The sequence below is a fragment of the Mercenaria mercenaria genome, chromosome 15 (genome assembly GCF_021730395.1).
Source record: "Mercenaria mercenaria strain notata chromosome 15, MADL_Memer_1, whole genome shotgun sequence".
NCBI classification, from domain to species: domain Eukaryota; kingdom Metazoa; phylum Mollusca; class Bivalvia; order Venerida; family Veneridae; genus Mercenaria; species Mercenaria mercenaria.
In genome coordinates this window covers 57,849,907-57,994,085 of record NC_069375.1, presented here as the reverse complement: position 1 = coordinate 57,994,085, position 144,179 = coordinate 57,849,907, and the positions used below count along the sequence as shown (strand labels likewise).

The 144,179-nt window shown below is 33.9% G+C and overlaps 1 protein-coding gene across 2 annotated transcripts; it reads right to left on the bottom strand.

Moving 5' to 3' along the window:
* Positions 1-78,595: 78,595 nt before the first annotated feature.
* On the bottom strand, positions 78,596-137,584 carry LOC123555780 (uncharacterized). 2 transcript variants are annotated; one of them, XM_053525338.1, is made up of 9 exons: positions 136,884-137,584; positions 134,749-134,853; positions 131,846-131,941; positions 130,104-130,205; positions 127,156-127,329; positions 126,266-126,444; positions 121,193-121,558; positions 110,994-111,362; positions 78,596-78,764 (listed from the first exon to the last, which is right to left on the bottom strand). In XM_053525338.1, exons 1-9 carry the CDS (start codon positions 137,509-137,511, stop codon positions 78,624-78,626), a joined length of 2,160 nt encoding a protein of 719 aa, XP_053381313.1. In that variant the 5' UTR covers positions 137,512-137,584; the 3' UTR covers positions 78,596-78,623. The 2 variants fall into 2 exon arrangements, with proteins under 2 accessions (XP_053381313.1, XP_053381315.1); XM_053525340.1 differs by lacking the exons at positions 130,104-130,205; positions 131,846-131,941 and having other exon boundaries at positions 78,597-78,764.
* Between the last annotated feature and the right edge of the window lie 6,595 nt (positions 137,585-144,179).

The following is a 144,179-nucleotide window of genomic DNA, read 5'->3' as shown; positions in this document are numbered from 1 at the left end:
ATTTTGCATCTTATGTTTTCTAAAACAAAAGATACTCATAAACATTATTTTTTTTAAAACAAGCAACACAGATACAGAGTTTAGATTTAGTTCAAAATTTAAATGAGCCGTGCCATGAGAAACCCAACATAGTGGGTTTGCGACCAGCATGGATCCAGACCAGCCTGCGCATCCACGCAGTCTGGTCAGGATCCAGGCTGTTCCCTAACAGTTTCTCCAATTCCAATAGGCTTTAAAAGCGAACAGCATGGAGCCTGACCAGACTGTGCGGATGCGCAAGCTGGTCTGGATCCATGCTGGTCGCAAAACAACTATGTTGGTTTTCTCATGGCACGGCTCAAATTATGACCGTATTGTTTAGTTCTGCAAACTAAAATCCGATTAAAAGCGTTTAATTTTGTGATCTAATTAAAACCATTGCCGACAGGCTTAACTCATTTAAATACTGGTATCATATCCGTAAAATTAATCAGATCTTCCTTTGCGAATCCTCGTTCAATAAGGTTAGTTGACTGATATATAATTAAGCTGTGTTTTAGTGTACCCAACGGTACATCAAGAATTACGCTTATTTCTCATAAGCCTTTACGAAAATTTATTTTTAATCCTGCAAAATTCCGGTCATAACAAAACTGCGTTTATTGTTTAAGCGTTTGTTATACCACCAGGTTTGAGAGTGTATATAGGAGTGAGCGTGTGTGTCTGTCAGTCGGTCTGTCGGTCCGTTCGTTTTCTTGTAACCCATAAACTTTTTCAATTATAACTCGAAATGACTCAACAACTTTTTTTAATGGTTTTTAGTTATCAGATGTAGCATTATAAATACAGGTCAAGTTCGAATTTGTGATCAGCAGGTCTAATGTCAAGGTTACAATAACCCGGAACTGTTAAACGGTTTCCGGATGATAATTTGATAATTCTTAGGCATTGAATCATACATTCAGGTACACTTGTATTACATCATAAAATACAAATCAGTTTCGACTTTGAGGTCAGTAGGTCAAGGGTTAAGGTCACAATGACCCGGAACAGTTAATCGCTTTCCTGATGATAACTTAAGAATGCTTGCGCTTAGGGAGATGAAAGTTTATACGGGGGTTGGAGATGTCCAGCAGATGGCCTGTATTGATTTTGAGGTTGGTAGGACAAAGGTCAAGGTCACAATGACCCGGAACAAATAATCAATATCCGGACGATAACTTATGTACGCTTAGGTCTAGGATCACGAATGTTAATAGGCAGGTTGGGCATGACCAGCAGATAACCCCTAATGATTATGTGGTTAATAGATCAGAGGTCATGATCACAGAAACCTGGAACAGTTAAACTGTTTCCGGACGATCACTTGAGAACGAGTGGGCCGAAGATCACGAATCTTAAAAGGGAGGTTTATCATGACCAGCAGATGACTCCGATTGATTTTGAAGTTCGACTTTCTTCAGGGGGAGCGGGAGGAGGCGTGTATAATTAGTCACCATGTGATAGATCTAGTTATGTCTCCCACCACAGAGTGGTGTTATATACATAGTGATTTACTCCTGTTCGTGTGTGTGTGTGTGTGTGTGTGTGTGTGTGTGTGTGTGTGTGTGTCACAAATCCAAATTTTCAAAAGAAGCTCTAGTTTTATTTGATTTTGAAGGTATTGCTTGATTGGCAATGACGTAAATTTCCATAGATACCAGCGTTTTATAAAATATTGATTCAAGCCAAATAACAGTTTTATCTTAGTTCCAGGTTCTACGTACATATAATGCTTTACATTTCCTTCAATGTGACAAAGTAACAAAATAATATTTAGTATTTATATTGTAATATTATGATTACTAAGTTAAAGTCAAACGAAATTAAGTTCATTGTAATGTATTTGTGACCAAAAATTCAAATGCAATCAAAGTAAAAATAAACATTAATGTTAATGCGATTCATTTTTGGCTGAAATATGGCCCTCATACCGATGACGTTAGTATCCTTTGTAATTTTAAAGTAAATGGAATTAACAAACACATAAAAATGCTTAAGACTTACATAATGAAGCATTTCGAAAAATGAATGATAAGGTCATAAAACTATACAAATATATATATATATTTTTTTTAGTTATTTACCTATTATAAAGTAAAAACGGAATTAAACTATTTAAGGACACAAATCTCTTACTGGAACTGGACCAGACCCCATTACCTAAATCGAAAACTATATAGTAAAAAAATGAAAAAGAATGTTTCAGTGTTTTTACAACAGTGGATCTATAGTTAAATATTGATTATGAACATATAACTTAAAAAAAAATGAAAGTATCGATGGTCATCAATTAAACGAATGTTTTATTAATAGATTTAAAGATCCAGTTTCGCGCAAATAAAATGAATGGAAACTGATACAGGAACCAAGAAATTTGTTCAAAATTTTAAACAGATATTTGCCGCGCCGCTGGTAACCCTCGGTGTTTCGTTAAGCGCTCTTTCACGCTTAAACTGTTTAAAAATAAATAAAAAAAATAACTGGATCATGAATACACAATGAATTGTAGAATTGAAACAGCTAGCAAACTTTAACAAGTAGAGGATTTATACGAATAATGTATCTGACCAAATAAGCAAAAGCGTAATGATAACATTGCAGCCTGATACATAGTTTTATTTTTTCCTTTAATCAGGAAGTCACTAGAGGAAAAGTAATGTGTATCAAATGGTAGTAGATAATAATTATAAAGATTGTCAAAATAGTTCCGTAGTGTTTCTTATTATCGAAAAAAGCTCTGCATTAGCAATTTGAAATAAGAAATTGAGGGAGACACTTGAGATATAGTATGTGACAATACACACTTCACTCATCTTTCTACAGTAAGATATAATTTAGTATAGTGTGCATGAATTTGAAGAAATAAAGAAATAATTATCAGATTTCATTTAATGAATTATCAATGGCAGGATTCTTATATGCAAAATAAATTTTTTTCTTACTTTTTAGAACTTTTCAAAACGTTTGTTTGTAGATTCTGTTTTAAACTGTTTTATAAATTAGCTTAGTGTAAAAATGTAAAATAAAAAATGTTTGAACGTCCCGGGGGTCTTTTCTATGGTCAATTTCCAGAATTTCAAGAAAATCCAATAATGCTTAATATATTCTTCGGCCAATATATTTTATTCTAATTTACAAAAAAAAAAAAAAATTATAAAGCTAGTGAATTTATAAAAAATGTATATGTCTGTGCTCTTTTAACGATACTATCTATTTCAGATAAAACTATGATATAAATGTTTGAAACAATTCTTACTGTATTTGTCCCTTTATCACCATTTTGTTTACCTCTTCTTTATTTTTTGATTCTATATATCCTTCACATCTATACCGGATGATTTATTTGATTTGAATATTGCATTTCGATAGTATTAAAAGTAACGTAAATGTCACGATTAAGCCTTATGCAAGATTTAATTTTCAAAACATATTTCTTAAAACTATCTTTTGTCGGGGGATAAATGCCAAAGGTGGTCGATGAGTACCAGGAGTACCGATAGCGCTGCATAAACCTACGTTTAAGTATAGGTTCGGGAAAGATGGCATTTAATATCTACAATACGGTGACATTTGACCGTTAGGGGTATTAGGTTAAGTCCCCATAATATGTGTGAGCAGACATTGATTGATCGCACTTTGTGTGTAAAGCGGTCGAAAAAAGCATTGACTTAGCTTTTGTCGCTGTTTGACTGGATCAATTTCCTATGTAAAACTTCTGCCTTGGGAACTATTTGAAAAGTGTGCATGAATTTGAAGAAAAATTAAAGAAATAATTATTAGATTTCGTTTAATGAATTATTAATGGCAGGATTCTTATATGCAAAATCAATTATTTTTCTTACTTTTTTAGAACATGTCAAAACTTTTGTTTGTAGATTCTGTTTTAAACTGTTTTATTAATTAGCTTAGTGTAAAAATGTAAAATAAAAAAGGTTTGAACGTCCCGGAGGTGTTTTCTTTTCGTTGTTGTTGTTTTTTTATTTTTTATTATTATTATTTTTTTTTAATCATAACACGTGAATTTTTTCCTTACTTCTCCAAAGGAGATAATCTTTAGCAAATATGACCTTCAAATATTAAATGGAATAAAACGGATTAATTTGAATTCTTACGTTAAAAAGGTCGTACAATTAATATTTTAATGAAACTGCAAAGTGAAGTTAAAATTGAAACTGGAATAAATCACATACACACGATTTTTCAAAACCCATCAAATGATATAATTTCCATATCTAAATATCACACTATTACGTCCTGTATATGACTGCCCTCAACGTTGTGTGTTCGAGCCTCAATCGGGGCGTTGAATTCTCTATGTGAGGAAGCCATCCAGCTGGCTTACGGCTGGTCGGTGGTTCTACCAAGGTGCCCGCTCGTGATGAAATAATACACCAAACAAAATAAACAAAACGTTTAGGACTGCGACAGCAACTTCGCTCATTAATCTATGAAAGCAGAGTCTTAAAATAAAAACTTGTTCAACTTCTGAATTTTACAAAAACTAATTGAGCCGCACCATGAGAAAGACAAGAAAATTTACATGAAATAATTCAATCACTGCTTTATTATACCAATGAATTTAACTGAATTTTCTTCATACCTGTATTTGCTAAAATCCAAACAATAATGAATGTCGTTAACACATTCATTTCTATTTACTTTGAACACCTTGTACACATCTGTTTATTTCCAACACTGTGTGCGCAGTTCATCGGTAAATGGGTAATTGCTGCAGTACTTGCCGGTTTAATACCATAAAGGAAGCATTACGGTTCTATCAGAAACTCAACCCATCAGCGCTATTACTGGCTATTAGAAAAATCAATAAGTAAGACTTACCAATATCGTACAACTGAAATACTGTATCTAACAATAGTTGATACTTCAGACTTATTTTATTCTTTATTATAAGGTTATGCATACATGCATATGTGTGTGATAGAAATCGTTAAATATATGCATAAGCATTATAATGTACAGGATCCTTCTACAACAATAATCACAAGATACGTTTATCACAAATAATAGAAACTAGAATATCACATTCATTTATACATGTACATCACAGTTAAATTATGAACTTCTTTTATAAGTTAATTATGTAAAAGTGCCCTGAGATTCTGCCATCAATTTGCGTCCATAGAAACACAGCCATCGCAAAGTATCTAGAACAGCGCAAGGAAGCAGCTTTAGGATACAAATATAAGACACTAACCGGAAAATAAAGAGACACCCTATGGGATGGGGCAGTTTTCCATTGAAGAAATATCAAACTTCAGATATAACTATTAAACTGTGTAGTTAATGCGCGTTGCTGTGTTAAGAGTTTAGTTGAATTAATAGTGACATAAAGCCTTTGAGGCACTGCTTTGTGTAAGGTAAAATGTAAAAGACACTTCATACACAAGTGACACCAACGTCAGATTGGTTAATACCAAAATATTCTCAAAAGTTTGTGTATCATACAGAAGAATCCTACCTAAGTTCTCCTGCATGGTAGTAGGAAATTTGAATTCCACCGGCCAAACTATATTAATCCACTAAAAAAAACAAAAAAAAAAACAAAAAAAAACAAAAAACTTGTGGAATGATATGTCTAATTTGGAAAGTAAGCAATTCAGAATTTCACACTGCCTCTAAATGTTCACTATTATTTTATTCCAGTACAATCCTTTTCAGTAAATTAAAAAAATACTAATTAAATCTTTCTTTGAAAATAATTATTCACTTGCTTCTTTAATTAATGTTGATTTCTGTTATAATTTTCAGAATCGTTTCTCGATGGTTTACAACTGTCTCTTAAAAAATTGAGCAACGATCAATTTAAAGGCAACAAAGCTCGACTCTTTGAAATTCACTAAAGAAAGCTGAGACCCCAGCTCGAATATGCCTCCGAGGTATGGCCGCCCCACACCCAAACTCAAATTGACCAAATTGAAAGCGTCCAAAGGAGAGCCGCCCGTTGGATCAAGACCGACTACGGCCGTACTTCCAGTGTAACAGATATGCTACACACCCTAAACTTTCGTCGACTGGATTTAAGACATACAGATTTTAGGTTATCACTTCTGTAAGATTCATCATGATCTGGTTGCTGTCCGAATCGTAGATTACCTGATCCCAATGACTCGATGTGTCCGTTATGGCCATTTCCTAAGTTATAGGTTAATTACCGAAACCACTGACTATTACAAGTTTTTTTCCAAGAACAGTGTACCATTGGAACCAATCCCCCATGTCGCCCACCTCCCTACCCTAGCGCAGTTCAGTGCTGCAGTTTGCAGCCTTGAACATGCCTCGCCCTAGTTATCCTGCAAACTCAAGTTTTAACCTTTTTATATCATCAAAGTTATTTCTAGTTTCTTCCACTCTAAATATTTATCACTATATTCTTTCTCTTTTTGATTTTGACGCGCAAAACGTCTACGTTCCCACAAGGGGTTTGATGTCAACGGAAAATAGATAGATATAAAAGAAACGGTGACATAAATAATTTTGCTTAAACTTATGTTAAAGGCACAGAACAACTTCTCCTGTTATAATGCTAAATTAGGTACATACTAACACACAAAACTTTATCTAAATAAATAATAAGTATACTTATTTAGACAGTGAACAAATATGTGTATTTAATTCTTAAAAGTGGTCAGCGAAACAAACACACATACAGGGCTACTAAAGTTTATCCAAAATTGTTAAGTTGAAGAAGAGGCATAACTTTGTGACATATCTTTCATCATAGTTATGAAGCCAGTTCATCACAGTGTGTGGAGTTTTAATTGATTCAACCTAGCGGTAACTGAGATACCTGCGTACATTAAAAACGTTGCAGAAAGAACAAAAATGTAACAAGAGCTCTCCGCAAACCGGTCAATGTCTGCCTATTTAAATTGCCGTCCCAGAAGCTGAAATATTACCCTAAATTTCAAAATATTGTGAAGTATGGCCTCGCCCTTAGTGTTTCAACCCTCTTGTAGAAATAAATTTATGATACTCGTTTAAAATTGATCACTTTCAAAGACAATGACCTTTTATGGGCCAAGGTGTTTACCAAAAAGAAAGTACATAGCCAAAAACTCAGTTGTAGGTGGTTGGGTCACTTCTACATTTGTATTACAGATTAGAACTGTCAAGACTGGAGATCTCTTAAATGTACACCATAGCATGTTAAAACCCTATTATGCCTGAAGTGTACCTATAATTACAGGCAAAATGTCTGACAAGTACAAGCGTATTAGAATGCCCAATTGTATTATACCTGTTGTGGCAGATTTTGTTTGGGACAACTGAATGTATATATATGTTATATCTTGTTTCATATATTAGAGTGGTAGGTTGATATGCAAACATTTTAAAAAGACATGCATTATATAAAACAAATAAGCATATTTACACCTGTAGAGTGTCTTTTTGCAATATCAGAACGTTGAAATTACAGCAGACGGGAGCTTCAAACAGATATAAATCTTATAATTGATTTTATTAATTGACGAAAGAGTAATCTGCAGTTGACTTTGATTAAATGAAATGCTATTAACTAAAATAGTATGCGTATTCAACAGTTACAGCTATTAGAGTTATTAAAGATGTTTAGATCGATAGTGATTATTTGTCAACTTGGGAAATTCTGAATTTATTGTATGTGTTCGTCCTGGGAATCTGTAATTATGACGTCGGACTGCGCCCTCGTGATATAATTCCTTCATCTGAACTCCAGAAAATGATTTTTTTAATTAACAATGCCACGTTAAAAGTTACGTCAAAGTAATAACTAGGAAATAACATCTGTCAAACATAACTAAAAATTTTTCTTTCGATGTAGTAACATACTAATTTTCCCATTCCTCTGTTTTAAAGTTTGAAAAGAAACATACATTCACCAAGTATAATTTGTTTGATACGGGCACTGCACTAATTAGACATCATACGCACTTACATTATATGAATAATTGACTTTACCGCGTCAAATATGAGTGGAGTCGTTGTGTGGAGTGGTGGAGCGGAGTCTGGAGTCACTTTTGGAGAGGAGTCACTAGAATAGTCTCTGTAGTGGAGTCTATTTTGGAGTCAATTTTGGAGTGGAGTCACTGGAGTGGAGTGTATTTTGGAGTGGAGTCAATTTTAGAGTGGGGTCACTGTAGTGGAGTCTATGGACTGAAGTCACATAACAGAGTCTCTTAATGAAACGGTCTCTTTCTTCATACTTTGATTGATAAAACTGATCATAAGACAAATGGTCTCTAAATACAAGTGGCATGTGTGAAGGGATTACGTAATAACTTGGCATAAATGTTCGCCATAATTAGACCATGCGTCAAAAATTGACTAAAAATTGACTCCACTCCAGAGACTCCACTCCAGTGATTCCACTTCAAAATTTACTCCAGACTCCACTCCAACACTCCACTCAATGACTCCACCCAAAATTTTACACGCTAAATATCAATGAAATAGGTAATGCGAGCAAAAACTACGAAAGACCCCTGGTGACATTTCAACTTCATTATTTCGCGCTATTTGCTTCATGATTTCACGATATCCACTTCATGAATTCACGAATTCACGATTTCTGCTTCCTGATTTCACGATTTACACTTCACAAATTCACGATTTCACGATTAAACTTAACAATTTCTCGATTTCTTGATTTCACGATAAAACTTCACGATTTCACGACTTCTTAATTTTACGATTTCCTTTTCACGAATTCAAGATTTCACCATTAAACTACACGATTTGATGATTTCTTGATTTCACTATTTCCAACTGGACAATCCATTCCGTTACACTCCATTCAATGAAGTTTATGCGTAATGAACGGTCTGGGTTACCGAGGATGAGTTTATACTCCTGCATACGTCTGTGCGGAGGTTGGGGAGGGATATTGGTGCATGTACCAACACAGCATCGGATACTTTCAACACTAAAACATGTATAAATACAATAAGATGCCCAAGTAGTATACTTATTTAGACAGTTCCAATATATATAAGTACGTTTATTATGCTCCCGCCATTTAGAATTAAGCCTTGCAGTTATTTTAGAATCCGTCTTCCCGTCCATAAACACATTAGTTTCCGTTCATTTAAAACAAAATGCTTAATACATGGATTTAATTTATATTTTGTATGTATATCCTTTCCACGCCTGTAACGTAGTAAAACCGCTTTTTTACATTTTGAACGGCCCTCGTGGTAAGGTCATTCTCTTGATCAACTCAGTTTGCATACCATTTACATAGCAGGTGGCAATAGCTCACATGTGAATAAGATGCATCGCTTTTCATTTAAAAGAACAAAGATGGGAACTTACTAAAACCGAGAAAAGGGGCTGGAACAATTTTACATTTAAAGCAATAATGCATTCTAAAAGTATTGTTTGTAAGTCTGTTTCCCCATCAGTTGAGGCATTTTCGGCCAGTTTCCACTTTCAGTACCTAACCCTGGCTGTGCAAATATATTACACGCCATCTTACATGCAACGAATATCACCCGCGATTTTCTACGTCATACATTAGTCATGCGACTAATAAAGTCGCGAAAAGTTGAAATTTTACTATTATGAAATCGTGAAATCGAGAAATCGTGAATTCTTGAAGTGGAAATCGTGAATTCGTGAAATCGTGAAGTTTAATGGTGAAATCGTGAATTCGTGAAATCGTGAAATCAAGAAATCGTAAAGTTTAATGGTGAAATCGTGAATTCGTGAAGTAAAATCGTGAAATCGCGAAATCGTGAAGTTTAATCGTATATTCGTGAAGTGGAAATCGTGAAATCATGTAGCATAAATCGTGAATTCGTGAATTCATGAAGTTGAAATTGTGAAATCATGAAGCAGAAAGCGCGAAATAATGAAGTTGAAATGTCACCACGGGTCTTTCGTAAAAAGCAAAGGAAAATTCTATATTATCTTTGAACTGAAGGCAGTTTAAATTATCTTCTTTAAAAATCGATTTGGTTAGAAGCCATGCAAATTACTGGTATTACAATCAAAGCAATCTGCTGAGGCAATACTATTAATTTTCTTTTTCTGCCACTTTGAAAAGTGTATGGTGCACTTAAACGAATTTAACTATAATTGCACCCAATAAAATAAAATGTTAATTCTATTTACTTTTTTCGAAGACAGACGGGTGTGTATCTTGTATGACAATATACTCTAGTGAAATAAATGGGAACAGAAAACACCATTAAATAGAGTGTCTCAGCCATTGTTTTCAATATCTAGTTTCTCATTCCACATTTTTTCATAACTCGACAAAATCCGCCCCCCCCCCCCCCGTCCCTCCCCGCACCTTTGCCTCAGTGTTGCTACGGGCCTGCCGTTAAAATTGTGTAGCATTGTATCCATGTTCTTTAAAGGAATAAATTGTATATTCTATTTATTTTATTTTTACAGTTGTTATTATTACTTGACGCGGACTGCCATAAACCTATTTCAATGAAAAAGATTTATTCGTAGGAATTTTGAGATAACGTTTACTAATCGTTGTCACCTCGAAGCTAGCTCTTCAATCTCAATTTTCAAATTTGCAAACACACGGCAAAATATACCTACGATAACAGTTTTAAAATGATATTAGTCACAAAAAATCCCCATGGGACTAACCTGTGCTAGCCTCAGAGAAGGGATAATATTAAATATTACGTGGAGCTCATCCATGTATTGTCAAGAGACCTATCAGTATATTAAAGAGTTTTTCTGTCATACAGTAGTGAAAGAAGTATCTAAGCAACGGATGATCACTGATACGAAAGAAATGCCTTGGAGATGATCTTTCTTGGTGGCTAAAAACGTGATTGTTGTAAATTATTTATTTTGTTTGTTTGTTTATTTTGGGTTTCACGCCGTTTTTCAACAGTATTTCAGTCATGTAACGGCCGGCATTAACCTAACAGGTGTTCCTGGATTCTATACCAGTACAAACCTGTTCCCCGCAAGTAACTGCCAACTTCCCCACATGAATTATCTGAGATGGAGTACGAATGATTTCAGAAGCAATGTCTTTATCAAATCGTCACGGAGAACATACGCACAACCCGGTTATCGAACTCGCGATCACGCAGTCCGTAGACCAATGCTCTCCCTATTAAACTAAGCGGGTGGTCCTGTAAATTATTGAGGAGAATGCTTTGAAATTTTGCCAAAAAGTAGAAGTTGATTAGCAGCTCTTAAAAATCCAGTCCTAGTGATATTATTTTGGTAGGACATAAATATCTATTCACTGTTTTGTGGCATTCTTAATTCATTTTGTTATATCCTTTATTCATTTGATGAAACATTAAATATACTTTATGATATCTTAAAATTTAATGCATTTGATGATTTGACTACATCCAATTTATGACGTCATGGAATTTTGTGATACATGTATCTTAAAGAATGAAATATGCCATAACATAACATTTAAAGATGTCACGAAAAGAATACTTATTACATCTTAATACAAATACCTTTTCATATCGTTAATTATATTAATTTTGATATATTGAGATCATTTTAGGATATCACAAGATACATATATATATATATATATATATATATATAATCACTCAGATAGCTCAACAGTGCAAATACAAAAGTATTATTGTACAATTCAAACTTATTCCATGTTATCATAAATCGGTTTAAGATATCCAGAATTAGTCATTTTATATCAAAAATTCGTTTAATTGTACCTTAAAATCAAATTTAGGATGAACATAATTTACTTAATAATAGCCTGTAATCGATTTCGTGATATCACAAAATAGATTTATTTTTATTTCCTAAATTCTAGTTAATGATATCTTAGATTAATTTTGTATTATCCAAATCATTTATGAATATTATGAAATAAAACTAAAGATATCATTAATTTGAACTGATGAAATAAAAAAAAAATAACACTGATTTTAAGAAAGCCAATAATCGAATTATACATATCGATAAATGAATGCTTTTGAAAATCGGTTTGTGTTGCCAGTATGTTATCTGAGTACTGACTTTATTCGGTTTGATATCACAACAATACAATGTCATATGGCATTCCTCGCTTTTGTTGGTGGGGGGATACCCAAGGTCACCTTCCTGGCATCATATCAATCACTAGCAGGAACGTGGATTGAATAACCGACATTTCCTAGTAAGCAAGCTTGATGGCTACCTTCCATGAAGGAATTTTGCACTCGGGCGAGGTTTTGAACCTACTGCGGTTCGGGGAAAGTGATTAGGAACCAGTGACCTTATCAACTAGGCCAAAGAAGCCCCAACATGGGGGACGGGCAAAATACATTTTTTATTTGTTTGTTTTGGGTTTAACGCCATTTTTCAATAGTATTTCAGTCATATAATGGCGGGCAGTTAACCTAACCAGTGTTCCTGGATTCTTTACCAGTACAAACCTGTTCTCCGCAAGTAACTGCCAACTTCCACATATGAATCAGAGGCGGAGGACCAATGATTTCAGACACAGTGTCGTTTATCAAATAGTCACGGAGAACATACGCCCCGCCCGAGGATCGAACTCACGACTCCGCGATCCGTAGACCAACGCTTTTTACTCTAATTATTGTTTACAGCTTATTCATTAATTTCTTGAAAAAAAAATGCTCAATCATATTTAATACTCAAGTATAGTTTTGTTAGGAAAAAGAAATGTTGATTTGATCAGCAGTAAATTGGTCTAATTTGATATATCTTAATCTTAACAGGTGGCTTTGTCTAATATTTCAGCAAAATTCATCAGTGTCTATAAAACATTAAACAGCATTCAGAATACGACACGGAAAGTTTTTTTCGCATACCAATGTTTGAGATGCGTATTTTTCCATCAGTACAACGCGATCTTTGGATATATCATGTGGACACAATTTTTTGTGTTTTTAAAAGGTACTATAAAAAAGGTAGATAGAAGTGTGTGTAACGATGGTCTTAGTATTGCTATTTGCTAAAATTTACATTTTCCTAACTTTCGAAGTTGATAGGATTGACGAAGAAATGTACCCTAGCTGTTTAAGAGTCGTACAAACAATTCAGGTAAGTGGTTTATCATTGTCTCTACACTGTTTTATTTTTACCCCCCCCCCCCACCCACACCTTCCACCGAAGAAGGAGGGGTTTATTGTTTTGCTGTTGTCGTTCGGCCGGTTTGTCAATCGGTCGGTCCATAGACCAACCGGTTTCCGGATTATAACTCGGGAACTCTTGGGCTTAGGATCATAAATGTGATGGGAAGGTTGGTCATTAGCAGAAAATGACCCCATTCGATTTCGATATCATAGGTCAAAGGTCAAGGTCACAGTAAAGCGGAACAGTTAAACAGTTTCCGTACGATAACGTGAGAACGCTTAGGCCTAAGATCACAAAACTTTATAGGGAGGTCGATCATGACCAGCAGATGTATACATATCTAAAATAATTTAGTATTGACAACAATATTTGGACTGCTGCCTAACTGTAACCCTACTTACATGACTGCATAAAGCAACGCTTAATTAGAGTCAAATTTTATTTGTGTTATAATTTTATAAAGCTTTCAAATTGTGGTATTTCCTGTCCCTAGTGCATTCATTCGGTCGAAGTTGATGGCTCACTGTCCGATAGTGCAGCTCACTAAACATCTTCCACGTTTGGAAGTTTAAAAAAGTTCCGTGTTGTTAACTATTCATCTGAAAGAATGGCAAAGATCCCGATATATCTGTTGACTTCAAGAGATCATCAAGTGACATATTAAATAAGTAATAAGCCGTAGTAAGACATATATGGTAAGACTGGGACTTACTGGAATTTAGGCACAGTGTGTTATTTAAGAGGTTTGTCAAAGATAAATCATGAGGATTTTGTTTAGTTTCATGCCTCGAATACTAGTGCGCTCTAAGGAGTGGACAGATGTTATTTTAGGCTGATACAGAAATTTACGTGGTACAAAATCAGAGACAGTCAGAAACGTCATAATAAAGACTTGTTCAAAATGTTGATTACGTATGCGTCATGCGGAAAAAACATAGACTTCAGGAATGCACCTTACTTAGTTACCAAAAGAATCAGTGACTGATGTTTTGATATTCAAGTTTCTCAGAATGCGTAAACAAGGATTGCACATCATGATAGGTTAGAACTTTGTGCCAGATTGGTGCATGAGGGACAGAGTGATCAGGCAAAAGTGTAAAAATTAACATATTAAAAATATTTGGACAATAAATTTGCGCCCTAAGGAGTTCGAGGCCATAAACCATTCAAGTACTAGCAATGGAAAAAAACATATGACAGATAACTGGTCAATTTCTGTAAACAGGGTTGGAAAGAGAGAAGCTTATGCAAACTTTGAAATGACCTTTGGATTTCAGGCGTTTTTGAAGATATTTCATAGTGCGAGGATATAAATGTTTGATGTGAGATTTTTCAAGAAATTATCTTCGGAGTCTACTTCTTAAATTTGTTCTTGTGCATATTTTTATATATATTTAAAATAATTTAATATTCTGTTGGAATATTATGTTTTTGTTGTTTAAAAATCGGATGAAATATTGTGTTACACCCAATATTCCCAGTGAATTCTACTTTGGAATAAACAATGTGTGTTCACAAAACTAGATTTGAAGTATTTTCATTCTTCTGAAATTCTCCTTATATGTATTATTTTATAAGATTTAAGGAAAAATGAAATAATGTACCGGAATAATGTAGGAATTTTGAAAATTCTGAATTGTTAAATTAAGATGTTTATATCTTGTTCATTTAAATAGAAAATAAAATGGCACCAGGACAAAGTGTGTTTGTGAAATTAGTAAACATTAAGGAGTGATTGTGCTTAAGGTTAAGGAAGCTGTAGGACAGAAAAATGTGCATAATTTCTAGGACTGAGTAAGTGTTATTATGTTCTGCATTGGATTCTGATTTTTTTTTACAATGATACATGTATAATTTCATATCCCGTGTTCAGACTGAACATGTGTATTATTATTGAGCGGGCTCTAATTGGTAGTTGAGATAAAAAATGCCATTAAAATATAAAATGTCATGAATATCTTTAAGCATAGTTGCATTACGGGAAGAAAACATGAATGTAGAAACCAATTGTCTTAGGGAATGATTTGTAATTATAAACAAAAAAAGCAAAACAAAACAAAAAAAGAAAAAAGAAGATGAAAAAGGGTGGGGGCGGCTACAGATAAATGAATGAGATGTGCAATTCACATTCATTGAATCCATTGTTTATAAACACACACAAATGATAACCATGTTGTATTCTGCCGCCATAAAGATTGAATTTTATAAAACTACATCTGGAGGTAGTTTTAATGTTACATTGTTTTTTTTTTAATTATCCACTTTACCTTCAAGTAATACACAAGTCTGAATAAAGTAATAGTGTATTTGTTAAATTATTTCAAACATGTGTATTGTTTTCATTGATAAAGCAGTAATGCACTGTTTAATGTAATATTTATGCATGCTGCATTAATTTTACTCATTTTCCTTCTGCACATTCTGCTTGATTTTAATCTGATATCACGGTAATTGTAAATCTCATTATTTCATTTAATACAATTTTTTTTTGTGTGTGGAGATTATTCGTTGATTTCATTGTGAAATCTTGGTAGGGTAGTAGATTGTTTCTTAACAGGGACCACAGCTAGGTCAGTGTGTATTTCAACATGTCGCTCAATAAACCTCAGGGTCTAGGCTACCTATCTGGCAAAGCTAATGTTATGATTTATGAGATAGCATTCCATATTCAGTTCTTTGTAATTGGTATAAAAGTGTTCTTGCTGACTGGAAAATTTTGAGGTGGAGAAGTCGCAAATATGTCAGAGGGAAAAAATCTTATAATTTCGAAACAGCTGCCGTACATATTCATTATATCATGAATTAACTGTAGATAAAAATGTCTAATTGGAGTGTTTGTTTTTATATCTACAAATTTATTAAGTACCGTCTACACACTACAAGAAATCTTGTAGGGCCCATAAATCACTAGATAATTTATATCTTGTACAAGCAATTAATGCTTTGCAATATGTTCTTGAACTTGGAAGACACATTGATTTTAAATGGAGGGAAATCATGACAGGTAAATAAAAATGATGGCCGAAATGATACCGGTACAAAGTGTTTATAAAGATCAAATATTTGGACATTTCAAAAACATGGATCATTGGTGAAAACATTGATTGAGAAAAACTCTAGTTGAAGTGACACATATCCAGTTGAAGAACAAAGTTACTTAAAAGATATTATTTCAGGAAATATGATAAAACTGTTCTGTTAATACGGAACCTTGTGAGAAACATCATTAATAATGTAAAAATACTTTTTTGAGAACACCGAACTTGCGGATGTTACTCTTCCACCGGAGTACAAGATATAACTTTATTACTGAATTATATAAACCTGGCTTTTGAGCATGTCATTCAATTAAAACATCATTTTTTTTCTGCTGTCCACACTGACATGTATTTCTTAAATTATCAAAGCGAAACATTCAGTGATGGTTTTATTAGATCTCAAAACACATTTAATGAAAAAATGTAAACAAAAAAGCATACTGGGCAGGTGCTCCTAATCAAACACCCTTTATCAGAGCATTTGACAGCAGTACCATCCAAGAAAAGTAGAGTGAGTTCTCAACAGACGGTAGGTTTTTGTTGTATAATACCACTTAAATTTAGGATGTACAGCCAAATATTATCGTGTGTACGATGCTATTCCTTGATTTCGTAAATCTTAAGTCTTGACTTACAGATTAGGACATGTTCTATTTCGTAAGTTTTGCCTTATGTACCACCTACGTTGACAAGCAACAAATTAATAAATAAGTTGATAAGAGGCAAGTGAATGAAATTCCAGAAACAAATGCTCAAAAAATAATTACAAATCTAAATATAAAATGGCTTCCAATGCATAAAGGAAAAAGGATGACATTTTAAAGTTAAATGATTTGTGCCGCGCCATGAGAAAACCAACATACCGGTAGTGCGTTTCCGACCAGCATCCGCGCACTCTGATCCATGCTGTTCGCTAATGGTTAATTTAATTGCATTAGGCTTTGAAAGCAAACATAATTGATCCTGACCGGTCTGGTTCCATGCTGGTCGCAAAGCCACTATGTTGGTTTTCTTATGGCGTGGCTCATTTGTGTCATGCGTAATCAAATTCATAGGACATAAATAGGTGAATACTATTTTTTTATTATTAATGTTTACATTCTTTTCAGTACCTGATGCACTTTGTTTACTAGGTAAATCAATGTGATTTATATGGGAGTGGAATACTGCCTGAATGTGAAAGTTGTACAGTTTTAAAATTAATTAGTATTGTACAACTAGAATCTACCGTCTGTTGAGGCCGCTACAAGATCTTGTAGCCGAAAATTATCTTGAAATTGCCACACAAAAAGACACTAATGGGGGACACAATGTACTGTCTACACTATACAAGTTGCTGTGAATTATATCTTGTGCAAGTTTTCTTGTATAGTTTAGACGAGCCTTTAGTAAAGGGAATCCCACAGAATTGTACTAACAGCTGACATCAATGTCTTTCTTTTTTTTGAACTTGTACAGTGGTAGTAGATGGCCAGTACAATTTAAAGGCTTTAAGTATTTACTTTTTTATTAAATGTAGGCAACATGATCCAGTTCAGTTATCATTTTTGTACTACATTATCAGTAGTTTGGAAGAATTAGCTTTTAATAAGCAATGATAACCGATCAACATTTTTTTCTTTTTATTGTAATGTATAGGAGACTTACATTTTACCATTTAAACGGACTTTATATTGGATGATGGTGTGAAGAAATCTTAATTATCTTTTTTTGTCCAGATAATTGCCTCCGTCTTTCGTTCTTATTTATGGGTATATACAAATTGCCAAACAGATCATTGACATTGCTTTGCAGGCTATAACATTGACTGTAAGAAAACTAATATGTTAATGACTTCATGAGTTATTCTTCTGTTACTATGCTTTATTACAGCATTTTTATTTCAAGTTGTTTATTGTTTTTCCAGTACTGTACTGTATTGGCAATATACATACATTACAGTTCATCACTGATCTCTTAGCATAGCCTTTAGTAATGAACCCTATCTATCCAGGGAGTCTGATTCCTTCTTTATCTATATAAACCGCCATTTTGTTTTTTGTGGAGTCAGTTTTTGAAATCGGTCGGGCGTGACTTTATCGGTGTGTTTACATATTTTATCCAGTAGCAGACGATTAAATACGGAACCGCACCCTGAGGTGAGTCATCGAGAAACAATAGATGGAGCTTAAACGTGTTCCAACACGCTCAAGGAGAACAATACAGTCCCTTTATTTTAAACAATAGGACGGATTCTATTTCAAGGATCTAGGCACAGTTTCACTTTATATCGCTACAATTTAATTTAACCCATAAAAGAACCTTAAACCACTTCGAGCAGACGATTTTTTTTCAAGTATAACTTCAAGCAGACGAAAGAAGGGGATCGGGTTACCACTAGGTAGATATCTGATGTCAATAGAGGACAGTACATCAATAAGCGGAACAATGGAGGGTAGGTAGGCGCATTATAACCTTAAGCATGGCTAGTGAAAGGACCCCGGTGTCAGTTACACCGTGTGCGGGAAGCGTAATATTGAGAGAGATTTGATAAACTAACCAATAAGTCAACAAAAGTTGTAGATTTAATGATAATTTATTTTTTTTATATTTTACATAAAAAATCATTTTTAATTTTTCTACTACACATAATAGTGTTTGTTATTTTCATTTCATTCTGTCTACAATTTTGGCAATATCAAAGTCACGCCTACATTTTCATGAGTTTATCAGAAAAAAAAACGGATATCGTTTTAAGTGAAGTGTCAGGCGCACAGGTTTCACTAAATGCGACGCGTTTGTTTCATCTTCCTGCTTTATATATATTTCCAATTCCCGAATTTCTTTTCTTCTCACAGGTAGGTAGTAAGGAGCGTCAAGTTTGTAATCCCACCCACTTTTCTTGTTTTTCTCAAGTCGTCGCAGCAAAGAACTAGATTTTCTTTTCACGATACTTTCGCCACAAATATCTGAATACACGTAAAGTCCGTCACTAGATTTCGATCTCACTTTTTCCGTAGCGTGAAACTCCATTAAAGCCACTTTCCATATACCTTCTAAGTATATAGGCTCATTCAATTGTATTTTGAAATGGCTAGTATCGTTGTTTACAAAATATGCATCGCTTTCGTCACTTTGTAGATAGATGTAAATGTCACTCATCATATTGACTTCCTTCCAATGGGACTCCTTGAAGAAAATGATACCGTTCTATAAAAAAAAATCGATTTAAAGAATAAATGCTTTTACTTGTCCTATAAGATTACAAAATATATGGTTCACACCTATTGATTATAAGGCTAAACACGCGACAAGTTCTATAATATTGATGTTTAATCCTCAAACTAAATTAGTGTCTGTTTTGATAACGTCAAAAGGAATTATACCTGATATAATATTAACACCTTTGTCGTCTGCTTCTTTATCAATCAATGAATACGACCCATTCGCTTCGGCTGTCTAAGGTATTATGATCATTATATATACAATTTAACACTGAAGTATCTTTTTTCTATTGGTCCACCGCCGCCGCCGCCACCGTCACGCGTTTTTCATTAAAAGAAGCTTTAACAAAGAATAGGAAATTGAAACTATTTATGAAAAATTGCGTAAATGTGATTTACCAACTTAACATTGAAGTCAGATTTTTCAAAATATTTTTTTTTTTACCAGATGCATAGATAAGATGTGATCCATGTTTTCTGTGTTTACAACGTTTTGTCTAACAAGTATGTACTGATAATTATAATGGTTAATCTGTTATGTGAAAAGGCTTTAATATATATACTTTTATTAAATTGTTGTAGTACGCTGCTACTGTCAACGTCTTTTGATATATGTGTATCTGTTTCAAGTGTATTAATATTGCATTTATAATCAGAAAAGATAAGCAGATTTTCGTTTAATCAATAAGATATATATATATTTTTAGTATTTGTCAATTATGCAGTATTTCAGGATTATATTTGTTACTCAAGCTGTAGGAAGCGCTCAAATATTGTATAAAATCATAGCCGTGCATTTGTAATGTCGGTATACTAAATAGCCATTTGAATCATAATCTCATCTTTGGACAAGTACAAAAAGAAATATTTACATTTACTAACATATTCATAATACATTCTAAACAAGAGTTACAAGATATTGTATTGAGGCATATAAAACATTATTATTCTCATAATATTCGTGGGCCCGGTGTTAAGGAACCAGACCTAATTAATTACAAGACAGCAAGGCAGCAAGGCAGCTAAGGTTTACTGTAAGTCTTATGAATGAACATTTCTTGAAAACCGTTGGATGTTATTTGATATAAGGTATTATATTAGTGGCTTAGATATTAGACATTATTAACTACTTCCCGAAGTTCGAAAAATCTCCATATACCCTTGCTCCGTTACGGACTCCTGACTCCTGTGTGATTTGTGTTTATTCCGAGTTCAATTTTTTTTTGTAGATGAAAAGCTGACATGTCATGCTTAAGCCAATGTATTTTTCAGTATATCATTCGAAAGTTCTGAAAATTGACTTCCAATTAATAAAAAAAGAAGAAGAAGTTTAAACGGAATGACCCCAGCGCGCGTCACCTTACTATTAATCAATGCAAATGCGACTTTCATTTTCAAGTTTAGCGTGTTTACTTTGAAATTCATTTTCTAAAAGCTTTCGGGAAAAGCTGAAGGACGTATGACGTCATTCTTTTTTGTTGTCAAAAACATACGTATGCCTGGCGAGACTTCATGAAAATGTGCTGGCCGTTTTAAGGACATGCTCTTATTTCGCGAATTTATTTTAATAATCCTAGAACAAACGCAGTACTCTAAAATTTAAAGGCTATATGGTTTTGGTCTCATTTTGATTAGCAACGTCAATGCTTTCTATTCTAAACATGAATTATTTTTCTGGTTTGCTGTTGCTTATTTGACTTATGAAACGAATTGAATTATATTATTATCTTCAGCAGACCTTTCTTCAAAATCAATTTGTTTCAAATTGTTTTCACTCTAAGCAAATGTTTCATTTACGTTTGAACACAATAGCGAAATTGATGTATATTTCATTTGAATTTATGACTGTAAATCGGTCTCGTTTTTGATTTTGATAGAACGTGTTTTTTTTACAAGCGACAAGTTACCACATTTTTTGTGGATTGATTCGGCATTAACTTGAACTAAACTGTTTTACCATCTTTACGGCTTTAATATAAATATTACGTTTACTACTATTTTCTCTCATGATGTACAAAAATGTATAATCAAAATAAGTGCAATAAGTGTCTTAATGTCTCACATAGTCGCAGTTTTACTTACTGCCTATTCTTTTATTTGTTATTTGCGATAGTTAATTTTGTACTAGACTGGCTCCGGTCCCTATGTTTGTTCTGTCATAGTTTTCTTCATTGACCCTGGAAGTAACTCCAGCATTGACATTTTAATTGCCCTTTGCTCCGAACAGTATGGTTTAGCCATCAGATAAAATGTGCTATTTTAGAGGCTTAAATTAACTTTACAAAATTGCAGTGTTTATTAAAAATAACTATTCAGCCAGGAAGCCAGGCTAATTCTGTACATGTGTGTTATCTGAGTTCCCTTTGTGTAGTTAAACTCTGTAGCCATAATATCAATCTTCACTGGTCGTTTCCCATCACACTGGTTTTATATGACAGCTATATGATAGAAAAAGATTCCTGCTCAAGAAAAGCAGTTTCATTTCCTATCAGATTTTGTCATAGTCTTTTTTTTTTTTGGGGGGGGGGGGGGGGGGGGGGGGGGGGGGGGGGACATTTCAACATGTTGTACGGAAACGCTGCAGAGTGCTTTCCTTTATATGATATACATGTATTACTTTTTATCGCATATACTTGTGTTACCAATTTATTTTATTATCATTTTAAAATAACATAACAACGGCGACGTAAACAACATTTGAGCCACGCTATGAGAAAAACAACATAGTGCATTTGCGACCAGTATGGATCCAGACATGCGCACAGTGCTGTTCGCTAACGGTTTCTCTAATTGCAATAGGCTTTGAAAGCGATCAGCATGTATACTGACCAGACTGCGCGGATACGCAGGCTGGTCTGGATTCATGCTGGTCGCAAATGCACAAAGTTGGTTTTCTCATGGTGCTGCTAATTTGATTTTGATTTTGATTTGAATTAAAGTACCACTACAAGATAATAGTTTTCAGAATCTAATCTTAATTTTCCTGTCATTCCATGTTTTATCTGGCTTTGATAACAGACATTCAGTGAATGACTAACGTTGTCAGTTGCGTTTATAAATGAATTACTTGTGTTTTCATGGTTTACATATTTTTTAACAGGATCCTGGCAGAACCAGCACCAATGAGTGGGTGAAATACTTAAGGGAAGAAATGGACCCACCAGGACTGATTGAGAAAATAGACGGAACAAAATGGTATGCCTTTTTGCTTTAAACTTTATTTTTATATTAGTGGACTCTAGTTGTAGGTGCGGTTATATCTTTATATGAGAAACAGACGTTCAACTTGCGATTTATTTTTTTTGATATTCATAGATTACTCCTTTGATCTCTATTGTGTGATAAATGTTCCCTTAGCTTCTGATCCTTTACATAAGTCGAATGTTGTGCCAGAATGAAGGCGTTTTTATATAAAATATTTGAGCATGAAATTGCTATAATTGTAACTTATAGTGACCATTTTATGACCGCCATATTTCTGCCTGTAAACATTTCCTAATAAACACAACGGATCCAATCATCAAACGATTATCAGAATATCTGTCTACATAACTTGGATATTCTTTCCACATAGGGCATAAACTAGGTCAACTCGTTACATCAAAAAAGAGAAAGAAACCAAAAAAAAAAAAACATCCATGTGGGCATTTTGTAATCTCTTGAACCCCTTTTAGGATTTAGAAGAAACTCGACACAAATGTTCACCACATCGAGACAGCGTGCAGAGCGCATGTTTTGAATGGCTGTTTTTAAGGTCCAGGTCACACTTAGGGGTCAAAGGTCACATGACTTTGATTCGTGTCCATTCTGTAACTCTTGAGCCCCTTGAAGCATTTCCAAGAAACTTGACGTAAATGTTTACCACATCGAGACGACGTGCAGAGTGCATGTTTCGAATGGCTCAAGGTGACATTTAGGGGTCAAATGCCTTTGTTTCGTGTGAATATTGCGATGCTGCACATATTTTGGGGCTTTCGTTTTCATTTAGCAGATCCCTGTTTTATTCATTTATTATATTTATATTGAATTACTTCCATTTTATGTAACACTGGACACAGAGGCAGAGCCACTTATGCCCGATGAATGGGTTCCTAGACAATACGCTCCAAAGATCAGATAGGAGATACCAGGAGTAGAAGAAAAGGGAAAACAATATCAGGCCCACCAACAATATTTTACACTAGAAATGATCAATGACTGCTATCCAGCACACTCTTGGATCCAAGCCTATACCGATGGATCAGTGAAAAAAGCAGTTCAGAATGCTGGTAGTGGTGCCTACATCAAGTTCTCTCACACTCTCTCATCCAGTCGGCTAGATATTCTCAAACTTTAGAGCAGAGACGCAAGCCCCCATTTCGGCCACTCCCTAACTTTATGAGCGAGGAGAAAATAGACAACATATTGTTTTCCTGACAGACTCCAAGTGAGCTTTTCAGACTCTCTCAGCAGGTCCATCAAACATCTTAACAAAACAGCTGCTGGAAATGTGGGCATAGCCGAAGATGAAGCTGCGGACAAACTTGCAAAGGAAGTAACCAAGCAAATACAGTCCCAAACCTTCAACTTCATACAGAGAAACTCAGAATCTGCGGAAGAACAGATTTGCATCAGACTGGAAGAACATAAATGATGGAAGCTACCTGCCAAATCATTACAGTCTGCGCAAGCTAATCAGGCACAGTCAAACAACTATCCTCCGTCAGCGCACACTGTGACCTGAAAAACATATGAAGAAGCGGGGTGTTGCAAAGACACCAAAATGTCAGTGCGGATCAGAGGAAAAAATACCAGTCCACATCCTGCAGAGCGGTTTCTATCTCGAAGAAGTATACCAGAAAGTTTAGCCCACAGACATCCCAAATGAGACCAAGCTGTAGGGAGATGTCAGCGACCTGCAGAAGCGGTACAGTTCACTGCCGCATCTGGTGTCAAAGCAATACCTATCTATATTGTGTTCTGTTAATTTGATGTAGTGACTGTAGTCACCACTCAATGCATTAAGATCTGCTTTTCTAATTGATCCATCGGGATATGCTTTGATCCAAGGGTGTGCTGGATAGCGATCACTGATCAATTTCTAGCGTAAGAGATTGTCAGTGAGCTTGATATTATTTTCCATTTTCTTCTACTTCTGGCACCACTAATCTGATTTTTGAAGCACATTGTCTAGAAATCAATTCATCGAGCATAACCGGCTCTGTCTATGCGTCTAGTACTATTGCCTTTCGTTTCTGCAGTTCTTTGACAATATGGTTGAGACTCTGTCGTTTCAGTCTGTTCTTAGGTCTGCTCTCGAGTTTTGGGTGGAGTGGGTATGGTGGTAGTCTCTTTGCCTTCATTGCCTGCACAAGGGTTTAGTACTATTTGTACTCTCGCCTTATCTCTAATGGCTCAAGGTTTGCTGTCTTTTACATTTCTTTTATTGGAGTTGTTTTCATTGCTCCGAAAATTATCCTCAGGTTTGGATTTTGAACCTTGTCCAGTTTATCTTTACTGGTTTTGGAAAAAGTTAGCCTTGAGGTGAATGCGTACTATGCTATGGGCCGTACGGCCGTACGGTGCCTGTGTAGACTTAACGTAGGATCTTTTATTTGCTCCGCAACTTGTTCAAGCCTTTTTTTCATAATGGCAAATTTCTTGAAGACCCTCTCCTTTGACCTTTAATATCAGGTTTGACAATGACTGATTTTTCATAATCAATGAAGAATGATATCATCTGTTATATGTACTTTAACATGAAGAATGATCAGTTATAGTGTTGACAAAAATACCCAAAACAATAAAGAAAAATCATTCCAAAAATGCTGTTTTTTGGGAATTTTCACACAAATTTGACATTTGACTTTAAGTTTAATAAAACGGTTGGCTTTGACATTTTAGGATATAACTTACATTGGTGACCTTGCTTGACATATATTCATTCAATGATAAGTAATTGCTCATGCTTTATTTTAATGTATATATGTCTCACAATGTCAGTAATAAAGATATCGGCTAAAATCAGACAAGTTCAAATGTAATATTAAGGGTCAAAGGTCATTTTCAAGTAAAACAATGAAAAAATAGCTCTTTAAAGAGAATTCCTATAGTTTTTTTCCTTTCATAGAAATTTTTTTAATTCACATATATGATAGGAAAATTTGTGCTGAAAACAATGAACAAATAAAAACAATAGGTCACCAGGCTTGTTTTTGTGAAAAATTGTTTTGAACACACCCACTGTTGCTGAAACTGCTAGCGATTTTTCAACATTTTCATAATTTTCTGCTTTTTTATAAATACCAACCAAAAAATACATCAAGACAGCACAATAAGGTTTTTTTCTTTTTACAGATTTTATTATATACTTATTTTATATCATAGTCATATTTGTAATACTCTATCCTTACAATAATGGGTACAAATGAAAAAAAAAATATTGTTTCATATTTACTTTTGTGAACTTTTTTCAGTGAAAAATACCCATAGTAAAGAATATTTTTTAAGTTTTGAAAAAACTCTTTCATAGAATTTTTTCTTGTTTTTCTTGTGTATAGATAATTGTACTGTGAGCATAAAAATGGCTAAAAATGTATGGGTCACCAGGCTAATTTTTATGTTAAGACCGCTAGAATACAACACCTGTTCGGACGGAAAATGGCGCGAACCTGGCCAAATTGATTACATGTATGTCTGCTAGAAGTTACAAAAAAGTTTTAAAAATTCCTAATTCTTTCTATAATTGAATACTAAATAATCTGAAAGGTGATATTGTCTTATCAGTACTAAGTCAATTATCTTACATTATATGAACAACACTGTCTTTGTACAAAAATGCGATGTGAAAACACAACCACAAAAATAGCAAGATACGTGTCAGGCATGATACTTGTCAATACAACATAAACCAATATCAACATTTGATTACTGATAAAACTTATCAAAAATGTTATTTCATTCAAGATTTCTCATATTTAAGACTGTCTGTAACATGTTTCAACAAATGTTGACTTCAGTTCAGTTTTCCATAGAAAGTGTCGGCTGCGCAGAAAGATGCGCATAAAAAACTATCGGAATTCCCTTTAACTTTTCTCTTTGTTAGCAATATCTTGTCGACATTAGTCAATGATATCAGTTCATTTTAATGTAAAAATGTTAGGCGATGTCTGGTATGCACATATACATGTAATTTAAAAACATTCAAGTTCATAATATAAAGGGTCAAAGGTCAAAAAGTAAGTAAAATGTTGCAATAATATCACCTATTTGTAATATTTTTGTATTGTTTTAAAGTATTTGTTTTGTCATTTCAGTAACTGATCCTGTTCATTTTACTGTATATATGTCAGACGATGTGATGGAAGGAAAAATTTGTCAAGGTCCAACCTGTTATTAAATGTCAGGGGTCCTTTATGTGTAAAAGATCAAAATGTAGCATACTTACTCATTACTTTGTTCAAAAATAGCTTGTTGTTATAATTCACTTTTAGCAATTTGTTGATTAAAATATATCTGTTATATTTCAAATATATGATATATACACATTACATAAATAAAGATGACCTTTGACATTGAATATCCAGTTTGCCCTTCAGTCCTTTTTGATGAATTTCTTATTGCTGTCATGGTGGGACATATCGTCATGTGAGCGCAAAAACTGGATAACTGACATTTTCATAATTTTTCAGGAGAGCCAAAAAACTAATAACTTCTACTTTAATTTGAGCTCCTTTTATATGTGTATAATTTTCCAACAGTTGAAAACACATGTATTTATACATTAGATGTATTTTTTATAAAATCATTACTTTAAAAGAGTTTTTGTTAAATATGCATAAAGCTTGGTTTTGTTCCGAAATTGTTTTGTGCAAAAACAGGTTAAATGCTCATAACTGGATTTTGCATCATTTTTGTTTGTGCAAAAAGTAGCTCTGTGCACTGCCTAATGCATATTTGCACAACCAAACTCAAAATAAAGCTTTGCATATGCTAAGATAACAAGAAGAATAGATTTCAAAGTTGACTCACACTCATGATTAGCATGTTTCTTGGCAGCATTTCATTTAAACATTGGACACTACTAAAGTTGAGATTGATTCTGTGTAGTGTAATTGTGACTGCAATGTGTTGTACTGATAATTTCAGTATATGAACAGTACCCTATACTGCAAACTTATGCATATGTGCAGGGAGTCGTGGGCGGGGGAGGGGAGTACCATTTTTTGAGTATTATATATACCGGTATATTTTCTTCTTATTTATTAGACCATACTGATGACTGCATTCTAAAAGCTGTTGAAATATTCAAAACTATCTTCAGTACTTCCAACAAAGATCTTGTACCCCAATAAAGATTTCTACATAAAATACAGTTTTTTTCCAAGTTTTGATGACAATACATAACTTAAACAAAAGTAATCAACAACCATAAACAGTGTTGAAATTGCAAAATTTCACGCCCCCCACCCTTTATACATAAATAATACAACATTTCTTCAAAATAAAATGTAATATAAGATGTAATATGCCTCATGCAAGTACCTATAGCTATTATCTTAAGGCATTTATTTTTTCCTTTTTGTAGTCAAAATATCAACCCCACAGTATCAACTCCCATAACTCTGACATGCATTTTGCCAATTACGCCCTCTTTTGGACTTTGAAAATAAATTTTGTTTACTGTTATAAAGTTTGGGTACAAGTAACTATCTCCAAAACTAATGCATATATAGATTTGAAACTTCACTTGTGTCTTCAGGGTTATTAAACTAGGTAATAGCATCAAGACCCATAAACCTGAGATGCATTTTGACCAAATTATGCCCCCTTTTGGACTTAGAAAAACCTGGTTAAAATTTTGCATGCAAGTTCCTATCTCCAAAACTAATGTAGATATTGAATTGAAGCCTTATCTGTGGCTTCAGGCTAATAAATCTAGGTGAAAGCACAAGTCCCATAACTATCCCATGCATTTTTGCCAAATTATGGCCTCTTTTGGACATAGAGAATATCCTGGTTACAGTTTTGCATTCAATTTAACTAAGGCAGATACTGGATTGAAACTGTATAGATATTTTAACATTTATGGTAATATTCCACAATCCGGATAGTCGAGCTTTGGCAAGGACAGCTTTTGTTAAGAATAGCCCTCAAACACACAGAATAAATAATGTGAATAACAGTATTTATAATTTCAACTCTTTACAATACACATAGTTCATCTCAGACTGTGATGAACTGATGATAAACTCTGTGTAAAATTTCATTAGCTTTCGAACTGTAAATTATGAACTACAGCATCTGTCATTTGTTGTCGCTGGAAATATGTTGAAAAATGATCTTAACTGACTTTGTGTCATCAAGAACTAGCCATAGCTGAAAACATCTCACTGTCAAATAAAACAGAACTCAAGACGTTAAGGTATTGGACCCCTAATAGTAATGTTGAAAGAATGGCGTTTGCTTGGTATATTCTTAAAGTTGACCGTGTTTCGCACTGTGTTGCAATTTTTAAACAACTTATGTAATATATATATATAATTCATGTGATTTTCCCTCAGGTAGAGTCAAATTTCAAAGTGATGACCACTATCCAAAATGTTCGCAGAGAATTAATTTTGATAAAAGAAAAGAAACATCAAACTATTGGTAAAGAATTATAAAACACAAAATCAAACTGTCAATATATCTTTTTTCTAGGGTGCCTTAAGTAAACGGAATTAATGAGACAGAATGCTTACTCTAACGTTGAAAAATTAAGGTTGAATCCTGTGGGTCTGTTTTGAATTTTGCTCACTACATTCAAAAATAACCTTGCAGCAGAAGTAAAACTTACCTACATTTCTTCCACAATATGTAATCTAAAGCATTTAACTAAGTATTTTTAAAGATGTCTAACTCTACCCTTTCTATTTCAGAGTAGAATAAATATTAATTTGTACAATTAATCAATAATAAGTCTTGAAAGAAGTAAAAACTTACAGGAAAAAAAATGAAAATAAGGAAAAAAAAATACTTGCTCCCTGTGGGGCTTGAACCAAAGGGGTACATCACATAATTTTAAAGGTTTTGCGGGGTCTGGGTATAGTAACCCTTATTTTTAGACTAAAAATAGGGGTTACTACACCCCAGACCACCCCAAAACCTTTATGTGAATAGAGGTTACTATACTCTAGACCACCCCTAAACCTTTATGTGATGTACCCCTTTGGCCTGAACCTTCACCTCCCCCCACCCCTGAAAATTGCAGTCAAAGTAGGTATATGGTAGGAATTGAATACTCTTGATTTCAAAAAGGAGGTACTCTATTATGGGTCTAATACCTTTAGCACTCCAACATCACCAGCACCCAACATTGTTTTGATTTTTATTTGTGTAATGATAAAAATTTCATTAAAATACAAACTTTTCTCAAGTGAAACAATAATCCTGTGAAACTTCTATAAATAACAGTAATGTTTCTCTTAAAAACTCAGCAGAATATAGGATTTTGTGTTTAAAATACAAAAATATTACAGGATGTTCAATCACAAGGAGTTTCCCACACCCTGCTACACCTTAGTATACATACATACATGATTACTGTGTATACACCATTTGAGTCAGGGATGCACCCAATGCACCATTGTTCCTAAAAACTGCAAGCATACATGTTTTAAAGCATAGAATTCAGATCCCAGAGCAATTCTTTAGAAAATTCTGCTTGTTACGCTAGCAAATTGCAAATCTCGTATCAGTAGTATTATATTAAGCTGAAGTCCAGGAGAGAGAAGAAAACAGACCTACTGTCCTCTAGTTTATACAAGATATTTTGCTTCTTCACCCTTTCTCTACCCATCAGACTGCTAGGGCCTTGTATTAGGAAGGCAATTATTATTAACTTTTTATCAGACATTTTTTCTTGCATTTTTCAGAGAGCCAGGGTATACTGATGATGTTGAAAGGTTTAATTATCATATAAAAAAAACTCCATAAATGGGTCAAATATGCATTGAAATGCATCATAGCTTAGATCTACAATTAATTTCTTCTCTGTGAGCATGCAACTCTAGCACCCTTATGACCCGATCAACATAGAGTTTTGGCTGGCTTTGTCCCTTTGGGACTCATTTATCTTTTAGGTATCAATTATATAATTAATGTATATGAAAACTGAAAACCATTTTTTTATCATTTTTGTTTAGAGAAGTTTATTACTATGCTTTAATCAAAGAGACTTGCATTTAGCAATTTTATTTTACTTAGTCAAATTACTCAATATACAGAATGTACGTCTTTATCGCGTTTATTAGCTTTGAATAACACAAGTATAACAAAATTATTTTGAGCTTAAAATCAAATTAAGATCAGTAAGCAGTACAGATTGGTGTTCAAACTCACTAAATGTTAAAATCATAATAAAATGCAAATTTACTATTTTGTTTGCCTATCTGTTATATTGTTTTTAAACAAATTATTAATTTAAAAACAAGTTAAGTGCACTTAGCTTGTTTTTGCATTTAAAATTTATGCATTTATATGATATTTTTAGAGTGCAAAAACAAGCCAAGTGCAGATAGCAGGTTTTTGCAAACTTCTGAAAAAAGGGTTTTTTAAATAAAAACTTAAAAAAATAAATGGTGGGCATATGTATGACATCGTATGGACTAAAATATGCAAAAAAGTGGTTTTTGAAAAAAATGTCAGTTATCCAGTTTTTGCGCTCATATGACGATATATACATTTACTGACAGATAGTTAATGTAGTTAATCAGTGAGAAAACTGGTAGACGTAAACTTTTCCCTAGCCCCTAATATTTTTACAAGTAAGTTTTAACTTCCCTATGTCAAACATAAGTGAACAACATATGGATAGGCGCGGCTTTGACACTTAAGAAATGGGTTTTCATGGAGTATATGAAATATTGTTTCCAAAAACGTATAAACTTCTTTTGGCCTCAATTATTGCAATAAAAGTCAGTGAGCTCTCGGACCAGTGTTATAACAGCACGTGAGCTCGAGCATCTCTCTGTTAACACACGTTTTCTCTCCTGTTAAACACTCCCAAGAAGTGACAATAACATGAGTTTTATGCTAGAATGAATTGAGATCAGAAAACAGATAACAGATCAAAATCATAAAAGGAAACAAAGATATACAAAATGTATAATGTATTCTGAATACTGTCGAACTGAAGGGCGTTATAAATACAAAAGTTATTATTTATTATTTTGTCTACAACACAGGAGAGAGACGCATTAGTGATTAGAAACAATGATTAAAACGTGTCGGTTAAAAAAAACAAACAGGACGAAAGGTTGAAAGAGTTGTGTTTACAAACTGCTTTGTTTCGGGTTTAATACCTTCTTTCAAACGCATTTCAGTTTTGTAACAACGGGCAGTTGACCAACTTTCCTGTATTCTGTACCAGAACAAACCTGTACTCTACAAGAAACTGCAAACTTTCCCACATGAATGAGAGGTGGAGGACGAATGGTTTCAGACACAATTTCTTTTATCAGATCGTCACGGAGGATATACGCCTCGCCCCGGGCTCGAACTCACGACTCCGATATCCGTAGATCTTGGCTCTCCCTATTGGGCTAAGCGGGCGGGCCAGTTAAACTTGTTCATAACCGATGACATGTAAGCGAACAGTCATTATGGCACGGTGGGTAGAGAAATGTACATGAATAAACGTTGAAACATACGTTTATAACGACTTACATACAAAATTGGACACAAGCTCGAAATTATGGAAATGAAGAGCAAAACAACAATATTAAAATATCTTTAACATCGTCTGAGATAAAATCTGTAAACTTTTACCGCATGAAAAGACATATACCCTGATGCAGTGCCTAAATTAAGGATACCAACTGCATACAAATTGTGATTGGAAACAGTGATAGATAAAGAATTTTGGAAAACAGATCGGAGTAAATATTCAATATGTTGTGTACAAAACAACTTGTAAAAGTTAAACATTAGAACAGACAGATGTCCTGATGTAGTGCTATATTTTTCCATATCTTTATAGGAAAATGTTTATCTTTGCGATTCGACGATAATGTTCAGTACGCTGCATTTTGCTGCTATACGTATTTATTTGCTTAATTATAGGTACCAGTTACTTATATGTACATGTATTTTTTCATTATAATATGTTAAAAGTATTACATTTGACGTCTGACACATTTTTACTGTCGTCTGTTTCCCGCTATTTTAGCGTAACTTTACGTACTATGTATGACGTTATTCTCGTTGTTTATCATAATTAGTATTATTCCCTGAAGAAGGCATGTAGCTGAAACGTTGGGACTATAGTACTTTCTTTTAATTGAAATCTTGTTTGGTCGCGATTAACTTCATTATTTCTGATATATAGCCTAAATTTAACATTAAGGGTAAATAATTAAACTACCAAAATTAGTTTTTTTGAAAAAAAAAGTGATATTAGTTCTGTACAATTTACCATTCAGTATAAGAATAACTAGTTAACATAATGCAATTAGCAAGTAATAGATAATCAAATAAATGGACAGAAATGCTGATGCCATGCCTTAATTTAAGAGAGGGTTTAGAATAAAGCAAAAGTGACCAAAGCACAATTAGAAACACAGATGTATAACATAGTCTAAATAAAATTAGACAAATAGATAACTAGATGGACGGAGAAACTCTTTGATGAAGTGACATGCCAATGCATAGATTTTAAAAAATAAAACTGATATGAAACGCATTTGGTGCAACATATCACAAAAGCACTAAATTCAGCACAAATATTAATAATCTTTAGACCACAGCATGTTTGAAAAGAATGATATAATAAGTTCAGAAGAAGATAACATCAAAAAATATCGGAATAAGATCAGGAGCAAATATTCATAATATTGCCCTCTGTGCAATTTGTTGCAGTTAACCACATGAACGTTTGAAATCAATACACGAACATGGCTATTTGCTTGTGTCTTTATTTCAGCCTTTAACCTGATTTTGCTATGAACGTGTTACATAACTGTGTTTTAAATCGTGATTTATGTAACAATATCATATGACTTTCCTTTCGTATAGTTAACACTTAGTATTAATAACATTTGGTAGTTTCCTGCCTCAGATAAGAAGAAAATAAAAATGAACAACATTATGAATATTAACCCGTGACTTGCTATTGACCCTTTCGTATTTTTGTTCAGATTATATTATATGAAAAACAGTATCATGACTTCATTTCGACCTTTTGTCCAATTTTCAATCGAAAATGTTATCTAAGACTGTTTCGATTTGTTTAATTGTTTAGCATCTTCATCATATTAAAATAATACATCAACATGTTTCACTGTCAATATAGTTAACACTTAAAAACTGTATTGTAGAGAAAATTAAGAATGATTACTGCTGTATTGTTTTCGAATTTTTGCCCGAATTTGTTCAAAATACGTCAAAAATTGTTATATACATGTATCTGTTTCTCAAAGTAAAGTCTTTTTATCAGTTTATTTTCTTAACTTTCTCAGTATCATCCATGGCATAATCGTCTCTGTCTGTCCATGTGATTTACTGTAGACATTTAACATGATGAATATTTTCTTGCGTCTCGATAAGATTTTGCTCATTATTGTACCAATTACGTTTTATATGAGTCTTTCCTATCATGCTTTTAGATGTATTTTCATTTTCCAATGTCCCTCTTTGCTAAATAACTGCACTGTATTGGTATGCTTGTCAGTTCATATGTGTAATTCTTACAAGTTGTGTTATAGACAAAATCATTAATAATAAATCGTGAACCGACTTCGACCTTTCACCATATTTTTTATAATACTAAATTTATACACTTTATCAAGATGTATGCATTTAAACGGTTCTGTTGCAGAAAAAAGAACAGATATGAACTTGCTTCTTGACTTAGACCTTTTGTCTGAATTATTTCAGTTTACATTACGTAGCAGTTTTCTATCGTGATTTTTGATGAATTTATAATTTATTTCTAAACACTGTGCATTTTCCGACACTGATTTGTCAAATCTGGCAGGTGTTCTTGTAGACAACATATGTGTGTGTTGTTTTCAATCTTTTGTCCGACTGCGCTCCAAGTAATTGTTATATATCAGTATTGTCCAATCGCGGTTTATTTTTAATTCGTGGTTTTACCCGAGTCAGTATAAACTAATAGTTACCTCAGTAAAATGTCTGCTGGCTTATTTGTGCAACTCTTACAAGATCTTTAAAGAAAACCAATAGCACTCGTTTCTTGACTGCACGAATTATTTTTAGAATATATGTATGTATATATTTTCAATGAGGTTTTAATCCATTTTATTTCTGTTAATTCTTACAGGAAGTTTTGTAAAAAAATAAAAGGTACGAAAGTGTACTCATTTCTTGATATAAACCGTTTCAGTGCAATCGTGCTTTTTGAGGAATTTTATTTTTAAAGTCTGTAGAATTTTTTTTTTTTTCAATCATCTTATCTTTAATTACTTACAAGCTGTACTCACGCACATGATTTGATTCCGACCTCTTGCATCGTCTTTATTTAACATACGTTTCAAATCTGTGTTTCCAACTGTGCTTTTTGAATTAAGTTTCTTTTTTTTTTCCTATGTGCTTAAGCACGGGATCTGTATGTTTATGTTGTTTACTTGTACAATATGAATTACACACAACAACATGAATTTTTGCTTGATTTCGACCTTTAGTCCTACAAAATGCTTTCGATCATGAATTTAGGTTAATTGATTTTCTAACCTTCATGAATAATTCATATAATTTACTCTGATTTTTTATAATGTACTCTGAACGCAACTGGACAAAAGTTTGAAACCTACACATCAGCCTATTTTCTGTTGTGCACAAAATTATGAATATTACGCTCCCTCGCTTCTTTATCATGAAGAATCCTGCTTACGTACTCTTACTTAGCCTGGCTTCTTGGCTGCATGGTTATATTTTTATATAAATACAGGAACATTAATTAGAAAATTTTAAGCCAATAATATAAGCACAATTTCATCTGATGGCTGAACCTATGTTTGGAGCCAGGAGCAATAAAAATCTGAACGTAGAAACAACCTTCTAGAGTTACTTCCCTCTTAATGAAGGAAACTGATATATGTAAGTAAGAACAAACATAGGGACTGGAGCCAATCTAACTCTTACTATTACAAGGCAAATATAAATTGCAATAAAAAAAGTAACATTTGCGAATAGATTTGGCAACGAGTTGTATCAATATTAGCTAACGTTCCTCTCCGCAGGATGACATTTATTTTAAGCGAAATTGTAAACAAAGTCCATAAATATCATTTCAGCCTGGAAACTATTTATTGTACAGGCGATATTTTATTTATCGTTATGGCGTAGATATGTAATGCCAAAAACGAAAATTATTTTGCGAAAACAACCTTTTTTTGCGAACAGTTAACGTACATTAAATAAAATAACTCGAACTCGACGTCGCTAGACATGTGACCGAAATTCTAGTGATCTGAGGGTTTGGTCCTTCCACTTATTGCTCCTCTCACTAGCTACTATACCGTTAAGTTATATACACAGAATCTGCCTTACCGTATTAGCTCAAATATCGAAAACTTCAGTGAATACGTTGGTTGCAGATAGATCATCAACAATTATCATTTACAAACAAGAAGCTACAATTGGTGCTTGCTTTCCATAATTCAAATTCATCAAAATGAAATATTTGGGGGTAGGGATTTAACTTGCATACCTGTAGTACTTTGTGTATCATGTGCAACCCATAAATATTTGGCTACATGACTGCTTTTTCTATGTTACGTTTGCTTCAGTGAATGGTTAAATGCACGTATCTGAGTGTCTGAGATACTGCCTGTATACAGTAGTCGTCGAAATGCACTTTTCTGTATGCAGTAGTGATCGAAACGTACGTTTCCGTATGCAGTAGTAGTTAAAATGCAAGTGCCCGTATGCAGCAGTGGTTGAAATGTAGTTGTCCGTTGGCATAGTGGTTAAAATGCACGTGACGTAGGCAGTAGTGGTTGAAATGCACGTGTTCGTATGCAGTTTTTTTCCGTTGATATTGTGTTGTGGTGATTTGTTATTCTAGTGCTTTGGAGTATCGTACAGTGACTAACAAAATATTCTTTTCAAAGCAGGTAGGTTCGATCTTTCAGACTTGTAGAATTTTCAAATCGGTTCAACTGTAGCAACAGTTGGTAACTCAATAAACCATTATACGGAAAATCTTTCATTATATCTGCCATACCTATCGTACAAAACATCCTTTTATTATTTTAAAACAATCGAGTTAAATAAGATCTGACATTAAACAACATTCGTAGAAATGTAGCGATATGCGTTACCATGACAACGGCTGTTGAAACTTGTGAAATTAGCAAATGCTGATTTTAAAAACTGATTTTAAACTAAAACGACTTAATATTTTTCAGTAAACCTTGACACACGATATAAGTACATCAGTTCCCATTGCACTGAATAATTTATTATGATGGTGAAGATACCTGTCTAAATGACCGAAATTTGAGAATAAAGTTACAATTAGTATGACTCTGGGTCGGACATATTTACAATAAGTATGACCCCGGGTTGGACATATTCCGATATGTCTGACCCTGGGCCGTACTAAATATAAAATAGCTTTAAGGTAATTCCGAACCTGGGTCATACTAAATATAGTATGTCCGACCCTGGGTCGTACTAAATGAAATATCTTTAAGCTAATTCTCAACCAGGTTCATACTTATTGGAATATGTCCGACCCTGGGTCATACTAAATCGAATTGTCTTAAAGCTAAATCGGCATTTTCGACCCTAATGGTACGCCATATGTGTCAATCATATTCAATTGCTTTCATCACTTTGGTTCGATTTCATTCAGAACTCGTCGTTTCCAATCGGGATTAATATTCAAGTTTACGAGCTCCGTAAAATTTGTAAATTTTACAAATCTATCTCGTGGATAATTTACTAATAAATTGACCTAAGTTTGATTAAGCTGTTGCGAGATTTATTGTAATGCAATTCTTAATATTTTTTCGTGTCGTCTTGTAAATACAGACTTCGAGCTTTTTTTTTTAAATGTATTATACGCGTGTACCCATGTAACGTTCTACATAACAAATGCACCTAAGTGATTTAACGAACGTTTATCTACAAAATGCCTACTCGCGTTTTATTATATACTTCGTAAGTCAGTTGAGAAACAAATATGTTAAATTTAAGGGATTTTTTTCCATTATAAATTTGTTTGAAAAACAAAAATATTTGTTGTATATGTTCACTCTGTTATGTTTTGTTAGCTATGGTAGCAGGGTACACTTAGAATTTTGGTCTCCATCAATATTTGTAATAATTAGACCTTCGTAATATTGGATGTCTGTAAATTAAGGTGAGAGATAATGATTGTTTATCCTTTAGAAAATCTATATAGCCGGTACATGTAAAATTCTGATGTAAGTTGTAAAACTAACTACTGCTTGCTTTGTATGAATCAGTGTGACACCTTTTCGCGGATAAATTCAAATCAAGGAAGGGTTCTGTGCTTGTTGGTTGGTACTCAGGAACATTTCCGCTATTTTGTGGGGGAAAAAAACAAGCTGGATGGGCCCCCATTCCGTTAATTTCCTGAAGTTCAGTAAGGGGTATTAAATTGAGAAATTCAATAAAATTGGGCATTGTTCTTGCAGCGTGATCATTGCAGGCTGTTCAAATGGTGCAAAATAGATGATTTTGGCATGCTATTTTAAATGGATGGTGTAAAACTTTCGTTTTGATAAATTTCTTTATTCTTGTATTAGAATCCTGATCTTGCCATTAATTAAAAGCACAAAACATGCACGCAATTTATAAAATGGCCACCCTAATTCTGCTCATAAGTGAAGTGCAAAATTACTTCATGTAAGAGCGTCCGTGGCCAAAATTTTCGAATCTAAGTGTACCCTGTTACCTTATATGTTTTATTTAGATGTATTTTGCAAAATGGCTAAAAACATACACTATGTCGCAAATATGAAAAAGCTTGACTTTGATACTTTATTTTAAAGAGTGTTTTGTAATGTAGTATGTATATGCTGACTGTGCGGAAAGTCTAAAGAAATGCAAGTGATAAAGTCGAATTTTCTAAACGGTCCGAATTTGAATGCAGTTGACCACAAAAAACAAAATATTTTTTAATTTTTTTATAGAATACTCAAATTTTGATACATAAAACCGTTTTAAAACGTTAAAATTGAATGATAAGATAATTCGATTTTTAACTGGTATTATCGGTATATATTGTCCATTTCGACAAATAGACAAAAAAGAATATATGTATATACTTGAATATATATACTTGACAATGAAAAGACTCGGTACAAGATGGAACTCTATAAATCAAATAAATAAATGACTTCACATGCCTTCCAACAATATTTAATTATAAAAATACAAACTATACAAATGAGCCGATAGGCGAAACTATATATATATGGCATTAAACGAAACATCTGAAGACATTGGATTTTTTAAATCTCGAGTGAATTCAAAAATTTTGATAACGTGTATTGTACAATCCCATTGGATTTTCTATATTTCAACAAACGTTTGATTCAAAGAAATACCAATAACAGAATATATATCTTCGATTTCATGTCTATAAAGGCGTCTTCAAAACCATTATTATTAAACCATGCGATTAATTAAGTGATATATGTGTATGTATGAAATTATTATCATTACAATTAAATTTATTTTCTAAAGGTGTAGCTTTGAGTTATTTTTCAGCTAAACAAAAGCGAGTTCATTTTTTTTCAGTTCAACAAAAGCGCTTTGATATTGAAAATAATTATTTGACAAATTTATAGAAATCATTCGTTAATAATTACGTTATTTAATTATGCTGAGAATGCCGTGGTATTACCCAAGGGCTTCTGTGACTGTCTGAGGTGCAAGAATTATTTATTGCTTTATTGTTAGTAATAATAGTGAAACATTGATTTTATTTAATTTAACGTTAAGTTCCAAGTTGCAAACAGAAAAACAAATTCTCAAAATATCGCTTCATGTCACCAACTAGTACGTCTAAAATTTATTCTGATATGAAATCTGTATTATGACTCTGAACTAGACTTTGAAGATTCACTGCCAAATCGGTTAGTAGTAAGGGCTGGATGACGGTTTGAATTTAGACATATTCCTCCAACATTTACAAGATTACAATCATCAAGTTACGGTCATGATTATGACAGCGTTATACTGATAAGGCGGTCCTGGTCTTTCTCTTCTGCTTAAACAAATCAAAGGTATCTCCGTTTAGGATGACCTATGCTCTTTCCAACGATACCTTTTACAATAACATGCACGTATGCGTTCGTATGGCACATCAGGTTAAATATAGCTAGTTATGGCCCGGGTACGTTTTCTGGATAGACGAAATTAGTGTTTTATATGCATTTGCATTCAATTTGCTTTTATGTTTATAGAACTAAGGATTTGTGTAACATAATTAAATGCTTTAATCGGTTCCACTAGCTTCTTAAAGGTGCAGAGGTGTAAAATATGTTCTCAGTTGTCTGTGACATAGATATTTGTTTCTCATTTACAATGAAACTATATCTGTTTATCAAACATATCGACTTCAATTTTAGGGCTTCATCGCCGAATCTGTAGACTAGTGAAGGCGGGATAGCATTCTTTATTGTGAAATGAAAACTGAAAGATTACATCGCAAAATTAAGTAAACATGGCGTATGAAAATTATTTGGTGCTGGGTTAAATAAATTTCAAATGCTACAACAAACAACCGTATACAGCAGAACGCATGTTAGAACCGCAAATGATATTACAAGTATTAGTTGCGGTGTTGTTGAGGCAAAGACACGACAGCAAATAATGCGGCGCTTTCATTCATTACCGTCAAGATAAAAACTCGACAAAACGTCTATCAAGTAGCATTTTTTGTCATGCTTTCGTGCCTTTGCCAACGCAAAGGGACCAAGAAATATTCAATCAGGAACAAAGAAGGACTGTCAAAGTATTTGATTTTTATTCTGTTTTATCACATGTTAGACGGCATGGGAATGAAATAAAGCCGTTACATAAATTTGATAAATAGACTTGCTTAACAATAACTAGCAGATCTACTACGTCAAGATAGCATATTCATGTAACGTAATTATAACTGATATCTTCCATTCTAACAGTTTTAAGACTGTCTGTTATATAAACAAAGAAGGATTTTACCGTGACTGTTCTTGTTGATTAAAACACGTTTCGCATAATGACCTACTTTTAGCGCCAAGGGAAGTAATGCGTCCATTTACGCATATAAAAGGATTTCAGATTAGTATCTCTTCCTGTAATTCGAACGTGTTAGAATGGAAATAGATTTTAGTTTTAAAAATAAAACACTTTTTTTTTCGTTAAAACGCATCTGAACTCAAAATATTGTTTTATGCAGCCTTCGTGATTAGATTAGTACGCATCTGAACTCAAAACCGTGTTTTTTTCTTAATAAATCACGCAAAACTAAAATCTATTTCCCAGTCAAAAGACACCTCTTAGCAACCACTTTTCCTTTTTCAGTTAAAAATAAGAAAAAAAAAAAAAAAAAAAAAAAAAAAAAAAAACACAAAACGTGAAACTGTACTTCAAACGAGCTCCAACAAAATCAGTTTGATTTCACTCGGCGACCAAAATGACTTTTCCGTTGTTACAGTTACATATCTATGCTAATAACGTAAGAAAAGAATAAATGAAAATTTTCAAAGATTTGTCTTTGAAAATATGTCTAGTTGCATCATATTACCTATGTAAAAGACCCATCACAACCTAGTAACCTATTTTTTTCTCCTACATGAACTTCGTGCAAATCATAGAGATAATACTGGTATTTTACAAGATGACAAGGGGACAATTCATGCCCTCCTTGAATAATTGTGTTCACAAACTTATTCATTGTTTTGATTTTCAGTATAGATGTACAAACATAGAACATTAAATGTCTTATACTGTATAAACAAAAAGTGGTCTTAAACCACCTTAATACATCAGCTACTGTTTACACTACTACATTAAGGTTTAGAATTAGGTTTTAGAAACAAAAATCAAACAACACCAAATCATAGAAAGAAAGAGTTGTTCAACATTAAAATAGAATAGCATGTAGAACATGTATATTACTTTACGAAACAAGTGTCAATATACTGATATAAACATTGAATTCCGGAAAAGGACACTTTAAAGGGGCCACACTTCCGGACAGTCAAACGCCTTTAAAAACTCACCATTTTCAAAAAACTGTTACACATGTTCGTTTTGATGCATTTGCAATAGTGTGCGAGTAGTGCAATTTCATATAACAAGGTGGAACACAGTTTTCAGCAAATGTTTATCTTTATTTCTTTACAAATGGCATTCATATTCAAAGGGAGAAAACTTTTTCTCGACTGATACTTAAAATATTCGGAAAAAGTTTTCTCCCTTTGAAAATGAATGCCATTTGTACCTAAAATATTCGGAAAAAATTGTCTCCCTTTGAAAATGAATGCCATTTGTAAAGAAATAAAGATAAACAATTGCTGAAAACTGTGTTGTACTGAAAGCTGTTGTTTTAAAGTGCATTTTTCAGTAAGTTAAATGTTTACAAGTGTATGCCAATCCAAAGTACGATTGCCCTACTGATATAAAACTAAGACAATGCTGTATTTAAGATGTAAACTTTTGCTGATAAGGATAATATACTTTTTAAAGGACATGTTCCAAAATTTACGTATACATTTTATAAGCTTGAACGTGCTTTAGATATGGACAGTCTTTTTTATGTTTCATTCTTTGACATTATTTTAGTTTTCATATATTCTGCTAGAGATTTATTTAAGAAACAGAAATCCATTTAAAACGGTCAGATGATATCAATATATTTTATCATACAATTTGATAACTCTTAGATTTGTTTCAACATTTTGAACAAAAGGAATAGGGATAAATTGATCATAGATTAAAAATTAGTGTATCTTCATATGCATCTTAATTGTGTAAATAAATTTGCGAATCATTTGAAGAAACAATCATGCAGTTTATCAAAGTTGGTGGAACAAATCTATTTTCTTTGCCGTATAAATAAGACGTACAATAGAGGAAATTATGTGAAAATATTTGTCAAACATTAACTTAAATGGTACTAATTAATAATAGCCTATATTGTACATACATTAAGAGTTTTAGTAAAGTTCTTCCGACAGCTGTTTACCGTGTGAAGCGGAGAATATCGTTGAAGAATGAAGAATAATTCGGAGTTGATTTCCACTAGCGGCAGTAATGTAAGTTATTTCAATGTGAGTGACTACAATGACTATGACTTTGTCAAAGCATTACGTTATTTCAACATAGCAACTATTGTGTTGTCACTAATTGGAGTTATATTAAACATTTCAAACATTTGTGTTTTGCTATTACTAAAAGGACCTTTGAAAACGCATCTGAAATTTGTTTTGAGTCTTGCAACATCAGACCTTCTGATAGCTTTGTGGCTTTTTGCATCGTTGTTTCATCATTTTGCAATTGGTTTGAAGCCCAGTACTGCTTCATCCTTTATTGTCAAAATGTTACAAGGCTTATATTTAATGGCTCAGTATGCTGGTCTCGGAACAATGTTGGCTATATCAGTTGATATACTTATAAAGATACGGAGGCCCTTGCGATACAAAATTCTAATGTCAAAATGGCGTGGAAATATCATTATAATATGTCTGTGGTTTGTAACACCTGCGACATTTATATGTTTATCATTCTGTCCTCAAGTGCTTGACCATTTGCTAGACTCGGTAGACGTCTCAGCAGCACTATATTTTGCAAGCGGTTTGTTCTTTGCTCTTTGTGGTTTATTTTTTATAGTATTTATTATCCTCTATACAATAACAATTTGCTCAATCAGAAACTTCGCGAACAGATTTTCATCCAGACGGAGGACAAGCGTTAAAAAAGCAGCTGTCACATTTCTGTTCGTACTTTTAACCTATTTCATATGTCTAATGCCTTCTATATGGCTTCTTTTACCGGTTTCTCATGCGTTTTTATCAGAGGGAATACCGTTTTCTTTATATATTGTAAATACTTTATGTGATCCTATCATATACATATTAAGAATACCCGAAATAAAAGAAAGATACTGGACAATTTACAGGAAAATGTGCCATAGAGGTCACAGTGAATCTGCTGTTTAAATGGATAGTTCTGAAATTTGTTGAAGGTAAACATAGAAGTGATAACAACATGCGTTTCAGATTATCGCATCACTGGCTCAAATTGCTGGTGAAACATCTCTTCGTATCTGAAACATAATGACCTACATTTGATCAACACGGAAGAAAAGTCCAACAGGAAAAAGACACATTCACTATTATAGTATGTTGCTGTTATATTTACAAGCATTTGTACGTGGTCTATGTGATCAGGCGGTATACATTAAGAAATGTGACTTTAATAATTCAAAATGTGTTATACATGCAACATTAGCCTTCTAATTTCACTTGCTTTACCGTCAAAATCTAGTCACTAAACGAAAAATGTAGTTTTAAAAGGTTATATGAAAACATTATAAATGTACAATATATTTCTGTTTTGTTAAACTTACTACATGTATTACAACTGTCTGAATATGGTACTGAACCAACATCCTTTATAAAGTAAATCTTATATGAATGTGAAATTACTTTACTTACGTGTAAATGTGTTGTTACTCTTAATAATGTATAATAAAGATCTAAAATGGATGATGAATTGGTTTACCTCGTAACTTAAATTTATTTCAGCAATATTATTTGAACACTTGTTGTGCATTTCTACCTGCTGTTACATAGGTATTTTGTTTAAGTAAAACATATATTTGTTTAACATTCTGTATGAAATTATTCTGGAATTTCATTACAGAAATTAGAGAAAAAAATGATTGATTCCTGTACTGGCAAACCCATGGGCACTCGATATTATGAACGACAAATAAATGACTTTTCCAAAGCTTTATATAATGGAAAGTATTCTTTGCTGATATTCCCTCAATAACAATATTTTACCATTGCCTTCTATTGAAATTATAGAGTAAAGCTCTGTCATCTAAAACCTCTTAATTAGCATTTTATTGACACCAGTTGCGTAAAGAATTAGGAAATACGGCCGGGACTGTCCATTTGATTACTTTCAAAACACCAATAAACGAACAGTACTAAACATGTATACTCTTTCCAGTAAATATCGAAATAATAATGTCATACCTTTGTATGCTCAAATTACACTAACTACTGAAAAAACATTGCAGTACATTCCACGCAGAGGTTTCAGTAAATTGTTGAGAACTAACTGCCAACACAAAAAAAAACAAAAAAAAAAAAAAAAAAAAAAAAACACAAAGACGGCAGGATAGTTAGCAACAGAGATAATGTCATTTTTTATATGCTCAGACAAAACTACTAAGAAGCCATTGCAGTGCATGCGACGCAGAGGTCACAGAAAATTGTTCAGAAATAACTGGCAACACAGAAAGTCACACAGAAGGCATGATTGTTATCAACAGAGGCATTTTTGAACTAATGTGGAACGTATTAGCATTATAGACAGTCGCTTATAAATGATCAAGGAATCAAACAAAGAACGCAGCTATTCTACAAAGTAAATCATCGAGAAATCATTTGCTTAAATAATAATCGACAAAGTATACAATGCGTGCAAACGCCAAGCCGTAAGGAGATAATGCAAACTAGCTCTACTTTCAACCTAAATATTTGTTATATTGCCAACTTCTGTGCATTCAATTTTTATTGAATTATGTCTTCTTTTTTTTGACATCATCTTACAATTTCAATCATATTTGTGTACGCAATGCCTCCACCAATGTCCAGCAATCAACATTTTACATTAATTTTAACAACATCAAGTGGACGTGCATATATTGTTCAGACATGGTTTTATGTCGTGCCCTGTCTTCACATTTTACAAACATTATTCTGTCTAGCAGAGACCTAAGGCATGCATGATAGTTTCGATGTTTGCCTTAAATGATATTAATCTGCCGCTTATGTCACCAGTGACTAATATCATTTTAATTTCTTACATTAAGAAACAGCATATGCCTGTGTTTTGCCGCATTTATTTTCATTGGTATGGAAGCTACGGAAGTTAATTGCCAATTTTAAGTTTTTCTTTTGATATCAGAGCGTCAAAATGTTGTAATACTAGATTTCAGATAGCATACAGATATGCTAACAACTAATTATATCTGAATTACTTAATGCGTCTGCCATTTGATATAAAACATGGTAATTATGCAGGCACATAGATATTCTCCAACGATCAAGTTTTATGGAATATATGGAATGTCAGATTTGGTGTTAATGTTACTGTTAAAGTCATTAGCCTTATTACTTGAGTTAGCTTAGGAATTTGTCAAAAGTCAGACATGACATAACTGATATTTCAGATTTTGTATCAAAAGGTTAATATATTTTATAGAACTGTATCAGAAGAACATTTCATGACTGGCCTTCAAACACGTTACTCTCCACACGTGTACTCCATTCCCAAGTAAATACTGTAAAAGTTCGTTTGTCTTCATTTTTTTTGGTTGGTTGGGTTTAACGTTGCACCGACACAAGTTTAGGTCATATGGCGACTTTCCAGCTTTAATGTTGGAGGAAAACCCCATGTCCCCCTCCATGCATTATTCATCACGAGCGTGAACCTGGGTAGAACCACCGAGCTTCCGTAAGCCAGCTGGATGGCTTCCTCACACGAAGAATTCAACGCCGCGAGTAAGGCTCGAACCCACATCGATGAGGGGCAAGTGATTTGAAGTCTGCGACCATAACCACTCGGCCACGGAGGCCCCTGTTTGTCTACTTGAATAAATCTTACTACTTAAAGGGTAATGGCTTTGTCTGTCTTCTACAATTGATGTAAAAATACTAACAGAACCAATTATAACGATAACGATTACGAGTGAAATACCCGGCATTATTTTAAGAAGTCCAAACAAACATTACGTGAGTATTTTATGTACACATTTTCAACGCTTGTTTATGTTTCCCGAAAAAAGTGGAAAGTATATAGTCAACGCTTCTTCCTTACATCTGTTCGTGCTCTCGTCAGTCCGGCAGTTCTTTTCTTTTTTTACAGCAACCACAGCTGGACTTCAGCAAAACTTCGAGGAAGCTTTATTTTAAAACGAAATGCGCATATTGACTTTATGCTCCTGTCGAATGTTTTTTTTTATTGAGATGCTGCCTTTTGATTACCCAATATTTGTACACTATGGTGCCATTTCTTGTTTTGAGTATTTCTCAGCAACTATCCCGTTCAGTAGAATTTCATACGAAGCTTCATTCCTACAGAAAATGCGCATATTGTCTTCATGATCCAGGCAGATAAATTTTAAACGGGTATTGCCATTAGATTATTAAGCAATAATATACTATAGCGCCTTTTTGTTCAGACTATTCCTCAGCAACCACTGGCTTGAATTCAGCAAACCTCCCTTGGAATCTTCGGTCTCAAGGAGAAATGCGTCTGTTTATTTCATGTTTGGTTCGGTCAAATAATTTCTTTTTCAATGTGTTTTTATCGTTACATTTGCAAACAATAGTGCTATTCTTCTCTTGAGTATACGAAAACCTCATATGTCTTCATATTTTCGTTGGGTGATGATTTTTTACTGCATTTTTCCCTTATGATGATATACCATTTGTATACTATATCATCACTTCTTGTCCGGAGTATTCCTCAGCAACAAATGGCTTGAATTCAGTGAAACGTCATAGAAGGCATCACTTCATTCCTTGTACGGAGTATTCCTTAGCAATCACTTGTTAGTATTCAGAGATACTTCGTAGGTAACTTCAATCTCAAGACAATAACATCAAAAATAAGTTTCACTGAGTTTTTGTCCTTTGATTATTCAATATTAGTACACAATTGCGTCAAACTTTTCCATAGAATACCTCAGCAAACCTTTGCTGATATTCAAAGTAACTTCACAGAAATTTTCAGTCCTAAGAGAAAGTGGGAATATCTTAAGACAAGGTATTTGTGCTTTCGATGAATCCCGCTTTTAATATGCAATAACCATACTTTGTGGAACATTCATCAGTTCTACCGATATTTTCTTGGTTTTGGCAAATATCTTAACTGTGCTAAATTGAAGAATTTTACTCTCGTCAGTCAAATATTAGCATATTATAAACATTTGCAAGAACAGAGGGGATATATCAGCATTTTACACGAGACAATAATGCATATTTTCTTCGACATGGCCTAACATAGTTTTCATATCCTTTCTCCTCCTGTTGTTTTCCACTGGTAAATAAATTTACACATTATTTTAACTTTTATGACTTTTTAGAAAAAGTGTCAGTTAAAGGTTTATTATAGCCAAGTTCCATGTTTTTCAAATAGTTTATGTTAACAACTTTATGTGTATCAACAGTATCATACATTTTAATATATTTACTCATTGATTTTCGTTGCTATACGCCGAATCCAGGCATTATTTTACGTTTTCCGGATAAATGACGTTACGCCATCACTTCCGGTTTTTCAGACGACCTTAAATATTTACAAGTGTTGATGGTCTATGTTATTAAGTGTTGTACCATAATCAATGTAACTGTAGCAATTCAAAATGTGCCACAGTTTCTCATACAATATTAATAATCTCATTTTACTTACTATTCCATTAAATCTAGTCATAATGAAAATTAATGCTTTAAAAATATATGAAACATTTTATAACTATTGTCCGACATTTACTTACTTGCTCCTACAAGTTTTAGCATTTCTATGTCAATAACGTCACGTTAGACAGGATATATTCATATCCTGCTAGCTATAATCTAAGATAGAATTTGATTAAAACAAAATGCCTGCCACACTGCTGCTTAATTGAATCACAGATTATTTGTTACTCTATGATGTATCGTTTCCGAGAGTAAATTTAGTGTTTTCTTTGCCGATTTCATTCTTCTTAAGTGAGGCTCATAAGTTTTGACAAAAGTTAGCCGTAAAGCGAATAACTCGATTGGAATACACGACTTGAAATCTTGTTTTGAAGTTAAAAGTTAAATAATAAATCATCGGAAATAAAGAATTGACATATATGTTGCTCAGCAGTTTGTTGTAGGATCATTTAATCTACGTGCAAGAAAGATTTAACAGGAACGCGATGAAAGCCGAAGTATCAAGACATTTTGACACGTGATAATCCGTAACATTTCGAAGGGATGGAAAAGAATTTTTTAATTTTCTAATCTAAACCATGTATAACCTGTGAAATACTTTTGATATGGATTTCCTCGACAGCTTATCCGTATCCTGTCACCACAAGCATGTAACTAACTAGTATCATCATGATGTAAAGCTTTAACATTTTTACGTATGGAATGTTGTTCTCTAATCGTACAGTAAAGATCAAAAATTGAGCTAACATACTTATCTTTTATTAGTAACCATTAAATTTCAGCAAATATAATCATATACTTGATTTTGTCTTATGGTTTTCTTTAACACTTATCAGAGTTGTTTATGTAATCGGGAAATACGGCAACGGTTGAATCAGTTAAAGTTTATCGCAAAGATATGCACATATACACACGGATGAATGTTCTATTATGAATTAAATCTTACAAGTACTGATACAGTTATATTATTTTAAAGGTGTATGTATAAACCAAGAAATTATACTGAAACATGTCTTGATTAATAAAATAATTGTCCAGTATTGACATACCTGTATCAATTAAAAGACATATTTTTGAAACAAGTATTAAAATATAGGATAGTTTATTATTTAACGTATAATGCTTGCCTGAGACATTTGTCAAATCAGACTAAAACAAAGTCCTGAACCATAATAGAGTCGAATTGATTATGTGATCCTCCCATAGAATCAACGAGAGCCGAATACAACATCCCAGATCAAGCTACTGAATTTAGACCCTTTATTATATACCCCTACATTTTACATTTTTTTCTTTGTAATACATTAGAATCAACATTCAACACTAATGCTAAACATTGCCAAAACAGTGCAATAATAGTGTTTCACTGGTTGATTTATTCGCTGACACTCTCTATGATTCAAATACGCCTTCTCGTAGGTTTATTGGGACTTTGAGTAGTTGTTCACAACAAATGACAGTTATGAATATTGGCATTTTGTATACATACGACCGTGATGGCGATATTTCCCATTGGAAGTGAGCTGTACCATGACGCTGCCTATAAATGTGACGTGCAGCACTTATCTGGATGGAAGATTTTCAGCTGGATTGCGTTGTGAGTACAGAGTATTCATGATTGTTGACAAATGTCTGACATGTTTCTTTGCATTTCTCGAGAAACAACATAGTTATTCACAGATAAACATTTCTGTGACCATTTAGCGCTGTATGTTTAGGGCGACCCACATGCATCAGTTTTGTCAGAGTTGTTTTACGAGTGAATGATTCGTCTTCTTGCCAGTAGGTTGCCTTTTCTTCCATTTTCTCAATCAAACTACGTAAAGAATTTGTCCAAAAAAATGGTTTTTATACCAAAATTCAGAGCTGTCGCTGTATAGACTATTATAGACGGTTATAGACTCTTTGTTGCGTATACAGAGCACTTGTCTGATTTCATGTGTATACTGCTTCGGCTTGAATGCTCGCTATCAAAATGACATTCACCAGTTCAGTTAGTACAATGCTACATTGATTCAAGACATCAATTCCCTTTGCATCATTTGCCCACGACAAGTCCAAACATCACATAGTATTATTCAACCATATTTTGTTTAACAGTTGTTGTGGACTTTAAGGCGCAATGCACTTTTTCTCCTCAAGAATTTTTTCATCAGACATTGATGACTGGCAACATTTGGGCACCTCCTTACCAACTCAATTTAAGCTGTTACGTTTGAACTATAACATCCTTGACGTTGAAAATCACGGTTTGAACCATACTATAGACTGTTGATTATCACGAAGACAACGGTCAATTTCTCGATGTAACTGTGACGTATCCGGCTCGTAGTCGGATCCATCTGCTCTCCTGACAGACATCAGGAAAGAACATATATAGTTTCCAACCACTCAAAAGAATAGATCCGATATTCAACTGTGATATATCTAGGGTCACTGACAGCCACCTGTAATATTTATGCTTGTTAAAAAAATCCCACTTTTATCCCTATATGATAATTGTATAATTCTTAAATTTAATTACTTATTATGTCAGAAAAATTTGCTTTCGTACGTCGCACGCTATTTTGCACAAATGCGTAACGTCATTTGACGTCATTTGACGTACAAATTACTAATTGGAATAAATACAAACTGTTGATGATAAACTTCATCTTAATGTATCGTAATTACAGTTAATGCTTTATCACATGTTAGTTATTATCTTCAAAGATTAGTTTGCATTAATTTAACCAGCTTTCTTCAATTGAAGGTAACATCTTTAAAATGACAATTTGTCCGTAGTTGAATTCCAGTTATGATTATAATAAAAACTATTTTCATGAAAGTTACTACAACGACTATTACATTTCCGAGGTATTATTCAATATTACAGAAATTGTGCTTTCCCTAAGTGGACTAACATTTAACACTTCCTTAAGTTATTTTTTGTTTTAATTTTGCTGAAAGGATCTTTGAAAACGCTTCTAAAATTTGTCATGAGTCTTAAAATATCGGACTTTCTAATAGCTTTGTTGTAGTTTGCATCGGTATTTTACGATATGCCAATGGTTGTGAAGACCTATGGCATTGTAAGTAGCTCATTTTTTATACGCGTGGCTTTTGTTCTTTTATATGTTATAGCTCAGTATGCTGGACTCGGAACAATGTTGGCTATTCCATTAGATATACTAATTAAGAAACGGAAGCCTTTACGATACAAAAAGGCGTGGAAACATCATTATAGTATGTTTGTTGTTTGCAACACCTGTGGCTTCCATATGTATATATGTCTTCAAGCTTTCATTCTTGACCACCCGGTAGACCTTGCAGGCCCCTTAGCAGCACTGGGTTTGGCAAGCCGTTTGTTTTTCGCTCTCTGTGTTTCATTTTTATGGTATTTATTATTCTGTATATATTAATAATTTACTCATCAGAAACTTCGCGAGTAGATATTCATCCAGACGGAAGAAAAGCATTAAATATGCAGCTGACACATTTTTGTTCGTACATTTAACCTATTTTATATGTCTACTGCCTAAGATATGGCTTCTTATACCAATTCAAGTCTCTAAGGGTTCTCGTCCGAATTTACTAGCTAAGGTTAGTAACTTCTTTATATATTGTAAATACTATAAGTGATCCTATCATCTACACACTTAGAATACCCGAAATGAGAGCAAAACATTAGACAATTTACAGGAAAATGTGTCAAAGAGGTCACAGTGAATCTGCTGTTTTTAATCTAACTGAATAGGAATAAACCTTGTTGAAGGAAACACATCAATTAACTCATCAAAGCTCAAAGTTGTTGGTGAAAGACTCTTTCGTATCTGTAGCATAACGACATAAACTGGAAACATTACGGGGAAAAAGTGCAATCGGAATAAAACGCATTCGCTACTGTATTTCTGTGATAGTATGTATGCTGTTCAGGTAGTTCTGCGCGTAAGGATCGATTTTGTTTCTACAATGTGGAATTTGATTAAACTCTGTTATTTCAAAACTTCGGAATATACTAAGAAAATTCAGCAAATAAAAAAGATAGGGTCGTGTGCTTAATGTTTTGCTAGACTGATTTGAAAAATTTCGACCTTACGCAAGTTTTCATAATGGAAGTCTATGGGAAAAACACAATTTTCATAACATTTTCGCGAACAGAAATATTTCTACAATGTAGATTTTAATGAAACTTCTCACAGTCGTAAATATATATATGGCCTATAATATGGTGAAATAAAATGTTTAAGTCCGTCTGCTTTTTTTTTGAGATATTTGGCTATTTTTTTAACGTGTAAGATGTTTTAATAAAATTATCATATTTTAACTGTAGAAAGATAGTAACAGTACCATTTTAATATATTTACTCATTGATTTTCGTTGCTATACGCCGAATCCAGGCATTATTTTACGTTTTCTGGATAAATGACGTTACGCCATCACTTCCGGTTTTTCAGACGACCTTAAATATTTACAAGTGTTGATGGTCTATGTTATTAAGTGTTGTACCATAATCAATGTAATTGTAGCAATTCAAAATGTGCCACAGTTTCTCATACAATATTAGTAATCTCATTTTACTTACTATGCCATTATATCTAGTCATAAATGAAAAATGTAATGCTTTAAAATTATATGAGAACATTTTTATAACTATTGTCCGAATATTTTACTTTATCTTGCCTCCTACAAGTTTCTTGCGTTTCTATTGGTCAATAGACGTCACGTGGAGACAGGATATATTCCATATCCTGCTAGCTAGTATATTTAAGATATGAATATGATTAAAACAAAATGCCTGCCACACTGCTGCTTAATGAATCAAGCCAGATTATTTGTTAGCTCCAGTGATAGTATCGTTTCCGAGAGTAATATTAGTGTTTTCTTGCCGATTTCATTCTACTAAGTGAGGCTCATGAAGTTTGACAAAAGTTAGCCCGTAAAGCGGAATAACTCTGTATGGAATACACGGACGTTGAATCTTTGTTTTTGGAAGTTAAATAGTTAAATCATCGTGAAATAAAGGAATTGACATATTTGTTGCTCAGCAGTTTGTTGTAGGATCATTTAATCTACGTGCAAGATAAATGATTTAACAGGATACGCGATGAAAGCCGAAGTATCAAGACATTTTGACATCGTGATATCCGGTAACTTTCGAAGGGATGGAACAAGAAGTTTTTTAGTGTTTCTAATCTAAACCAGTGTATAACCTGTGTAAATGAGCTTTTGTGATATGGATTTCCTCGACAGCGTATATCCCGTATCCTGTCATCAACAAGCAGTGTAACTAATAGTATCTATCATGGATGTAAAGCTTTAACATTTTTTACGTATGGAAGTGTTGTTTCTCTAATCGTACAGTAAAGATCAAAAATTGATGCTAACATATTATCTTTTATTATGTAACCAGTTAAATTTCAGCAAATATAATCATATTACTTGATTTTGTGTCTTATGGTTTTCTTTAACACTTATCAGAGTTGTTTTATGTAATCGGGGAATATACGGCAACGGTTGAATCAGGTTATAGAAGTTTATCGCAAAGATATGCAAATATACACACAGGAAAATGTTCAGTATGGAATTAATCTTACAAGTACTGATTAGCAGTTATATTAGTTTTAAAGGTGTATGTTTAAAACAAGGAAATTATACTGAGAAATATGTCTTGATTGATAAAATAATTGTCCAGATTGACATACCTTGTATCAATTATAAGACATATTTTTGAAACAAGTATTAAAATATAGGATAGTTTATTATTTAACGATAATGCTTGGCCTGAGGACAATTGTCAAATCAGACTAAAACAAAGTCCTGATCCATAATAGGGTCGAGTTGATTATGTGATCCGCCCACAAAATCAACGAAAGCCGAATACAACATCCAAGATCAAGCTACTGATATAATGACCCTTTTATTATATACCTCCTACATTTTACATTTTTATGTCTGTTTGTAATACATTAGTAATCAACATTCAAACACTAAAGTCTAAACAGTTGCCAAAACAGTGCAAAAATAGTGTTTCACTGGATGATTTATTCGCTGACACTCTCTATGATTCAAATACGTCTTCTCTTAGGTTTATTTGGGGACTTTGAGTAGTTGTTCACAACAATCTGACAGTTTTGAATATTGGCATTTTGGAACATACGACCGTGATGGCCGGATATTTCACATGTGGAAGTGAGCCTGTACAGTGACGCTGCCTAGTATGTGGACTGTGCTGCACTTTTCTGGATGGAAGATGTTGCAGGTTGGAGTTGCGTTTGTGATGTATCAGATGTAGTTCCTGGATTGTTGACAGAATGTTTGACATGTTTCTTTGCACTTCTTCTGAGGAAACAACATAGTTATTCACAGATTAATCATTTTTGTGACCATTTAGCTGCTGTATTGTTGTAGGGGCGACCCCACTATGCATCAGTTTTGTGCAGATTGTTTGACGAGCTGAATGATTCATCTTCTTGCCAGGTAGGTTTGCCTTTTCTTCCATTTTCTCATCAAACTACGTAAAGTATTTTGTCCAAAAAAATGGTTTTTATACCAAAATTCAGAGTCTGGTCGTCTGTTATAGACGTATTATAGACGTGTTATAGACTCTTTGTGTGCGTATACAGAGCACTTGTCTGGAGTTTCATGTGTATACTGCTTCGGCTTGAATGCTCGCTGATCAAAATGACTAGTTTCACCAGTTCTAGTTTTAGTACAATGCTCATTGAATTCAAGACATTCAATTCCCTTTGCATCAGTTTTCTGTCCCACCACGAAGTCCAAACATCACAGTATTATTCAACCATATTTTGTTTAACAGTTGTTGTGGACTTTTAAGGCCAATGCACTTTTTCTCCTTCAAGAGATTTTGTTCATCAGACATGAGTGACTGGGCAACATTTGGGCTACCTCCTTTACCACTCAATTTAAGCTGTTTACGTTTGGAAGCTATAACATCCCTTGACGTTGAAAATTCACGGTCTTGAACCATACTATAGACATGTTTTATCACGGAGACAACGGTCAATTTCTCGATGGTAACTGGTAAGCGTATCCGGCTCGTAGTCGGATCCATCTGCTCTCCTGACAGACATCAGGAAAGAACTTATATAGTTTTCCAACACTACAAAAGGAATATCCGATATTTCAACTGTGATATATCTAGGGTCACTTGACAGCCACCTGTAATATTTATTGCTTTTGTTAAAAAAATCCCAGCTTTTATCCGCTATATGATAATTGTATAATTCTTAAATTTAATTACTTATTATGATGAGAAAAATTTGCTTTATCGTACGTCGCACGCTATTTTGCACAAATGCGTAACGTCATTTTGACGTCAGTTTGACGTACAAATTACTAATTGAGAAAATAAATAGCAAAACATGCGTTGAGATAAATCTGCATATTCTTTAATGGTATCGTAATTTACAGTTATTGCTTTGATCACATTGTTATTGTTATTTATCTTCTTTTTTTTGTTATTTATGTTTTTTATCATTAATTATTACCGCCCGTTTCTTCAAATTAAATATATATGCATTTTAAACTGCAATTAATTTTATCATGTTGTACCGTGTTGATCGCAAACATAAATATCAACTTCCGGACGTTAACAAACCTAGCATCAACAGTGATCAGGATGATTATAACCGACAAAGAGGCAGTGCTGTCGCACGAAAATATTTGAAAATTTTTTTTTTTCATTAAACCGTAAAGCAGTTAATTTTAGAATTTTTTATGCTTTTAAGAATATAACAGGTCCTGTGGATTTAAAACTTTTTTCATGCTAAATTCAGTTTTGTACTTTTGTTTAAAAAACACCAAAAATTTAATTCTAACACGACCAACAAATAACCCTACAAATAGAAGAAAATCAGACAACGGTTATTTTGCGATAATCCTGTGCGTGCAGTGACGTCATCCGATCCAGGTGCGTAGCACAGTCGTAAAACGTAGTTACCTTTTTTTCTAACACTGTTAATACTAGTATGTCTTGTTAGAATCGAAATAACAAATTCGCAAGTGTGATTTATCATAGGATAACCTGATTTTTTCTTTCTTATGCGAAACAATATATCACTTAGTATGAACTGTGCCATGAGAAAACCAGCATAGTGCGTTTTATAGTGCGTAAGTATTGACCTGGCACTCATGAATATTCCGTATGTTTCCGTAAATTAATTTTCGGTGTCCGAACCCAAACAACGATATAACTATTGAAAAGCCGTCAAGTATCATGTGCAGATATAGCTGTGCGGACAAAGCGTTTTGCCAGTAAACTCAGGGTTGAGTGTTCGAGCCCTCTGTCTGCCCATTTTTTTATCTGTAAAAGACGGAAACTTGTCACACTTATCATGATTTATTAACGAAATACTCTACTGTTGATTACCGTTCTTCTACATACATAAAACAGTTATACAAAATGTCGTTTAAAATCTTCAGGACTGACAAGCATTCATTCATTCATTCAAGGGACAATTCAAGGAATTTTTGTTAGCGACACAAAATGCAATGTTTCATGTAAAATATATAATCATAGATTCAAATACAAGCACAAGGAATCATATTTCGAAAAATGGTTAGAAAAGAATTCGAACCCATAGTAACGTGTTTCCAAATCGGAGAGCTTACCACTACACCACTGTGCCGTTGGTTCTCTAAATTGATTATTTTGATAAATCTAGATATTTTCAGGACACGAATATCACGTAAAATAACGAAAACGCCCGAAAATATTGGCGAAGATTAATGAGTGCCAGGTCAATACTTACGGACAATACCTATTATTATTACCGCAGTAAATAATACACAATTTGCACATTTATTCGGGAAAAATAGAGCGAAAAAAACGAAACAGTAAAAATTGGACGGCTATAGTTAAATTCGGACACTAAGCTGTGTAGGAACTTTTTCGAATTTTATATTAGCAAACGAAATATACAACAATGGAATGATATATATAATGATAAGTATGTCAAAACATACATTAATCTAGGTTATATGCTTATGAAAGAAATTTAATATACAATTTAGCTGCTTCAGGTCCTTTTTGATACAGGTTCTAGTTTTTCACTCCGTTATAGACCTATTTCCAAAAAGACATTTATGAATATGCTTTAAGAAAACGAAAAAGAAAAAAGGGTGTTGATAAGTTTGCAGTGGAATACAAGTCAACTGAAGATAAGTACCCTCATATTGCCGCATTTCAGAAAGCGATCCGCAGAATAAACACCGTACTTTCGTTTTTGGGGTAATAAAAAATTAAAAAGAAAAAAAAAAACAATAATGAAAGGTATCCTCTTTTTTTGTTCCCGGGATTACGCGCAAATGCGCTAAAATGAAAAAAAAAAAAAAATGAAAAAAAACAAAACAAAAAAAACAACATTTATTAGAGATCTTTACGACTACGCTACACTGCGGAAGCATATTTTTGACCGAATTACTGCTGTATAACATAAAAACCCCCAGCAAAATGACCTACGCGAGGGAGCAGTTATTGTGTGACTATGTGCGTGAGGGACTGCGGGCGAAGCAGACTTCATTTGAAATTTATCAATTGAGACACCATGACTGTGCCTAATGATTTTTATTCTTTTTGTGTGCCCATTAGAACATAAAAGTATATTTTACCCTCTTTAATTTATTATATTAGGAAAGTATCCAAGAGTGACTGTTCTACTTTTGAAAGCTGTATAATTATGATACATACATGCATATGCGTATATGATATGATAAAAAACATGTAAAATCAACTCCGAGCAAAAATGCAAAATGAAATTGTCCTAACTGAAGTGTAGATAAAAAGTATTAGTTTTATTTACTTAAACTTCGTAGGCTAACTGATCGCCTTAATTTTATCACGGTATTACAATTCCTCGAATGTAATGCATTCATATAGACCTGTAAATTATTACTTACAACACTGTTTTTTATGAAAAACTAAACGGGAAACAGAACATTTGATTAGTTCATAGATGGTAGGTCTGTAGGAATATGTAATATAAATTCGTTGAGAAAGTAATTTAAAAATACTTCCATTATCGTGGCACATCAAATAAAATGACGCTTGCCATGCAATTTTCTCTTTCTTTATAGGTTCAGTACAATTTTCTTACAGAACATTATTTTTTTTTGTACCCCCCGACAACAAAGTTGTAAGGGGGGGGGGGGGGGTATACTGGTTTCAGGTTGTCTGTCTGTCTGTCTGTCTGTCCGTCTGGTCGTCTGTCCGTCTGTCCGTAGACGCAATCTTGTGCGCACCATCTCTCCTCATCCCCTTGACACAATTTAATGAAACTTCACACAAGTGATCAGTACCAACAGTAGTTGTGCATGGGACATGTTAGGTTCTTTTAGAAAAAAAATTGGCAGAGTTATGGGACTTTGTTTTTTTGTTACTATACTATATACATAGACACAATCTTGTGCGCACCATCTCTCCTCATCCCCTTGACACAATTTAATGAAACTTCACACAAGTGATCAGTACCAACAGTAGTTGAGCATGGGGCATGTTAGGTTCTTTTAGAAAAAAAAATGGCAGAGTTATGGGACTTTGTTTTTTTGTTACTATACTATATACATAGACACAATCTTGTGCGCACCATCTCTCCTCATCCCCTTGACACAATTTAATGAAACTTCACACAAGTGATCAGTACCAACAGTAGTTGTGCATGGGGCATGTTAGGTTCTTTTAGAAAGAAAAATGGCAGAGTTATGGGACTTTGTTTTTTTGTTACTATACTATATACATAGACACAATCTTGTGCGCACCATCTCTCCTCATCCCCTTGACACAATTTAATGAAACTTCACACAAGTGATCAGTACCAACAGTAGTTGTGCATGGGGCATGTTAGGTTCTTTTAGAAAAAAAAATGGCAGAGTTATGGGACTTTGTTTTTTTGTTACTATACTATATACATAGACACAATCTTGTGCGCACCATCTCTCCTCATCCCCTTGACACAATTTAATGAAACTTCACACAAGTGATCAGTAACAACAGTAGTTGTGCATGGGGCATGTTAGGTTCTTTCAGAAAAAAAATTGGCAGAGTTATGGGACTTTGTTTTTTTGTTACTATACTGTATACATAGACACAATCTTGTACGCACCATCTCTCCTCATCCACTTGACACAATTTAATAAAACTTCACACAAGTGATCAGTAACAACTGTAGTTGTGCATGGGCATGTTAGGTTCTTTCAGCGACAAAAATTGCAGAGTTATGGGACTTTGTTTCTTGTTAACATACTATGTACATACAGTCTGCATATATGCAATATTGTGCGTGCCTGATCTACCAAACCCTTACACACAATTTAATGAAACTTCACACAAGTGATCAGTACCAACCCTAGTTGTGCATGGTGCATGTTACATTCTTTTAGATAAATATTCTGCATAGTTATGGGACTTTGTTTTTTGTTACTATACTGTATACATCCAGTCTATATACATACAGTTCACATAATTATGCAATCTTGTGTGCGTCAAATTGCAGTGTACTGTGTCAGTGCATGTGGGGGGTACATTCATCACCTTTAGTGATAGCTCTAGTTTTTGGACTGGACCTTAGATTTAAATGTAAAAGTGATATGTTCAAATTATCATATATGAGACGTTCATACTTTAAGTTTACTTCTAGGCACAATGTTCAGAAAAAATTATTTCGAAGATAATGAAAATATAGAAGAAAGATAAAAAGATCTATAATATGCGTCACAAATTTGTAAAATGAACCAAATACTTTAAAGTTATTTAATGGAAATCGAGCTAATAAAATTATCGAAAACGTTGCGTTTTTATGTACAGCAAAGTGAAATTATACGACGTAACGTTATTTGAAGCTTTACTGTAAACGATGTAATTTTTTTCACATAATGATGGTTCATGAAAGTTTTATACTAACAAGATAAGTCAGATATCTTTAGAAAGTTCATACAATGCACTTTTAGCCATCTATAAAGATCAATGCCAACTTTCAATAATAACTCGCATAAAATGGGGAAACTCACTTTTGAAATGGACTTTTTGACGTAATATTTTCAGTATGTAATTTTTTAAAATATACCGTAGTCGTTTAATACTTGTTAATGATTATTGATTTAAACATGTACCAAATTGTTAATGTATGCATTTTATGATAGTATAAGTTTTGGTATTTTTTCCGATAAATTATTTCGGTATAATTGAATAAATACGCACCAGGATGACGAGCGTAACGCTTTTAGGAAAAGCCGTCAAGGTTTTGTTAAAGCGAATAAATACGGAAATGCCGTGAAATAAACGCATTGAATGATGCGCGGCAAAATTCAATGTCGTCTGCTGGTTATTTTGTCCAGATATCTTTAAAATTGACAGATTTATTGTCAAAAAATCGACTGCCGTTCTCACATCTTGTTACGCGTAACGTTACATTTTTCGTCATTTTTGTTGATGATAATTCGATTTTTTATGTATTTTACGATTATACATTCTCTAAAAATTAAACGGGGAAAATTGTAATTTAAATTTTTTAATCACTGTAGTAAAAACATACACGGACGTCAGTTACTCATAATTTAAATAGCTGCATACACTTCAACATGTATCTCGAAATCGCCTATGTGTAAAATAGCGTGCGACGTACGTTATATGTTGAGTCCCTTAAGGGAGACTTTGGAATTAAGACAAAATATCACTCTTTGAAACACCATTATTTTTACCATCATTTTTCTGTTAAGATTCAGAACTCAAACTTTTTGCGATATTTATATTAGGTCTATTTGACAGATGTGTGCAGTCATTTCCAGGCTCGAGACAGGATCCCCCCTTTCAGTGCAAGTGGTATACCTGGATGCTTCGCACATTTTTTCTATTAATGCGACTAAGTCATCATCAGTATATACTTGATTTTTTTAATCCTTCAATATTGGGGAACAATATTCCTTTATTTCTATTTTTTTTTCTTTTTTGGGGGAGTGCAAAATTAGAAATACTGGAGTGGGGGGGGGGGGGGGGGGGGGGGCGTGCAATAAGGTCTACCATGCATCCCCCTCTAGAATATTTTTCATAGGTACAAAATTGTTCGGCAGGACCAACCCTTTCAAAATAAAAAATGTTCCCATGAAAAAGCTCTTTTTAACTATATATGATTTCATTGTTTCCGTGGCAACCGTTCATTTTTGGAAAGGACAACCATATAGATGATAATCAGTCATATCTTGATCAGTTTGGGTAATAAAACAATAAAAATGGTATCAAACTGGAACTAAGACATTGTCTTTAAAACAGCAGTATTTTTATTTTAATTAACTAATTTGCATGTTCATGAATATTAATGAGAATGTTACAAAATGATAAAACTTTATTAGAAAATATTATTTTCGAAGATTTAAATCAATTTATATGTACCAAACAGTCTTGATCTGTTCTGAAAGTCCCTCAGTGTTTTCTTAAATAGTATTTTGTAACACTGATGGTAATTTTATACTCCAAAATATGTATGTTTAGCTAATTTGCATAAAGTTAACTACTACCACAACCAACGTCTCAGGAAACAAGATACCACTAAAACTGAATAAAATGATATAATTAATTGTTATCAATAAAATAACAATTATGTGAGCTATATTGTTTGGAAATGTAGTTTAAACACAATACGTACTAGCCTTATAAATACAACAATGAGGGTTTATCATAAAATCTACACGAAGATTTGTCATGTTACTTTTGCTTTCAGACTGTTGATTAATGAAGCTTTTTTGTAGTTTCAATTGTATAACCGTATTAGTTTTAGTTGTTAATAGTTTTTGAATTGAGCCAGTTGGACAGGGCAATATTCAGTTGTTTATATAATAACCCCTAAATGTAATACAACGTAACAAATATGCGATAGATAACACTGCTGCAAGGAGTAAGTTCATTTGCTTTTTGAATGCAATAACAGAGTAAGACTATGTGTGTGAAAACTGTCAATTTTAATTTCTTAAAATGACATCTGTTAATATGAAACAACAAAAGAAACTGTTACTCAATTTTTAACCGTATACTATGTATTTCCAATACAAATCAATTGAAAAGTAAAGGTGGGTCAATAAAAACCGCCAAAGATGCAAAACATTTGCATCGACCCATTAGTTTTTTGCTGTCGTTTTACGGCTATGCTTTACTAGTCAAGGACACTTTCCAGAACAATGTTGGAAGAGATGTCATAGATATCTCACTTAGGCTTCACGTCAGTATGGGTCATTACCCAACAATTAACATTCACTTCTTAAAAACGTACGCCCCCTCGTACAAATCGTTTACCCTCGAGTTTCAATGCTCTTTCTATTACAAAATCGTTCCGTCATATAACAAATAACCACAATACCTTTTGTAATTAATTAATTGCAGCGGTACAAACTCAGAACGTCTTCAACCAGTCTAAACTTGATAAAACGCAATTTTCTTAAGTATGCTGCGGCGAGTTTTATTAATTTTATTGTCTTAAAGGCACTCGCTACAGTTTTTCCGAACGGGTCGATATTTACCCCAACACCATGCCTATTTGTAATCGATGTAGCTCACTGCAGATTTGGTGCGGTCTTCTGCGCATGTCCGGAATGTCCGGAAGTGATTATCTAATGTCGCGTACGGCAAAAATTCGCAAATTATTGTATGTTCGCATGCATTTAATGTACAAAATGTAAAATATACTGACTAAAGGTTAGGGTAAGTATCACCATGGTTACAAAATATATACATTTAAAGTACTTTTAGTTCAAATTGCTTCAATCCGACATATACTGAGTCACAGCTGTTTCTAATCCCGTACCGTACCCGACCGTACATTCGTAAACTATAGGTTTTGTTAAAAAAAGGGCAGACACTTCCATCGTTCTATGCCGTCAAAATGCTTCAGAAACACCTTAAAATCCGCTTATTAAGAAATCTGCCGTTTGATAATTTTATATATATATTTCTAAGTCATTTGCTCAAACACTGAAAGAGTATTCCGTACCAAACTGCGTTGCATAAATGCCCGCCACACCCCACCTCGTTGTAATTTGATTTAAGCGAAATCTAATATGGTGACCTATCAATTTTCTTTTTGTTTTAGATTAGGTAGACATAACCAAAGCTATGTTCAGAGTTTGATTAAATTCTTTTATGTGAAAATCGATAAAATAGCAGAAGAATCAATTTAAAACTGATTTTTTTTTTGCAAAAATAGCCCTTGGGTCTGCTGAACAAGTATTCCTTTCTTTCCAAAATCACATTCTTTTGATTTCTCTGAGCATGTTTCAAATAGATATATTGTTTTCCGTTATAAAAATGCTTAGATAATAAAATTTATGCTGATTATTGTACTTTACTGAAATATATTTTAGGATTACAGAAATTTTGAAAAATGTTTAAAATAGCACCATATCTAGGGGCAAATTAAATTGAAACGAAGCTGGTGACCTAGTATTTTTATTTAAGTTTTCAATACATCATAACATGGTCTTTGAATACAAAACATTTCATCAAAATCTATTATTGAGAAAAATATTACGAAACTGTAGCGAGCGTCCTTAATGCTAAAAATGATAATGTTGGGTATCATAGGTCAGCATTAAAGTTTGTTGGCTACAATATACATACAGAATGACTTGCTTACCATTCAATAGTATCCTCATGAACACAATTTTATAACTCAACTGCCTCGACGCAAAATGGCTAAAACTGAAATCCGCTCGCAAGATCCGGTTGGGGTTCAGTTCATTTAATATAGATACTGTGAGGCATTCGCATCGTAGCCAACCTTATTGAAAGTCAACATTGAAGGAAACAAATTAAATACTATAGCCTGTATCTAATGATACTATGACTTGGTTATTCAGGTAAAATACGGGTACCTTTAAGCGAATGTGCTTTCTAAATGTTCCACGCACTCTTAATCTATTTTCACTCATTTATAGATCTATATTGCGCAAGAAATGAATAGATTCGCTTCAAAATCATGAAATAAAAGAGAATCAGTTTACCAAGCAGAGAAATACAAGCAAGACAAATAGTATTCACTGATGCACATAATATTGGTCAGAGGAAGGAGCTGTCCTCTTCATAAAATTGCAAAGCAAGAATATATTTTTTCGATGAAATTGCGTTTCGTGAAGAAATTCAGGAAATGAAGACAGTCAATTTACCAAAACAAACAGATACAAGCAAGACAAACTGTATTCGATGACGCACATGATATTGGTCAGTTCAAGTAGCATACAATTGATAAGCGAGAAGTTAAATATTTTTATGGAACTGCGTTTCCCGATGAAATTCAAGAAACGAAGAAAGTCAGTTAACCAAGCAGAAAAATACAAGCAAGATAAAATGTATTAAGCGACGCATATGATATTTGTTAGTTGAAGCAGCTGTGCTTTACATAATATATCTAAGCGATATACTGTGAAATCATTAATATTCGTGCGGGGACTAATTTCCGTGGATTTCGTGGTTCAGTCAATCCATGAAATTTAATCCCAACGAACAAGTAACATCCCCATTCATTTTGTGTTCAAAGTTGAAATCCATGAATTCATACCCCCACGAAATTATCGTTTTGACCAAAACCATGAAATTTCATGCCCACGAAATTAAATGATTTCACAATATAAAATATTTTTACTGAACTGCGTTTCTTGCATGCACGTTTTATATTTCACTAGTTATTTAGAATTGTTTAATTGTAAAGATTCCTTTGATTTGGCAAGTATGTAGAAGCATCGAATGGAAGAATCGAATTTCATGACTCATAGATATATTCGTGCTTACAACATTTAGCTGAAGTCCTGATACTAGCATTCAAACTAAATGAAATTTATTTTGTCAGCGAAACATAAAGGTACATCGAACTGGAAAGGCGATATATGTTCTGCAAACACAATGAAAGAGAACGAAAAACAAATAAGATTTCACACATATTATTCAAAAACATGCCCGTATATGCTACAAAAATATGTCCGCAAATATGTTACTTAAATTTTCAAGCATGATCAAATACATCATATTGAAGACAGGAACTAACTGTAGAGTTCGTTATACGAAACAGTGTCATTCAAACCCACCATTCCTTTCTCAAAATTAAGGGTTGTTCGACAACAGATATTGCCACGGCTACAAAGTTCTTATCAACAATAAGTTTACAGGCATTTAACAGTGAATGAGTCCTGAAAAAATATAAATACAAATGCATTTATTTTTCTTAAATCTTTTAACAGGTTTAACATGTGTTTAAGGAAAAAGCGTTTGTAAATACTTTCATGTCGCAAGTCTCTTTTATCAACCTGCGATCAATATATAACAAAAAGCTAATTCTGTAGACCACTTCTAATATTTTTTTATGATATATAACAAAAGCTAATTCTGAAGACCACTTTTTGACAATTCAAGGGTGACTGCTTACAAATGCGTTTTACATGCTAGAAGAAACGCTTTAAATTCTATGTTTCAAAAACTGACAAAACCACTGTCGTATCACAGAATATGTGTTATAAATTTGGTTGAAAACAGTTCTGCAATGTCGCTTAGAAACATACGCTTTTAGCGCAATAAAAATGGGATAATTATTGAAGAATTTTAAATCAATGTACCAATTCATTTTCATTAAAGCGAAAAAGTGCCCTCATGTATCAAAAACTTATTAAGAACAAAATCTATTTCTAAATGTATCAATTGCGTTGGCATCTGTAACACTCCGAGATACACGGGTGATGTGATACCTTGCACTGAAAGTTCCCTGTTTTAGCAAAAGGATATGAAACATGTAGGCAGCTTATTAAAGTTGAAATATATCTGTTAAAAACATAGGAGGAGGCCATTCAGCTGGCTTAACTCAAAGTATGTTGGTATTTTGGCTAAAAACAAATGTTTTTTAATTTCCACTCAGAAGACTACCGTACGAATAGCAAAGAATGCATAATTCATGGAAGGCTGGTATTGGGTAAACATGGTTCCGTTGTTTAAGTTCTGTAGAAAGTAAAATTGTTGATTTCATAATGCGTGATAAAAAATTCTAGTTTTATAGCAATAGTCTTCACTGTCACATAAGGTTCAAATTGTCACAAATTTATCTGGTCAATTATTGCGACGTTTGACACAGATATACATCATATAGCTTACCAGCTTCACTTTCATCTTGCAACTCTTTGATCTTAATGCCACTTACTTTTATTAAATACAAATTTATGTCTTCTTTTTCTTATGTTAATATGATCTTTGTGGCGAAGTATTTCAAAATATAATTATAAAAGGACATGCTATTGTTAGACCAAATTCATATATTTATGTCAACTCTTTTATATTATGTGCTAACAAATGACCTGTTGGAAAAGTAAGAGATCGTTCAACGTATTTGCCACCATTTATTATTTCAAGTCTGCAAGCTAAAACAAGTGATCTTCTCTGCAGATTTCATTAGTCCATAGAGACTGGTGACGTTTTCTGGTGATAATAATCTTTAAGATGCACAAGAGGTTGGAATGGCTTTATAATTTTACAAAGAAACAACACACACACACACACACACACACACACACACACACACATATATATGCAATGAAATTTTCAGGATGTTCCAAAGACTATTTTGGAGAAACATTTAATTTACGAAATCGAGTAAATCTTCACAACCAACATTTAAGGAATCCGGAAAACGCTCATTTAACAGTCGGTCCTCACAGCGCAGAATTCTCAAAAGAGTAATATGTAACAATTCAAGAAAATGCCAATTTATAAATATAAAAAACAGGCGGACTTTAAGATCTATGAATAATAATTTAAACAAAAAAAGTTGAGCATTATCTTTCATTTTCGAACGAAATAATTCAAAGACATTTATTTTTATTCATTACTGTCGATAATTTACAGGTATGGTATGATCATAGAAAAGAAAACATTATTCGTGAGAAAAAAAATAGAAAATTAATAGACTATAAGAATTTTACGACATCGAATCCCTCAGCATTTTACAAAATTCGCTAGCCAAGAATTATCAAGGCCTCACAATGTATGAGTTAAAACAGAGCGATATAAAATTGTATATTTTATTTGATGGTCACACCAAAACAAAACCAAAAACTGTACCGAAAGCAGTTATTTCACTTTTTATTACATGCACCTTGTGTTAACAAATGTACCTAATTTGCATATTGATCGAGGCGTGCAGAATCGCAGAAACTTCTGTTAATATAAAGTAGACAGTCATTAGTATAAATAAAATGGTTGTGTTAGTTCAAAAGAAATGACAATCTTTCTTTAGCTAATCCATCAATATAACGAAGCCGGTTTCGTTGTCAAAAGTTTCAGTATTTACTGAACGGTACTATGTTAAAATATTGCTACCGTGTGATAAGCGATATTCGTTTCAGCTTTGCATTTGATTTGTTCTTGTTGTTGAATACGAGGCCTTAGGTACCATCTCTAATATTTAATATATACATAAACTACTGTTGCTTATAATCTGGAAAAAAAAGAGAAACTGTCAACGTACGCAGAATGTGTTAAGCTACAATCACACAGCCCCGGATGAGCTTATGGATGAGTTCCGGATAGCATCCGTAACGCATCCGTAGAACTTCTAACTCATTCGTGTATACGTTCAGAAATCTGAAGCATCTGGGCGCAAGGGTGCAAAGTTTTGAATATGCTCAAAATTTTGCCACGGATAATAAATCCGTAAAGAATCACTAATAAATCCGTAACAGTTCTGAAAAGATCCTAACAGATCTTAAAAATTCGGAAAACAATCGCTGTGGTCAAAAAAATAGAAGCTATTACGACTTTATTCCGGTTCAAATAAGGTCAATTACGGTTCTGTTATGATTGCAATAGGGCTTTCTTGCGGATTAGCACGATCACATTAAGGATTTTCAGTAATAGTTTAGGTTACGCTCCGGATTTCACGGCTTCTTGCGATTTGTTAAGGATTGTAAAGAATTAGATACGGATGCACTGCGGATAAGAATCGGAAGTTGTCAACTTTCGACATGACTGTATATAAAGGCGTGCCCCAAGGTCAACCCTCATTCTCATTTTGTTAAAGCAGTAATTACATTCAATGACAAATATTCCTGAGATGACGGACACTGCTTAGACACAGAGGACTTCCCTGACTCCTATAGAGATAATCCTGGAGTTTATTATCTTCAAGATGAAGCATGTGCTTGTTATGACCCAAAGGATGCGTGTCCGATGGCGACTTCAGAAAGAGGCCCGGCCTTCTACAAGAACTGAGAGGACCAGGATGTTCCTACGCACCCTCCATGGCCGGTATGAGAAACTCCTGCATAAACTAAAATGGGAGAATCCAGGGGAACTCAGAAATTTTATGAGGTTCAACCCACAAATGTTTGAGGAACTCCTGCACAGACTGAGTCCCAGAATTAAGAAGAATCATATCAACTTTAGGCTGTCAGACCGTCACTGCGCTACCTGGTTTCCGGCGAAAGCTACATGTCAGTGATGTATGGATTCAGGGTGGCAGGCAACACCGCCGTGTCAGTCATCATCCGAGAGGTCTTTCAAGCAGTTATAAACGGGTTCATGGCAGAGATGGTACAGACGCCCGTGACACAAGAACAATGGTTGGTAGTTGCTGAGACGTTTGAAACCAGGTGGCAGTTCCCACATACCCTCGGCTTTTTAGATGGGATGCACGTAGCTATTGAATGGACTCCGGTTGGTGGATTAGTCTTGTACAATTATTAAACGTTTCATTCCATTGTGATGATGGTCAATGCAAATGCCGACTACAAACTCCTGTGTGTAGATGTTTGCGAACCTGGTGGAGCATCAGACAGACAGATATGAAATGTTTGTGAACTCAAGCTGTGCGTTGAAGAGGGACTGATGACATCCCTCCTGCAGCACCCCTTTCCAAAGATCTCAGGCCAATGTCGTACTGGTTCATTGGTGATGATGCGTTTGGGATGAAGACCTCGCTCCTCAAACCATTCGCCAAGCGGGGCCTCACCGATGAGGAGAGGATTTTCAATTACCGCCTCTCCCGAGCCAGATGGGTTGTAGAGAAAGCTTTTGGCATTCTTGTCCAGAGATTTAGATGTTTGCGCACCACTTTCCAACAACACCCTGACACAGTGGCCGAGATTGTCAAGGCATGCGTCTGTCTCCATAACCTCATGAGGAGCCGGTATCAAAGACACCACAACAAGCTATTTGATGACGAGGATGAGGAACACAACATCGTCCCTGGAGCCTGGAGAAATAATGTAGACATGGAAGACCTGCAGTCAATTTGCGGGAATCTGAACACAAGGGAGGCGAAAGAGATGAGACTCTATCTCAACCACTACTTTAATGGACATGTGGTAAAGTGCTTTGGCAAGACCGGATGTTTGTAAGAACTTTGGAATTTCAAACAGGAAATAGTCCTTCAAAGGGCCATGCACATACTTAGAAAAGAATCTTCCAACTTATGTTGCTTGTTTATTATCATTGTGGTTAAATGATAGGCAGATAAAACATTATTAACTGTACGGATATTTAAACACTTTTCATTACCTGTAAAAGCTGAAGACGCTATTCCTGTAACAAATGTTGTAGGATAACGGCTTGAAAATGTAAACGCAAATACAAATACAGACAGACATCATCGAAGTATGTTGGTTCATATTTATTTCAAGTTTCATGAAATTCTACCAGCTTGTAACTGAGAAATTGCTGCAGACGTGGATTTTTCATTAAATCAAGGGCAATAACTCTAAGGAAAATTGACCAATCAAAAAAAAAACAACAAAAAAATGACGGGCATCATCGCAGTATGTTGGTGCATGTTTACTTCAAGTTTTATGAAATTCTACATGATAGTTACTGAGAAATGGCTGCGGACGGACATTTTTGGGCATTTTTTATTAAATCAAGGGCAATTACTCTAAGGAAAATTGACCAATCAAAAAAAAAAAAAATAATAAATAAAAATGACGGGCATCATCGCAGTATGTTGGTGCATGTTTATTTCAAGTTTCATGAAATTCTACCTGCTAGTTACTGAGATATGGCGGCAGACGGACTCACGCACGGAAACACGGACGTGACGGACGGACAACGCTATTTCAATACACCCGTCTCGATTTCATCGGCGGGGGATGAAAAACGGGAGTGTACCAAAAAGATAATACCCTAAAAGCGTAAACTTCACATATGTACATAAATTGTTGAGGCAGTAACATAATGACCAAATGCTTTTTCAGGTTCAAAATCGCAGATTACAGCAGTCAAGCAAAATCTATCATATATCATGTTTGTTAATCTAGGAAATTGTTATATGAGGCAGTTATAAAATGACCAAACGCATTTTACATATGTAGGTATGTGTATGTGTACATGTATTCATATGAATATATGTATATGTTTCTTTATATGTGTGTACATACATATATATGTACATATATACATATACATGCATGTACGCACATATATAGAAACATATAAATTATATTCATATGAATACATGTACACATTAGACATATACATGCATGTACGCACATACATAGAAACATACACATATATTCATATGAATGCATGTACAAATGCACATACCTACACATGTAAAGTGCGTTTGGTCATTTTATAACTTCCTCATATAACAATTTCCTAGATTAACAAACATGATATATAATAGATTTTGCTTGACTGCTGTAATCAGCGATTTTGAACCTGAAAACAATGATAACAATCGTTCAAAGAAAATGATCAAATTATTATCTGAATCATTGCTATTTACTGAAAAAAAAACACATATTTTCGCTGGGTCAATATTTCGCTAATTGTTTATTTTCGCGACATTGTTTAAATGATATCCTACTTTAATTTGAATTATACTTATGGCAAATATATGCTTCAGGATTAAGTTTAGCGTGATGTAGGACCTCGCGAATATAGCGAAAATTAAACCCCAGTGACTGGGAAACCCATGAGACAAAAAAAGTTACATTTAAGTTTTACGAAAAGGATATCAACAATAACGAGGAACTGACTTGCGATGAAAATAACAACACCCTGTTTTTAAATATATTTATTTTTGTTGAAGTTTTTATTATAAGTAAACAAGCAGGCAGTATATGCTCAACAATAACGAGGAACTGACTTGCGATGAAAATAACAACACCCTGTTTTTAAATATATTTATTTTTGTTGAAGTTTTTATTATAAGTAAACAAGCAGGCAGTATATGCTCTTAGCATAATACCCAGTCTAAAACTGAGTGGATGTCTACTGCTACATGTAAAGTTCCTTGTGTTTTAAATTATTATTCATAGAAGTACTGGTACACAAGTATTAAATGTTGACAAATTTTACTTTTGTCACATACAGGTACATTGCTGTAAAATTCTTTTAAGAATGTTATCCAGGGTATGACTAGAGCATTGTTCGGAAGACTTACATTTGTTATTAGTGGTATAAAGGAGTACTGTTCAGTTCTGCCAGGAAAGTAGAGAAAACTAACTCTGAATCACCCAGTATCAAATATAAACTGCTTTGAACTTTATTGACATTAAAGCTGTGAAGCTGTTACAGTTTTAGTTACTATACTTGTATTTAATTAAGAGCTTCTTTAATCTGAAATATATCCATACTACAGTGCCAATTCCTAGCACATAAGTCGCAACCGTCTCATAAAAATTTCTGAATGTCACATAACATTTTTAAATGTCAGAAAATTTATTGTGTATGACGGGCCATTGTCCAGTGGACAAAGATTCTTTCCCAATCACTGAACCCTCGCGAAATTTTCTGCTTTTACAGTAGATAATATCAAAATTAAGCATATAAATATTATGTGTTCTCGAGAAACAGTTTACTGTCAAAGAGAGAGAGAAAGTATAGCTTCTCTGGTCCCAATCAGTTAAAAAGGCTAAGATGTTACAACAAATTTGTGAGACATGAAAACAGAGATTTGAATTATACTTGCAAATGTTGAACCAGTACGAACGTTTAGAACAATTCGGGCTAGTATATAAAGCAGCATCGAAACTATTCTTATTGCGTTAGTGGACTTTGTGTGGCATATGAGTGTGCATTTGTACTGTTAGGCGGTTTTCCATAACGGGTCTGGTATATTGTAGTGTTGATTTAGTTCGTATAAATGGTCTCTAATATATATATATATATATATATATATATATATATATATTTCTTTTTTTTTATTTAACGTCGCACCGACACATGATAGGTCATATGGCGACTTTCCAGCTTTAATGGTGGAGGAAGACCCCAGGTGCCCCTCCGTGCATTATTTCATCACGAGCGGACACCTGGGTAGAACCACCGACCTTCCGTAAGCCAGCTGGATGGCTTCCTCACATGAAGAATTCAACGTCCCGAGTGAGGCTCGAACCCACATCGATGAGGGGCAAGTGATTTGAAGTCAGCGACCTTAACCACTTGGCCACGGAGGCCCCGACAAGTAAGATATAACATTACTGTATGGCACTGCCAAAGACACACAGACGCACAAGCACACACATGCACACACATAAGCAGGGAAAAACAACAAGCGGGCACCGCCTAAGGCAGCCAAAAATAAGGTGGGCACGATAGCTTACTGACAGTGAAAGGAAAGGGGATGCAAAAACAAGGGAGCGCAATTGCAAGTTGAAAGGACGGGAGGGAGAGGTGGAGGAGAAAGAGGAAAGAAACGCTATCAACAAACAAAACATCATACGCACCACAAAATACAAGACGGATAGAAAACAAGTTGGATAGGGGCATCGCCTTGGAGTGACCAGTAACATATATAAAAAGGAAACTGGGGCCTTAAACGCGTTTAGGGCATGCCAACTTTGCACTCACCCTATTTTCAACAAGTTAGAAAACACACTGCAAATAAGATTTATCCCCACGGAGAAGGAACATAACGTAAATTACATGAAATTGCTCTTTTGGTTACATGAATTTACATAGTAAACACAGTCTGAATAGAGAAATATATATTATCATAATATCAGATGAAGGATTTAAAAACTGAACAAACTGGGCCTATAAATGGCATAGTATAATTGATTTAGAAGGAAAACAGGCAGCTTTTCACACAAAAGACTTGCATATTGGCTGCTTTAACCCATTATTGAGTATTAATCATCATATCTGGGGTCCTGAAAAATATAATTACTTATTCTGATGGATTACTAACATTTTTTAGTATCCAAAAACCTGAAATGAGAGCACTCAGACAAAGAAAAGTTTGACGCATAGCGGGGAATTGGCCGACTTCGTATATGTAAGTCTACAACTCCTCAGATTTGACCAATGACAGTTATTTCGGTATTGTGAATGGGTTGTGTGCCAATCTGGTAAAAAAGAGGGATAAATTATGTTAATTTACCCGTTTGAAAATCTATATCCACTCAACAACAGATATACTCCTAACTAACTAACGCGTGACTATATGTAGTTCATATCTCTCCAAATTGTAAGTCAAGTTCGACAATCAGCCAGCTCATGTAAGAATCTTTAGAGCTATGACACTTATATAAATCACAAGTGCAACATTCACTACTGGATGCACATACCATTAAACATGTTTTAAAACCCTGTAAATTATCCATTTAAATAGGAAAAAAACATTAATTAACCCCATTAATTCTTGCATCACTTTATTTAAATGTTTCACAATATTAATGGGATACATGTTAAAATACCATAAAAACACCCAATTTTGACCATGAATCATGCCATTAAAAATTTTGTTTGGTAGCTAAAATAGTTAATGGCTATGAAAAAACAGTGAAATTCTGTATATTTTGAGTTGAACAGGATTATTCATGGCCCTTAAATTTGATTTAATGCCCATTAAATGTTCAGGTTCTGTACGATTTCATTTAAGAGTAAACTTAATGGCCCTTTACATCAATTTGATGACCATTAAACCCTACATTCTGTAAAATGTGATTCGTATGTTTTCTTTTTTTGGTTTCAGGCTTGAACTCCCATTGAATGTTTATAATTCCAGTCCCATATTGTTCTAAAATGGACTTTAATCACAATAAATACATACTACGCACAAATCATCTATAATACATCATGATGTTACATTTAGTTGCATTAAAGATATTTCTCTTTGATACAGTTACGCCATTGTTTTGTAAATGTTTGCAAAATTTTGCAAAATTGTGTTCCTACAAAAATTGGATTTATTTCAATGAAAGTTGGATAAAAACATATTACTTTATTGGATAACACCAATCTGCATTATTTTGGAAAGGGTAAATACGTATTGATACATGCCACTTTTTCTGTTTTTTTTTTTTTTTTTTTTTTTTTTTTTCTGTCCATATAACCAGCATTTGTATACGAAAACGGGTGGGGTAAGGACTATACATGATAAAATGTGTTCAGCTTGATTATGATTATTATAACGCCGAACAACAATAGGTTGATTTTCATACGTTACAAATAACATGGATATTTTTGACAAGCTTTGATATCGACGAAACCAGGTGTAAAAACAGTACAGGTAAGTTGACGGGACTGAAAAATCTCATCGAGCTTAACAAAATATCGCTCTAATCATATCTAGGTAATGATAAATAATTACATTAAAATATATAGGGAAAAATCGGGACCGACTAAAACACATCGTTCCGGAGTATCGAGCTAACCGATATCGAGGTAATGATATTCAACTGTACTTATTTCATGGCTTTTTAATGTATGGCATTAAAACTATGGTCATGAAAATCACATTAAATAGTAAGAAGTAATGGGTAAATTTTAATGGTGACCTGTTAAAACGTTTGAAAAATTAAGGCCAATTTCATGACCCTTTTAATGGCATGTACATTCAGTAGTGATTTACGACTGTCAGTGACTGAAGGTTTTCAATTTTGTCAACCATACTAGCACAAAATATGTACTAGTGCAAAATGTACGTTTTATATACAACCAATTTTGTTTTATTCTAAATTTTATAGTCATATTTATCTGTCAGAAAAATTTCAGAACCAAACCTAATCTTCTTAATAATAGCTATCTGAAATTACCGTGTACATCTCGCACCATATCCTATTGTGCATCTTACATCATTTTTAGACACATGTCAGCCAAAACTAAGAGTGAAAAAAAATGTTTTGCAACAGTTAGAATCTATTTTATTAAATGTTACATTATTAGCCGTATTTTGATTATTTAGCATTGATTTTTGACCAAAAGGAATTCTTAAAAAAAGAAATATACGAAGAAACTCTTTTTTTTTCAAAATGCCGGATATCCTAAAAAGAAGCATATACATTCTTAACAGACATTTAAATGCATTCAGTGTCTATCATCTTTTTTTTTTGATCTGGAAAGGGTTTTTTAGTCTTGGAGTACTGAACCAAGTGTCTGTGCATAAAAGAAATCGTCAGTTACCGATTTATCGATTGTTTTGGTCAAACGTGTTTTGGTTCGTCAAAACTTTAAGCGAGAGCATAAGGTTTACAAAACATAAAATTGCTGACAAGATACAGGTAAGTAATTTATAAAAAAAAAAAAAAAAAGTTATTTCAACATTATTGTGGTTATTAAAATTGTGCTTCAAGTGGACAAATGCTTTAGCTGTGTAATGCCGTTTACACAAAGAAGAACTATGCCGTATATAAAACGTTTCTGAGTGTATACTGCCCATTTTCGCTTTCTCATTAACGAAATGTTGTCAAAAAATCCACCAATTTGGATCTGTTTTGGTCAGGTAAACTTTGCTTCTTATCTTTTACATCATGTAATACAGGTTAGATTCATTCAGAAGCCGCATCGCCAAATAAATCTTAATGCACGCTCAAACTTGTTGGTTTAAGATCGTGTAAATGTATTTTGCACCATCGGGGTTACTTTCCATCTCCAGAATATATATTTGTTGAGACTCAGAGTATTTCAAAATGATATATATGACGTTGAGTGATAGCAAAGTCAATTTATCAGCTTCAATCATGTTCTATTGTGACAGTCATTCCAATGTGTTTAAGGTTTACCTTTTGCTTTTAAATTATTTGTCAAGTTAAATTACTTTTATTTTTTCAGTTCGGATATGCCACGTTAAAAGGAAAAGTCCAAACTAACGCTATATTTGAAATAATAAACATATCAGGCAGTTGCATTTTCAAACATTACAATGAAGTAACGTCATAATTATAACAAAAATTATGGGAAACGTGATTAATAGACGGTGCGGCAAACTTCACATGAACATTCATGACAATGCTGTGAAACGCATCTTAAGAAGTTCCCTGTGCACATACAGAAAAGTCCTGAAGCAGGCAAAAACAGAAACCGTTACAGTAAAAGGGAGGAAATAACAGTTACCACTTTGTTACTGTAATACTATTTTGCACGCCGCATACGTTAATAAGTAAAATTTCAAAAATTAAATCATATGCAATAACAGTTCAAAAATCAATAGTGGTATAAGTAAGATTTATAAATTTCATCAAACGTTCAACAATTTCAATAAGCTATTTTCCACTATAATATCAAACTATTAAGACATTAATTTCACAATCCCACTATTTTTACATGGGCAGTTATACATCGGACGTAATAATTTCATGTGTTTTCTAAATAAAATGCTCAAATGTGGGTTAACTTGTTTGTAATACATTTTGTCATATAGCTTGTTTGCAGCATTTTTAGAATAATAATGTTTGTCATTAACGGTAATATTTCATGATTTCAGACGGCCTATTCGCGTGTTGTATATAGACACAACAACTTATGCATTCAATTACTTTTTTGCTCACCTGTCACATAGTGACAAGGTGAGCGTTTGTGATCACCCTTCGTCCGTCTTCTGCCCGTGCGTTCGTCCGTGTCTGCAAGATAGTGCTTTCATTTATGATTTTATTTTAACCAAACATGCACACAACTTCTATCACAATACGATCTTGAATACTGATTCGTACTTGTGAGATTCTGTAATGCTTTCTAGAGTTATAGTCCCTGAAAGGGTCAGAATTAGCTATTTTGACCTTGTCTGCCCTATTACAGTTTTAACCAAACTTGCATACAACTTGTATCACCATAAGATCTTGATTCTTTTCTTGAACTGGCTAGACTCCATTATGCATACAAGAGTGATTGCCCCTGAAAGGGACAATATTTACTATTCTGACCTTGTCTGCACAATAGCAGCTTCATTTATGACTTGAATTTAATCAAATCTTGAAAAAACATAAGATCTCAGTTCCTTCCTTGAACCGGTCAGATCCCAAAATGGGTTCTCTTCATTTGCGTTGCATTGCCGTGCTCTTGTTTTTATTTGGCAGATCCTTCTTTTGTTCACTTACAATAAATCATTTTTACTTCCCTTTTATGTTGCTATCAATACCTTATTTAGTATTTTTTATTATTAGCCGTATGAAAAAACAGAACCACTTTTCTGTGGTACTACATGGACGGTACCTCTAATTTTAGGTGTATTTTAACATGTTAAAAAGCAAACTTGCACACAATATGTATCACTATAAGATCTCGGTCCCTTTTTTAAACTGGCCAGATACCATCATTGGTATTAGAGTCATGGTCCCTGAAAAGGCATAAAATTAGTTATTTTGACTTTTTCTGCAAAATAGCAGCTTCATTTACAAATTTAACTTAATCTAACTTGCACATAACTTGTATCACCTTAAGATCTTTGTTCCTTTCTTGAACCAGACATATTCCATCATGTGTTTCAGAGTTATAGCCCTTGAAAAGGCCAGAAATACTAACTTCAACCTGGTCTGCACAATAACAGCTTCATTTATGTTTTAAATTTAACCAAATTTTCAAAGAATTTGTGCAACTATGAGATCTTGGTCCCTATCTTGACCTGGGAAAATCGCAGCATGGATTCTATAGTTATGACCCCTGACAGAGTTGTGAGGCTTGTTTTCCCTATATGGCTGTATTAAAAACTGATTTCAAAACAATTTTACACAAGACTAGTGTTCCATGGATGACCTCTATTATATTCCTTTAAACAGTTTTGATTCAGCAAAAAACATGGCCCCAAAGGACTCAATCAAATCGAGTCTGATAATTAATAATCTCTTCTTTCAAAGGATCTTTTTACAGATTTTATTAACTATAACAACAGTAATCTTTAAGTGCCTTGTGGCGGCTGTAAAAAATCTCCCCGTACTTTGATTCAGTGTATTTTCTGGTCCTTTGGGATCATGGAGTCCATTCAACATATGTGTAATAGAGTTCCGTATAAGCTAGTGCTAGGAGGCGTGAGAGGTTTTGCACATTTCATTACCTCTCATGAACTCACAGCACACAGACGCGTGCACCACACACACACACACACACACGCACACGCACACACAAAGCCAACACATTAGGACAAAACAAGCAAATAGGAACACATTGGGGCACCGCCTTGGAACGGTCAGTGGCAAAAACACCACTGGGGAGCTTAAACCGGTTTATGGTTCGCACCCAACCTCACTCTTACCCGCACCATGTTCCAAAGACACGTCTAACAAAATCAATCATTATATCTAAATATCATATAAACATAAATTCTACTCATTACAATATCAGCCAAAGCAAAAAGCATAATATTGTCATGCGTATTCCGCTGTTTACATTTGTAAGACTGCAACATGATTTCACACCTGAACATCATAATGTTAGCCGTAGCCGAGACTGAAAGAGGAAGAACATTTTTTATTTAGAACTACTTACTGTTGACATTTCGACCAATATACGGTGCTACTAGAGCCCCAATTATTCCACCGACGACCACACCAAGTGGCCCTAGAGGCGCACCCATTGCAGCACCTACAGCACCTCCAGCTGTTGCAGAAATACATACAGCCTGAAATACAAAATATGGGATGTTGAAATCAAATATTCCAATAAAAATTTCATTAATTTTGTATTATTTTACTAGGCACAGTTGTCTGCTGTTTCTTGGTCATTGTGAAAAAGCTATTCCAGTCTTACAATAGACCTTTAGTTAATTCATTTTGAATAAATAATAGCTGGTTAATGCATAAATAAATTAGGTGAGTTGGAAACTGGACATTCTTTATGTCAGAAATTGTCAGAAGTGAGTTAAACATTCATAAAAAGGAATTAAACATTTGCCAGAAAGGAGTTGAAAATTTGTCAAAAAGAAGAACATTGGTCAGAAAGGAGATGAACATTCACCAGAAAGGAGTTGAACACTCTATGAAGGAATAAAAATTTACGAAGAACTAGCTGAACAATCACCTGAAAGGAACTGAGGTCAAGCACTTGCCAGAAAGGAGTTAGAATTCATAGAAAAGAGTAAACATTCGCTAGAAAACAGATGAAAATTCGTCAAGTATGTGTTGATCACTCTCTAATAATGAGCTGTACATTTATCAGAAAGAAGATTGTCATTTGTCAAAGAGTAATTGAACATTCTCCAGAAAGAGGATGATAATTCGTAAGACTTCTTTCATTCTTCCTAAATGGTACATGTGTATAAACTAATAAAGATTAATTTTTCATATTAATCTCATTTATTATCGCTTAATTGACCTGGTCAACTATTTATTATTAAGCTTGCCCTAATGTGTCGTCTACACTCCATAAACTTGACAATGCATGCAAGTCACGTGACATATAGGTATAAATGTAAGCAACACAGTCTTCTGTCCTCTTTCAATACCGGTAAATCGAAGCTCATCCACCGCACCCCAATAGCTTTTTATATTACTAGTAGTTATACTGGTTTGTAAATGTATATGAAAAATGAAAGTCCAAATTTCTGCCGTTGAGATCTTGTATATTTCAGTTTGTTTCTCCGTAATGTATGGCAAATCCGGCATCTCTTGACACTATCGTTGTTATACAAGACGGGTGGGTTTATTTTGCTGGATCTCGCAAAAACATAATCTGCATACCGAAGCCGACCATAGTAGACCAGTAAAATAAAAAAAATGTGGAAAGTCCACAGGTCGCTCAACACGACAAAAACGAAAGACTCATGGAATAAATATAGCAGTGCTTAATACTTAACAGTCTAACAGCTTGGAGGAACTGAAGCAACGAGACATTGGTATACCATTGTTATTGTCGATCTAGCACAATATGCTGAACTGAAGCTGAAAGATTTTATAATTTGATTAAGTTTCTACGGGTTTATGATAACGGAGTGACTTTAATATCCATATGGTTCCTTTTACAAGGAGATGATGACTAAAACACGAAGCTTGAAAGCAGTTTATGCGGGGAAGTGACTTTAATACTCACAAGGTTCCATTTACGAGGAGATTATGACTACAACGAAGCTTGAAAGCAGTTAATGCTGGGTGATTTACAAATAAATATATGTTACTTTGTATTTTAACGCATACTATATACAATGTCGTTATTTTTTAGCTGTAAGAATATATTGTTAATGAGTTATGTTTCATTCAGATGTCTATATATTTCATAACCGTGCAATTATCATAGATAAACATAATTTAGAATATTTTCTGTCATGACGGCGGAAAACTTTTACGTATGGGGGCGACCAGGCGTGCACATGCATTCATTGTACCCGCTTTAAAGCAGCAAGGATTTCACATAATAGATACATTTGTTTTACCCCGTGAGTGTCGTCTGTAAGTGGATAACAGTTTGTAGGGTTCAAAAAATTATTTCCGGGGTTCTAAAATTATCTTTCAATGGGTTAAATGAGCTTTAAAGTACTTGCTAGATTAGCTTTGACTAAAGCGGTCTTTAATACCTCCTATTTTGTTAGGCCATTATGTAGCAAACCAGTATAGTTTCATGTTGCACTGGTGGTTGGATTAAAATGTACTGCGGTGTACCTTGCGGTTATATCAATCGCCGAGCGTCGGCAAAAGAAGTATTAGTAATGCTTTGCGGTTGTATCTAGCGCCGTGTCAATGAGTAGCAAAGCAGTATACCAGCATGATTGCACTGGTGGTTGGATAAACAGGTACTGCGGTGTACCATGCGGTGGTTGGATAAACAAGTACTGCGGTGTACCTTGCGGTTAAATCAGTCGCCGAGCGGCGGCGAGAGTAGCACTAGCAATGCTTTGTATCTGGCGGTGTTTATGCAGTGCACAGTTATTACAGATATGACGCCAAACAGCTTCGTTAGTGCAACAGGGGTTGGGGCTTCCTGGGGTTTTGTAAAGTCCGATCTTGGTCGCTCCTATGCGTATGTCTTTCCATAGTTATAATCTGTGGATCGAACAAACTTCATTAGTGTTGTCTGATGAGGTTTATCACGTCCGTCATGACCATATTCCGCCATTCATATTTTCAATTATAATCTTGGAAATACTTTGTAAAAGTAAACTTGATGGAGTAATTTATATGCGGCAATGTAATAATTGTTATTAGAAATATGAGCTATCACATGTCGTTTTTGTCATTGGTATTTATTCAATTGAGTCCTAGAATAATACGTTATTTTCATATCTGTATTCATTTTTTAATATCTTACTGGTTTGTTTAGTTACTACTGATATTAAAAATGATTTTAATTCTTATTTTTCGAGAAATAAACAAATCGGCGAAACATTAAATTGTATTTTCTTGTAGTTTTTGAAATCGAAAGTAGATCGTCTATGTTTGGCTGCTTTCACGAAACGAAACAACTTTTTTATGAAAAGATTTAAATAAGAGGTAATTTAACCGTAAACTTCAATGTCAGATACTGCCAATTGCTGCTAAATGTCTTCGTATCATCACAATTTGTAAAATATATTGTTGAAACTGGAGAAAAGTGTAATAATATTCGGATATAATATTTTGGGTAAATATCGAGCTGTGTTATGAAATTTTAAGAAAAAAAAACTAAAAACAAACTGCAACTGGTAGACTATACTGTCAGTACATCAATCATTAGCCGACTCAGGCCCTTCAGGCCTTTGATTTTCAGTTTCTTATGTTCATACAAAGGTTGACTAATCTGCAAAAGTGCGTGGAATTCAAGAACTGATGCTTTGAAGGGATAAATAAATTTTGAAGCCTGTACACAGACTAGTTAGATTCACATTATATTTAGAATGACCTTTGTATATGGACCTGTTATTTATTAATTGTATCATAGCTCGGTGTTTTTTCTTAACAAATTTGGTGCAGGTAAATCGTATACACTGACTACAGGGTGCGGTAACTAAAAGTGTGCAGGTATTTAATACCCGCACGCTAGTTACCGCACTGTTGGATAGGTAAGTATGCCAACGTGTCTGGAACAGTAGACAGCGAAGGGTATTTTATTGAATTTCTGCTCTCACATTGGTTTATTTTACCTGGGCTTTACACATTTGTAAAGCAAGGATTTTAAGTACTCACTGAACTGCTGTATATGGCAATGAGGAACGCCTACAACTACCATATATGGAAGGCTATGATACAAAACAGAAAGAACATTAAAACTCTCGGGTAAACGATTTATACTCGGGGGGCTACGCCCCCTCGTACAAATCGTTTACCCTTGAGTTTCAATGCTCTTTCTATTACTTATTGTGTATCAAATTATCATTTAGTTTCTTGTAAAGTACGACAATGTATGAAACGTACGAAAATTTATGAGGTATTGATGCCTTATTCATTAATGTGTATCGCTTCAACTTCTGGCAGTGGATGACCAACCTTTCTATGTACTGGACTTGATTAAAGTTGATTAGCATTGTTCATCTAATTCAAACATGTTTACGTCTTGACGGTTTTATACTCAGTTTGAGCTCATATGGTAAGGAAATGTAGACATACTCGACATGAACATGTAGTTATGGGTCATTGCTACCTATCTTTTGTGACATAGATCGGATACCTGGGTAGCTTTATGTTAAAAAGAAGCCATAGAAAGTGATCAGATAGTGGCGAGCTTAAAATAATCGCTCTAACTGAACCACATCTTGATGCTTTTCAACTTGGTTTCAGCCCCATTCCACTGAAACATATTAAACATGTAAAATGCAGGAATATATCCTGAATACAGTTTGAAATCTGGAGTAGTTCTAGAGGCTAGTGTAGGTCATTCATTGATGCTTGGTAGCAGAAGTTCATAATTTAGTGCTCAACATGCTGGGTACCGTGTGGACCTGCAGGCAGATGTATTCAATGTAATATTTATTTTCTAATAGTCAATGAATAGACTTCCAAGCACAGGTGTTGAGGACAGGTAGTTCTATTCAAATAGAGAAAAGTGGAAACTTGAACGGTAGTGGAAATACATGCTACCGTCCACGCCCTCTGGCCCCAGGTTGAACAGAACTCAACATTTACACATGCTAAAAGTACAAAAAGCAATTTAGAGACATCCGCAGATGTATTCAAACGGCGGTGAACATGGAACCTTCAATGATACACGTGTTGAGGCGTGTAATTCCACGAGGAGCGGCGTTTGGTCCCCAGATAAAACAATGGGTTTGTCCCAAACGAGAAAACAATGGGCAGAACTAAACAAACCGGAATTTAGGAAGGGGATCCGAGGTTATGGAGCCTGCGTATCACAGGAACTGTCAAAAGACAAAATCAAAAAGCAGGCACCATATCCAAGGGGTGATTATACAATACCCAAGGCTATGAAAGCGGGGGTATTGGAACCACCCAGGCCAAAATTGGCATGTTGAGAAACTTAACAGTACCAATAACACGACATAAAAGTCGTGCTGAACGATCTGAGAAGATGGAATTATAACAGCCCTGGTTGAATGTACGGGGAGACTTTGTACGGCCGCCACACGGCACAAACAACGCTGCTGTGATAATAAAATAGATGAAAGTGGAAACTTCACAGGTCGCCCAACACGACAAAAACGAAAATGTTTCAGGCTCTGTTTGATTGAGCCTGTTCATGGACGGTAGTGGAAATGCATGAAACAAAAAAAAAAACACAACAACAAAAAAAAAAAAACAACAACAACCCCCCCCCCCCCCCCCCCAAAAAAAAAAAACCCCAAAAAACAAACAAACAAAAAACTTCATTACATTGTGGCAAAAAAGTCACATGTCGTATAGGTACGTTTTGCTTGCTTACGTTCTTTGCTCCAGACGGTATTCTTACCTTTTTACACTTGTTATATTCCTAAAAATATATTTCCAACTAGGTCCTCAGTTTAAAATATGCAGAACAAATAGGTACAGTCAAAAGCTTTATCAATGTCCAAATGACTAAATAAAACACTATCATAGGATAAATTATTATCGTGTCTTTCTTTACGTCAAAAAGTTCCAAGTTGATGTCATAAAAGGATTATCAAATTACTCTAATAACTATAGACTTAACACTTAATCACAATTATAAGCAATACAACATTGCAGCATTGGCCAGGAGAATAACCCTGGACGCTGAGCTGCGGGCAGTCAGCTTTTCATGGGGCAAAGCAAAGAAAAAGGCAGAAAACAGAGACGACTGGAAGACAGTGGTGAAGGCCCTATGCCCACCCGAGGGCGAAGATGAATAAGTAAGTAAGTAAGTAAGTTCATACGGTCGAAAGTAATAGAATGGTCATATTTATACATTATGCAATGTGGAACGCCTACAACTACCATATACGGATGGCTATGATACAAAACAGAAAGAGCATTACAACTCTCGAGTAAACGATTAATACTCGGGGGCTACGCCCCCTCGTACAAATCGTTTACCCTCGAGTTTCAATGCTCTTTCTATTACTTATTTCACATTTATTCAAATCGTAAATGTTTCGTTTTCTATATTTTATGCATTACTCAATTTTGTTTTTTACAACATGCTTTTCGAAGTGACGAAAGGACATCACAACCGCAATAGGATGATTACAGTGTCTATTTCAGGTAATCAAACTGATAAAAAAATAATTATCAAAATTTTTCGCCTTTTTGATATTCATTCACAGATACACCATATCTCATTATTCAAGTTCGGGTTCTTCAAGATAAATATTTCGGTTCTGACTCAAAGTTGACCTACGGGGCATTCGTACCATGTCCGTAAGCAATCATTGTCATTAAGAACAGCTTATGGAAAACTAAGCTTCTTTAGTGTGTGTAACTGATTAATTTTATTTATCATTTTATCATTTTATGTTAATATGCGTTATGCAGATTTTTACAAAAAAAGAATTCTTGTACTTTTTGTCTAGTATTATTTATCAAGTTAAACAAGATAATACTAAGATAATACTAAGTTTAGAAAATAGACTGTTTCGATGTCATCATTGTTAGGTATTGAAATAACTAAAAAATAAAGGATTACAGACATGTCTTAACATTTCACTTGAACGTCATTACGTTTTAAGATAATTGTGTTTTAAATGGCCCATTGGGTAGTTATGACGACATGTATCATTTGACACTTTTCCTACATCTCTATTTGCCGAACACAGTAACTTAATATACCTTATACAGCGTAGCAGATTTGCTTTTGATTTTTATGATCGTCGTTTGAAAGAATGAAACGTAATTTGATTTTGCATTTTAATTTGTTAGTAAGTAAAATCATATCAAAGTGATTTTGTCTTTGCAAGAAATTTCAGTAACATTAATAGTTATTCATTGTATTACCAAGTTTGGAAACGTATGTCATCAGATTCCTGGTGATGTTTCTTTTGTTTAATTTGCATTTCTTATGCGGAGCATTACAAAAAAAGAGAAGAAAATGATTTCGTGTCAATTCATGAAATAATATCAGAGAATAAAATAGCTAAGCTTTTTTCTCTCGAATTCTTTTATTGTATAATCAAATAAGGAATACAATTTGTCACAAATTTGTCTTTCACACATACTGTTACACAAAATAAATTCTTCTTGGCTGGAGAAATGTGAAATCTGTCTTCAAAGTTGGCCCAATATAACATCCTTATAGGTAATTATACATTCGCCTCAAACACAGTTCTCGAAGAAATTCCTTCAAGTTCCTCAAAAATAAAAGAAATCAATACAGTTGTGTATATCGGAAAGGGAATAAGACTGCATAAATACACGTTGTGTCACGTTCGTTCCTTTTAATATCACTAACATTACATATAAACACAACGGCCTCGACGTCATAAACGTAACGTAATACAGAAGACGCCACGTAAGAAAGGCGGCAAATGAACGTCAATACTTTACATACTGGGTGCCGCGAAAGTTATAAGGATATCTACAGTTCTGAAAGTTTCTACCCCACTATTCCTTTATCGAAAGTTCTCTTTTTGGAACTTAAACAGCCACAGTCACTTTATGAAATAGCACAAATTTCTAAAATTGCAATGTCTCTTTATACTGTTTGTCACGCGAATATTTCACTGATAACTGGAAAAGTAACCGCATTTCTGTAGTAAGCAAGTCTACAAGATAGAATAAGCTCCGCTTATTATATCATATTTCAATATTGTTTCCGTATGTAAGATATATACATATGTCTATAGAGAGAGTGTGAGTTTATATTTTAGATGCAACACACATATTCAATATAAAAACCATCTTTCGGGTCTTGTTCTGTTTGTGTGTCAATAAGCCATCTCAATAGATCAATACATATATATTACAATGACAATATATATATATTACAATTGTGGCGAGGATAGGATTATTTTAAAACTGAGGATTAATTGATTTTGTGACAATGGAAAATTTACCTGCGTTTCCCAAATTTGATGTATTCACTGAAGAAAATTCCCTAGGTGTTCCGTGGAACAAACTGGTAGATGAATTGGAAAATTTTTTGTTGGGCTAGGTATAAATACAAGAAAAAATGAAAACAGGCACTTTTACTGCGCTGTGCTGGAGATGATGTATAAGACATTTATGACACATTAAATCTGCCTGGAGAGAGTGAAAATTACGATGAAACAAAAGCTGAACGTACGAACTACTTCAAACCTAGAAAAAACACTCGGTTTGAAGTTTTCGAATTCAGGAATATTAAACAATTGCACGGTGAAACGATTAACCATTATGTTACTAGATTGCGACGAAAAGCTAAAGACTACATTTTCGGACACTGAGTCAGAAATTAAAAGCCAGATCATACAATAGGGTTATTATAACAGTAGCTTGTTCTGGGATGCAGTATTCGGCTCGAGTGGATTTTACCAGATCGGATCTCAGGAGGCGCGCAAGCGCCGAGTGTGATCCGACCTTGCAAAATCCACGGGAGCCGAATACAAATTCCCAGATCAAGATACTGTTATAATGACCATTTTACTATATATACCTTTACCGTTTTGTTCTTGAACGAAATCTTCAATGTTTATCGATATCAAATGGAACTTAAAGTTTTTTATGTGCGCTGTTTATAAATATGTGTCGGGTCATGCATAATAATAAAACTAGTCCGGCAGCATACAATACGGAATGTACAATACGGAATTTAAAAGATACAGTACGGAATTTTTGTCTGTCTGTTCATATTTTATTGTGAAATACAAGCCGAGTTTTTACAGAATATATATAGGTATATAATAAAGGGTGTTATTTCGTAAAAAATGAGAATGCGGTGTTTACAAGATTCAGAATAATCACTTAATGACTTACAATGATGACAATGATGAGAACAATGGACTCAAGCAACAAGTATGTCAAAGGACACTAGTAGTCAGCAGGTAGTGCGTGTAAAAAGCAATCCACATGTTAGTCGGAAATCAAAGGGACTCGTACCACAACGTTTGCAACAACGTTCTAGTCGTAACTGTGGAGGAAAATACCCACATATATCACGTTGCCCCGCACTTGGAGCAGAATGTAATTATTGCCATAAAAAGAACCATTATATATCGGTTTGTAGAAAACGTAAGAAGCTGGCGACATTGATCGAGTATTAACAACCGGATTTAGAAGTTTTAACAGATGAATACGCGACGGATTGCAATTCTGATTAATGTGATGTGCTCTTTGGATTTATGTCAGATGGAAAAAAAGTGCCAAAGAAAAAGATAAAATCAGATGGCGAAGATGTGAATGTTTTGATTGATAGCGGGTCATCAATCAATATTGTTAGTGAAGTTGTCCTTGAGAAAATGAAAAAAAGTCACCAGAAATCAAGAAAACGACCACAAAAACGTTCGCATTTGGACAGAAGTATACCAAAAACCAAATTTACCGGGAGATAATCAAAACAGAGAAAAATGTTAGTCCGACGGTGGATGATATAATCTTAACGTCAAATGGCGCAAATTGTTTTCGCGTGTCGATCTGTACAAAGCTTTCCATCAAATTGAACTGGATGAGTCATCACGTGTAATGACAACGTTTCAGACACAATTTTGACTTTTTCGGTATAAACGTTTAAATTTTGTAGTGTCAGCAGCACAGATTCTGTTCCAAAATGAGCTTCGCAAAGCACTTCAGAGTCTGACAGGTGTGTTAAACATTGCTGACGATATCGTATGCTACGGCAAAACGCGTGAAGAAGATATCAATCTGCAAGCATTACTTCAACGTCTGCAAGAACGGAACCTGACATTGAACAAGAAAAGATGTTCGTTAGGAAAGTTTTATGGGTACGTGTTTTCGGAATCGAGTATTTCACCTGATCCTGACAAGGTAGATGCAGTAAAAAGCATTGACAGACCAAAATCTGTATCCGAAATCCGTTCATTTCTTGTTCTCACAAGCTGTTTGTCTAAGTTCATAGATAGCTATTCAGTCCTAACGTAACCATTACGACGACTTACACATCAGGATGTAAAATTCGAATGGAATGACGATCAGGAAAAATCATTCACTTCACTAAAAATGGCATCGACTAGTGACAAAGTCATAATGTATTTTGACCCGAGCAAAGAAACTCGAGGGCGCAGCGCAAAACTATACCAACTACATTTTGCACTTCTTTTAGGAGAAGGAAAAAACCTTTTCTTTTATTCTTTATTCAATATTCTGAATTAAGTTTTGGAATCAAAATACATAGTGATTCAATATATACATATATGTTGTTGTTTTATATATTCTTGTACAGTGATTTATGAGGCAGAATTTGACTTGGAATAGTTTTGCGTTGAAAATAGACTTTATATTTTACAATTGTTTGTGCAAAACTATTCTAAATAAAGTTGAACTACTTTTGCACTGATATTCTCAGCAAAATACATTTGATGTCACAGTGCAAAACTATTCTAAGTTACCTTATAGCTTAATTTTGATGTTCTTTTTCAGTCAGAATTTCATACTTAGATCAAATTAACAAAGATAATGTCTAACAAATGTTATTTGTTAAATATAGTAGACAACATTTTACATAATATAACCAGAAACTGCTTTATTTGAAGGGCATGCCCTACAACAGAGAGCACTTAATCATCTTCAGAAACCATGATTAAATGAAGCTTTGACCTAAAAGGAATAAGGAAAAAAAATCCAACATCATCTAGCCTTGTACATAACAAACAACACATTATGAATTTACGGAGCCACAGTAGCACTCGAATTTGCTGCGAAAACCACGACATTTATTTTTTTATCGTGGTGATTCTATAGGCACCTGTATCATGAATACAAAAGACAACTTTGAAAATTTCCACTAAACATTCCAACAATAGCATGTACAACTCATGTTTTGTTGGTATCACACTGTTGTTGTACACTTTTTGGTTTTGGATGGAAGCGATTTATTATAAATGGACGCAATTCCTTTATATATGTAATATGTTGCCCCAAACAGAATATTTCAATATAATGATAATGTTCTTCTTTAAAAGTGTAAATATTTCCTATTTTACGTTTATCTAGCTCATAATATACGTTTGCAAATGATCTGCTAAAAGTAGGATATGCCCCTTTAAAGATAGATTTTTGTACATGAGGATCTTTCTTGTTTGTGGGATACCAGATTGTTACATAAACTGTAATTAGGGTTGAAAACCTATACCTGTAACAATAGAATGATCCCTATAAATCCTGCACAATATTTCAAATGATGAAATGCATTTTTCTTCTAATTGTTTTCTTACGCTTCAATACAGATTTTTTTTGTATGTCATTGTAATATGCAATTATAAATCGTTCGCAATAATTCAAATAATTGCATGTTTGATACTATGATTTTTCTTCATTAAAATGCTTCAATACAGAAAACCTTTTTTGTAACTTGTATCATTGCAGCTTTTTCGAGTTCCACAATGCATGAGGACCGTAACTGTTCAAATAAACAATTATATTAATATGTTGTCGTTTTAATTATCATGCAGAAGTATAAATCCCACACGGTAATTGAAACATGTTTGATAATTATGACTATTCTTCATTTAAACGTTTCGATAATGAAACTCTTTTTCTACAACATTACAACATGCACTTAAATCATTGACACCCTTTCTGATTTCCTGAGGATGCATGAGGACTGTTATATCAATCAAACAATGATATAAACACAAACATAATTGCTTCTTTTAAAATACCCTGCAGGAGTTGTATCCTCATATGTACAATATCTCTGTCTTTAAAAATCCAAACTGTTCAAGCAATAGACACTATCAAAATTATATTAACATGACATGCTTCTTGTCCTATTTCAGTTTGTGTAAAAATAGTTAAATACACAAGTGTAATATTATAAATTCTAACATGATCCGATTCATTTTTCCATTAACAAAGAAGGCAGAAAACAGTGAATTATTATACAACAAATCACTGTTCTGACGTCACAGTTATTACGTTATGGCTTCAAACGGCATAGCGGCGCGCTTGAAAAGAAACCGACTGAAAACGGGCAAGTATTTAATGAATGTCATCAAGGATGTACTTAAAAATCCTTGGTACCGTGTTAGAATCGAAATATTATATCTCATTTAGTGATTTGCTCTTGAATAATTCATTGTTGTTCAGATGCTAATTATTATATCACTCGGGCTGCGCCATTGTGATACAATTCCTTCTCATCTGAACTCTAAACAATGATTTATTCAACGATCAAATCACTGGGTGAGATATATTATTTCTTAAGTAAAAGTAAGACTCCTTTTGAGTATATAACTTCTAGTTATTTTCTCAAAAGTGCCAGAAATCATAAATTTATTTTTTGTTTAAGCGGAATTTTGTGTTTACATAAAATGTTTTGACTGCTTCAGAAACAGAGATGATGTTTTAATACAATTTATTTTACTAGTCATCTTTTTGTATAAAGTAATTTTTTAAGTCTGATAAGAAATTTACATGGATTCATAAAAAATAATTTTCATGCACTGCTGTAGATAAACAATTAAAGCGATTTGTTGAGGTTTAGCCTTGTCAAATTACAATAATACAATTTGAAAATACACAACCAGCAAGACTTAGAGCTATACTGTGTCTTTTCACTTGCTATTTATATATTATATCTTCACATACTAAAATGATTATATTTTGTTGATAATATCCTCAATGTAAATAAAATTTATCCCAATATATAATACCTGTTGGAAACAGAAGCATCTTTTGAAAACTGAACAGGCTGTGTCAGTAATTCTTACAGTCACATTATTCTTATAATCCAGTGAGCTCCATTCTTTGACAGTGAAATCTAAGCAATAATCTATCAAAATGCTTTATTTTGTTCAAATTCAAATCAAGAGCTGAGGGACCTGGCTCTGTTACCATTTAAAGATGTGAAGTTTCAATGCAATGGTTGTTGAACTACTTTTAAAAACTAACGAAGACACGATTGTGTGAAGTTTCAATCCAATTTGTATCCTATTTATGAAATAAATAATGCAAACTCCAGAAAGAGGCATACATTTGTTAAAATGCAAGTTAGAATAATATACCCTTGACTACACATGAAGGCCGTGATTTTTAAGTTTAAAAGCAATAAAAATATTCTTAATTGAGTGTACAAGTATAAAAAATACCCCTCGGTGACTAGAAGTGCTCCCCTTAATTCAAAGAAACATATTATTGTTCTTCATCTGAAAAACTGTTTTCAATAACTGAAGGACTTACAAATAGTTATCCTGAGATTTTCTAAATGCAGTGCAACCTTGCAAGATGTGAATATAGGCTATTATAGCCTATGTTACTTCTATCAGTCTATTATGGGAGATCAAATGGATATTAGTATGAATCCTGGTCATAATACATTCATGGAACTTTTAAACTGCAACTTGTAAAAGGTGTCTTTTAAAAGATGTCAACAAAAGCACCACCTAGCGGGGTGTATGCTCGACTTTTCTCAGTGTTGGATAGTATAAGGGGTATCAAGTTACTAGTATAAAGAGAATGCCATGATATTTTGTATATGACTGTGTTAAAAAAAATGGGAGTAGGGGAGGGGTTTCGAGCAAGTGTGGGGTAAGGATCAAGTAAGGGGATAAAGAGTTAGTAAAAACCATTCAAAGTTTCAAGGGGATACCTTTGATAATGTTTGAGAAATATTTCAATTAACTTCAAAAATAGTGCAAATTCATATGTACTAATTAGAAACAAGGGCAGATCACTCCAGATATACAGGGTACAGGGTAATGTGCTATGTCACTATGGTATGCCCTTGTGATAGTGAATAACTATTCAAAGTTTCAAGTGAATACCTTTGATAGTCTGTGAGAAATTGACTCGCACGAAAACTTAACCAACGCAGACGTTGACGATCAGGTTATGACAATAGCCAGACTTTTTTTCTTCGAAAAGTCGAGCTAAAAATCTTGACATGAGCCTTTTGTAGAGGAGATTATGTGAGTGTAAGGAACGACAACTCTTCCTGGAGATTCAGTAATGAGAGCGGGTGATCTAATTACACGCATCTGAATGACTACCTGTGCTGCAATCAAAGACTCATACAGCAAAGGATTTATCATTTTGCTTCTAACATGTTAAGTTAGTGTCTTTTTACCCTATTTACAGTGTGGTACTACATTTTAATGCTCATGATATAACTACCACAAAATAGTCTGGCCGTCTTGTGTGACTCTACATTTCTTCTATATGGGGCAAAATACAAATCGTGTTAGAATATACTACATACAGTATTTGAGTACCAAATAAATTATGCATTCAATATGATTTGAATACTATTCTAGTTTCTTTTTGACAAAACATATTATTTTGAAAAAAATAGCAGTTTTTATTTTCATATATTATTTAAACTGTTTTATACTCAAATTAATAAAATTAATGTTACAGGTTATCTTTAGACATAATTTGATATGCTTATACGAATGTTGTTATGTCATAAACCATTTTTTCAGTGCAAAACTATTGCAAGATGAGATAGAATAGTGTTGTGCAATGAATTTCTTACTATAGACTTTTGCACGTTACAGTGCAAAACTAGTCTAACTCAATCTTGGAATAGTTTTACAATACAAATTTAATCATTTTGAGATAGACTATTTTCTATTTTTATTAAAATCAAAGAAAATAGTTAAGATATAACCAAATTTTTTACACAGTATAAATTATGTACAAACATTGTGAAAAATATAAAAATATCATTTTCGCCAAAATATGTAGTTTTGCGCTGAGCCCTCGAACTGAACTCTGGGTAGACGGCAGCCCGGTATGCTGTTCAGGAATACTTATTCAGAAAGGAAAAATAGTGTCGTATGGAAGCAAAGGTTACAATTCAGTACAAGCGCGCTATTCGCAAACAGAGAGAGAAGCTTTAAGTGCTGTTATCATGATTCAACATTTTCAATTGTACTTATTCGGCAAGCAGTTCAAACTGATAACGGATCACGCTGCACTTCAATCAATTTTCAACAACGTAATGAATATACAGTCACTAAGATGAGATTGTTGGCGTTTGAAGTTGTTAACGTATGATTTCCAGACGATGTATAGACCAGGACATTTAATGATCTCAGATTATCTTTCCAGACATTCGCACGCGAGACACGCGACCAACACAGTATCCGAACAATATATCAGTTTTGTCACTGAAAACGCTTTGCCAGTTGAATTGAAGCTATCAGACGTAGCTAAAGCTACTAAATCAGACTGTGTATTAAGTTTTGTCGAGAATGCAATAGAAACAAATGACTGGAAAAATCAAAAATGCCAAACCGATGACAGTTTTCGTTTATATGAAAATTTACACAAGAATCAAGAACTTGCAGTTGCATATACCGATGAAGGATATGTGTTGTTACGAGGTACACAGCTTTGTATATCGGAAACTTTGCAAAAACAAACAGTGTTACTTTCGCACTAGGGTCACCAAGGCTAATCAAAGTGCAAAGGATTACTTTGGGAATATTGTTGGTTCCCGCATGTGGATAAAATGGTTGAAGAAGCATGCAAATCATGCATTGTGTGCCAAGCTGCATCATCAGGATGTACTCCAGATCAGATCAAACCAACACCTCTGCCACGAGATGTGTTTTCTGAAGTCAGTTGTGACTTCTGTGGACCATTCCCGAACGGGTACCTGATATAAGTAGTAATATGCGATTATAGTCGTTTTCCAATAGTTGAGACAGTATGGTCAAAATCCATAGAAACTGTCATGCCGCGTTTTGAATCAATATTTCCGATATTTGGATATCAAGACGTACTAAGAACGGATAATGGACCTCCATTTCAGAGTCGTGCTTTCAAAGAATATGCTGATGAGTCGGGTTTTAAACAGAAACGAGTTACTCCATGAGGGCCTCCGTGGCCGAGTGGCTAAGGACGCTGACTTCAAATCACTTGCCCCTCATCGATGTGCGTTCGAGCCTCACTCGGGGCGTTGAATTCTTCATGTGAGGAAGCCATCCAGCTGGCTTACGGAATGTCGGTGGTTCTACCCAGGTGCCCGCTCATGATGAAATAATGCACGGAGATGGGCACCTGGAGTCTTCCTCCACCATTATAGCTGGAAAAAGTCGAAATATGACTGATCATGTGTCGGTGCGACGTTAAACCAAATAATAAAAATAGAATTACTCCATTGCACCCACAAGGTAATGCAATAGTCGAGCGATTCATGACACCATTGCAAAAAATCAGTCAAAACCGCAATAACATCATGTCAAGATGATAAGAGAGCGTTGGATAGATATCTAATGAATTTTCGCAATTGGCCACAATCTTCAACACAAAAAGCTGAAAGTTAATAAATGTACAATCGGAAAGTGAAAACAAAATTACCATCAATGACATTTGAAAAAGAGGACACAGTTGTTTGTGACAGGGACAGTCTGTCACAATCGAAAAACAAAATTTATGCGGACAAAAACAGAAGAGCTTAGCAAAGTGCATTGAAAATTGGAGACCGTGTGTTCCTAAAACGGGAACAACGTAACAAATTTGAGACAGTGTTTGACCCTACACTTGGCATTGCCATTGGTAGGAAAGATTCGATGCTAACAGCAGGCACAGAGGAAATAAAATTACACGAGACGTGTCAAAGTTCAGGGTAGTTCAAAGTGGTCATGAACTGGCGCAGACGAAACCTGCAGATACTGTATTTGCACTACGTCAAAGATCGCAAAGGAAACGACGACCGACTAGACGTTTTGTAAATGAATAATTAGATTTATCAGCGACATTATTTGACATTTTTCTAGGCACAAGATTAGTCACCTAAATGTTGTGCCCTATTTGCTACTATAGCAGTCTAGTCAGTTAAAATTCGCTTGCTGGATTTATTATTCTTTGGACAAATGATCAGTGTGGGAAAATATTATGTTACTCTTGGGAATTATCACTTGTTTGTTTTACAATTACATTATAATAAGTTCTTGAGTGGTAGAACTCAAAACTTAACTTTTAATTTTGATAAAAAAAGTTGATTGTACACATCTTGGGGGTTTCGAGATAAAACACGAAACTGTTAGATAACGACGGAACATTCCGAGGACTTTCCCAGGAAATTTCAATTTACAGTGACATTTTAAAAGTACTTAGCTAAAGCAGATGCTTTATAAACTGTTTAGGCCTAAAGATTCTTTGTTTCCGGTAACATGCTCAAAAAATAGGGTAGGTAGGTCGGAATTTTTTTTATTATTATTATTCAGGGGGACTTTTCGGAAATTATTTTTGTGTCAAAAATGAATACAAATAAGGGTGTTATGCCTTTAGAGCATCGGGAAGTTGATTTCTAACTTCACTGGCCATGTTTACAGCAAAAAAATGCAGTGCAGTTCTGCAACATTTCGTTAAAACGTTGAAAAAAATATTCTCGAAGGTCATAAAAACATTTAGGGTCGGGCCAAAAATTTAGGGTAGGTCGGGATACCGGAACAATTTTTTATGTTTATAACAAGGGTTAATGATCTTTGCTGAAAAAGGGGAGATATTATGATAATAAAATTGTTAACTAGCTTATTTCATTAGAACAGAATTTCATGTTATGGGTACATTGTGTATATATTTTAACTTTGATTATTTTAAATAATTTATGTATTCTGATTATTGATGAGTTCTAATCTAAAGGTAAAGGAGGATGTAGTAAGCACGTCTACAAGATGGATTAAGCTCTGCCTATGATATCATATTTCATTATTGGTTCTGTATGTAAGATATATACATATTTCTATAGAGAAAGTGTGAGTTTATACTTTGGATTCAACACACTTATTAAATATATAAACCATCTTTCGGGTCTTGTTCTGTGTGTGTGTCAATAAGTTACCTTGGTACAGTCGGTCAGGGAATGCTGTTCATTTCAAAACTCACAGGCTTTCTCCTAAGTGGCTGCAGGGTTTCTCATATCCGAACTTCCTGGGGGTCTTGTTTTATCTCTACTTCCGGTGAAAAAAGATACAGTAACTCGAGGGTTGTCATGTACTTCCGGTATGACGGACTGACCTGCGTCCATGACGGTGATTTCTTTTTAGATCGTCTTCCGAAGTTCCGCTACAGTCCATCCAACATTTACGTGTTCTCTTGTTAAATTTCTGCGTACTTCCGCTGGAAGTTTACTAATAATGACTGGAATGAGTAGCAAGCCGTAAGTCTCTTGAAATTGTCCGATCGACTCTAGACCGCGGATGTAGGACTCTGACTGGTCGTAGTAACTCTGGAGGCTGGGCAACGTGTTGATAGGACGTTTCTGTTCTAACAGGGCTTGCATGTAGGCTTGTACAATCTTATGGACCTGACCGAATCTGTCCTGTAATAGGCTGATCTACCCCTTAGTTTGCGTTCGTCAAAGCGAATCCTGCTATAGTATTAACAGCGTGACCTTCTAACTGGGCTTTTAAGTAATTAAACTTCTGGATATCAGAAAGAGAGGGGTTAGTATGTACTGCTGACTCATAACTGTCCCAAAATGTTTGCCATTGTAATAAATCTCCAGAAAATATCGGAAGTGATAATTTTAGTAATTTATGCGAATGAGAAAAGGTTGAACTTAGAGTCTGTAGCGATGTCTGTATAGCGGGAAATACCGGTAACGTCTGCTCAGGTCGCACGACATCTGTCTCAGAAACGAAGCGCTCCGAACGTCTGTATTCCATGAACATGTAATTAATAACATGGATTTCTAAGTTCAGGTGATATTCGTCGGCCTCTATCATCTCTGTCTCGATCTGCTCTGGTTGAAATAGCTCTAGAATCTTTTGATCTGACTCTCTCACACATTCCTGTTTCTTCTGGATGTTGTTCAATATTGTATTAAAGATCGTCGGTGTCGGCTCTTCTTTTGCAGTTTCAATGCGTTGTAAATACTGACGTATAATTCGGCGATGGCCTTCTCTGATTGACTTGTTAGTCTCCATCTCTATGCAATTTGTTTACGGCACCAATATCGGAAAAGGATTCGAATAAGACTGCATACATACACGTTGAGTCAGGTTCGTACCTTTTAATATCACTAACGATATATATCAACACAACGGCCGTTACGTCATAAACGTATCGTAATGGAGAAGACGTCACGTAAGAAAGGCGGCAAATGAACGTCAATACTTTACATACTGGGTGCCGCGAAAGTTATAAGGATATCAACAGTTCTGAAAGTTCTATGTAGCTCTAGTATTCTACATTACTATTCATTTATCGAAAGTTCTCTTTTTGGCACTTAAACAGCCACAGTCACTTTATGAAATAGCACAAATGTCTAAAATTGCAATGTCTCTGTAAACTGTTTGTCACGCAAATCTTTCACTGATAACTGAAAAAGTCACTTCATTTCTGTAGTAAGCAAGTCTACAAGATTGTGTCAGGTTCGTACCTTTTAATATCACTAACGTTACATATCAACACAACGGACGTGACGTCATAAACGAAACGTAATGCGGAAGACGTCACGTAAAGAATGACGGCAAATGAACGTCAATTCTTTACAGTGTAATTCGCTACTTTATTTTGAGTCACTCCAAACATGTCTTCCTAGTGACTTCACATAAATTCTTACAGTCAAATATAGAATATGATTGACTATAAGAAAGTGTAGCCTTAATTCTCTTTCTGGCCATCCGCTGAAGATCTGATTTGATCTGATTTGTACTTAATTATATACTAAATAGACACATATCGGCTCCAAGTGAGATCTTAGTTAACATACATCCGAACCAGTTGTTCAGACTTTCTATGCTTCCATGCAACACGGTTTCTACCGCAGGTAATTCGTTCAATTCAGAAGATCACCAGAAGTAAGTTCACGCCTCTCGTATAAGTCAATACTCTCATATACAATTATACAGTAATGCATAAAGAAAGTTGAAACTCTACACATCGCCCAACAAGAGAATGAAAATGTTGCAGACTCCATTTGATTTAACCTGCTCAAGAAAAGAGGGGTCATTCATGCATAGTTTGTCTGAAAAGGGGGCATTCAGCGACACATCTGTACCATAACAAACCCCATCAGCCCGGGCACACAAGTCTATATTGCAATATTGAAATCATCGATATTTTTTTCCATGTACTTATGCCTGACTTTCATATCGGATGCGATTAGTGTCATGGCATTAATGTTTTATTTATTGTCAATCTTATTCACAATATTGAACAAATTTATAGTAGGTACATAAAATCGGTAAATATGCACTCGTTCTTTAGCGGAAGAATATTGCGCTCCAAAAAGTCGTGAAAGATAATAACATATAAAATTATTGTGGTGTTTTTAAATACGAACTTCGTATCAAAACTCTAACACTGAAGTTAAATTGAGAGGGTGCCGGTGCCGATAAAAAACAATTGTGTCCGAGAGGGTTCCCCTGCCGTGTGCAGAGAATTAACAGGGATCCTGTTAGGCAAAACAAAAGCCGACTGAGAGGGAAGCCGTGAACTAACGAAATCGAAAGTAGAATGTTTTAAAGGAAATATGATGAAAATAACCACATATTGTGTATAAACAAAAAATATGGGATCAACGGCTTCACAATTAAGGTGATCCTTGCTATATTCAAGGAAAGTCGTATTTAAGGATAACATGGTGCAATAGCCATATTTCATATCTTGTAACTGGATGGCAATATTTAAATGAAAGGATTTGGTCTCTTTAAAGTCTGTGTGAAGTTAGCAGAATAACAGAATAGCAGAATGACAGATTAACTCCAGCAGAATAGCAGAAACGCAGAACAGCAGAATAGCAGAAACGCAGAATAACTCCAGCAGAATAGCAGAATAACAGATCAGCAGAATAACCTCAGCAAAGCAACAGAATAGCAGAATAGTAGAATAACTCCAGCGGAATAGCTGAATTGCTCCAGCAGAATAACAGAACAGCATAATAACTCCAGCAGAATAACAGAATAGCAGAATAGAAGAAAAACTCCAGCAGAATGGCAGAATAGCAGAATGACTCCAGCAGAATGGTAGAATTGCAGAATAACTCCAGCAGAATAACAAAAATAGCAGACTAGCAGACTAACTCAAGCAGAATGGCAGAATAGCAGACTAACTACGGCAGAATAGAAGAAAAACAGAATAACACCAGCAGAATTACTCAAGCAGAATAGCAGAATAGCAGAGCAACTCTAGCACAATAGCAGAATAACTTCTTTTTCATTTTACCTCGCATCTGTCTGTAAATTAAAATTAGCCTTAAACTATTTTTGTGGTAAACATGTAACCATAATTTGTTAGAAAACCTATTTTGTCAGTTAGAATAACATCTTTAATGCTATACATTATACGTCTCGCATAATACCCCGCACAATTAACATTAGCGTAAGGTAGATGAATAGCAGAATAACTCAAACAGCATAGCAGAATAATCCAGCTGAATAGGAGAATAGCAGAATAACTCCAACAGAATCACAGAATAGCAGAACAGCAGAAAAATTCTAGCAGAGTACAGGAGCAGCAGAATAACTCCATCAGAATAGCAGAATAACTCAAGCAGAATAGCTGAGTAACTCCAGCAGAATGGCAGAACAGTAGAATAACTCCAGCAGAATCACAGAATAACACAGAATAACAGAACAGCAGAATAACTCCAGCAGAAAAACAGAACAGCAGAATAAATCCAGTAGAATAGCAGAATAGTAGAATAACTCCAACAGAAAGCAAAATAGCAGAATAACTCCAGCAGGAAACAGAATAGCTGAATAACTCCAGCAGAAAGCAGAATAGCAGAATAACTCCAGCAGAGTAGCAGAATAGCTGAGTAACTCCAGCAGAATGGCAGAACAGCAGAATAACTCCAGCAGAATAGCAGAATAACAGAACAGCAGAATAACTCCAGCAAAATAACAGAACAGCAGAATAACTCCATCAGAATAGCAGAATAACTCTAGCAGAATAGCAGAGTAACTCGAGCTGAATAGCAGATTAACGCAATCAGAATAGCAGAATAGCAGAATAACTCCTGCAGAAAAAACAGAAAAACAGAATAACTCCAGTAGCATAGCAAAAAAATTTTAGCAGAATAGCAGAATAACTCAGCGGAATAGCAGAACAGTAAAATAACTCCAACAGAAAGCACAATAGCAGAATAATTCCAGCAGAAAGTAGAATAGCTGAGTAACTCCAGCAAAAAGCAGAATAGCTAAATAACTGAAGCAGAATGGCAGATTAGCAGGACAGCATAGAAAAGACAAAAAGGCTAAATGTTTTTATTTAGACTCGCATCTGCATGACAATGAACATCAGCGCTTAAGACTGTTTGCAACAGGAGTATATCTTTAAAACAAACTGTCCAAAAATAGAAGGTTACTACTTAGAGTGTCCTTAAAAGTTTTGAATTTTGTATAGAATGATTGTATGTTTTAACAACAAAGTATATCAAAATATAAATGCTCATAGTTTTACATACCACTTATTGAAATGCTTTTTTGACAACAAAATGCCTTTTAAAAGTTTTTTAAACAGTTTTCTCTTTGGATCATTCATACCGGTACATTCTATGGACCGGCAACTGTCGGTCTAAGGTAAAAACAAGTTTGCCATTAGCGGACGAGGTGGAAAATTCTCAATTCTGTTTGAGTGAAAGGTATACCAATGGAACAGTCGTTTTCACGGAACACTATTACCTTTTTGCTGTGTATTTACGAGCCATTTTAGCAGATATACGCAACAATTGTCTTAAAGTAACGGAAACTGTGACGAATGTATCGTAATAACGAATATGAGCACTAAGTGCTTAGATCGTTTTACTCTTCTGTTAAAGCTTTTCTGTAAGATTATTAGAACAGTGTTTCTGTGTATTAATACACCTTTTTTTTCATTTCATAAACACCATATCGTGAAAATAATAGCAAAAATGTCTATAAAAGGCTGCCTTCGGTTCAGTATTTAACATATTACGTTTCAATATTCAGAAATGTTGTTATTATAGGTGCACTTGTAGGTAAATGCACAGGGTACACTCTATAGTATATTTCACTGACATAAATAGTTTTCAAACAAATTATGGTTACCTGTATACCACAAACATAGTCTTAGGCTAGCTTAAATTGAGGTAAAATGAACAAAAGTAATTCTGCTAATCTGCTGGAGTTATTATGCTATTCAGCTTGAGTTATTCTACTATTATGCTTGAGTTACTACTATTATGCTTGAGTTATTCTACTATTCTGCTAGAGTTTTTATCCTATTCAGCTGGAGTTATTCTGCTATTCTGCTGGATTTATTCTGCTATTCAGGTGGAGTTATTCTGCTATAGTGATGGGGTTATTCTGCTATTCAGCTGAAGTTATTTTCTCATTCTGCTGGAGTTATTTGCTATTCTGCTATTTTGCTAAAGTATTCTGCTAGAGTTATTCTGCCTTTCTTCTCAGTTATTCTTCTGCTATTCGTCTGGAGTTATTCTGCTATTCTGCTGGAGTTATTGTGCTATGCTGCTTGAGTTATTCTGCTTTTCTTCTATCTTAGGCTAATGTTGATTGTGCGGGGTAATATGCGAGACATATAATGTATAACTTCGGTCCTACATATGTTATCTTAACTGTCAAAAATGGTTTTCTAACAAATTATGGTTACATGTTTACCATAAAGATAGTTTAAGGCTAATTTTGATTGACATACAGATGCGAGGTAAAATGAAAAAAGAAGTTGTTCTGATATTCTGCTAGAGTTGTTCTGCAATTCTGCTATTTTGCCGGAGTATTTCTACTACACTGCTGGAGTAATTCTGCTTTTCTGCTAGAGTTTTTCTGCCATTCTGTTACAGTTTTTCTGTTATTCTGCAGGAGTTATTCTGCTATTATACTAAAATTATTCTGCTTTTCTGCCATTTTGCTGGAGTTATGCTGCTGGGGTTAATCTACTATTCTGCTATTCTGCTGGAGTTATTTTGCTGTTCTGCTATTCTGCTGGAGTTATTCCGCCATTCTGCTGTTTTTATTTCTGTTATTCTGCTGGAGTTATTCTGCTATTCTGCTGGGGTTATTCTGCTGTACTGCTATTCTATTATTCTGCTGGAGTTATTCTGCTGTTAGGTTATTCTGCTGGGGTTATTCTGCTGTTCTGCTATTCTATTATTCTGCTGGGGTTATTCTGCTGTTCTGCTATTATTCTGCTGGAGTTATTCTGCTATTCTGCTGGAATTATTCTGCTGTTCTGCTGGAGGTATTCCGCTATCCTGCTGGAGTTATTCCGCTATTCTGCTGGAGTTATTCTGCTATTCTGCCTTTCTGATGGATTGATTCTGCTACTCAGGTATTCTGTTATTTTGATGTAGTTATTATGCTGTGCTGCTATTCGGTTGGAGTTATTCTGCTGTTCTGCTATTCTGCTGGAGTTATTCTGCTATTCTGTTTTTCTGCTATTCTGTTATTCTGCTGTTCCGCTATTCCATTATTCAGCTGGAGTTATTCTGCCATTCTCCTATTCTGCTAACATCTCACAGACCTCTTGAATGACATTCAAAATTAAAAACGTTTCACCGAGAGATTTTTCCATTGTATCATTTTTAGGGAGATAATCGGTATTGATTATGAGAATGAGTGTCGAGAAAATTTTGCGGTAGAAAGCTGCATTATATGATTCTGATACAAATATCAAAAAGAAATCTAAAATTCCCAGTAGGCAAAAGGAGAACATTGTTTTTTCTAGTTTTCAGCGGAGATAACTCATGAAAAACTAAAATTATCAGGGAAGATAATCTAAAAGAAAATTTTGAAAATTTCTATCACCATATAACTTATTTCTATCGTTTGACATTTTAAAAGCTTACATTATCAAGTTGAATGTACACTTTTGATGAAATTGAGGGCTTTTAAGGGTAGTCATCCTTAAGTTTCATAAACATCGCACGGTTTTCATCCAAGCCTAGACCTCGGGCTACATTCCATCTTCGTATAGACTTTTGTCAAATGATACCACAAATGTAACGATAAAATGGCAATAATATATAGCTACTTTCTACGCCTTCCTAGTCCTTTAGTTTCGAGTTGAGCAAAACTCAACATTTATACAATCATGAGGTAAGTACAAAATAACAATTTTTGACATCCAAAGTATTAATATGGCGGTGTACATAAAACATACAATGATACCCATAGTATTTTGCAGTTTGTGTGTTTGACTGAAAATATTTTCTTGCATCAAACATGATCCCCACTTTTCTTTTGATTTTAATTCGGCAATGACAATATTCATTAGAAATGGGTCAATTTAATACAGAATAAAGAAGAACAGCTATTTAGTGTGTTATGACCTATAAGATGCCATTGGTAAAAATTGAAATCAGACCAGATGAGGGCGAAAATGGGCTACCTTGATTTGAATTTTATAGAAAATGACAACTTTTTTGCAATTTCGTTGTAAATGAGGATAAAACCCAAAACCTAAAAAATATAACATTTGACTGTATTGGGTGTATTTCTTTTACAAAAAAATGCATATTCATATTCATAGCATACTGACTGCTTATTTCAGGAATTCAGAGGTAATATATTTAACACTGTAAATGTGTAATTTGTATGCAGATCAGAGTATAAAATGACAAAACAGGACAATACAAGGCTATATTTATGGTAAGTGCATGAACATTATTTTTGACAAAATCTGACGCATTGTCTTACGTTACTGAAAATGACATAAAACCTTAGAAACTGTTGATATCCAGCTAAAACCATGTATTGTTTCATGCATGTAGGTTTCCTCTACATTTCAAACAAAACTGGCATAGTTTTAGAGAAATAAAGCTTTTTCTTACAGGAATACAGACACGTAATAGAATAATTGCGCGAAAAAATGGTAGTCGCATAACGGCTATTTAGTGTGTATAACCTAAAGTCAATACCTTGAATAGTTAATAATATTATGTTATGTTCCGGAAACGAAATTTGATGAACTGATTTGATCTTTGATCTCAATATGTGACCTTTACTTTTGACACTCACATCGTCTCATTACCACCTACCTACACACATAGCCAATTTCGCCACATATGATTCTCATATGAAATGATTACCATATGAAATTCATATGAACTTCTTATGATAATCATATCGTAATACGATCATATGCTTTTCATATATAATATTTCATATGATTTTCATATCAAGGTATCATATGCTACTCATATGAAACAATTAACATATGAAATTCATATGAAATATTGTCCATATGAGAACCGTATGTTTTTGATATTAAAACCATATACATATTTTATTGCATTATGAAAACAAAATGGCGGAGACAAGGTCTGTACAACATTCTACTCCGGGAACTGTTCAGAACTAGAGCTACATGTGATTTTGCGCGTTTTGACTTTTTTTAGATGGAATGTCCTACCACCAAAGGGATGGAAATGACTGATAAATCAATGTACAAAAATATATGCAGCGTGGGTCATAAATCACGAGGGTAGAGTTGGGGGATCTCCACCATAAAGATCTTGTAATTTTAACTTCAATCTAATGAGTAGAAGATGCGATTTTAGGCCCTTTAAATGTTGAAACTTTATTTTTCGGACAAGCAGTAAATAAAATTTGGAATGTAGATCCCTTGAAAGCACCGAAAACAAGGCAAACAGTGAAAATTGCAGACTCGGTTTGATTGAGTCTGTTCATGAGCAGTAATGGAAAGCAGTAAAATGTATAAACAGACAAAGCGGTTGGTGCGTGGGCTTTGGCAAATTATGGGATCTCCCCTAAGAACATTTTTAAGGCGCAAATCGTGCACTTTGATTAGTTCTCGGTATAATTCTATGTTCTGTTTTCCTTGAAACTTGATACTGTAACAAAAACAAAAACCGGACGATTTTGCGACCTCCCCACCCCACCACCACCACCACCACCACCACCACAGAAGTTGCGGCTACGCTATATACTGCTAAAAGATCTTCTTTGGCATCTAATCGCTACAGAATAGTTCGCATTTTGAGAATATTAACGGACTTTGATCTATGACCTTGACCCCTAACTGACCGAGTTCGAACCCGACTTGACCTGATTTCTCTAGGGACTGGCTTGACTTTTGCAACAATGTATCATTTATTAAAATCAGACATCAGGTTATAAAGATATGTCTCCTCTGACAAGGCTCAACCCTCTGTTCTCTAATATAATTATAAAGAATGCATATTGTCACGAAAAATGATACATTTTAAGACGGTCCCACGACGAAACTGTCGGCGGTAAAATTATACAAATTATATATCTCTTTACATAATGTATTAGATTTATTCATAAAAGTTATTTCATAAACATATCTTGTTATTGGAACATTCTACAATTATTTAAAGTTCATGAAAAACACGCACGTTTTCCGTACAGAAAATTACGGAAATACAGCCTTTATCTTAAACTACGTACAGACGGACTTGTTCGGTTCAAAAATTGATTAATTTAAAAAACAGATACTCCATTTTGAAATATATTTGCATCAAACAGTGCAATTCGTAGTGCGAAAATGTCAAAACAGCTTGTGAAATTGCAAAAATATTACAAAAAAAATGAATTTGTGATATTTTTTCTAGGTTATAAATTGAAAAAAAAAACAACGCAGTTACGATTGTGGGTCCCTGTTATAGATAGGGAATGCCATCCAGAGTTGTGACTAAAGGAAGTATTTGAAGGCAATTTAAACAAAACCATTTCGTGTTTGAAAGGTGTAAACATAAATTTACAAAAAAAATGCTGGAAATGTGGGAGCCTTACTATTTACTCAATAGGAAAAATGTTCCTGAATTATTTTCTTTTAGCTCACATGAGCCAATGGCTCAAGATGAGCTTTTGAGACCGCTCAATGTCTGTTGTGCATTGTGTGTCAACAATTTCTAAAAAATCTTTCTGAAAACCACTGGGCAGATTTACACCAAACTTCACAGGAATGATCCTTTCAGGCAAGAATATTTTTAAAGTTTTTCCTTTATACTTTAGGCATGACATCATTTATCTGGATAGCAAGCAGAATACAGCCTGAATTTGACGTATAAAAATGAAAGTCATTACTAACTCCACTATTCGGAGAATAGGGGGGTGCGGGCTGTACTACTCGCCCCGGCGTCGGCATCGGCGTGACCCTTCTTGGTTAAAGTTTTTTGGCAACCTTTGTTTTTCTGTCATATCTCTGTTACTATTGCTTATATCTTACTTTAACATCATATAAACATTGTCCAGTATACAAACAATATATGTGTAGGGGCTGAGCCCATTATACCCAAGGTCAAGGTCACCAGGCTGTTATACTTAGGTTATTTTTAAGGTTAAAGGTTTTCGGCAACTTTTGTTTTTCTGTCATAACTTTGTTACTATTGCTTATATCTTACTGTAACTTTACATAAACATTGTCCAGTATACAAACAAAGTATGTGTAGGGGCTGAGCCCATTATACCCAAGGTCATGGTCACCCAGGTCTTATACTTAGATTATTTTAAGGTTAAAGTTTTTCGGCATTTTTTGTTTTTCTGACATATCTTTGTTGTTATTGCTTATATCTTACTATAACTTTACATAAACATTGCCCAGTAAACAAACAATGTATATGTTGGGGCTGAGTCCATTATACCCAAGGTCAAGGTCATTAAGGTTTTGTACTTAAGTTATTTTTAAGGTTTAAGTTTTTCGGCAACCTTTGTTTTTCTGTCATATCTTTGTTACTTTTGCTTATATCATAGTGTAAATCCATATACACAGTGTCCAGCATACAAACAAAGTATGTGCAGGGGCTGGGCCCATTATATCCAACGTCAAGGTTAACAAAATTATACTTTGAATTATTTTCTTGTTAAATGTTTTCGAGAGCTTCGTTTATAGACATATCTTTGGTTCTTTAAAATATAATGACTTGAAATTAAAAGTATTTGTTTATTTTCATCTTCATGTGTGGCTACATACCCCATAACTCTAATTGTGTTTTTGACAGAATTATGCCCCTTTGTACTTAAACTTTTTTGCAATCTTCGCTTTCTGGATATAACTTTAATGCAATATAAGGCAGAGACTTGAAACTTAAAATGTATCTTTATCGGCATCATATGCATGTGTGGTAACAATCCCCATAATTCTGATTTGTATTATTGACTGAACAATACCCCTTTTACACTTAAATATTTTACAAACTTTGTTTTCTGGACATAACTTTGGTACTATATAAGATAATGACTTAAAACTCAAAATATATCTTTATCATCATCATCTGCATGTGTTGTAACAATCCTAATAACTCAGATTTGTGTATTTGATGGAATTATGCCCCTTGGTGTATCTTCCTTTTGAAGTAGGTCTCTTATTCAGACATATATTCATTTTACTGTCAAATCCCCGAATCTTGGAGCGCGCTGTCATACGGACAGCTCTTCTTAGCTCCACTATTTGGAGAATTGGGGGACTATTCCACTTGCCCCGGCATTGGTGTGGCGTGACATTTCTTGGTTAAAGGTTTTTGTCAATCTTCGTTTTTCTGTCATATCTTTGTTACCTTTGCTTATATTTTACTGTAACTTCACATAAACATTGTCAAGTATAAAAACAAAGTATGTGTAGGGGCTGAGTCCGTTATACCAAAGGTCAAGGTCACCAAGGTTTATACTAAGATTATTTTAAGGTTAAAGTTTTTTGGCAACCTTTGTTTTTCTCTCATATCTTTGTTGCTATTGCTTTTATCTTAATGTAACTTTACATAAACATTGTCCAGCATACAAACAAAGTATGTACAGGGGCTGGGCCCATTATATCCAAAGGTCAAGGTCATCAAGGTGTTATACTTAGGTTATTTTAAATGTTAAAGTTTTTTGGCAACCTTTGTTTTTCTGTCATATCTTTGTTATTATTGCTTATATCTTACTGTAAGTTCACATAAGCATTGTCCAGCATAAAAAAAAAGTGTGTGCAAAGACTGTGCCTATTATACCTAAGGTCAAGGTCACAAAGTTGTAACACTTGGAATTATTTTCATGTTGATTTTCTCCGAAAACTTCGTTTATAGACATATCTTTGGCAGTTTAAAAGATAATGACTTGAAATTAAAAACTATAATTTATAACCATCATCATCTGCATGTGTGGTAACAATCCCTGTAACTCTTGATTTGTATTTTTACCAAATAATGCAACTTTCATACTTAAATTTTTATCTGTACCTCTCTGATTATTTGATATTTTTTAACACAGACTCAAGCTATTGTGCAATATTCATCCACAGTTCTAGTTGGTCTTGTCAGTAACTTTACTACATTCAAGTAACTTGCCATAGTCACCATAACAAATTACTTTGTTGCATGTAAGATTCAGACATCTAACTCAAGGTTAAGGTCACCTTTAGAGATGAAACTTTTTTTTTTTATCTGATCTGTTACTTTTTTATGTATTGGTGTATATCTAAATGACTTTTCATACATAATAACCATTACAAGACATTGTGTCATGTGCAATGGTCACAGACACTTAAGTTAACTTTTTTTGTACATGACATTACTTCTGTTTTATATGATAAAAGTACAATACATGTGCCTTATGTCAGTTTTCCCACTAATCTAAAAATGAAATTATGTTTATAATTATTAAATAAGGTGATTGTAATGATACTTGTAGATATAAAAAGCTATTAATAATTATAGAAATCCAGAATGCAAAACCCAAACACAGGATACAACTTTATGGTATAAATAGGTAAATAGAGAATTACCTTAGTTGCAAAACATTTATAATAGGTTGATAAGTCTCTGCATTTAAAAACAGTAGAATTAACTTTTTCTGGTGTGTTATTTAAAAGCAAAGTTTTGTAGTACCATGTAAATGTCATGCATTTCATTTATAAGCTCACCTGAGCCAAAGGCTCAGATTGAGCTATTGTGAGCGCTCACCGTACGGCGTCCGTCTGTCCGTCCGGTGTTGGTCCAAACTTTCCATTAAACAACATCTCCAAAACCTCAAAGCCAATTTTGATGAAACATCACAAGGATGATCGTCTTCAAAAAATTGTCCAACGAATTGAATTCCGTATAGAACTCTGGTTGCCATGGCAACCGAAAGGAAAAACTTAACAAAATCTTCTTGTCCAAAACCACAAGGCCTAGAGCTTTGATATTTGGTATGTAGCATCATCTAGTGGGCCGCTACCAAGATTGTTCAAATTATCCCCCTAAGGTCAAATATGGCCCCCCCCCCCCCGGGGTTCACATGGTTTAAATAGACTTATATAGGTGAAACTTTGAAAATCTTCTTGTGCAAAACTGTAAGACCTAGGGCTTGGATATTTAGTACGTAGCATCATCTAGTGGTCCTCCACCAAGATTGTTCAAATAATCCCCCTAGGATATAATATGGCCCCGCCTTGTGAAAATCTTCTTGTCAAAAACAAAAGGGCCTAAAGCTTTGATAGCATTCACCAGACATTTTTCAAACTACATGTACATAATATTTTATGAATTATATGATACATAGTTATGATTTATATACATTTTAGTATGTTGTCCTATAAAATAGAAGAAGATGCAGTATGTTTTGTGAAAAACGTCCCTCGTCCCCAACCAACACCAGAGATGGACCATAAAATATTTTTTTTCGAAAAGGCTTGCATATGGCCAACATAAAAAGAGTACTACATGAGTGGCATATGAAAGAGATAACATATGAAAATCATATAAAAGTAGAATCATATGAGTTGCATATGAAAGGAGCTTACATATAAAAAGCATATAAAAGTAGAAGCATATGAATAGCATATGAAAGGAGGTAACATATGAATTTGATATCAGTATCATGCCCATATCATATGCTAGGCCTTTCAACTTGCATATGAAATTCATATGCTAATCATTTCATATGAAACTGATATAATTTTCATATGAGAATCATAAACTGATATCATATGAGAATGATATGCGGCTCTTTTTTATGATTAGCACATGAAAGGTCTCATAAGAAAATCATATGATTATCATATCGGTTTCATATGTGGCGACATTGGCTGTGTATATCAAGTCAATTCCTTGCATGTTTATTTAGTTATGCTCGGACAAGATGTATGATTGTCAATTATGACTTTTGCGTTCAATTTGGTATGTTGATCTTCGACCTACAGTGCCTGTTAAAATGCTTGTTTGCATAGTCTCATCGCCATCTAACTATATATTAAGTTTAAAGTCAATTCCTGTAAGAGTTTTAACTAAAAGATACGAAAATATCATATTGCCATCTCAAATTAATAATGTTGCATTCATTGTTATCATTGTTTACGCCCAATAATCTCGATTACTTTCAGTATTCATTAATATTAAATCAAGATGAGGACGTGCTTTGATCTGCAAATAGTGTGTCATTTGGTTTGGTTTTCATAAATGTATAACAGTTAAACTGTTAGCTTAACGGAACGTGTTGTATAATGTAAGAGCGAACTTGTCAAAGTAATGCTAAAGTTAGTTTCAAAAAGATTGAAACCAGTTGATTAAATTTACATATTACCCTTTGTTTCCGTCCTTCTAACGATACTTTCAGCATTTCCTGTCGTTCCTCTTCTTTCCATTTTCTTTTTTCTTCTTCCCTTGTTGTGTGTTCCCTTTGTCGTTTTATTTTCTGACTTCTGTCTTCTTCTTCTCTTTTCAGTGTTTCAACCTTTTGCCTTTTCTGTTCTTCCGCTCCCACTTTCTCATGCTCTTTTTTGTCTTTTTTATTCGTCTGTCTTTCTATTGCGTCACTTAGTCCTTCTCCTGCATCATCTATTTTCTTACTTTCTTCATCATTTTGGTAGTTTATTATCAAGTATTGATTCATTTCCTTTTCTGTTTGAACACTTGTTATTTCTTTCGTCTGATAGTCTTCTAAGAGCTTAGCCTGAAAAGATAAGAAGATAAAGTTTAGCTAAATTAGTATTATCTTTATATATACATCCAACAAGTTCCAAGCCAACGATAAGACAGTCAAAAGAGAGAATATCTGTCACAACCTGTGAAATATTCTTATATTCTACATTCAAATATTTTAGTCTTTTTAACTAATTAGAACTAGCGAAGCTATCTATTTTCTCTGAACCGAAATAGATCACGAGGATGCTATTGATTTATAGACCCTGGGTTAGTACGCATGACGCGATATATTTAAATTTGGAATAGGCAGTTTTGCCGTAAGAGGATACAAGCTTGAATAATATACGAAATCACCACCACAATACATCAGATTGATAATGGCAAGGCGCTTAGCAATAAATCGAGCGGGAACATACCTTATCACATCCATTTTCCAAAACAGTCAGTTGAAAACATATAACCAAAGTTTTAGTAACATGTGGAACCAACATGCAAATAAAACATGACTCATTCTTTTAGGATGAACTATGGTTCATCGTCCGTCGTCCGTTGCCCATCGTCTGTCGTCCACAATTAATGTAAACATCTTCTATGAAACTGCAAGTCAGAACTACTACAGATTTGATTTGTAGCATCCTCACAAGGTCCTCTCTCAAGTTTTATATTTTTGGGGCCGCTACAACTAAATATAGCAATATTTCTTTCAATGTGTTCTTTCCATTGTCCAACAGGTAGATCGTCATCAAAATATTTGAATTGGATATTTGAACGCTATTTCGTTATATATTTGTATATATTTTTAACCATTTCTTCTTATGAAATATTTGAAGGATCTTCATCGAAATTGGTCAGAAGTATCATGATATGGTCCTCTTCCATGTTTGCTGAATTAGGGGCACTTGGCTTCTTTGAATGACAACTAGAGCTAAAAACACCGTATCCGGTACAGGTACGGCACTAAAATTGAACATCGGATGGAAACCGAGTTGTTTCGAATTGAGCGTTTGTTTACAAATGGATGACATCTATCTATCTTAGTGTACGGCTGGACTCCCCTCAGCGGTATAATAATACATGCGAAATTACATCCACAATAATTCAAGCAGCGCACTGACACATTACTGACAAAAAAAGACAAATGGCAGATCAGCTCAAAGGCTACACACTGACTGAATCAAGAGTAATCATGATAGATCTATGAGATACCGTACTGACAGTACGGTATCGCATAGTGATCCCTTAAAGGCAGAGCAGGAAACTTATTTGAATCGCTCTCGTGTCCACTTCATGAAAAAACAATAATGGTCGCAGTGGTGTCGTATGAGAAGGCATGGTCGTCACCCTACAGTCAGGTGCTCAAATTCACGATCCCTGGATTGAAGTTATGAGGTCTTAAACTTGTGTGTGGTTATAAAGAAAATGGTCTAGACTCTATATATTATTTTTAGTAACCTTCCTTATCAAAGTTATAAATAGGATATCTTTTCTGCCATAAGTACATGTATGTACTGTCCATGTACCCATTTCTTTTCTATTGATCTTCATACACAAATGATATTATGCCTTTTGGAGCATCAATATGTTGATTTTTAATATTACTGGCCATGTTTAAAGCATGAAAAATACAGCTTAGCAACTTTTTATTAAAAAGTTGAAAAAACATATTCTCAGAGGCTATAAAAACTTATAGGGTCGGGCCAAAAATTTAAGATAGGTTGGGATGCCGGAAACAAACAATTTTTACACCCTATATCAGTATTCTGATTATTTTGAAAACAATGCCAAGAAATTGGCATTTGTCACAATTGTGTGTACCGGTAATCATAAATTGCATGCAGGGTTGGAATAATTAAGCTCACATACTTGCAAAGTGCATGTGACTTTTGCCCAACTCAGTCTCACAAACTTTTGCTAGTGCTAACTTAAATGAGGTGATCTAATCGACAGCATTTATCATTTCTTTGACTTTCTGTTTCGATCTGCTGTAAATATGTATTCATTCATGGTGCTTTACATGGTACGTACAACTGATGATGTTTTTACATAGTGTGCGGTCTAGCAGGGGTGGCGAAATCCGATGTTGACTTGCTTGTTCGTTTTTGCCAATTGCTAGCCTATTTTTCACTTGTCCGTATGAAAGTTATAAATATAGTCAGATTTCACTTGTCCATACAAGCTTTGGGACAACTTGGGCAATACGGACAATTGAATTTGCCACCCCTGCCTGGTTACAACATGATAATTTATTTGTGTCAGCATGTGTATTTTGGCGTTAGACGGTAAGTATGAAGTATTTCTACACGTATATTGTGGAGTACCGGTAAGTATGAAGTGTGACTGCAGTTGTATTGTAGAGTAAGTATATTAAAGATATATTAAAGTAGATCTATGGTAATTATTATGAATACATTGTCATGGAGAAAGTATGAAGTGCGTTCACAATTGTGTCATGGAGTACTTTTGAAGTAAAACCACATTTTATATTGTAGAATAAGTATGAAGTATGTTGTATTGTGATGTATAAAGTATGTCTACAGATGTATGGTGGAGTTAGTATAAAGTATATCTACAGATGTATGGTGGAATACATATGAAGTATGTCTACAGATGTATCATGGAGTAAGTATGAAGTATGTTTACAGATGTATGGTGGGATAAGTATGAAATTTGTATACAGATGTATTATGGAGTAAGTATGAGGTTTGTCTACAGATGTGTCATGGAGCAAATATGAAGTACAAATGTATTTCTACATATGTATGGTGGGATAAGTATGAAGTTTGACTATAGTCGTATTTTGTAGTATTTATAAAGTATGATAACAGAACTTTGTGCCATGGAGTAAGTGACAGTGTGAAATATGTCTATGTAGCTATCTAGTTGAGTATGCATGAGGTATGCCAGCAGTAGTATTTTGGAGTAAGTATAAAGTACCTCCACAGTTTTATACTTGAGTAAGTATGAAGTAATTCCATAGCTGTGTCATGGAGTAAGTAAGTATGAAGTGCATACACAGATCTACAGTTGTGTCATTGAGTAAGTATAAAGTACACAAACAATGGATTTAGTATAGAGTGCTTTTACAGTTGTAATTTGTTGATCAAGTATGAAAAGTTACAATGAATGTTTAAAGTTGTATTATGTATAATATGGAATAAGAATGAATTATGTCCTCAGTTGTATTGTGTATCAAACATTAAATTTGTCTACAAGTTATGTTATGAACTTTTATACTCACTAAAAAGCACTTGAATTCTAACCCTGACATGCACATTTATAGTACATATAAGCTGTGGCGGTGTTACTTAAGCTTTTTTGGTGGGCATTAGTATCATGTATAAATTTGTCAAAGATGATAAATTTTGTAGATAATCACATGATGTACTGTTAAATAATTCCTGATTCATCAATGCCATGATTGAACAGCAATACACTAGTAAACGTTTCACTGTATATAGAAACAAGCAACTCCTTAGGCTTTGATCTTAAAATTGTATGATACTGTTTAGTATTTTATTTTTTGGACTGACTGCCAATTGGATAATCTTAAAAAAGTCACATATATTTTGACCTTATCAGTCTTGGCTTGAGTAAGTTTTGAGAAGAAAAGGGATATAATTACACAAAATTTTAATAACCTTAGGAGTTAATATCAGGGTCTGAACACAGACTAATGTTTTTTTTTCAGTTTTAGATAAATTGTTCTTCAACAAACAATAATTACATTTTGTTTTTGACACAGATTTACTGTATAGACTTGTTAGATATTGTTACTGTATGTCACTATAAACAAACTTATTATTTTAAGAATCCTTGTAAAAGAGATTTGAGACAAATTCTTTATAGTGTAATAGTAATATGATATCTACATAACAGTCTGATGTATTACTATACACCACTAACATTGGGTTATAATTACATATGTTGTCTTAATATATCATATCATGTCATTTCTTTTTGTTAATCTTGAGAAAAATGCTCAGGTTGGCTGTAGAAATGTTGCTTAATTTTTTTAGTGCTACATTATTATGCAAAAAAGAACAGAAACAAAGCATATTGTGAAATCAATGATTCTGTTTTCATCAAACACATTTCTCCAAAGAAAGTTTACTAAATCTTCAAAGATCATGTATTTGCTTTTCAATACTATTTTCAAAAGAATGTTTTTTCTTGGGAATAAGAAGTTGTTGAGAATCTTTTTGTGATTGCTTTCTTCTATTTACTAAGGCTCCCATGTTAACATGTTTAAATGAGTCCTTGTCATTTTTGACTGGTAAATGTTTACAAATTTCTAACCGGTTAAACAAAACGATCGTCCTTAGAACAACCATGTTTTTCTGATTGAAACAAGTTTTCTGTCTGTTAAAGGTATTAGATTTGTCTTTTGCAGTAAACAGGGAGTCGCCGTATTTGCCTACTTGTTCGGTTCAAAAATTGATCAATTTAAAAAACAGATACTCCATTTTGAAATACATTTGCATCAAACAGTGCAATTCGTAGTGCGAAAATGTCAAAACATCTTGTGAAATTGCAAAAATATTACAAAATAATGAATTTGTGATATTTTTTCTAGGTTATAAATTGAAAAAAAAAACAAAAACAACGCAGTTACGATTGTGGGTCCCTGTTATAGATAGGAAATGCCATCCAGAGTTGTGACTAAAGGAAGTATTTGAAGGCAATTTAAACAAAACCATTTCGTGTTTGAAAGGTGTAAACATAAATTTACAAAAAATGCTGGAAATGTGGGAGCCTTACTATTTACTCAATAGGAAAAATGTTCCTGAATTATTTTCTTTTAGCTCACCTGAGCCAATGGCTCAAGATGAGCTTTTGTGACCGCTCAATGTCTGTTGTGCATTGTGTGTCAACAATTTCTAAAAAATCTTTCTGAAAACCACTGGGCAGATTTACACCAAACTTCACAGGAATGATCCTTTCAGGCAAGAATATTTTTAAAGTTTTTCCTTTATACTTTAGGCATGACATCATTTATCTGGATAGCAAGCACAATAAAGCCTGAATTTGACGTATAAAAATGAAAGTCATTATTAGCTCCACTATTCGGAGAATAGGGGGGTGCGGGCTATACTACTTGCCCCGGCGTCGGCATCGGCGTGACCCTTCTTGGTTAAAGTTTTTTGGCAACCTTTGTTTTTCTGTCATATCTTTGTTACTATTGCTTATATCATACTGTAAAATCATATAAACATTGTCCAGTATACAAACAATATATGTGTAGGGGCTGAGCCCATTATACCCAAGGTCAAGGTCACCATGCTGTTATACTTAGGTTATTTTTAAGGTTAAAGGTTTTCGGCAACTTTTGTTTTTCTGTCATAACTTTGTTACTATTGCTTATATCTTACTGTAACTTTACATAAACATTGTCCAGTAAACAAACAAAGTATGTGTAGGGGCTGAGCCCATTATAACCAAGGTCATGGTCACCCAGGTCTTATACTTAGATTATTTTAAGGTTAAAGTTTTTCGGCACTTTTTGTTTTTCTGACATATCTTTGTTGTTATTGCTTATATCTTACTATAACTTTACATAAACATTGCCCAGTAAACAAACAATGTATATGTTGGGGCTGAGTCCATTATACCCAAGGTCAAGGTCATTAAGGTTTTGTACTTAAGTTATTTTTAAGGTTAAAGTTTTTCGGCAACCTTTGTTTTTCTGTCATATCTTTGTTACTTTTGCTTATATCAAACTGTGAGTCCCTATACACAGTGTCCAGCATACAAACAAAGTATGTGCAGGGGCTGGGCCCATTATATCCAAGGTCAAGGTTAACAAAAAGTTATACTTTGAATTATTTTCTTGTTTAATGTTTTCGAGAGCTTCGTTTATAGACATATCTTTGGTTCTTTAAAATATAATGACTTGAAATTAAAAGTATTTGTTTATTTTCATCTTCATGTGTGGCTACATACCTCATAACTCTAATTGTGTTTTTGACAGAATTATGCCCCTTTTGTACTTAAACTTTTTTCCAATCTTCGCTTTCTGGATATAACTTTAATGCAATATAAGGCAGAGACTTGAAACTTAAAATGTATCTTTATCAGCATCATATGCATGTGTGGTAACAATCCCCATAATTCTGATTTGTATTATTGACTGAACTATACCCCTTTTACACTTAAATCTTTTACAAACTTTGTTTTCTGGACATAACTTTGGTACTATATCAGATAATGACTTAAAACTCAAAATATATCTTTATCATCATCATATGCATGTGTTGTAACAATCCTAATAACTTGTGTATTTGTGTATTTGATGGAATTATGCCCCTTGGTGTATCTTCCTTCAGACATATATTCATTTTACTGTCAAATCCCCGAATCTTGGAGCGCGCTGTCTTACGGACAGCTCTTCTTAGCTCCACTATTTGGAGAATTGGGGGACTATTCCACTTGCCCCGGCATTGGTGTGGCGTGACCTTTCTTGGTTAAAGGTTTTTGTCAATCTTCGTTTTTCTGTCATATCTTTGTTACCATTGCTTATATTTTACTGTTACTTCATATAAACATTGTCAAGTATAAAAACAAAGTATGTGTAGGGGCTGAGTCCGTTATACCCAAGGTCAAGGTCACCAAGGTGTTATACTAAGATTATTTTAAGGTTAAAGTTTTTTGGCAACCTTTGTTTTTCTGTCATATCTTTGTTGCTATTGCCTTTATCTTAATGTAACTTTAAATAAACATTGTCCAGCATACAAACAAAGTATGTACAGGGGCTGGGCCGATTATATCCAAGGTAAAGGTCATCAAGGTGTTATACTAAGGTTATTTTAAATGTTAAAGTTTTTTGGCAACCTTTGTTTTTCTGTCATATCTTTGTTATTATTGCTTATATCTTACTGTAAGTTCACATAAGCATTGTCCAGCATAAAAACAAAGTGTGTGCAAAGACTGGGCCCATTATACCTAAGGTCAAGGTCACAAAGTTGTAACACTTGGAATTATTTTCATGTTGATTTTCTCCGAAAGCTTCGTTTATAGACATATCTTTGGTAGTTTAAAAGATAATGACTTGAAATTAAAAGCTATAATTTATAACCATCATTATGCAACTTTCATACTTAAATTTTTATCTGTACCTCTCTGATTATTTGATATTTTTAACACAGACTCAAGCTATTGTGCAATATTCATCCACAGTTCTAGTTGGTCTTGTCAGTAACTTTACTACATTCAAGTAACTTGCCATAGTCACCATAACAAATTACTTTGTTGCATGTAAGATTCAGACCTCTAACTCAAGATTAAGGTCACCTTTAGAGATGAAACTTTTTTTTTTATCTGATCTGTTACTTTTTTATGTATTGGTGTATATCTAAATGACTTTTCATACATAATAACCATTACAAGACATTGTGTCATGTGCAATGGTCACAGACACTTAAGTTAACTTTTTTGTACATGACATTACTTCTGTTTTATATGATAAAAGTACAATACATGTGCTTTATGTCAGTTTTCCCACTAATCTAAAAATGAAATTATGTTTATAATTATTAAATATGTGATTGTAATGATACATGTAGATATAAAAAGCTATTAATGATTATAGAAATCCAGAATGCAAAACCCAAACACAGGATACAACTTTATGGTATAAATAGGTAAAAAGAGAATTACTTTAGTTGCAAAACATTTGTAATAGGTTGATAAGTATCTGCATTTAAAAACAGTAGAATTAACTTTTTCTGGTGTGTTATTTAAAAGCAAAGTTTTGTAGTACCATGTAAATGTCATGCATTTCATTTATAAGCTCACCTGAGCCAAAGGTGACCACCGTCCGGCGTCCGTCTGTCCGTCCGGTGTCTGTCCAAACTTTCAATTAAACAACATCTCCAAAACCTCAAAGCCAACTTCACAGGGATGATCGTCTTCAAAAAATTGTCCAACGAATTGAATTCCGTATAGAACTCTGGTTGCCATGGCAACCGAAAGGAGAAACTTAACAAAATCTTCTTGTCCAAAACCACAAGGCCTAGGGCTTTGATATTTGGTATGTAGCATCATCTAGTGGGCCGCTACCAAGATTGTTCAAATTATCCCCCTAAGGTCAAATATGGCCCCCGGGGTTCACATGGTTTAAATAGACTTATATAGGGGAAACTTTGAAAATCTTCTTGTGCAAAACTATAAGACCTAGGGCTTTGATATTTAGTACGTAGCATCATCTAGTGGTCCTCCACCAAGATTGTTCTAATAATCCCCATAGGATATAATATGGCCCCACCTTGTGGGGAAGGGGTGGGGGTCACATTATTTCTATAGACTTATATAGGGAAAACTTTGAAAACTTCTTGTCAAAAACAAAAAGGCCTAAGGCTTTGATAGCATTCACCAGACATTTTTCAAACTACATGTACATAATATTTTATGAATTATATGCTACATAGTTATGATTTATATACATTTTTAGTATGTTGCCCTATAAAATAGAAGAAGATGCGGTATGTTTTGTGAAAAATGTCCCTTTTCTGGGGACGTTGGTAACTCAAATTTACGTTTTACATTAGCATAGACGACACATGTTATGCTATTATGTAAATCTGTAGATACTTATTTATGTTGTACTTCCTTTGTGTGTCACTCGGGGTTTCTTTTCTTGAATTGTTCCATATTTCCATATTTCTGTAAAACTTTAATTCACATGCTTTCTGTGTAAAACTTTGTTACTTAATGTTATTATAATACATAAATTGTATCTAAATGTAATTGTTAAACATATTCATGATTGAATGTAAACAAATCACAATGATTTTATTTGTAAAGAAAAATGAAAATAAAGATGAAAATATCAATATTCCTTTGTATTTGTTTTTCTTTTTAAAGATAATTTTGTTCCAGCCTGCTCTAGCAGTCTTTTTCGAGAAAGTGATGCCGCCTTTCAACCAACACCAGAGATGGACCATAAAATATTTTTACGAAAAAGGCTTGCATATGACCAGCATAAAAAAGAGTACTACATGAGTGGCATATGAAAGAGATAACATATGAAAATCATATAAAAGTAGAATCATATGAGTTGCATATGAAAGGAGCTTACATATAAAAAGCATATAAAAGTAGAAGCATATGAATAGCATATGAAAGGAGGTAACATATGAATTTGATATCAGTATCATGCCCATATCATATGCTAGGCCTTTCAACTTGCATATGAAATTCATATGCTAATCATTTCATATTAAACTGATATAATTTTCATATGAGAATCATGAACTGATATTATATGAGAATGATATGCGGCTCTTTTTTATGATTAGCATATGAAAGGTCTCATATGAAAATCATATGATTATCATATCGGTTTCATATGTGGCGACATTGGCTGTGTATACCAAGTCAATTCCTTGCATGTTTATTTAGTTATGCTCGGACAAGATGTATGATTGTCAATTATGACTTTTGCGTTCAATTTGGTATGTGGATCTTCGACCTACAGTGCCTGTTAAAATGCTTTTTTTGCATAGTCTCATCGCCATCTAACTATATATTAAGTTTAAAGTCAATTCCTGTAAGAGTTTTAACTAAAAGATACGAAAATATCATATTGCCATCTCAAATTAATAATGCCATATTGCATTCATTGTTATCACTGTTTACGCCCAATAATCCCGATTACTTTAAGTATTCATTAATATTGAATCAAGATGAGGACGTGCTTTGATCTGCAAATAGTGTGTCATTTGGTTTGGTTTTCATAAATGTATAACAGTTAAACTGTTAGCTTAACGGAACGTGTTGTATAATGTAAGAGCGAACTTGTCAAAGTAATGCTAAAGTTAGTTTCTAAAAGATTGAAACCAGTTGATTAAATTTACATATTACCCTTTGTTTCCGTCCTTCTAACGATACTTCCAGCATTTCCTGTCGTTCCTCTTCTTGCCATTTTCTTTTTTCTTTTTCCCTTGTTGTGTGTTCCTTTTGTTGTTTTATTTTCTGACTTCTGTCTTCTTCTTTTTTCAGTGTTTCAACCTTTTGCCTTTTCTGTTCTTCCGCTTCCACTTTCTCATGCTCTTTTTTGTCTTTTTTATTCGTCTGTCTTTCTATTGCGTCACTTAGTCCTTCTCCTGCATCATCTATTTTCTTACTTTCTTCATCATTTTGGTAGTTTATTATCAAGTATTGATTCATTTCCTTTTCTGTTTGAACACTTGTTATTTCTTTCGTCTGATAGTCTTCTAAGAGCTTAGCCTGAAAAGATAAGAAGATAAAATTTAGCTAAATTAGTGTTATCTTGATATATACATCCAATAAGTTCCAAGCCAACGATAAGACAGTCAAAAGAGAGAATATCTGTCACAACCTGTGAAATATTCTTATATTCTACATCCAAATATTTTAGTCTTTTTAACTAATTAGAACCAGCGAAGCTATCTATTTTCTCTGAACCGAAATAGATCACGAGGATGCTTTTGATTTTAAAATTTATAGACCCTGGGTTAGTACGCATGACGCGATATATTTAAATTTGGAATAGGCAGTTTTGCCATAAGAGGATACAAGCTTGAATAATATACGAAATCGCCACCACAATACATCAGATTGATAATGGCAAGGCGCTTAGCAATAAATCGAGCGGGAACATACCTTTTTCCAAAACAGTCAGTTGAAAACAGATAACCAAAGTTTTAGTAACATGTGGAACCAACATGCAAATAAAACATGACTCATTCTTTTAGGATGAACTATGGTTCATCGTCCGTCGTCCGTTGCCCATCGTCTGTCGTCCACAATTAATGTAAACATCTTCTATAAAACTGCAAGTCAGAACTACTACAGATTTGATGTATAGCATCCTCACAAGGTCCTCTCTCAAGTTTTATATTTTTGGGGCCGCTACAACTAAATATAGCAATATTTTTTCCAATGTGTTCTTTCCATTGTCCAACAGGTAGATTATCATCTAAATATTTGAATTGGGTATTTGAACGCTATTTCATTATATATTTGTATATATTTTTAACGATTTCTTCTTATGAAATATTTGAAGGATGTTCATCGAAATTGGTCGGAAGCATCACGATAAGGTCCTCTTCCATGTTTGCTGAATTAGGGGCACTTGGCCTCTTTGAATGACAACTAGAGCTAAACATTTAGAAAAAATGTTTTAAACGACTTCTTCTCAACTACTGGATGGATCATCATTAATCGAAGTCTGTAGTGTCATTTTAATCTGTCATTGTTGTTTAAATGGGTGTAGGTGGCCCCTTTCATGGGCCTCTTGAGATAAAATAGAAATAGAATTGAAAACTACATTGATCACGAAATACTTCATGGATCCTTACACAACTTAGTTTGTAGCATAGTTATACTGTTCTCTCAAATATGTTTAATTCATTCTACATCAGGTGTGTCTAGGTAATTTGAAATCAAGAAATCAATGCTTAATCCAAAATCTCAGGACACAAATTTTTACTAATTTTAAAAACTGAATGATACGAAAAAAATATTTCTGATCAATCAACTCAAGATAATGTGAGCTGTATTATACAATAATGTAATGTAAACGTTTATTTGAAGTCTGTAATGATTAATATAAAAATGTTCCGTTACCATTTTAATATAAATGTTTTAATGTTCTTTTTTTCATTTTCAGAAAATTGGTAAATATTTTTCTTTTTTTTATAAAATTCATATACATTCTGACAAAACAGAATTGTTCAATAGGTCAAGCAGTCAGATTCTTCCCATGCTTTACTCTAAAATACATTACCATTGTTTTTCTTCTATCTAAAATATGTAGAAAGAAAATGAAATCAGTTGAATAAATATGATATTATTGTTGATTTGTTTAAACAAGAAAATATTTATTTTACGTTTTATTTCCTTTATCTGCCAAACAAAAAAATCATCAGAAGTAGCTTTCTATATTCCTTTCTATTTAGAATTAATGTCACTACCGATTTAGTTTAGTTTAGTGCAATAATTTAAACAATTATGTTGTTTTATTTGATGATTTGATTTTACTTTGTCCATGTGTTTTCTGAATATATTAATTATATATACACAGCCATGCACACAACCATATTGATTTGTGTTTTGATCTGTAAGACTGCCTTCTTGCATTATAGGTTTCTCAAACAGATATTAATCATTGTTTAGCGTGATCGTACATTTGCAGTCATAAACGTAAGAAATAACACATTTTGTCTTTAGATTTCATTCATATATGCGTTACAGTGAAACATTTTCTGCTCATAAATAAGGCAATGGGAAAAACAGATCGATATAATAACATGTTTCTCCTTTGAAAATTATGAAAAGTTTTGTATGTTACGGTGTGTAAGTTCATTGTAAATTATTGTCTCAAGGCAACACTAGTTTAGCTCATACGAGGGGTGTTCCAGTAATAATGTCATTTGTGCATTATTTCTTGAATATCGTGCGCTATGTACTCTAAACCACAACGGGCCGATAAAATAATCTCTGAAATATTACACAGGTGAAAATCTCGCTCACAATTTCACTAACATTGATACAGTGTACATTGCTTTATAACGTATTCATTACACTATACATGAAATGACTGGTAGAAGAGCTACAAATGTGCTTGAAATTAGGGCCTATATAAAAGGTCGGTCGTTACTGGGCATAAAGCCTATGGATATTCATCGTGAGGTGTGCGACATTTATGGGGAGGGTCAAATGTCTCACAGATCTATTTGTAAGTGGGTTGCCAAATTTAAAACCGGTCAGCAGCAAGTCAAAGATGTTGCTCGTCCAGGTCGTCCTGCATCAACAACGACGAAAAGCAACATACAAAAAATCAGTAATATGTTGAAAAAAAGATGCCCGATATACCGTGAGGGATTTAGCACGGTTGATGAACATTTCTTTAGCACGAGTTCATGGTATTTTAAAGAAACATCTTCAACTCAGGAAAATAAATGCAAGATGGATACCCCATTTGCTAACAGACGAACAGAAGAGAACCCGTGTTGCAAATGCTAAAAAGCTTCTCAACATGTATCCCGAATATAAAAAAAAACTTTCGACAACCTCGTTACTGGTGACGAGGCATGGGTATACTATTTTGAGCCAAAGTGGAAATGTTCAAGCAGAATTTGGGCCACTAAAAATGCAAAACGTCCAAGTATTGCCAAGCGACGGCGCACGGTAAAGAAAGTTTTGTATGTGATTTTCTTTGATAATAAGGGACCAGTAATGCAAATCCCGGTACCAAAAGGCAGAACGGTAACAGCAAAGTTCTACAAAAAATGTTGTTCTGAAAAAATTAAAGTCCTGCTACAAACGCCGCCGCCCAAGCACATGACTCAAGTACGTCCGTCTTTTGCATGATAATGCCCCCGCTCATAAGGCTAGACTTGTGACCGAGTTTCTGGCATCAGAAAAAGTTATTGTCCTTCCGCATCCTCCATTTTCACCAGACCTGGCCCCTTGTGACTTTTTCTTGTTTCCAAAACTCAAATTCCAACTGTCTGGAAAGAGATACAAGTCGCGAAATGCCCTAAGGTCTGCAGTTTATCAGTACCTAATGGGTGTTCCCATTAAAGAGTATGAACTCTGCTTTCAAAGTTGGATTGAGCGACTCAAACGGTGTATTCAGGCAGGTGGAGAGTATTTTGAGGCCAGAGAAATTTAAAATGACGAAAACACTTGTAGTTTAGCAAACCAAAGGCAAATGACATTATTATTGAAACACCCCTCGTATTTTCGATTCTGTTTTGACCTGCGATCGAACAATATTGAACAATGTCAAAATCTTGTGCATGATATTCTGTTTTGACCAAAAACACATACTGAACCAAATTAAACTCTATGAATTATGATGGATCTTCAGACAAACAAAACGTGTCGGTAAATGGACCAAAACAGGTACAAAAGCTTTATAATTCTTTCTACAAACCTATCACGTTTCTTGAAAAATCACCTCTATCTTGAAGGTGTTTTCCGAATCTGTCCTCTGTGATTGACATATAGATGGACGGACGCACAAAGGACAGACATATAAATTGACAAAAATATTACAGTAACATTATGTTTGAGAATATCCTTTATGAAAACATCTCTTGCTCTTATAATTATTTAATTAATAATTGATTTTTTTTATACATTTTGATTTTTTATCATCCATGAATATATTAGCACACAACCGATTCAGTGGTATGACTCTTGGATTAACATTTGTATCTACACAATTGAGAGAATACAAGTTTGTGAGTAAAAAGTCAATTTCACCCGAGGTGTTGAATTCTTCATGTAAATAAGCCATCCAGCTGGCTTACGGAGGGTCGGTGATTCTACCCAGATGCCCGCTCGTGACGAAATAATGCACGGAGGGGTAATGCACGGAGGGGCACCTGGTGTCTTCCTCGACCTTCAAAGCTGGAAAGTCGTCATATGATCTATAATTGTGTCGGTGCGACGTTAAACCCAACCCAACCAAAAAAAATGTAATCAATTATCACAATGCAATAGTTCATCTTCCAATTCGACTATCTTTGTATTTGAAAGGAATTTTCAGTCTTTGAATAAGACAAAGCAGAGTTCAAATGTTGTGTTTTTTTTACAGCATATATTTCGTCAACAATGTATAACACTTTGGTTGGTACGGACGTTCCAGGCCTTGAGTTAGCGGTTCATTTAATATCACTGCAAGCCAGTTTTTAGAACATCTTAAAATATCATTCAGAGAGAATGTAAATGATTTCCTTTTATTATTAATTTGAAATTTTAGGACATTTGTACAAATCGTAATTGTAATTTGTTTCTATTGTATATGGACAGTATGCAGTCAAGTTTTCTTCCATTCCCGTTTTATTTATTTTTGTACAATTTGTTACCTCAAGTAGAAAACATTACAAACATTAATTATCAGAGGGCAATGATCAAAGTGTTGAAAGATGTGTTTGCATGCAATGGTCGATAGTTACTTACATTTTCTATATCAATCCCTGCATGAAGTTCCACTTTTTCTCCATCTGTGAGCAAACGGGCATCTGATACCTTATGAAGCGTGTTTGTAGATTTGCCACTTCCAAACACCTTATTCCTTACTACAACTGCCTCGCTGCATTCAAGTGTTTGATCAACTGCAACATCACCGAACTCCTTATCTGAAATGGTTGAAAAATAATAGCGTTAAAAATCTGAAATGTACCAGATACTAGGAACTACCATTATCTAGTTACTGAGAAAAATAAGTGTGAATAAATGGATGTGTGTTATCTATTGTTTGTTGGAATTAACGTCGCACCGACACATGATAGGTCATATGGCGACTTTCCAGCTTTATTAGTTGATGAATACCTCAAGTGGCCCCCGTCCATTATTTCATCACGAGCGGGCACCTGGGTAGAACCAACGACCTTCCGTAAACCAGTTGGATGGCTTCCTCAAATAAAGAATTCAACGCCCCGAGTGAGGTTTGATTCCACATCTATGAGGGGCAAGTGATTTGAAGTCAGTGACCTTAACCACTCGGCCACGTAGGCCCCCATGTTATCTATATCAGATATAAGTTATATTATAGATAAGAGGGCAGCTGAATTCAAGCATGTAGCATCACGTTTTTCACTAGGTTCTTGAAATAGGATTTAACGTATTGTTATCTAATCTATTGATGGTTGTCTCGAGACTGTCTAGATCTACGTCAATTGTTATCTTTGTTTCACACTCATGATATGTATCAACTGCCTTCTCTATGTATGCTACCTTCTGTTGTATCTTTGAACTCTTCAAATAAAGTAATATATCTCTCATACACTTGATAGTAGGACACAGTTCCATCAATATGCACCTTTCGTCTGCCTTTACAACCTTAATACCTTTCTTTCCCAGTCCGTGAAACTGGTCTGTAATAGTTGATACAACTTCATCATTAGAACTGTCCACATCGGGACCATTTGATATAACATTGTTAGACGCTTCAAGTTTAAGTTCTTGCACTTGACTTCTGCTTTTTCCACTTTTTGTATTGACTTGCATTTGCAGTAGGAGAACTGAAATATTACTCTATATCTTTAAAGATTGAATGTTGTATTTTGCATTTAAGTTGAAGGTTCCACAAAATGCATGCTTCTGTAGGTGTTCTTTATGTTCATGTTACATTAATTTAAGTGAATATATGTGACCACGACTTAAACATAGATATAAATATAACATAAGTAATAATCGGAAATGAAATTTAATTAAAAGTAAGAGCAGCTGGTCAATCTACTAATGCACTGAGTTGATTTATTTTATCTCCCTTTCATTAACGTAGAAGGTATCTAAAGTCCTATCACGTGCAGCAAAATATTTATATGTAAATGTTGTGAGTCTGCAACTCAAGAATAAAATCGAATCAAATAGAAAAATAGATTGAACAAGAGCTTCGAACGTGTTTATGTTCACAACCGGGTGCGGGAATTAACAGCAATGTTTAACTAGTTTTTATACAAATTTTGTAACGAATGAAATAAAGCAAATCTCAGTAAATATTGTAACTGCACTTGTTCTCATAAAAGTAGCAAAAGCATATTGAACGTCTAAGGCAGAGTTTTATAAAGGGAAACTGGAGAACAAAGTACCATAATTTAAATGTTCTTTTTGAACACACTTCTTCGTATTCAGCGTTACTTTGCTATGTTATATGTACTTTGTTAATTTGTGTTTGTTTCAATTTCATTATAATTACTTCCATTGTTTTCCATTTTGGGTTTATGTATTTTCACATATACGGACTTTCACATTTAGCTTGATTTGCTTGTTCTTGAGACACGAACTTTTCTCAAAGTAATTTTTAATTGTATATCAGTATTATCCGCTCTTACTATTATTACACTAATGCTAATCTTTACCTGTATTTAATCATGTTACACCTTTGTACAAAAAATCACGATCCTAGATACCACGCGTTCTCAAGTTATCAAACGGAAACAGTTTAATTGCTCCACTGTGACTTTGACCTTTTATCTACTGAATTCAAAGTCGAATTTGACCTGTATTTGATATGTTACACCTGTGTTACAAAAACTATGATCCTAGGCTCAAGCGTTCTCAAGTTATCATCCGGGAACCGTTTAAGTGTTCAGGGTCACTGTTACATTGACTTTTAACCTACTGAACCCAACGTCGAACTTGACCTGTATTCTCTGATGTTACACAAGTGTAACAAAATCTATTTAAATCGGTCAAGCTTTTTCATGAGTTATCATCTGGAAACCATTCAATTGTTCTGAGTCACTACGACCTTGACCTTTGACCTTTTGACCTCAAAGTCGAACTTGTACTGTATTTCATGATGTTACACCTGTGTTACAAAAATATGATCCTAGGCCAAAGTGTTCTAAAGTTATCATCCGGAAACTGTTTAACTGTTCAGGGACACTGTGACGTTGACCTTTGGCCTACTGATCCCAAAGTAGAACTTGACCTGTATTTTCTGATGTTACACCTATGCACCAAAAAGTATTTAAACCGGTGACGCCTTTCATGAGTTATCACCGGAAATAATAAAACAAAGTACCGACAGACCGATTGACCGACAGACCGACAGACAAGCTCACTTCTATATACCCCAATCCCCCCGCCCCCTCAAATTTCGTATGAGCGTATAACTATTTTACGATGATATACGATTTGTGAGAAAAAAAAATAGATAATAGAATCTTTGTTTTACTACATTTCAACATTTTATTAATACTTTTTATAGACTGTACTTATAAAGAATGCTAAAACTATAATAAAACATCAGTATTGACATTGTACTTAATTTCAGAGCAATATGCTTAAACGCATTTGAAAAAATGCGATTATCACGAAATGCCTTTAAAAATGGGAATATGAAAACACATGGGTAAGTACAGGGATTCTTTTCTCGTACTTATCAGATATATTAACAACATAAAAAAACGATCGAAACTGAATTAATATTAAAGACAGCCGCTCAGACGGTATATACACACCTCTTTTTAAGTACCTTTCAATCCTATATGTAGATAGAAAAGATATTTTAAGTAATATTGCGAGTACTTTCAACAAAATGCCAAGATGTCTGCTGTTGTGAAGTTAAGGTTCAAAAACGAATTCAACTTGAGAATTCAGGTATAAATCATTAAAAATGATTTGCACTAAAACATATAAAAGTGCACAACAAGAACAAACATTTGATTTAATGCATGGTGACACATAAAACAAGTCCTCTATCAATAACAATTGTTATTAAGACTAAATAACAAATTTCTGAATGATGAATTTAGTATCAGTGCAATTTGTCTTAAGTAAATTATCATAGAAAAAAAACAGCCAGTCTATTCACAAGATTTAAGTTTTGAATAAAAGATATATGCAGGTTAAAGCTCTTAAATAGAGAGATCTCTGATAGAGATCCGATATAATTTCATAGTATTTTAACTTTTGTAGTATATTAAGTGGTTGGGATATGAAAATGTATTATATTATGTAAGGCAAAAAGAAAACGGGACACGTATATTATCCTGATTTAGGTTGAACACGTTTTGTGGTATTTTGTTGTGTCCAATAAGGGTTATAAATCTCAATTAATTGGCGAAATGTAATGTTTTAAAAAGCAAAACCTGACAATACATTTTGACTATATTATACGATTAAGGGAGGACACATATAAACTGATTAAGCAAAACGTGTTTGAACATCCTTTATTGACTCAATAGATTGTATCGTATCATGGTGTATTATGTCCTGTAAGTGTTATAAGGCTCAACATAATGGGATAATTTAAAGAAAAAAATAAACATATGTAGTAAGGGCATACCTATCTGATTTACGTTCATATCCTGTTGATTTTTTTCATCAGCTAATAACCTTCCCTTAATTATGTCAATCTGTTCCAATAGCTGGGGTATTTCCTCATTTCCTGAAGGTTTGAACAAGTATTTTTTTATCTTAAAATGAAAACAAGAGTAATTCAAAGCTGTTACCGGACAAATAAATTCATAAATGACTTTGACAATTTTCATTTACCCATATATCTTATCCAAATGATGCAGTACATGTACATGGTCAAAACATTCAGGGTATGATAGCATAGCGCTCTTTAGCTTACCCACTGTTTAAACCAGTATATGCTTTGTACATATTCACGTAAACATAATTACAACTCCACATAAAAGTGATTTCAAATATGTCTTTAACTGAAGTTAAAGAGAAAGGTGTCCGTACACACTTCGGACCATTTTAGTACCTATAAATGTTATACAACTTCTTTCGCTCTTTCCTGTTTATGTTGAAATAAAAATGCCCTGTCAATAGTTCTTGTCAAATGCAAAGTATTTTTAATATGTCAGTATTTCTGTATCGTTTCATGAATACAAATCTGATCGATTTTGGAACCACTGAAAATGAAGTTTGACTTAAATTTCACAGTTTGAAATCGGGTAATTTTCAAGTTCATGAAAATCGAGAAATTTAACTACATGTACTTCTGAAATTCCTTGCTGCACTCAACTATTATTTAACAATAATTATGTAGATAAATGGTAATTTGTTATTATCAAAAACATAAACTATGAATGAATGATGCGAAAGTTAGCTAAAACTTTATTAAGAAGTCTGTTTCGTTTTACATTGAGGTACTTTCCGTTATATGACGTTTAAGCAAAACGCGGATATTTTCTACCCTCGAGTATGAAACTGTGGTAACAAAAATCAGTGGATATAATGATTTGATAGATATAGTTTTTTATCATGTAACATTGCTTTCCAATTCAGTTTCTTTTGTTGGAAGCTGCCTAAAAACATCAAACAAATATCTAAGCGTACACAGTTCTAACTGATTTTTTTATATTATTACCCATAAATTAAGAAAATATAAACTGATGAAAATAAGCATTTCTTGCATTTCTAAATGTCATAAAATAATAGAGATAATGTAAGAGGAACAACAGCTTATCATTTAATATTAAAATACAAGTATTGGTGTCCATAAAATAATGTTTTACCCAAATGAACAAATGAGAATGCAGATAGAACAAAACATCTTACACGGATATGTTTTTGTTTACGTGTAGTTTTACAAAAATGATCCAGTCCGCCTGCTTAGCTAAGTAGCTAAGTATGTAGAGCGTCGGTCTACGGATCGCGGGGTAGAGAGTTCGATCCATGGGCGGAGCGTATGTTCTCCGTTAAAATTTGATAAACGACATTGTGTCTGATATCATTAGTCTTCCACCTCTGATTTATGTGGGGAATTTGACAGTTACTTGCGGAAAACAGGTTTGTACTGGTACAGAATCCAGGAACACTGGTTAGGTTATCTGCCCGCCGTTACATGACTGAAATACTTTTGAAAACAGCGTTAAGCCCAAAACAATCAAACGTCAATTGTTATCTTTGTTTCACACTCATGATATGTATCAACTGCCTTCTCTATGTATGCTACCTTCTGTTGTATCTTTGAAATCTTCAAATAAAGTACTATATCTCTCATACACTTGATAGTAGGACACAGTACCATCAAAAATATTGACCCTTCGTCTGCCTTTACAACCTTAATACCTTTCTTTCCCATTCCTTGAAACAGGTCTGTAAGTTCTTGCACTTGACCTCTGCTCATTCCACTTTTTGTATTGACTTGCATTTTCAGTAGGGGAGCTGAAATATTACTCTATATCTTTATAGATTGAATGTTGGCTGTAGTATTATACTTTATACATTTTTGTATTTTGCATTTAAGTTGAAGGTTCAACAAAAATTGCATGCTTCTGTAGGTGTTCTTTTTGTTCATGTTACATTAATTTAAGTGAATATATGTGACCACGACTTAAACATAGATATAAACATAACATAAGTAATAATCGGAAATGAAATTTAATTAAAAGTAAGAGAAGCTGGTCAAACTACTAATGCACTGAGTTGATTTATTTTATCTCCCTTTCCTTGACATAGAAGGTATCTAAAGTCCTATCACGTGCAGCAAAATATTTATATGTAAATGTTGTGAGTCTGCAACTCAAGAATGAAATCGAATCAAATAGAAAAATAGATTGAACAAGAGCTTCGAACGTGTTTATGTTCACAACCGGGAATTAACAGCAATGTTTAACTAGTTTTTATACAAATTTTGTAACGAATGAAATAAAGCAAATTTCAGTAAATATTGTAACTGCTCTCTTTCTCATAAAAGGAGCAAAAGCATATCGAACGTCTAAGGCAGAGTTTTATAAAGGGAAACTGGAGAACAAAGTACCATAATTTAAATGTTCTTTTTGAACACACTTCTTCGTATTCAGCTTTACTTTGCTATGTTATATGTACTTTGTTAATTTGTGTTTGTTTCAATTTCATTATAATTACTTCCATTGTTTTCCATTTTTGGTTTATGTATTTTCACATATACGGACTTTCACATTTAGCTTGATTTGCATGTTCTTGAAACATGAATTTTTCTCAAAGTAATTTTTAATTGTATATCAGTATTACCCGCTCTTACTATTATTACACTAATGCTAATCTTTACCTGTATTTAATCATGTTACACCTTTGTACAAAAAATCACGATCCTAGATACCACGCGTTCTCAAGTTATCAAACGGAAACAGTTTAATTGCTCCACTGTGACTTTGACCTTTTACCTACTGAATTCAAAGTCGAATTTCACCTGTATTTGATATGTTACACCTGTGTTACAAAAACTATGATCCTAGGCTCAAGCGTTCTCAAGTTATCATCCGGGAACCGTTTAAGTGTTCAGGGTCACTGTTACATTGACTTTTGACCTACTGACCCCAAAGTCGAACTTGACCTGTATTCTCTGATGTTACACCAGTGTACCAAAATCTATTTAAATCGGTCAAACTTTTTCATGAGTTATCATCTGGAAATCATTTAATTGTTCTGAGTCACTACGACCTTGACCTTTGACCTTTTGACCTCAAAGTCGAACTTTTACTTTATTTCATGATGTTACACGTGTGTAACAAAAAATATGATCCTAGGCCAAAGTGTTCTGAAGTTTTCATCCGGAAACCATTTAACTGTTCAGGGACACTGTGACGTTGACCTTTGGCCTACTGATCCCAAAGTAGAACTTGACCTGTATTTTCTGATGTTACACCTATGCACCAAAAATTGTTTAAACCGGTGAAGCCTTTAATGAGTTATCACCGGAAATAATAAAACAAAGTACCGACAGACCGATTGACCGACAGACCGACAGACAAGCTCACTTCTATTTACCCCAATCCCCCCGCCCCCTCAAACTTCGTATTAGCGTATAATTATTTTACGATGATATACGATTTGTGAGAAAAAAATAGATAATAGAATATTCGTTTTACTACATTTCAACATTTTATCAATACTTTTTATAGACTGTACTTATAAAGAATGCTAAAACTATAATGAAACATTAATATTGACATTGTACTTTAATTTCAGAGCAATATGCTTAAACGCATTTGAAAAAATGCGATTATCACGAAATGCCTTTAAAAATGGGAATATGAAAACACATGGGTAAGTACAGGGATTCTTTTCTCGTACTTATCAGATATATTAACCACATAAAAAACGATCAAACTGAATTAATATTAAAGACAGCCGCTCAGACGATATATACACACCTCTTTTTAAATATCTTTCAACCCAATATGTAGATAGAAAAGATATTTTAAGTAATATTGCGAGTACTTTCAACAAAATGCCAAGATGTCTGCTGTTGTGAAGTTAAGGTTCAAAAACGAATTCAACTTGAGAATTCAGGTATAAATCATTAAAAATGATTTGCACCAAAACATATAAAAGTGCACAACAAGAACAAACATTTGATTTAATGCATGATGACACATAACACAAGTCCTCTATCAATAACAATTGTTATCAAGACTAAATAACAAATTTCTGAATGATGAATTTAGTATCAGTGCAATTTGTCTTAAGTAAATTTTCATAGAAATAAAAAACAGCCAGTCTATTCACAAGATTTAAGTTTTTGAAGCACAGTCAATAAAAGATATATGCAGGTTAAAGCTCTTAAATAGAGAGATCTCTGATAGAGATCCGATATAATTTCATAGTATTTTAACTTTTGTAGTATATTAAGTGGTTGGGATATGAAAATGTATCATATTATGTAAGGGAAAAAAGGGACACGTATATTAACCTGATTTAGGTTGAACACGTTTTGTGGTATTTTGTTGTGTCCAATAAGGGTTATAAATCTCAATTAATTGGCGAAATGTAATGTTTTAAAAAGCAAAACCTGACAATACATTTTGACTATATTATACGATTAAAGGAGAAGACACATATAAACTGATTAAACAAAACGTGTTTGAACATCCTTTATTGACTCAATAGATTGTATCGTATCATGGTGTATTATGTCCTGTAAGTGTTATAAGGCTCAACATAATGGCATAATTTAAAGAAAAAAATAAACATATGTAGTAAGGGCATACCTATCTGTTTTTCGTACATATCTTGTAGATTTCTTTCATCAGCTAATAGCCTTCCCTTAATCATGTCTCCAATCTGTTCCAATAGCTGGATTATTACTTCATTTCCTGAAGGTTTGAACAAGTAATTTAATTTTAAAATGAAAACAAGAGTAGTTCAAAGCTGTTACCGGACAAATAAATTCATAAATGACATTGACAATTTTCATTTACCCATATATCTTATCCAAATGATGCAGTACATGTACATGGTCAAAACATTCAGGGTATGATAGCATAGCGCTCTTCACCTTACCCACTGTTTAAACCAGTATATGCTTTGTCCATTTTCACGTAAACATAATTACGACTCCACATAAAAGCGATTTCAAATATGTCTTTAACTGAAGTTAAAGAGAAAGGTGTCCGTACACACTTCGGACCATTTTAGTACCTATAAATGTTATACAACTTCTTTCGCTCTTTCCTGTATATGTTGAACTAAAAATTCCCTGTCAATAGTTCTTGTCAAATGCAAAGTATTTTTAATATGTCAGTATTTCTGTATCATTTCATGAATACAAATCTGATCGATTTTGGAACCACTGAAAATGAAGTTTGACTTAAATTTCACAGTTTGAAATCGGGCAATTGTCAAGTTCATGAAAATCGAGAAATTTAACTACATGTACTTATGAAATTCCTTGTTGCACTCAACTATTTTTTAACAATAATTATGTAGATAAATGGTTATTTCTTATTATCAAAAACATAAACTATAAATGAATGATGCGAAACGTAGCTAAAACTTTATTAAGAAGTCTGTTTCGTTTTGACATTGAGGCACTTTCCGTTATATGACGTTTAAGCAAAACGCGGATATTTTCTACCCTCGAGTATGAAACTGTGGTAACAAAAATCAGTGGATATAATGATTTGATAGATATAGTTTTTTGTCATGTAACATTGCTTTCCAATTCAGTTTCTTTTGTTGGAAGCTGCCTAAAAACATCAAACAAATATCTAAGCGTACACAGTTCTAACTGATTTTTTTATATTTTTACTCATAAATTAAGAAAATATAAACTGAAAAAATGATCCAGTCCGCCTGCTTAGCTAAGTAGCTAAGTAAAACTATGTAGAGCGTCGGTCTACGGATCGCGGGGTCAAGAGTTCGATCCACAGGCGGAGCGTATGTTCTCCGTAAAAATTTGATAAACAACATTGTGTCTGATATCATTAGTCTTCCACCTCTGATTTATGTGGGGAATTTGACAGTTATTTGCGGAAAACAGGTTTGTACTGGTACAGAATCCAAGAACACTGGTTAGGTTAACTGCCCGCCGTTACACGACTGAAATACTGCTGAAAACAGCGTTAAGCCCAAAACAAACAAACGAAACAAACAAAAATGATCCTTTGTCAAATCTTTATTGACGTTCAATAACATTTACTATAATATAGACCCACTTCATTTTTTTCGAAATTTTATATACCTGTACAACATTCTCTTTGCGATAAGATTTTAATCGGTGTCGTGTAAAGTAGATAATTGTAAATGGATTAGCTATGTTGGGATAATGTTCTTCCGCTTTTTTTGGTTTGTTCTTGTAAATAAGTAAACACCAGTTTTTTAAAGCTTGAAGTGTATCAAGTTGATTGTTGTTGTAACTATTAACTGTGTATATGTTAGCATTAGAACAAGTGCCGAAATCTAGTCTTTTTATCATATTTTGATTTGTTTTTCTACCTAAAGATATTGTAAATAAACCAGTAAAAATTTCCTCCTTAAAAGTATGATTTTCCTCAATTATAACTTATTTCCGAAGCATCTAAGCATTCATGAAACACGCGTGTTTATTTGTGTCGTAATATGTTTTGTATTTGGTATAAAGGCAAACACTTTTCGTATTTCTTTTGATATAAAGTTCGCTGTTATGAATTACATATTTAATGTAGACGTGACATTATTCGGCTCAAATCTGAAAACATTTTCAAAGATTTTATAAACACAGAAACAAATTTTTGGACAGTGAGAACTGTTGATACAGACATGACTACCTACTGAGAGATACATTTCAATTTGTATGTTTCTTCTTTATTAGAATTTTCCAAGACATGGAATCAATGATTTATATAATTAAATTTAATGAACTTACTTCTACGGTTATTGTCATGTTCTATTATTATGTTTTGAATAAACATTGGCACGATACAGTTTACTAGACGTTCAGTTAATGTATCTGTTAACTCAATCTCCTCTAGTAGTTTGATGATATCTGTCTGGAAAGGCTGATCCCGTATTCTGACCTCTATTTTGTTGTATTCAATTTGATCACTACGTGTTAGCAGTCTAGACAACTGTCCCATGGCCTTTGTAACATGAGGCCAAATACTCTCAAACTCATCATTTGTTATTTTTGAATAAGAACTATGTACTACGACATTGTTTCTCTCAACTCGTATCACGTTAATCGCTGCTATTTCCTGGGATTGAAACAATTCACTAAACACATTTAATAAAAAGAAAGTAAGTAATGAAATATCCCACTGATTGATGTCTATATTTTTATTGTCTATAGGAAACAACTTTTTAATATTTTTATCTGTCAAATGTCCATGCAAAAACTTGTCAGTAAAAACCTGACGGTTTCCTTGTAAAATATCCTCTAAAGATTTTCCAGATTTAGCAACTAAAGCTAGAACAAGTTTTCGACATACAAATGTTCCACCCTTCATTATAATCAGAAATACTTTAATGAAATTAATATCCTCGTCATCAATCATTTTAACTGTTAATTTGTAATTCACTATTAAAATAAAACACAGGTATAACAAGTCGACAATATTTAAACAGAACTTAGGCAATAAAGACTCAATAACCAATTTACAGTCGATATATTTTCAATAGGTTAAAATTAGATTTATTCAATCCCTTTGTGAATGTTTTTTATATTACTGTTTACCTATTAAATGCAGGTATACATTTAGAGTGATAATCTGACAAATACAAAAAGGTGAATCTAATGTTGTTATTGGATAATATGCTGTAGACTTCAACGCATATTATTTCCCTATAATAACATCTTAAGAGCCCCATTAGGTATAGGTACCAATATATCCCAAGGCATTCTATAGAACTAATGTTATTATAGCAAAAGTGTAAGTGTGTAAGTATGTGACGAGATTGATATTCTACAGATGAGCATTTGTCTCCTCTCAAACGTATACATAACAAATGTGATAACAGCACGCGACCAAAATTTTAATACGCGTATAGTGTCCTATTAAAAGACTGATTGTTATTGTCAGTAACAGCAGTTTAAGGCTAGGATATACAGTCATAATTGCCATTTTAAATGAAAGAGTTAATATGATGTAAATTTCCTTTTTGTTTATTTGCAACAAAAACAACAGTCAATTTACCACCTCTCACCTATAACAGATACATAAATTGGTTATACATGTAGTCCGGTATTATCGATTTTAACACTCCGTTTAGAGTATTTACTTACAAGACATTTGATACTTTAACGATTGCGAATATCGTTTGTGCAAATTTCATAATTAAATATTGGAAATTGCAATAATGAACATGCTTGTAAAGTCTTGACTTTTTCGATTTACCCCCCCCCCCCCCCCCCCATCCACAAACACACAAAATGTTCAATTTATGAAAGAAAAAACAACCTTTTATTTTCAATTAAGAAGTTTCGACAATTCAACGTTCAAACAAAATTATGTAGATATATTGTATAAAACCATTTTCAGTATAGCTTGAGATAAAACGATATTTTGGGGCTTTATACATGTAAATGGATACGCATATTTGATATCAGACTGACCTCTTACTTTAATATGCAAGAGTAATTTTTAAGAGGTAATAAGAAGGCCAGATTGATTTCTGATTTACAACCTTGGGTCAAACATTCTCATTGTTAGAATTTAAACAAATACCATTCTAATGCACACTGTAAGTATTGTCATGTTGGGTGACTTAGCTACAGTTCATAGGTTACCATAGATAACGTTATGGTGACAATAGCCATGCAAGTTTTAAACGCCTGTAGTTATTTTCTGCATACTGAATGTTTCTGCTGCAACAATAATATAAGATTTTAAAGAAATTTGCTTGGATACAATATGTTCCTTTCTAAAAAAGAGGCTTTTAAGTAAAAAGTACAAAGTCCTTCAAACAATTTCAAGTTTTAATGGATTAAGATGTAATACATAACGTTAAGGAAATGAAACAAATTCTTGCAGAGGAGAAATTACGATTTAAATTTCATGACATAGATGTATTTGAGGTTTTTTTTGTATGTAGTAAAGTGTTGATTGTATACATTCTGCAAGAAAGGCTTTTATCGTTTAAAAAAGACTTTAAAACCTAAACACCATTGATATTGAGTTGAATCATTATATGTCCTCATGCATAGGCGTAGGAGCGAGTTTAACGTGTTTTTGGGGCTTTGGTGGGGGGGGGGGGGGCAAACCTTTTCAACAGCGGGTTGGTGGGTTGGGGCGGGGCTTGCAAGGGATCCCCCGGTGTATTCATGACAAAGCCTTTTTCAGTGGCCAAATAGGCTGTAGGACCCCTCAAGCTTCTATGATTTAGCAATCATTTTGTTATTCTGATGATAGGCATACAACTACGTACTGAACTGTCTGCAATGTAACTTCATCGGTAAAAATATGTAGTATAATAGTTCTTAACCAATTGTGCAATTTTATTACAGGCTTCGGTTGAAGCTTTATATACACAATCAAATAGCGCTGTATTTGTCACCCCCTGTCTTAGCTTTTAGGGGGACCTAGGTTAAGTTTCTTCTACAAGACGTCTCTCATTCTTTTGCCTTTTCCGCTTTTCGTCCTGTAATGACCTACCCAACTTATATTTAGTTAGAATTGCGTTAAACGGTTTCAAAATATTTCTGCGATTAAGAGATTATATTTTTCAATAATATATGGGTCAAAAGGTTTTTAAACCTCTACTTTCGTTATAATGAGAATGTCCCACCTTAAAATATCTGAAGATATTTTATTTGTTTTTGTTTTTACGATTGAATGCAGTTTAATACAAACGAAATATTTTGTCTGGTATCACGCTATTTGGCTCTGAAAAGAACTATAGTGTGTAGTAAGTGATCTGGCACGCTATTTGGCCCTAAAAAGACAATAGCGTGTAGTAAATGATCGTGCAGTACATTTTCGTTTTGAGGACATATTATAATCATAATTTGGTGTTCTTTTCACTCATTTATAGCGCTATGAATAAATTGATATTAAGGGTATTATCATTGCAGCTGTATGTTTTTGTTTTAAAACTTACAATATATATTGAAAAGTTATTTTTAGATTAATTAACGATAAAAACACCAATGTACGCATATTTTAAATTATTATTTGCCACTTATTTCTTTATTTAGAGATATAATCTTTCTGCTGCTAGTAGAATTAAACAATACATTACGGCGAATAGTGACCCATCATTTGCTAAAATTAAAAACAGAAAATAAACTACAGAAAATAAACTGATTTTTTTGGCCGCAGGTGTCCGGGAAGGATGTTGATAGAATATTATTAGACGATCGTATTATCAGAAAAATATCAATGTGTATCCGGAGTAGGCAACCCATTAAAAGTCTGTGACAAAATGTAATACTGTAAGACATCGAGGCGTACAGGTTATGTGAGACAACATGGTTGGCTGAGACACTTAACCGAATTGAAGAGTAACAAATTAGTTTAAAATGTAGATTATGTCAAGATTATTGAAACTACTACTATATTCTTTCATTTGTAAAACATACAGACATACTTATAAGATGGGAATTCAGAAAATAAACAGATGCGCGATTGATGCTGTTTAGCTATTTGTTAATTCAAGTAACAAAGTCGATCAGTTGAGCGTTGAGACTTATGACGTAAAAATTGTCTTCAGTGATGATTTTGATTAATAATATTTGATTGATAATTTCTAATGGACAATCATAAGCTCTCCAATGCCAGAAATAGTTTATCCTCCGCCATGCCGGCGCTGTGTTAATACCCTCTAAAGCTGCCTTAATCAGTATTAAGCATATACAGACAAGCTATGTTGTTCAAAGATAACTTAACAGTTTACGAAGGTTCAGCTATCATTATAACATAAATGCAATGTGTATGAAAAAGGTTCTATTACATAAAAATGAATGCAAGGAACACAGAACAGCAATATAAAGAAATGTTGCATTTGCCTGCATTAAACGAGTTTGTCTAATATATTATAGATAGATTTATTCGTGAATATATATGTCATGAATACAAATAATACATTTATCACATTAGAAAACAGACATAATTACAAAACATACATTCAATTATATCACAGAAATAGCTACATCTCAGAACGATATTAAGGAAAAATGGACTAGGTCTTTTATATAATGAAATAAATTTTGTGACATATATATCACAGGATAACCCATAAAGTATTTCTACTTATTTCCAATTGGGTCCTTGTGAAAAATTATCAAGGTACAAAATACTGGCTGTTTTAAATACAACATTGTTCTAAGAAAGACAACTCTTACTAGTTGAAAGAAAACCTATCAAGAGTTACATGTACTTGTCTTTCAAAGAAATCCCCAATTTATTACAAGTATCACAGTTATATTCAATTATGACATACACATCACAGAATAAATCAGAAAATATTGCACACGTATTGACAAAATGATATCATACAACTAATAAAATATAAAATCTGACTTTTCAGCACATTTCATACCTTCAATGAGTTCAATTTTGACTGCTTTTTTAAAGGTATACTTACTTTTTAAAAGTTTTATGTTACTTGGAGGGCTATTCCAATCATTTATAGCTTGAAAATAAAAGGTAGTTGATGTAGAACTGTCAACCTGAGGTACATGAAAGCTATCAACACTATGTCTACAATTATAAGAATGTTTCTTCGAGACAAGAGAGAAGTTATCATGGTTATTGTGCAAATATGCTGGACAACTATTATTAAAAATTTTATGAACATGATTGAGCCTAAGTTGTTTGACTCTGTTTTCAATATTACGCCATCCAATATTACAAAAATCTGACACTTTCAAAGATCTCTTATATTCATAACCACAGATAAACCTAGGGGCCCCCGTGGCCGAGTGGTTAAGGTCGCTGACTTCAAATCACTTGCCCCTCATCGATGTGGGTTCGAGCCTCACTCGGGGCGTTGAATTCTTCATGTGAGGAAGCCATCCAGCTGGCTTACGGAAGGTCGGTGGTTGTACCCAGGTGCCCGCTCGTGATGAAATAATGCACGAAGGGGCACCTGGGGTCTTCCTCCACCATCAAAGCTGGAAGTCGCCATATGACCTATCATGTGTCGGTGCGACGTTAAATCCAACACCCCCCCCCCCCCACAGATAAACCTAATAACTTTGTTCTGAGTTACTTGTAATCTGTTTTTCAACTGTTTTGAAATACCACTATACCAAGATGAAGAGGCATAGTCAAAATGACATTGTATGAAAGCATTACATAAATTCTTTCTCATATTCATGTTTAAACAGTTACTTTGCCTATACAAAAATTTTAGTTTAGAATTAACTTTTTTAACAATGTTGTTAACTGTAGATGTAGCAGAAAGACCATTGTCTAATACACTTCCAAGATATTTAACAGATTTTTGTGATTCTATGGTATGACCATTACAAAATACATTGAATTTGTCAACCTTTGCAAGTTTTCTTTTAGAACCAAACAAGATACATTCAGTTTTGCCAAGATGCAGAGATAATTTGTTGTCAACTAACCATTTACTACAGTTTTCAAGCTCTCTTCCTAGAACATTTTCAATAACCTTTGGATCTTTATGAGAAAAATAGAATAGCACTCTCATCTGCATATAAAATTAATTTGCACTTATTACTAATACTAATACTCATATCATTGACATAGCATAGAAAAAGTAAGGACCCAATATGCTTCCTTGCGGAACACCGCATGAAATATTCATAAAATCTGACACAGAATTATTAAAGTTCATTGAAAGGATTCATAATGTCATAAAACATCTGACACCATAGTTTATTGTAAGCAAAGCAGTATTGATAACGTAACACATAAGCACAGACAGTGCTTGACTCCCTTTTCAGGTTGTCATTGTTATAATTATTGTTGAATCGCTGTAAATAATAGAATTTGGGTAATTTGTGGCTGCTTTGGGTTCATTATGTGGATGACTGGGTCCCAGTTCCGCACATTATGTCATATACAAAAGTTAAAGGGAACCAGATATTTGATAGAGTAAGTACTCGTTGTAAAACGTTATATTTAAATTTGGACCAATTAGAAACAAGTTCTAAAAATAGCACGTCTGCTGGGGTATAAATAGGTAGATGGATGACAGAGAGCTCATTCGGTATCCAGCGGTAGAAGAAGGCGCATCGAGGATTCAACAAATAACTTATCCCAGTACCTTGATAAGGAGACTATTGCAGTTATCTGGTCAGGGCGGATAAATTATTAAAAAGAAGACATTGGAAGTTCAACCAGGTTTCGAGCTATAGGGACAGCGCATAGAAATTTTGCCTTAAGGGTAGTTGAATGCTATATACGATAGTATATATAGGCTGAGCATCGGGAAGCTGAGACAGAGACCCAGAGTTTGGTAATCTACTGAAATAGTAAGAGAGTTCCAGCTTATCGACGGTTCAGCATTATTGGCGAAGTACAGCCAAGGCATCGGGGATATACCTATATGGTAGTTAAATGCTACAAGTGATAGCATACAAGCGCTGAGCATCCAGGAGTCTGGGCAATTATACAGAATTTGAGAGGACAGAGGCCGAGCATCTATGCAATAGGACTCGTATGTTGCTGATTCAAAGACATTGTCTGACGGGAACTTCAACAAAACGACCAGTCAAATATAGAGTCTCCAGCCTATAAGAGTTTGAGCTAATCATTTTTTATTGAAGATTGTTAGTTTGAAACATTAAGTGATTTGCCTGAACCCTGAAACTGTCTAGCTCATAATAAGAAATCATTTACGAATCATTGGTACACGAATTATTTAGGCAAGGTAGCCAGAGAAAAATTCTATATATGAGATATTTGGACTCACCAGCTTTACGTTTTAACAAAGGACATTCTTCATCGTTTGTCAGCTAGTCTAAGACATAGTCACCTTAGTGATTGGACCCAAACCATTGTTCAAGATATTAAAGGTGTAGGCACTTCCCTGGGTCATATCACCAGTATCCTGACACACTTAGCCGTCGCTTGTTCGACCCATTTCCTCCTCGAAAGCATGCATGAATGACTTGAGATGATTAGTTTAAGCAAAGTGTATAAAATGATTTATGTGAGTACCTCACATCGACGTAAGCCAAAAACGTATTTTCAATTCTTCAAAACGCAAGCTGTAGTTCCGCAGACATCCTCATCAGGTGAATTGTCATATT

Bases quoted from the DNA above. Each gene is read 5' to 3' on its own strand.
- LOC123555780 (XM_053525338.1), bottom strand. From the start codon at position 137,511: ATGATTGATGACGAGGATATTAATTTCATTAAAGTATTTCTGATTATA. The intron at 131,942-134,748 runs GTATGCCCTTAC...GTAATATTTCAG, and splicing joins TATGTACGAAAAACAGATAG to CTCCCCTACTGAAAATGCAA. The intron at 126,445-127,155 runs GTATTAAGGTTG...CAACCATTTCAG, and splicing joins TCACGGACTGGGAAAGAAAG to ATAAGGAGTTCGGTGATGTT.